Source organism: Euprymna scolopes, chromosome 12, assembly GCF_053919585.1.
Source record: "Euprymna scolopes isolate OS-2025 chromosome 12, ASM5391958v1, whole genome shotgun sequence".
NCBI lineage: Eukaryota > Metazoa > Mollusca > Cephalopoda > Sepiida > Sepiolidae > Euprymna > Euprymna scolopes.
This window is the reverse complement of record NC_136493.1, coordinates 147,123,943-147,268,121: the sequence shown is the minus strand read 5'-3', so window position 1 is coordinate 147,268,121 and position 144,179 is coordinate 147,123,943. Positions and strand designations below refer to the sequence as shown.

The window sequence follows — 144,179 nt, the reverse complement described above, 5'->3', positions numbered from 1 at the left end:
AAAAAAAAAAAAAATGTGAAGTTCATTTTTTATCCTTGCTGTAATTTATTTCGAAATTCTAATTGATTTATAAAATCTTTTTAAAAAATCCTTTAATTCAATAAATGTTCAGAAATTTGATAAATGTTCAGATAAGTAAGCATTTATTTTGGCACTTCTGCGTGTCAGTGACATATTAGCAACAGAGACGAGTTATCGACCCCTGTTTTTTTAAAAGAGAACTGGCGTATAGCGGCTATTATGTGAACCTCAAATATAAACAAAATAAATAACACAAAAAAATATGAACATCGAAACATTTATTGTATAAAAAAAAGTATCAAAATATAATTTTAATGTATTAATATAATTTTTTTTCAATGAATAACTGAAAATAAAATAATAAATATGATAAAAACATGAAACATTTATAGATTGTTTTTAGAATTTTTTTTTTTTACGGTAAGGTTGTATAAAAATGTAGCAAAATATAATTTTAAAAAACATGCAAAAATTATAGAGGTTTAAGAATAATTTGTTTGCTTTTTTAGGGGTTGTATAAAAATGTAGTAAAATATAATTTTAGTTTGCACGCACTTTTAAAAAAGCAAAGGTTATCGACCCTTGTTCTTTGTCTGACAAGTGATATCTGTTGGCGGTTCTTGAAACTAAAATTCACATCTGCCTCATGTCACTGACATGCAGAAGTGCCTTTTTGTGTTAATTTATTGGGAAAAATGTCAAACTTCTGCAAATGTTCTATTCCGAATGGAATTCTTCAAAATTGAAAACAAAAAAAAGTGTTAATTTATTTTTATTTCGGACTATTAGTCTCATCTTTATTAGTTACTGTTTTTTTTATCTTTTTATTGGTTTGTTCAAAAAACAACAACTAATAAAGATGAGAATAATAGTCCGAAATAAAAATAAATTAATATATAATGCTCATCTCAAAAAATGAATTCCATTCGAAAATGTGTAACCTATTGTTGCAAGGGAGGTAACTTTATTTTACTAAGAATTATAAGAAAAATGTTATTTCAACTACTTCATTTAACATAACAAAGTTTTCCAACATTAATAAAAAATATATATAATGCGACAATATTGACATTTTTCTTGAAGAAAACATGCGAGTAAATGTAAGAAAAAATGATTTTTTTTTCTTTCTTTACTTTAGTAAAATAGAGTTACCTTCATTAGAGCAATGAGTTAAGATTGCGAATAACCAAAAATTGTTATCCAAAGCTAAAATGAACAAGGGTCAGAGATTTTTGTTTAAGATAAGGGATAGCCATTTTGTGGAGTCGGCCATGTCTCTATTTATCTGACTGAACAAGGAAATCGGTTCAAAAAAGATTTTATTCGTTAATTAACATTTTTTTAAATTAAAATATTGTTTCGTATTACATTGTTTAAACCCGTTTGATAAATGAAAATAAAGAAACCTTAAGAAATGTGAAAGAAACAAAAAATGTCTTTGATTATTAATAATTTTAATAAAAAACTCAACAGTTAAATCAGATTTTGTGGAAAATATAAATGGAGTTGTCTCCCTTACGTTGGTAGCACATTTTGTAAATATGTCAACCGATTTTTTAACAATAGTTTTAGTTAAAAATACTTTTATATTTATGGTTGGGAGGAATGTCCAAGTCTATAGTGCTGGATAAGGTGCAGTAAATAATTCAAACATAAAGGGGGAAATTTAAAAGAAGGGTTTTATCATAATTTAAAAAAATGTATTTTATTTGACAAAAATTTGACATCATTTGAAAAAAAAAAAGTGAAGCATGCATGGTCTCCCATGAGTGCACAGTAAACGAGGCATAAAAAAAATGACGAAGTTCAGCATTTGTGCTCCCATCCCATTTAGCCCCAAAAGTCCCCAGGGGATGTCAAATACTGATGAAAATGAACAAACGATGCAGTTTTAAGCCTTAATATATGTAAATTTGAGTTCTGCACCATGCAAAAAAAAAAAAAAAATGATTAAGTTCGCTCCATCATTAGTCACCCCCCCCCCATTTAGCCCCAAATTTGAGTTCAGCACCATGCAAAACTGCTAAATAGACATACACAGATAATTTTGAACAAATATAGTAAAATAGTCCCAAAAATGGAGTGTTTTTATTAGCCCTAAAAGAGCCCTTGAGGCACACCTAAGAATTATCGCAGAGTATAGACAAACAAAATTATATAGGAATCAGTTAGTTACAACTTTTCAAAAAGCTTTATAAAAATCCAAGGCGTCATTTTTTTTAATAAGCACAAAAGTATCAATTTTAGCTATTTTAACTCGAAAAGCACCTTTATGGAGTTTTCCCAGAAAATCTGTCCTGTTACTTTTTTACTCATATCATGTTTAATGTTTGTGCAAAATTTCAACTATAAATCACAAAAATATTTTTTTGGATCAGTTCGCATTAAGTAATATTGTTTTTAGTCGGTGGAAAAAAAAGTATCGTCTGCTAGGCAGGAGTAGAATTCATAACTTGCAACAAAAGGAAATTTAAGATCAATAAATCCTCAATGTGGAATTTCATGTGTGTCTCCTTTGAATCCAACAAATCTGTCCAACATCTCGGTGTTGCTAATTGAAATATGTTTATATTAATGCTGTTTAGGCTTGGACATAGGGTTGTGTTATGATAGTAAGCAAGTATTGAGTTTGGTATTAAAGACTGTAATTTGGTATTAAAGACTGAGAGTAGATTGATTAGTTAAAGGAAGACGTTTGCATACATTCACATGCTGACGTTTATATCAACTTTATTGGCAATCTCTGCTAAACGTAATGAGAGAATAGGTTTTGATTATCCTTACTATTATATAAAAGGAACTCTGTGTGTGTGTGTGTGTGTGTGTGTGTGTGTGTGTGTGTGTGTGTGTGTGTGTGTGTGTGTGTGTGTGTGTGTTTTGTTTTGTTTTGTTTTGTTTTGTTTTTTTTGTATATTATAGATCCCACAACAACTGGACAAAAATTTCACACGAATATATTTTAGGTATTTGGCAGTGTTGACACCTTACACAGCCTAACTTCACAAGTGCATTTGAGAAGTTTTATTACCACGCAAGCTGAAAGGCCCAACATATAAAATCAACTGCAAGTTCTTTGATATGACAGAGGCGCATTCGAAATGAATGTTTCTGTTTAACACACAATTGAAGCATGATACTTGACATTTTCATTTTACAATTAAATTCAAGTCATTTTCACCACACAAGCAGTAAGGCTAGGCATGTAAAATCAACAATAGTTTTTTTTTTTGTTTTTTTTTTTTACACAGTAATCACCACTTATCAAGGCCCGGAAGCCACTCAGGAATAAGGGTTATTGCAAGTACATTACGTTAGTGAGGAGATTTGCTGAAGTGTTTACTTAAGGGGGCGGTTCATTAGGAATTTGTTAACATTGGACTTGAAGACATCCAAGTTGTAGTCCGGAGGGAAGCAGGCAGATGGAACAGAATTCCATAGGCGCGCAGTTCTAAGAAAGAAGCTTTGTTCATGGAATCCGCGTTTTGATTTAGGCACAGATATAGAGTGGGGGAAATTTTTCACAGTGGATTCAGCTAGACGGGTGTTTTTCGTGAAAGATTGGCGAGGGGGAACCAGAGATTGGAGTTCAGACGAGCACCTGCCATGGAAATAACGATAAAACAAGGATAGGCTCGCAACGTCTCTTCTGTGGGAGAGAGGTTGCAGAGTAGAGAAAAGGGCATCCCCCACTAAGCCACAAAGTCTATTTTTTACTCTGTCAAGACAGGATAGGCTGTTTTTAGCAGCTCCTGCCCAGATATGGCAACAGTATTCCATCCTTGGACGTACTTGGCTTTTATATAGATAGAGAATTGCATCAGTAGTGAGATATCTTCTGGAGCGGTAGAAGGATCTCACCATCTTTCCAGCGACCATGGCAACAGACTTGATGTACGTGTTCCATTTCAGATCAGGAGTAAAGGTCAAACCCAGAAGCTTGTCAAAACACGGAGCCTCACCCAGACGAGAGCCATCCATCACAATTGATGCCAGCTGGGGATCAGAGCGTTGATGATGTAAGGATAGGAGTTTGGTTTTGGATGCATTAAAGGTAACCAGCCAAATCTTCCCCCACTGAACCACGCGCTCGAGATCAGAGGAGAGAGAATCAGAGAGAACTTTGTCATTTACAGCCTTTGATGTGTTGCCGTAGATGGTCGTGTCATCAGCATAGATTTCAACGAATGATTTAAGTATGTGTTTAGGAAGGTCATTGATGTAGATCAGGAAGAGAGTTGGGCGCAGGATTGACCCCTGAGGGACTCCAGCATTTATATTGCAGGACTCCGATTTTTGTCCATCTACCACTACTCTTATGAGCCTATCAGAGAGAAATGATTTAATGATTGAGAAAACATTTCCTGTTATACCGTAGCTGGAAATCTTGTGAAGTAGACCCTTATGCCATACCTTGTCAAAGGCCTTTGATATGTCAAGAGCAATTGCCCTAGAAAGGAAGCCTTTGTCAAGAGATTCACTAATCCTGTGGGATATAACCATCAGCACATCTGCAGTAGATCTTGCAGAGCGGAAACCATATTGTGTGTCACTAAGAAGGTTATTCCTGCTGAGGTGGTTGACTATTTCTCTATTTAATATGGATTCCAGCAACTTACTCATAACACACAGGAGACTTATAGGTCTGTATTGAGAGGGAGATGACTTATCACCTGAATTCTTAAATACAGGGCAAACTGAAGAGGTCTTCCAGGGAGTCGGAAAGCACTTCTCCTTAAGGCAGCGCTTAAATAGTTTCGTAAGTATGGGAGCAAGTTCTGGTTGAAGCTTTTTTAACACTATAATTGGGATGCCATCAGGGCTAGTTGCTTTACTGGAATCAAGGTTCTTTATTAGCTTATATCACCAAGACATCCTTCTTAATTGATACAAGAATCCTCCTGAGCAGTTCAACATCCAGTGATCATATATCTAATCCTCATGAAATTGCTTATATCACCCTGAATATTACCTTAAATTTTCATTCTATCCCTAAGCTAAGTAGAACACCTAATAATACTCTAGTCAACTACTTTTAAAATTAGATAAACCCAGTTTCAATATTAGAAGTGCTTCGTCCCTCACCTTGACTACGGACTTGTACAATAAGCCATGAAACTATCGTACCTAAAATTCCTCTCAAAACTGCAAAATACTGCTACTTTTATACTAAGTACCTCCTATAGATACTTTACCTCCAAGATGACTGCCTTGTCTGTTTTGCATGACAAACCTTGTAATTTTTTACTTAAATTCTCTTTCTCCTGATCACTAACAAATCAAAACTGCTCTATTTCCTAAGTTGCCACTAAACCTAATCCGTCTCACGTAACTTAGAGGGGCCTTTGCTCTCCGCCCTTGACCCTAACAAACTCGTAAATCAATACCCATTAACACCTAAAATTTCCTAGGCATGCTCCTGATTATAACTCCCAACCCATAATCCAAGCTTCTAAGTAAATACTTACTAGCCATAGTCCTATACATTGACAAGTAATCTATAATGAACAGTAACCATTAATATCTCTTTATTAAGAGATAGTATTGCAATAATTATTACACAAACTAAACCGGTACTCATTGAAATAAAAACTTCCGGATATTAAGAGAAAGGCGAAGTCATTCTCCTTCATTGTAGTCTAAAGGCAACTTACTCAAATTACTCAAATTGTCTAAAATTCCATGCATTGGTATACAATACTACTTATCCATCCATCTATACTTTAACTATACTTACAGAATATGCAATAACATATATCTATCAAGTATAACTGTACTCCATATCAAATGTGCTCTTGTATCTATACTGAGCATATCTTATCTTTCAGTCTTACTAAATGTCCGGTTTGGGCACCAAATCAGAATTTCTAATAACAAGTAGATCATACTCTAACACTTTATCCTAATCCTAAACCTACTAAACCATATCTAACCGTACATTCCTAAACCTACTAAACCATATCTAACCATACATTGCTAAACTTACAAAACTATATCTAACCATACATTAACTCGTCTCTCTCGATCCAATACTGTAGCTAATTTAGCTGCTTCCACTGCATGAATTTTTACCTATACCCTCTCCCAGTAAAAATGGAAAGCATAATAATGCCCTTTTTTAACCACGCTTGAGGAGTGAAAATTTTCTGTAGAAGCTAACCTAAATGCCCGATTTTTCCAGGAGATATTAACCTAAATAACCAATAAATATTAACTACCCATGCGGGGTCGCAGAAATACCTGGATTAGGACACAGGCGCGGGGCGAACCCCCTCGGAGCTGATGGACCCGTAGGTCTTCCCAGGTCATCCGTCTAGGAGAAGGAAAACTCTGAAACTAAACCTAGGGGAGGGAGGCCTCTTCAGTCCTGGACGACAACCTTCCTAGAGCTGGTGACTCAAACAAATCACCGGTTGGCAAACCTAAACTGCTTAAGGAGGAGATAGACTCTGTCTATCGCCCGGCTTTCATACTCCTTCTTTGCCTATTGGCCAGGCGTAGAGGTACTATCACAGGGACTCGTCTGAATCACCCAGTGGTTGACCTTGTTTCCTGACTAGGGCAATGAACGCCGCTTTTCCCCCACTCCTGCCACATCCCATCCCCCTAAACTGGACACAGTGGGGTGCTTCAGTGCCATATATGTCGGTGCAGTTGGACTGGGCTGGCTTTGCCTAATGAATTGAGGGTACCGGATTGACAGTTCCTGGCTGCTGTTTCCGACTGATAGTACAGGAGCCCTAACTCTTTGGTAGCGCTTAGAGCGGCTGCTCCATCAACAGTTGTAAAATATCGGGATGTTTGTAGTGCCATGTCGCGCATGGAAAGGGACCCTGCACTCATCCCCGGTGGGCTTTCCTGAGGCCACAATCCTGTGGGTGAGGACAGCTGATGGTCTAGTTGTATCGCATGTCTGGTATTCTGCACAACTACTTGTCCAGCACCCCCTCACTCATCCACCCTAACTGAAACTTTTAAATAAAATAAAATGAAATGACAGCTCAAGCAAAAGTTACGTTTAAACCAGGACAAAACTCAAAGAAAACCAACCTGCCTCCTCCCTTGAGGCTTGCATTTACTAATATCCGCGGGCTTAGAACTAACTTAGATGATGTTGAGTCATTTCTCCTTGTAAACACCCCGGATATCTTAGCATTAAGTGAAACTAACCTTCACTCCTCCATTCCCTCTAACCACTTTAACATGCCTGGTTATCTCCCACTCTACCGTAAGGACTCGGACAGACATATGCATGGACTTGGAGTCTATATTCGAAACACCCTCCCCCTAACTAGAGAAATAAAACTAGAATCAGAGGGCCAGGCCTTTATGTGCTTCAGACTAAATATGCAACACAATATTAGCTACTTGTATTTTCTCTACCGCTCTCCCTCAAACCAAGACTGTACCCTAATAAACGAAGTCTCTGACAGCATAGATATAGCACTCTCCCTCGATACTAGCGCACAAATACATGTATTTGGTGACTTCAATGTCCACCACAGTAACTGGTTAGGATTCTCAAATCACACAGACGTAGCTGGTAGCACAACTCATAGCTTCTCTATATCTCATTCCCTATCTCAGTTGGTTACATTTCCGACACGTTTCCCAGACCAGCACGATCAACATGCCTCACTTCTAGATCTCTTTCTGACAACAGTTCCCAATGACTGTACAACAAATGCCCACAGCCCACTCGGGAATGCTGATCACGCTGTGATAATGGTAGAAATCAGCCTAAATTCTCGCCCTAAAACTGAAGACCCACTTCTCAAAACAACGAGGTATTACAAAAAGGCTGATTGGGAAGCCATCAGGGAGCTCATCAGAGATGCCCCATGGCAAAATATCTTTACTCTTCCAGCGGAACAGTGTGCAAATGAGACAACTGAATGGTTCAAAACTGCTATTGAAGCACATGTTCCCGCACGGAAATACTATAGCAAGCCCCACTCTCCCCAATGGTTTACTTCTGCTTGTGCAGCTGCCATTTGTCAAAGGCAGCATGCGTTCCGCAGATTCAACCGACATAAGTCCAGCTCAAATAAACAGAAGTTTATAGAAGCTAGAAATAATTGTAAGAGAGTGATAGACACAGCTAAGACAGATTACTCTGAAACCACCAGAAAGCGCATCGAAGCACAGAAATTAGGAACCCGGGATTTTTGGAAAATCTACAACAGCGTAGTTAATAATGGACAGTCAATTATTCCCCCACTAACAAACAATCATGAGGTTGCTTGCACGGCAACTGACAAGGCTAATCTGCTGCCAGTTGGTTTGCCTCAAACTCCACACTGAACTCGGTACACCACTCACTCCCTGATTTTCCTCTGCGAGCAGACGCCACACTTGACGATTTGAAAATCACCCCTTCTCAGGTACATGCTATTATAAAAAACCTAGACACCTCAAAAGCATGTGGACCAGATCTCATGCCGGCTGTGCTATTAAAAAAATGCTCTGCCGAGGTTGCTCCAGTTCTGTCCAAACTTTACAATAAATGCCTTAACGAATCTTGTTTTCCCGACTGCTGGAAAACCGCCTCTGTGGTACCAGTCTTCAAGAATTCTGGTGAAAGAACTGACCCACTAAATTATCGCCCCATTAGCCTCCTCCCGCTTTTCACCAAAATATTTGAGTCCTTAGTTAATCAAGCCCTAGTCCAGCACCTAACAGCTGCTAAACTCCTGACTGACAAACAATATGGATTCAGGCAAGCCCGTTCAACAGCAGATATCTTAACTGTAGTTTCTGAACATATATACCGTTCATTGGATAAAACAGGGGAGGGTAGAGCGGTGGCCCTTGATATATCTAAGGCTTTTGACAGGGTATGGCACGATGGTCTTCTAAGGAAAATTAGATCATATGGAATCACTGGAAGAATTCATAATGTAATTAAATCCTTCTTAAGTAATAGAAAAATCAAAGTTGTCCTCGACGGACATACATCCAAACAATATGACATAAATGCAGGAGTACCTCAGGGGTCTATCCTTGGACCTCTATTATTCCTGATATTCATAAACGACCTCCCTGATAATATTGTTTCGGAGATGGGTATATTTGCCGATGACACCACTCTCTATAACAGATATGAGGGGAAAACAAATGAACACATATCCAAGGAAATGGCAGAAACACTAGAGGACGACCTCCAATCCGTAGTGGAATGGGGACAAAAATGGTTGGTCACATTCAATGCTGCTAAGACTAAGCTTGTTTCCTTCAATAACTACAAGAAACCTTCTCTACCACCAATAGAAATGGCCAAGAACACATTGCCTGAAAGTACTTCTTTTAGACTCCTCGGCCTAACGTTTACAGGGAATATGAACTGGAATAGATACATTGAGAGCATTGCCAAGGCTGCTGCAAGGAAGGTTGGCTCCCTCTACCGTGCTAGAAAACTACTTACGCCTGCCAGTATCCTATACCTCTATAAGGCAACCATTCGCCCATGTATGGAGTACTGTTGTCACATCTGGGCTGGTGCATCTGCTGCTTGTCTCTCGCTTCTGGACAGGGTTCAAAAAAGAGTCGCCAACCTGATAGGTCCTGAACTGTCATCTAGGCTTAAACCTCTGTCCCATCGACGAGATGTTGCATCCCTCTGCCTGTTCTACAAATACTTTAATGGTGAATGCTCTGACGAACTGCAAACACTTGTACCTCCCCGACGTAACTACCCCCGACAAACCCGACAAGCTACTAAGTCTCATCCCTTTACAGTAGAGATCCCTAGGTGCAAGAAAGCTTTTTACTCCAATAGTTTCTTCCCCAGAACTGCGGGTCTTTGGAACTCCCTTCCGGGATTCTGCTTTCCCAACTGCAATGATATGCAGAAGTTCAAGTGTAATGTTAACAAACATCTTTCTACTCTTCTCCCTTCATAATGACCCCGCTAATTAATTCCCTAATAGTAGCCCCCTGCTTCAAAGTGGCACTGTGCCTTGTTTGGGGTGAAAATTGAATAAAAAAAAAAAAAAAAAAAAAAAAAAAAAGCTTGGCGACCTCATGCACGGATATTTGTATGTTACCTAGCTTGTTCTGTGTTATAGAAGGAAATATAGGGAGTTGATGGCCTTCATCGCATAGGGTAGAATTAGCTGCAAAGTTCTTGGCAAAAAGTTTGGCCTTGTCTGACGCTGCCGAGATGACCTCTGGTCCATTGATAATGGTTGGGATAGAACGCACACTTCTGTTCAGGATCCTATTTGTTATTTGCCAAAACTGGTGGGATCCAAGCCGCTGATCAGCTACCTTGGATTTAACAGACTGGGCATATAGCTCTCTTGCATTTTATGACAGGGGCGCGTTCGAAATGAATGTTTCTGCTTAGAGTACAACTGAACCATGATCCAGGATACTTGACTTTTTCATTTTCAAGTCGTTATATATAAAAAAAATAATTTTATAAAATCAACAGTCGGTTGTCTACAGTGCAATCTAAAATACAATGTATTGTGAAGTAAGTCACTGTGGAGAGGCATGTGAAGCTGCCTCCTTCAGTGCACCACAATGGGTTCCCAATTACAAACAATCAATCAATTTGATTTAAAAATGGGCGATTTTGCTGGTTTCGATGACAATCAAAATATAGGAGGGTGAAACATTCATTGATCATCATTCAATCCCAGGCAACGTCGGGTCTCCTTCCTAGTAGAGAATAAGTTCATGAGTCAGAATGAAAGTAAGGGTTTGAGAGTCCATAATATCATAAATGTTGTGTTTGTATGGAACAGAGAAGAGTACATGACATGAGAATGTGCATATAAAGTTTGTTAGTTTAAAGTCCTTCATATGTGGTTTGTAAGTTTATGTTGAACTGATAACATTAATTTCTGTTCCAAAGTGCGAAGTGGGTTGAAATGTATAATGCACACCCCAAAATCACATCTATATGCTTATATATATATATATATATATATATATATATATATATATATATATATATATATATGTGTGTGTGTGTGTGTGTGTGTGTGTGTGTGTGTATATATATATATATGATGATGATGATTGCAACGTCTTGTCAGACGAGTGCCACTCCCTCAGACATTTAAAATCAATGAGCCCAAATGCCTGAGGGAGTATCTATACAAAGATGATGTTACAAAGTCTTAGCTTTGTACGACAGCTAAGTCTCTCTCTCGGTTCAAAATGTTGAGATCCAGCAACAAGCAAGAGCAAGATAGCCAGCAACAAATTAAACTGCAGACCAGCTTAATGCGGGTACTGGTCTCCCGCTTTATGGTTTTTTAAATCAGAGATTTGCTTCTCCTAGAAAGGTTGCCTTCACCACGGCTTACGTACATATATATACACACTATATGCACACACACGCACACACAGGGAAAATGTTTTGAAGGTTAAAACAATTGAGTTAACAAGAAAGTTCTTGTGGAATTTTTAATTTTGATTTCAAATGATGTATTTTGAATAAGTTTTTGTTATAATACCTTTATTTTATATATCATTTTAAAGAGCGTCTTTGATCTATCTAATCGTTTAAATTACAATCGTTTTAAACCAATTTTGTCTTCTTTTCATTCAGAATGTTGATGGAAAAAAAGCAAATTTGCACAATTTTCTGATTTCAATTCAAACTAGGCTGAAAAGCTGCTGAAAAGCTGCTGAAAAAGCTTGCAATATCAACAAAACATTTGACCCAGGAACAATGGTGGTTTAAGAAATATTGTGACAGTGATGAGTCTTGAAGATGATGAGCGTAGTGGTTGGCTATCGGATGTTGATAACGATCAGTTAAAAGCCTTAGTTGGAGCCAATCCACACACACAACTGTTCAAGAACTTGCTTCTGAATTGGATGTAACATTTACAACAATTTCCAATCACTTGAGAGAGATTGGAAAGACAAAAAATTGGTAAATGGGTGCATTAAACGCATTAAACAACAACCAAAAGAAACGCTTGTATGAAGTGTCATCTTCCCTTCTTTTACGCAACAAGAACGACCCGTTTCTCGACTGGATTGTGACTTGCAATGAAAAGTGGGTCCTTTATGACAACCGGTGACGATCAGTTCAGCTTAATCGGGTTAGATATTGACAAAGCTCCACAACACTTCTCAAATCGTTCACTTCCCAAATCTTTCACGAGAAACACCCGTCTGGCTGAAACTACTATCAATAATTTTCCCCACTCTTTATCTGTGCCTAAATCCAAACATAGATTCCATGAGCAAAGCTTCTTTCTTAGAACTGCACGCCAGTGGAACTCTCTGCCACTTGCCTGTTTCCCACCTGACTACAACTTGGACGTCTTCAAGTTCAACATAAATAAATTCCTGACAAACCGCTCCCTTAAGACACTCTATCAAAACCCCCAATACTAATGATTACTACAATACTATCTCATTGATTACTGTACACGCAATAACCCTTATCCCTGAGTGGCCTTGGGCTTTGATAAGTGGTGACCCTATGTAAAAAAAAAAAAACAAACTAAAGTTGCACCAAAAGAAGATCCTCCTGACTGTTTGGTGGTCTACGACTGGTCTCATCGATTACAGTTTTTGAATGTAGGCAAAACCATTATGGCAGATAAGTACTGTCAACAAATGGATGAAATGCATCAGAAATTTCAGCAACAACACCCAACATTAGTCAACAGAAAAGACCCAATTCTCTTCCATGGTAATGCACAACCGCACATTGCTAAACTGACTCTGCAGAAATTGAACAAATTGGGCTACGAAACACTGCCTCATCCGCCATACTCTCCAGACCTCTCACCTACCGACTATTACTTTTTCTAAGCATTTCGACAACTTTCTATCTGAGAAATGTTTTAAAAACCTAAGCAATATCAAAAATACCTTCAACAATTTCATCGCCACCAGAACGCAAGATTTTTACGTTACTGGCATAAATACACTTGTTTTGCGTTGGCAAAAGTGTGTTGATTCTGATGATGCTTATTTCAATTAATAAATTTGTGTTTGAGCCGAGATATGTTCATCTAAATTTAAAAGTTAAAAACTGCAAGAACTTTCTTGTCAATCTGATATGAAGAATAAAAATAAATGTCCTACTTGTGGAGAACGGAAAAGAATTCATATGGGTGTTTGGAATAATATCATCCGTGCCAACCCTACATCCAACAAATCCCTTCAACATCTATCCTGTATTCGATTTTTACACAGTGTGTGTATGGAGGGGTAATGAAATATTTATACATGAAGTAACGGTTTCATTTGAGGAAATTTTGACTATGCACACCAGCACAAATTGAAACGTTATGAAGATCTACGAGAAATAGCTAGAAAACAATTATCGAGTTGTGTGTGTGTGGGGGGGGGGTACCGACCAATATTTTAGGAAGATTTTGCCAGATTATTAATTACGTTACGAAAGAATGAGGGTGTGGATCAGTTAAGTCCCATTGCTGATAAGAAAAACTGAAAGCTGTCCTAATTTTTATGGCTTGGAAATGATAAATACGATTGTGATCGTTAATCTGAAAATGAAATGACTAACGACATATTTGCGAAGATTTGCTTCAAGATAAGATTTATAAGATTTATAAGATTTATAAGATATTGGAAATGTCAGGTAAAAAGCCTGTCTTATCCACCGGAGTTCTATAGAATAAACAGAAACTTTTAATGTCTATATTTAATTAAAAAAAAAAAAAAAAAAAGTCTACACAACATCGATATGCAAGGGAGGTAATAAAGGGAGATAGCAAAAATTCGAATTACTTCCCTTCCATTACAAACGGACAAAAAAACGCATTGCTGGGTCCCCCAAACTTGAATCTAAAGTACGTTAACACCCCTTCCTCAACATATACGTGTGAAGAAATAAACGTATTATTTTTTATAACCAAAAATTAAAAAATTATCCAATTTTAATAACATTTTCAGCATTTTTTTATTGAATGAATGGCAGAGTCACTAAGAAAAAATTGTGTAGGTATTAATTTTTTTTTATATGATTATATGAGTAATCTTTTCAAGTTGAAATTTATTGAGAAATACACATTTTGTATGACATTTTAAATATGTAAACATTAGATAAAATTATTCAATATGATCCAAATGGACGGCCATTTTGGATAACTTGTTATTCTTTAATAGGGCTCAGGGGATTGAGTCTCTACTGTTCAAGGTGTGCAGTGTCTGAAGATATCAGTTTCAATCCTACCCCAAACCGGCCAGAGGATTAGTTGGCCAAAACGTGGTGAGACAATCAGTATGGAAGGCAGTAATGAATGAAGATACAGTTCATGAAAAATCTGAGTGAGGTCATAAGCAATGGAGAAATCATGACAGAACATCCCCTCATCATTTGTCTTGTTTGAGTGGGTCAAGCATTCTACATTGTGAACACTGAAGTCTCCACATACGTGAATGTTAGCTGAAGGATAAACTGTTAGAACTTGGTCAATTTTCTCAGATATGCTTTTAAAGATAGTAATTTCGCTGTTGTATGGGGCGAGCAAGTGCAACCCGGAAGGATATAAAGGGTAAATTAGGGTCTTCTCTGGAGATGCCATACCACATGGAAAGCCATCTTTAATGTAGCCACATATTCCATGCCCATGGCGAGCTTGGGAATCAGATTTGGATGTTAAGTTAGAATAACCTTTAATTACGAACTTATCTAGGGAAATGGTTGGTCACATGCTAGTTTCGTTTAGGAATAATAAGTCTGGTTCAGTCTCCTGTAATTGGGTTTCAGCCTCTGGAATGTTGAAATTTAGACCCCTGATGTTGAAGAAGGAAACATCGTAGCAGGGGTCTACGTTGGAAGATGGAGTTCTGAGTTTATTCGTGTATTTTTTCTAGAGATTTTCATGATGAAGTTTGAGATTTGTGGAACAGGTCGACAGACTTGGTTAGAGCATGATAGAGAGGGAAAGTAAGAGAGAAAAAGAAACAGAAATTTCTTTTTTTTTTTGTAGTACATGATAAGGTAAAGCTGTAACAATTATCCACTAATATGGCATCGAAAAGTCCCACCAGAAGCTACTGCATGGTCCAGAATCCATCCAGCAAATGGCAATACAGCAGCCCTAGTACTTTAGACCTGCTGATAGGACAGCCTCCTTAGTGATTAATCCAAGGGTCGGGTCCCTAACTATCATATATACCATTTTATATATATATATATATATATATATATATATATATATATATATATATATATATATATATATATATATATTACATTTTCACCCCAAACAAGGTACATTGTCATTTTGATGTAGAGGGCTACTATCAGGGACATAAGCAACAGGGGTACTATGTAGGGAGTTGGACAGCAAAATGTCGGTTCACATTGCACTTGAACTTCTGCATGTCAGTAAAGTTGGGAAAGCAGGGACCCTGAAGGGAATTCCAAAGTCTAGCAGTTCTGGGGAAGAAACTACTGGAATAGAAGGCTCTCTTACATTTAGGGATCTCTACTGTGAAGGGGTGGGATTTAGCTGCTTGTCGACTTTGTCGGGGGTATTTATGTCAAGGGGGTACAAGTGCTTGCAGTTCGTCAGAGCATTCACCGTTAAAGTACTTGTAGAACAGGCAGAGGGATGCGACATTTCATCGATAGGACAGAGGCTGAAGCTTAGATGACAGTTCAGGACCTATCAGGTTGGCAATTCTCTTTTGAACAAGGGAGTAGTAGCAGATGCATCAGCCCAAATATGACAACAATACGTCATACATGTGCGAATGGTGGCCTTATAGAGGTACAGTATACTTTCAGGCGTTAGTAGCTTTCTAGCACGGTAAAGAAAGACTACCTTCTTCACAGCGGTCCTGGCAATACTCTCAATGTAATTTTTCTAACTCATGTTTCCTGTGAACGTTAGGCTGAGGAGTTTAAAAGATGTACTTTCAGATAAAGAATCCTAGGTCATAGCTATTGGTGGTAGAGACGGTTTCTTGTAATTATTGCCATGATTTCTCTATTGCTTATGACCTCACTCAGATTGTTCACGAACCCACCCGTGTGCCCGATACTGACGGCCAGTATGCAAGTCTCCTAGAACTTTTTCTCACAACTTGCCCTGAATTGTGTTCAGCTTCTGTTCTGTCTTTATTTGGATCTTCCGATCACTCTGTTGTATCAGTTAAGACAAAAATTGAAATGTAATAAATCCTCAGATGTACCCCTCCATCGTACAGTATATTGATACTCTATGGCTGCCTGGGATAGCTTCCGTACGTTTATATCAGATCTACCTCTGCATTCCCTGTTTAAAAAGGATGTGTTCTCTATAGTATCAGACCTTACGGAATGGTTAATTGTAGGTATAGACCGTTTGATACCCGCGGAAAAATTTCAGCAAAAACCTAACAGCCAACCGTGGTTCTCTCCAGAATGTGCTGCTGCCATTGTGCACAGAAATCTCTTTTTCCATTGCTTCCAACCTAATAGATGTACTGAGACAAAAGTCGCTTTCAGGACTGCCAGCAACTACTGTAAAAAAGTAATAAAGAATGCTCAGTCCGTTAAGTCCAAAGTAGCTGAGCAGTGGCTTGGTACCCATCAGTTTAGCAAATAGCAAACAGAATCCTGAACAGAAATGTGTGTTCTATCCCAATTATTATAAATAGACCTGACGTAATCTCGTCAGCATCAGACAAAGCCAAACTCTTTGCAGCTAATTCTAACCTTTGCGACCAAGGCCGCCAACCCCCAATATTTCCTCCTGTATCAGAAAACATGCTATGTGATATACAAATATCTGTACGTGATGTTGCCAAGCTAATCAAAAACCTTGATTCCAGTAAAACAACCGGTATTCCAATTATATTACTCAAAAAACTTCAACCAGAACTAGCACCCATACTTACAAAACTGTTTAAACGTTGTCTTAATGAGAATTGCTTCCCATCACCCTGGAAAATCTCATCAGTATGCCCTGTATTTATGAATTCAGGTGATCAGTCATCTCCCTCTCAGTATAGGCCAATAAGTCTCCTGTGCGTCATGAGTAAGTTGCTGGAATCTGTGTTAAATAGAGAAGGAATCAACGATCCCAGCAAAAATAATCTTCTTAGTGACACACAATATGGTTTCCATTCTGCTAGATCTACAACAGATGGAGGCAACCTTTTTAGGGCAATTGCTCTTGACATATCAAAGGCCTTTGATAGGGTATGGCATAAAGGTCTACTTCACAGTATCTCCAGTTACAGTATAGCTGGAAATGTCCTCCAATTAGTAAATCATTTCTCTCTGATAGGTTCATAAAAGTAGTAGTTGATGGGCAAAAATCAGAAGCTCACAGTATTAATGCTGGGCTCAACTCTCTTCCTAATCTACATTAATGATCTTCCAAATCACATCCTTACATCATTCGTAGACATTTATGCTAATGACACTACCCAACTATTTTACTATTTAAATATTTGCCAATTTTACGATAGATTTTTTTCTTTTGTGTTTATTTTTATTCTTCTATTTTTCAACCTTCTTAGTGACACTCAATATGGTTTCCGTTCTGCTAGATCTACAGCAGATGTCCTTACAGTTATATCGCATAGGATTAGCAAATCTCTCGACGGTGGCAATCTTTCTAGGGCAATTGCTCTTGACATATCTAAAGCCTTTGATAGGGTATGGCATAAAGGTTTACTTCATAAGATCGCTAGCTATGGTATAGCTGGAAAAGTCTTCTCAATTATTAAATCATTTCTTTCTGATAGGTTCATAAGAGTAGTAGTTGAGGGGCAAAAATCAGAAGCTCACAGTATTAATGCCGGTGTCCCTCAGGGATCCATCCTGGGCCCAACTCTTTTCCTGATCTACATTAATGATCTTCCAAATCATATCCTTACATCATTTGTAGACATTTATGCTGACGACACTACCATTTATGGTACCACATCTAAGACAGTAAACGACCAAGTTCTCTCCAATTCTCTCTCTTCTGATCTTGAGCACGTAGTACAATGGGGAAAGGAGTGGCTGGTTACTTTTAATGCATCTAAAACCAAGCTTCTCTCTTTACATCATCAACATTCTAATCCACATTTGTCATCAATTGAAATGAATGGCTCTCGTCTTCAGGAGGCCTCAAGTTTTGACAAGCTTCTGGGCTTGACCATTACTCCTGATCTTAAATGGAACACGTATATCAAATCTGTTGCCAAGGCCGCTGGAAAAATGGTGGGATCTTTCTATCGATCCAGTAGATATCTCACTGCTGATGCTATTCTCTATCTATATAAGAGCCAGGTACGTCCAAGGATGGAATACTGTTGCCACATCTGGGCAGGAGCTGCTAGAAAGGACTTGTCCTGCCTTGATAGAGTTCAAAATAGACTTCGTAGCCTCGTAGGAGATGTCCTTTTCTCCTCCTTGCAACCTCTATCTCACAGAAGAGATGTTGCGAGTTTGTCTCTGATGTATCGTTATTTTCATGGAAAGTGTTCAACTGAGCTTCAATCTATGGTCCCTCCTCGCCAAACTTTCACAAGAAACACTCGTCTAGCTGTAAACACTATCAATAATTTCCCCCACTCTTTATCTGTGCCTAAACCTAAACGTAGATTCCATGAACAAAGCTTCTTTCTTAGAACTGCACGCCTGTGGAATTGTCTTCCGTTTTCCTGCTTTCCGGCTGACTACAATATGGTTGTGTTCAAGTCTAAAGTAAATAAGTTCTTGATGAGCCGTTCCATATAAGTTATTAAATTTACCAAATTTTCATTACTAATGATTACTATATTGACCAATTTCTACTGTACACTCTTTAACCCTTATCCTTGAGTGGCCTCTGGGCCTTGATAATGTGGTGATGCCTTTGTAAAAAAAAAAAAAAAAAAAAAAAAATTAGAATTAACTGTACTATCTGTTCACATACTAACGTTCATCTTTTCTGCCCTCGAGAACTAGTTTAGAATTCATACAATATGGGAACCGTTAATTATAAATAATAGATAATAAGTAGTACTATAACAGGTACTGTTTAACTCTAAAAAACAAAACAATATATATATATATATATATATATATATATATATATATATATATATGGTAGAACATCTAAGACCGTAAACGACCAAGTTCTCTCTGATTCTCTCTCTTCTGATCTTGAGCACGTGGTACAATGGGGAAAGGAGTGGCTGGTTACTTTTAATGCATCTAAAACCAAGCTTTTATCTTTACATCATCAATGCTTTGATCCCCATCTGGCATCAATTGAAATGAATGGCTCTCGTCTTGGGGAGGCCTCATGTTTTGACAAGCTTCTGGGCTTGACCTTTGCTCCTGATCTGAAATGGAACATGTACATCAAATCTGTTGCCAAGGCCGCTGGAAAAATAGTGGGATCCTTCTGTCGATCCAGTAGATATCTCACTGCTGATGCAATTCTCTATCTATATAAGAGCCAGGTACGTCCAAGGATGGAGTACTGTTGCCACATCTGGCAGGAGCTGCTAGAAAGGACTTATCCTGCCTGATAGAGTTCAAAATAGACTTTGTAGCCTCGTAGGCGATGTCCTTGTCTCTTCCCTGCAACCTCTGTCTCACAGAAGAGATGTTGCGAGTTTGTCTTTGCTTTATTGTTATTTTCATGGCAAGTGCTTGACTGAGCTTCAATCTATGGTTCCCCCCCTCACCAAAATTTCACAAGAAAAACTCGGCTAGCTGAAAACACTATCAATAATTTCCCCCACTCTTTATCTGTGCCTAAACCTAAATGTAGATTCCATGAACAAAGCTTCTTTCTTAGAACTGCATGCCTGTGGAACTGTCTTCCGTTTTTCTGCTTTTCAGCTAACTACAATATGGTTGTCTTCAAGTCCAATGTAAACAAGTTCTTGATGAGCCGTTTCACTTAAGTTAGAAAACAACCGAATTCATGTCAACTTATGTCACGGTAACATATATTGAGCGAATTTCTAACAGTATTTTGTCTAGTTTATTATTTATAATACCTTTTCCCAAACGTACCCTCTCCGAGAGAGAGTCGGCTGCCATTTTGAATTTTCCAATACATCGGTAAACACTGCATGTTTTTCGAGCTGAATAAACATGTTACACGGAATAAAAACACAAAAAATATATCCAGTTAGGTAGAAAAGTAACTTATCTTGTCTTTGATAACATTTATTTGTTCTATATTTGTTTTTTGACAACTTTTTCGAATCTATGTGTACAGTAATACAAACCCAAAAATGAAATACGTAAATAAATAATTTTATGGCTAAACGACGAGCGACAATCTCTCGATGACATTAAAATTTAAAGATGGCGTAACTAAAAGAAAACACAATTGCAACTTCCCTTCTAATTTTCAAATTTAAATTGACAAGACATCATATCCCATTCTCGCCTCTAGCCATGACTTGCCTGAGCTCTAATCTATGGTCTCCTTTCGCTCAAACTTTCACAAGAAACACTCGTTTAGCTGAAAACACTATCAATAATTCTCCCCACTCTTTATCTGTGCCTAAAACGTAGATTCCATGAACAAAGTTTCTTTCTTAGAACTGCACACATGTGGAACTGTCTTCCGTTTGCCTGCTTTCCAGCTGACTACAATATGGTCGTCTTCAAGTCCAACATAAACAAGTTCTTGATGAGCCGTTCCCCTTCAATAATACAATTTACCAAGTTTTCGCTTCTAACGATTACTATGTCATTTCCCATTGACCACTGTACACTTATTAACCTTATCTTCGAGTGGCCTCTGGCCTTGATAAGCAGCGATCCTTTGTAAAAAAAAAAAAAAAAGAAAGAAAAAACTTTGGTGAAAATAATTTGAAGGACAAAAGAGATAATTCCAAATAGTTCAAACTTTTGCGAGAGCCATTGTTGTTAACGTGAGGAGGGAGTGCATCAACGTACGTCTTCGTACGTGCGTAAACAAAAAAATGTCATGTCGGCGGTGTAAGCAGTCACCCTATCGCTTGAAGACAGATGGGTGGTGTCAAGGAAGAGAGAGGAGGCGGGGGGGGGGAGATTCACACGTGCTGATTACATTTGACCTATACAGGAGTAGGAAATTATTATTTTGTTAATTAAAAGTATAAAAGTAAAAAAATTAAAAAAGATAAAATTAAAACCACTTTCTTTAATTAATTTAAATTAGTTTCCAAATGCCTTTTAGTAAAATACGCATAAACAAAAGAGTAAAAAAAAATAACTATTAAATAAAAAGAAATTATTTCAGTATTTTATATTTATAAAACTAAAAATAAATTTTGTTTAAGAATAACAACAACCATGAATTCATTTGAAGCCCTAAAGTCTTGTTTAATCTCGCGTGTTAAGCATCATTCAAATATCAGCTGTTGTGAATTTGATCGAAGAGTGATCGTTCAGCTTTCAACTACGGATGTCCAAAACAACAACAATAAAATAGAGAAAATGGGAGAAATAAATATTAAGGTGTTACAAAAGTGATCCGACGAGGGAAACATTAGTCACGATGTCGACTTTGAATGTGTATTATCCAGCTTTCCCAATTGGGTCTTTTGAATGACACAGAAATATGTTTCCGCTGAGAAGGATCTCTCTTCGTCCAAACGAAGACCAAACAGATATTACACTTTGATCCAGCACAAAAGTCTGGAAGTGATTGGAAATGATCGTTAAGCAACTTAATTTATTCTTAATTTTGATTTAAAATGTCATTTGGAACTATTTACTCAAAGAAGACAACAATTATTTGGTTTTCGAGCTAAGTTCCACAGCGTTATCACTCATAATCAAGGATTTGTCTCACGTGACTGAAAACGAACCAATCAAGACTAACCATTTGAAATGGCAGGAAAAATGTTTGCTTTAAATATTAAAAAGAAAGTGAGAAAAAACTCCAACTATTTTACTCTTTAAATATTTGCCAATTTTACGATAGATTTTTTTCTTTTGTGTTTATTTCTTATTCTTCTATTTTTTAAATTAGAATTAAGTGTACTATCTGTTCCCATACTAACGTTCATCTTTTCTGTCCTTGAGAACTAGTTTAGAATTTAACACAATATGGGAACCGTTAATTATAAATAATAGATAATAAGTAGTACTATAACAGGTACTGTTTAACTCTAAAAAAAACAAAACAATATATATATATATATATATATATATATATATATATATATATATATATATATATATATATATGAGAGAGAGAGAGCGAGAGAGAGAGAGAGAGATACTAGTGGGACCCGCTAACCGGCGTTGCCCGGTGAAAGCCTCCCCCACCACCATCACCACCACTTGCAAAAAAGTAAACTACAGTTGTTGGTGGCCACTGTCATCCTTGAACAAGTGCGGACACTGGCGGTCATGGCTGAAATAAAATAATCTGGTTTTCACTGGCGATTAGTGCTGGTTTGGGGCAATACCTTGCAGGTGCTGTTTGAATCTAAAAAAAAAAGCAATTTAGGGAATGCGTAAATCAGTATAAATTAATAAAATTTTGCTGCTTGTCAGGTTTATTGGGGGTTATAATGTTGAGGGGGTACAAGGGCTTGTAGTTCGTCAGAGCACCCACTATTAAGATACTTGTAAAACAAGCAGAGGGATGCAATATTTTGTTGATGAGCCAGAGGTTGAAGCCTAGATGACAGTTCAGGACCTATCAGGTAGGCGCCTCTCTTTTGAACCCTGTCCAGGAGCGAGAGATTAGTAGGAGATGCACCAGGCCAAATGTGACAACAATACTCCATACATAGGCGAATGGTGGCCTTGTAGAGGTACAGGATATTTTCAGGTGTAAGTAACTTTCGAGCACGGTAGAGAGAACTGACTTTTCTCCAAGTGACCCTGGCAATGCTCTCAATGTATCTGTTCCAACTCATGTTCCTTGTGAATATTAAGCCAAGGAGTTTAAAAGAAGTACTTTCAGGTAATCTTTAGCCATAGCTATTAGTAGTTGAGAAGGTAATTATTGAAGGAAACAAGCTTAGTCTTGGCAGCATTAAATGTGACCATTCATTTTTGTCCCCATTCCACTACAGATTGGAGGTCTTCCTCTAGTGTTTCTGCCATTTCCTTAGATATGTGTTCATTTGCTTTCCCCTCGTGCCTTTTAAAGAGCATGGTGTCATCAGCAAATACACCCATCCCACAGATAATTTTATCAGGGAGGTCATTTATGAATATTAAGAATAATAAAGGTCAAGGATAGACCCCTGAGGTACTCCCGCATTTATATCGTATTGTTAGAATGTATGACCGTCTAGGTCAACCTGGATTCTTCTCTTATTTAAGAAGGATTTAAGTTATGTTAAGTATTCATCCAATGATACCATATGATTTGATTTTCCTGAGAAGACCATCATGCTATACCCTGTCAAAAGCCTTAGATATATCTTGGGCTACCACTCTCCCCTGCTCGCTTGCCTAAATCCATATTGTTGGTCGGTCAGAAGTTTAGCAGCTGTAAGGTGATGGACAAGAGCTTGGTTAATTATGGACTCAAATATTTTGGCTAAAAGCGTGTTACAAAGTTGAGTGCGAGATCTCATTTCGATTTATAAAACTTTCTCGCAAAGAAAACAACAAATTAGCAGGAGCCGCAAATACATTATGGAATTAGAATGGACAGCCCCAACCATGACAAATAATAGCAGCAGCAACAGCAGTTAAAAACAACAATATTAACAAATCTTTACAAAATACCAAAATACTCAATTCTGATTGGTTAATTTCCAAAAGTTTGATTCGCTGTCAAAATCCAACTTTGATCAATCAGAAAAGACTTGCTATGGGAGCTGGGTACCTGCTAAATTTACGTTTAAATAGCGAGAAGCCAAACTGATCTGAAGTTTTTGGCTCGATAGAATCTGGCGCACGCTGCACAAACCCCTGTCAGTGGAGAACCCAATTTCAAAATCAAAGAGAACAACCAACTTTAACCTTGGCCAGTTTGGTCAAGGGTCTTGACTAACACCAAGAGATGAGCAGTATTACAACTTCATCAGTCTACCACCGACCAATACTGACTTCCACACCAGACCACTGGTCAAATCCTAATGATCAACAAATCCATCAAAGGCGCTGCTACTAGATGCTGCTACTATGTACACAAGCATAAATGACAGCTTGCACAAGGGGAGAGACAGCTGCGAAAAAAGTCTCGATATCGCTGACTAGCAGACAACAAATCTGTATCATGTGAGGAACAACAAAGCCGTGAAGCATAACTGACTAACTGCCCCCATCTAAACGTGAGAAGAACAACATTTTCATAACAAGTAGCCGACAAATCTGTTAAGTTGCTTTCCTTAACGTTTCCCATCGAAAAACAAACTCCTATTCTCCGAGATTGTTATCAAAAGCACCTAGCATAAAGAATAACACATATTGACATATTTTATTAACAAACTTTTATCCTTCGATATTGTTATCAAAAACAACACCACAAGCAATAACAAATATTGACATACTTTATTAACAAAAGATGCGAATCGCCAATAAAGACTATGCTGAAATGAATAACCTTAACAGCAGGGACAAACTGTTGTTGAACTGAAGAACACTTTATTTTATTTTGCTTTTCTTCAGTTTGTTTTTAAAATAAACGATTGAGCATTCAATCGCGTAAAATTAAATTTATATTGTTTGTCTGGTCCTTTCCCGCCACTATACACTATTCATAATAGAACAAGCCGGAGGAGGGTTAGGGTGAGGGTTAGGGTTAGGGTGAGGGTTAGGGTTAGGGTTAGGGTTAGGGTGATAATTTAATAGATCAGTTCTTTCCCCAGAATTCTTGTAAACTACAAAAGCAGTTTTCGAGCAGTCAGGAAAGCAAGATTCGTTAAGGCATTTGTTGTAAAGTTTGGAGGGGACTGGAGCAACCTCAGCAGAGCATTTTTTAATAGCACAGCCCGGGATGAGATCTGCTCCACATGCTTTTGAAGTGTCTAGGTTTTTTATGATATCATGTACTTGAGAAAGGGTAATTTTCAGATCATCTAGTGTGGCGTCTGTCCACAAAGGAAAGTCAGGGAGAGAATGGCTTGGAGTTGGAGGCAAACTGATGGACAAGCCTGTTAGCATTCTCGGTTGCCGTGTAAACAACCTCTTGATTGTTGGATAGTGGGGGAATTTTGATTGCCCATTATTTACTACACTGTTGTAGATTTTCCAGAAACTGCGGGTTCCTAGTTTTTGTGCTTCGATGCGTTTTCTTGTTTTGATATATTCTCTCTTAACTGTCACTATTTCTTTCTTACAATTACTTCTAGCTTCTATAAACTTTTGTCTGTTTGTATTGGACTTATGTTGGTTAAATCTGTAGTATGCATGCTACCTTTGAGCAATGGCAGCTGCACAAGTAGAAGTAAACCATTGAGGAAAGTGCGGCTTGCTATAGAATTTCTGTGTGGGAACATGTGCTTCAATTGCCATTTGGAACTATTCAGTGGTCCCATTTGTGCACTGTTCAGTAGGAAGAGAAAAGATATTTTCCCATGAGGCATCTCTGATGAGATCCCTGATGGCTTCCCAGTCAGCCTTCTTAGAATACCTTGTCGTTTTGAGCAATGGCCCAAAACTCACAACCAGGCTTGTTGATCTTGCTGATCTGGGAAACGTGTCGGAAACGTAACCACCTGTGATAGGGAATGAGATATAGAGAAGCAAAGGAAAACATTTTTTTTCAGGGCAGATTTTTATTTGGGGTGGGATAGTGCCGTGTCAGTATTTTGTACATGTTTACATTCCAAAACTATTGCTGTGTTTACATTTTTTTGAGTGTTTCACACGTGCAAGCAAAGACAGAGAAGACGTTATGTATAGAAAGTTATTTACTTGTGCATGTTTGTTCGAGTAAATAAGGTTATCAGTATTTAATTGTCTGTTTATGGGCAGTTAATATGTTTGTATTTCTTCTTTTTTTGGCACTAGTGTCTTATGGGGAGAGCGATGCCATTTTTATAAACTTTTAGAAGTGTTCGTGTATTTAGGAATTAGTTTCATTCTGAAATATGAGAATGGCAGGTCTCAGCCAATCGGAAAGAGCGGATCATGGCTAGGGAGCCATTATTATTTAGAATTCAGAAATGGGAAAGAATGTGTTATGTCTATGTATGTCTTAGCCAGTTATGGAGGCTGGATTCGAGATCACACTCGACAGCATTCAGCTGTGTAAGAAATACCTGCAAGCTATCCTGGACTTCCCAGCACTAAAAAGCATCACAGACATGCACTTATTGTTCAGTCTGATGAACCAGGTGTCTTATGCAGCATGGTGAACAAAATGCAATCATTTCGACAGCTCCTGAAGCCAGGAACGCCATTTGCATGGAATACCCACCTTGATAACTTGTTCCTGGAGTCCACAGCAGTCATACTCAATAAGATTGAAGAGGGTGTCTGTATCTTTGACATGCCCACCTGCCATGTAACCGATTGGTCAAAGAGCGGTGTTGAGTTTTGGCTCTTTCAGCAGCACTGTAGATGTCCCAAAGCAAAGCCCTTCTATTGTTATGAGGGCTGGAAGATTACCTTTGTTGCCAGCCATTTCACACACTCAGCCGAGTCACGTTATGTTCCAATAGAAGGCGAGGCACTAGCAGTTGCATTGGAGAGAGCCAGGTACTTTGTTCTCGGGTGTGATGAACTTACAATCCGTAGACCACAAACAACTACTGAAAGTGTTTGGTGACAGATTGCCAAACACCGTGCAGCAGATGCTATCTCTTGCCATCCATCCTGAAGAGATGGTGTTGGTGGACAACATCGCATCTGTCTTCAGTCATGAGAAACACATTAATTAACCTAAACAGCACCATCTTCTCTTCTATACGAGTGAGTGGTGAGTGTGACGCCGATGTAGAAGAGTCTCTACAGAACTGTGCTTTATCATCCATCAACTCGATACAGTCGATCACTTGGGACAGAGTTTGGGTTGCCACCAACAGTGACGAAAACATGGTGAAACTTATTGAGATTATCAAATCTGGAATGCTAGAATCCTGCAGTGCATTACCTTTGTCCTTGCACGAGTACCATCGGTTTCACGAGGACCTCCACACGGTTGACGGTGTCATCATATATAAGCAGTATATTGTCATTCTCCTGCTCTGAGACACTTGATGCACTTCTTTCTGCACACCAAGACATCTCATCTATGATGTCGAGAGCTGAAGCATGTTTTCTATCCCTGGGATCACCCTGGCTGTCATGATCACCCGAAACAACTGCAATGACTGAAAGCGAATGACACCCTCCCAACCCAGCTTGTCACCAACACCACCTGTCTCTTCAGCCTACCCGTTTCAGTGTGTATGTGCTGACTTCTTCCACTACAAAGGTATTAACTACTTATTCATTGTTGACAGAGACTCCAATTGGCTCATAGTTGAAAGAATCTCCAGTGAGGCATCTTGTCTTTCTTCGGCGAACATTCGTCACATTTGGTATAACAAACGAGCTGTCCTCTGACAGAGAACCTGAGTTCACTGCATCGGCCACCAGGCAGTTCCTACAAAACTGGGGTGTACATCATCGCCTATCACTCATTGCTTTCCCACACAGCAATTGCAGGGCCGAGATTGGCGTCAAAACCATCAAACAACTTCTTACTGATAATACTGACTCAAATGGAGAACTGAACACTGATGCATTCCAGCATGCAATACTGCAATGCAGGAATACTCTGGACAAGGACACCAAACTATCTCTTGCAATGTGCATCTTTGGTCTATAAAGCACTTCATACTCATTTTACCTGGCTGTTACAGATCATATGACACATGATATATTGTTTTCATCAGTGGAAGACCTTGAAAGAAACAGGCATATGAAGTCTGCTACTTGTTGGACACACAAAACATCTACTAGCTCTGCTTGTGGGGGATTTGATCAGAATTCAAAACAAAACTGGCCCACAATGACTCAAATGGGATAAAACTGGTCAGTTGATCGAAGTGTGTGCCAGTTTGATCAGTACATGGTACGCATTGATGGATCGGGTAGGGTAACTCTCCGAAACAGAAAATTTCTCTGGAAGTACATCCCCGCCTATGCTCCTAGAAACAAACTCATGATCTACAGCAAACTGATGCTCTGGTAAAAACCATCAACCCAAGCCACGCCCATGTCTGGTCACCGTGCTGCTACAACAACCAAACAACCTCATGATATCATGCTACCTGAGAGAGGAGAAGCAGATCTGGAGAAGTCAGTGACGTCAACAATCAGGCAATGACCTCCCCATCCCTACAACAAGCATCATGTGAGTCGTCACCACCTATGATCCCGTCAACTTCAACAACCCCCAACCAGCAGCAGCCAGAGGCACCCATGCTTGCCAGCAGAATTGTGATATGAAGGCACTTGAATCGAAAGAAAATGAAGCTGCTATGGCTGAAAGACTATGTTCAAACGGTTGTGGCAAAATAATCCCTGGGTTAAAGGGCAGTCTACCCAGTGAAGGCCCATGATGTATTTTTGTTTCTTTCTCTTTCACCCTTTTTCAACTAAACAATGTGAAATTTTTTGTGTGTTCACCTATGTACATTGACAGTCATCCACAATCAGTCCTTGTCCCATCCATTGGGGGAATTTAACAATGCTTGTGGGGGGGGGGGATTAGAGGAATATGTATCGTAGCTATACTTGTTATACGTTATGTGACAGCCACTATTCCGTTTACTTAGTTCTACCAATCTGTGTATTTCAGATCTGCATCATTTGTGATGCTATTCTGAAATGGCATTAAAATAGTGTATACTTATCTAATATATATATATATATATATATATATATATATATATATATATATATATATATATATATACTAGCAAAAGTACCCGTCGTTGACTGGGTTCAAAAACAGCCTACAGAAAATGGACTCTGATTTATGAAAGTATGATAGGTTATGAAAAGGAATGGTTCTAAAGAGATAGCTTCGAATTTGGGGGTATCAAAACCAAAGCAAAATATGATGAAAGTAAAAATAAAATAGATAAACCCAATAATTTATTATACCATACTTGTTCACACTGAAACACTTATCACAATATCTGTGGATCTATATTAAAAAACCTAGTTAAACTTTATGACATATTTCCATTCTATGGAGGTCAGGTGCGAACGAACACCCCATAATTTTATTATACCATATTTCTTCAAACTGAAACATAATTATCAAAGTATACTTACGCAGATAGATATGAAAAGTCTTTTATTAAAATTTGTGCCTATTTCCAATCTATGGAGGCCAGGCGCGAACGCAGACCCCACAATTTTATTATACCATCCCTATCTTAGTTAAAACATACTTATCAAAGTATTATTATGTACATCTATATCAAAAACACTTGTAAACGTTTTTTTTTTAATTTTTAAATTTTTTATTTCCATACTTTGTGGACCAGGCGCGAACGCAGACCCCACAATTTTAATGAACCACCGTTCTGCCAGATCAAACATACCCATTCCTGTGTCTCGATACATCTTCTATCATTATATGTGATCAGTTTTTTAAAATAGTCAACCATATAGGAGCCTATTTGTGAGCACACACACACACACACACACACACACACACACACACACACACACACACACACACACACACACACACATTCAGCTTTATATTATAGATATATATAAATATGGGTGTGTGTGTGTGTATATATATATACAGTAATAAAAATAATAATAAATAACAAAGTATAATAAAGTATAATATATATATATATATACATATATATATATATATATATATATATATATATATATATATATGTGTGTATTTATTAAATAACATAAAAAATGATGAGAAGGAAAGTATTTCTTTGAAACTCTGCGAATTAAGAACTATCCACTTATTAAGTGTTTCCTTGTCATATTAAATATGTTTTTTTAACTCTTTTTCAAAGTGTTTTTTAACATGTTTTATTAACTATTTTCTTATATATATATATATATATATATATATATATATATATATATATATATATATATATATATATATATATATATATAATTATTTTTTTACTATAATAAAAGATTTAATTTGTGACAAATTTGTTCTTTCGCCAGCCTGTAAGATCTCGTGCAGAGAGATATCATGTTTAAAGATGGCGGACCTTTAATTTAAGCCAACTTAAGTCAAGGGTTAAATCCCTTCATGTCATACTGAATTGGTTGCATAACTCTTCTGCATTAAGACATACAATAAAACTTGATAATTTGATAAATTTTATTTTTATTTGTAATTATTTTTCTACTGGATCATTTTTCGTAATTTTTAGAATTCATACTATTTTCGACATGATCCAAAATGCGTTGGTTTAAAATATCAACAATGCAAACAAACACGCACCAAGAAAAATTTGTAATGAAAAACGAAATGATTAAAAAACATAAATAAAGCAAAGTAAAATAATTCCCGGGCAACAGCTCGTTCATAATAATTCCGTGAAAAGCGGAAGTTAAAAAAAAAAAAAAAAAAAAAAAGAAAAGAAAAGAAAGAAAGAAGAAGCTTATAAACGTGTGTTTTGTAACCCGTTTGAGCATCCATAGTTGATGTTTACATTCTTTGTTTCTCGGTCAGTCACTCACGGCTGTTCGACAACTCGACGTCAACGAAGTGTTGATATCCATTTCAATTGCAAATGCACGTGTCTCTTCCTTCTTTTTCTTCTGACGAGTTGACAATTTCTTTTAATATTCATGCGATCGTTTCGTAAAAATAAATGAAATTAATCAACAACCACTAAAATTCTATTCACAATTTATTTGCGGTTTAAACCAAATCTAACAAATATGAAGTGACGAATTCTGTTTACGAATCTCATACGGACATTTCATCACAAAGAGGAAAAAAAAAAAAAATGCGGTGAGTTTGTTTTTGTTTTTATCTGTGTGCTTATATAGATCAAGCCCCATGGCTATCCGGTAAATTTGTAAATTGTTGCATTAAAAAAAATCAAACTAGTTAAGAAAAAAGTACTACTGCAAAATACGGACCGTGTCGAAATAATGACGACATTGTTTTTTTTAAATGGGGAGAAGAGGGCGTTTAAGTATTCTGTACTTTCACCTAACAATTTAATAAACAAAATATATTGTAAAAATTGAATTTAACTTGAAAATCCTGTCTAAAATAAAAGGTAATAGGGTACATATTTTGCACAAGTTCCAACAAAATACCCCCCCCCTTAAATGCAATGCAAAATAAATAAATCAAGATGTTATTCAAGAAATAAAACAGAACCAAATATAATTTTGTTAAACTAAACCTAGACTTAAGTTAGGGTTAAAAAGAAAAATGGTTCAAATTCTGTAAAAGTATCTAAATCAGTAAGTCTTAATCGTTTCAAGAACCCGAGTTTACTCGTGTGTAGTCAGTTTTCGGCTTTTTATCAAAACTTATTACTTAATTTTACAGGACTAACATCGTTTGGCCGCCATGGGGACTGATCTGTATAAGCACCCGCTCGCGAGTCACTAAACGGTTTTATTTATTAAATCCAATTAATTTGCTGTTTTGTATTTTCATGTTATTTTTGGCATCTCCGTTTGCGTTTGACATCCATAAAAAAACAAAAAACAAAAAAACAAAAAACACTTATATAGACTAAACACCCAGGAAGGATTCCCGAGTTATTGACGACAAATTCCAGACTTGGTCGAGATTTGCAGAGGATAAATTGTAGCTTATTGATTTGTATCCGTTTTCTGATTTAAAAAGAAAAAGGTTCAATTTTTTCCCTTTTCTTGTATTTCGGCAACGTCGCTTCTTATTTCAAATACTTGTGCTAGTGTTTACACCGACAATGATGCTATTTTAGATAAGGTTTTCAAGTTAAATTAAATTTTTATGGTATCATTTGTTTATTAAATTGTGAGGGGAAAGTACAGGATAGTTAAAGCCTCCCTCTCCATGTTAAAACTGGCTTTCTAAATAACCTTATTTCAGTACGATTCGTAAACAGCACAAGTTAGCACAAGTACCATATTTCGTAAATATGTTTAATTCCGATGCATCGGCTTCTGACCGTTATTAGCAGTTTTCCTTTTTCCCCGCAAAAAAAAAAAAAAAAAAAAGGTACTCAAAAAAGGATCTGTGCTGAAATAATAAGGTTATTATTTAAAAAAACAAACAAAACATTCTTAACATGGGGGAAGGTGTTTTGTACCTATTCTGTACTTTAACCTTATAATTGAATAAAAAACAACATATAAACCTTTGGGTTTGTATTACTGTACACATAGATTCGAAAAAGTTGTCAAAAAACAAATATATAACAAATTAATGTTATCAAAGGCAAGATAAGTTACTTTTCTACCAAACTGTATATTTTTTCGTGTTTTTATTCAATGTAACATGTTTATTCAGCTCGAAAACCATACAGTGTTTACCGATGTATTGGAAAATTCAAGATGGCGTCTGACTCTCTCTTTAACACGGTAAGTTTGGGAAAAGGTGTTATAAATAAAAAAACTGGATAAAATACTGTTAAAACTCGCTCAATATATGTTACCGTGACATAGGTTGACATATATTCGGCGGGTTTTTAATAGTATTTTGTCTCGTTTTTTATTTATAACACCTTTTCCCAAACTTACCGTGTCAAAGAGGGAGTGAGGCGCCATCTTGAATTTTCCAATACATACATTTTGGTAAACACAGTATGTTTTTCGAGCTGAATAAACATGTTACATTGAATAAAAACACTGAAAACATATCCAGTTAGGTAGAAAAGTGACTTATCTTGCCTTTGATAACATTTATTTGTTATATATTTGTTTTTTGACAACTTTTTCGAATCTATGTGTACAGTAATACAAACCCAAAACTTTAATTAAACCTGGAAATACGATTTCAAAAATAGCGCGGATCACTCTCTGCATTAGCCCCCTCCCCCCCCCCCCAAAAAAAAAACAAACATTGGAACCTTACCATTAACTCTAAGTCCAATTTCCCCCCCCCCCAGAAAAAACACCAAAAGAATAATAAATAGAAAAAAAATTATTAGTCTCTGATCTCCATTGTATCCTTCCTAAACAAAAAAAAAAAAAAAAAAAAAAAAAAAAAAGGGACTGGGCGGGAAAAATCATTGCCCACTTCTGGGTAATCAAAAAAAAAAAAAAATTTCACAAATAACATTTGCGATAAAAAGAAGTTTGGGTGCACGTCGAGCGCGAGCGCTACTACTCCACCCCCACTCCATATATTTTTTATTTTCCTCTTTTAAAAAAATTTTCACCGGACTATTATCGAATGGACACTATTCTATTAGATTAAAAAAAAAAAAAAAAAAATTCAAAATTTAAATATTTGTAGGGTGCTCAGTTTTTTATGCAACGATCACCAATGTACGCCAAATTTCTCGAATTTAGATTTTTTTTTTTTAAATTTCGCTTAAAATTTGCCCTTTCCGATTATTTTATATACATAGTTATGGTTATCTTTAAGTTTCGTCATCATCTACAATTTTTGAAATTAACAGGAAAACTTTTTGCTATACTTTTGGTGTGGTTTTGGTTTCAAGTGAGGGCTACATTCGAAGTCTGCTTGAAAATCAACACCAAAGTGTACCTGGATGTGCTGAAGAGTGTGGTGTGGTACAATCAGGTTGCCACTGGCAGATCCTGGGTGTGGCAGCAGGACTCAGCGCTGGCCCAAAAGTCCCAAAAGACCCAGATTTGGTTTTAGGAGTACTACAACTTTGTACCCTTCTCTCACTGGCCTCCTCCTCCTTTGACCTGAACCCACAAGATTACTTTGTTTGGTCATGCATCACCAACATGACCTCTCACAACACCAAAGCCAGCCTACTCATTGCTATCCACCGAGTATTCGCTCTTGCCGGCACTTGTGAAAAAGACATGCTCCCAATTTTGGGCATGTACCGAGGCGGTGATTGAGGCTGAAGGCGGCTACATTGAATAGATGTCAGCTCTACATAATCAAGTTACCTGAATTGATTTTTTTTTTTTCAATAAAAGTTTTAAAATAAAGCTGTAGTCTTGTTTTCTTTAGGGCAACAAATTTATTGTACATCAGTACATGGAGATGCTTTTTCTTTTTCTGCTAATGAATCATCGCTCATTAAGGCCAAAAGGCCACTCAAGGACAAGGGTTAATCGTTTGAGTAAAGTTGATAGTGAGACATCTTGAGGATTGCAGATCATTGTTGGAGTGAGACATCTTGAGGATTGCAGATCATTGTTGGATCTGGACTGAAATTGATTACTTAATAGGACGGCTCAACAAGAATTTGTTAACATTGAACTTGAAAACGACCATGTTGTAGTCACTTGGGAAACTGTGGTATAGTGTTACACAAATAGACAGTTCTTGGAAAGAATCTCTGCTCATGGAAGTTCTGTTTAGTTTTAGGTACACAGGGGAGAAAAACAAATTATTCGTAAAAGCTTATCAAAACAGCCTCATCAAAAGAAGCTCTATCCATTTCAACTGGGGCAAAGTGAGGATCCGAGTGTTTGTGGTGAAAGGAAAGAAGCTTGGTTTTAGCTGTATTAAAAGTAACCAGCCATGTTTTTTTTTTTTTTCCTATTGGACTGCATGCTCGAAATCAGAAGAAAGAAACTCGAATCTTAAAAAGATCTCTATCGTTCCAGTAAGTATAGGAGCAACCTGATTCATGAAAAAGAATTTAAAAAATTACCTGGCGAAGATACCCGGTGAACCAAGTGCAAAAGAGATTCAAACCATTGCACTTAAAGAGAGACGGTTAGAATTCTAAAAAGATATCTCGGTTGGAATGGATGAGATAATGGGTGAATATTTGACATCTGGTAGGATACCCCATCCCCAACTTGAAAAACGGATAAAATTGTGAAAAAAAAAAGAAAAAAAAGAATCAGGAATGTCTTTATCATTAATATTCTTTAAAATGTTTCAACAGAAGGTTATGTCATTTGCGTAGATATCAACGAATGATCTTGGAGATGAAGATCAGGAAAAGTGTTGAGCATGCCGAAATCGATACAATGTGCTTCAGACATCTGACCATGAACAGTTATTTTTTATAGACCTATCAGACAGAAATGATTTGATGATTGAGAAGGTATTTCTAGATATTCCATAGCTAGCAAGTTTGTGAAGCAGACCTTGCCAAACCTTATCAAAGGCATTTGACATGTAATGCCAAACCTTATCAAAAACTATTGCTCTAGAAATGAAGCTCTCATCAATTGATTCCCTGATCCTACAGTCAATGTTGATGTTACAAGACGAAATTCATATTGCTTGTCATTAAGTAGATTCGTTTTGCTGAGGTGAATGATAATGTTTTTAATTATTCAAAAATCTAAACATCTTACGCATGATGTATAGGAGACTGATTGGTCTGAACTGTGAAAACTGATCTCTAGTATTTTTGAATTCATTTGTTTTTTTGTTTTTGTTTAGGCAAACTAATAAAGTTTTCCAAGGTGATGGAAAGCTTTTCTCCGTTAAATAACAAGTGAACAGCTTTGTAAAAATAGGAGCTAGTTCCAGTTGCAGCCTTTTAATCGCTTGTTGTTAGTGTAGTTGCCTTGCTGGTATTGAGGTTCACTGGCAATATCTCCGACAGATGTATGAATGTCGCTCAAAGTGTTCATTGTCATGGGAGGAAATACAGATGGTAAAACAACCCTGATTGCATTGGGCAGAACTTGATGCATTTTTTTGCTCCAAACTTGGCTGATGCTGAGGGGATCACTTCTGATTGATGATGGTTGCAACCTACCTGCCATATCTACTACCATCAGGGAGCGATGTCTGCGATTTGCCGGTCACTGCCAGAGAAGTAAGCAAGAGCTAGTGGGAAATGTTTGCTGTGTACCCCACGGCACGGACACACAAGCATAGGATGACCTAGATCCACATGCATCCAGCAAATTGCATATCACGCGGACTGTGATCTTGAAGATCTTAGGCAGCAGATGGAAGACAGGGAAATCTGGAAAAAGTGACATTTGTCTGGCCAAGACGTCTGACCAGATAAAATGGAGGTTTTACATCTGTTCATAACTCCATTGGTATTTGCTTGGCCCATTTTGCTGCAATGATAAAAGCCAAAGAAGTTCAATAAGGCCTTCAACAAGGTATCGCATAAGGGCCTACTTCACAAGATTTCCAGCTACGGTATAACTGGAAATGTTTTCTCAATAATTAAATCATTTCTCTCTGATAGGCTCATAAGAGTAGTGGTTGATGGGCAGAAATCAGAGGCCCCACAGTATTAATGTTGGAGTCCCCCAGGGGTTCATCCTGGGCCCAACTCTCTTCCTGATCTACATCAATGATCTCCTAAAACACATACTTAAATCATTTGTTGACATCTATGCTAATTACACGACCATCTATAGCAACACATCAAAGGCTGTGAATGACAAAGCTCTCTCCTCTGATCTTGAGCGCATGGTACAGTGGGGGAATAGGTGGCTGGTTACTTTTAATGCATCTAAAACCAAGCTCCTATCTTTACATCATCAACGCTCTGAACCCCATCTGGCATCAATTGAAATGGATGGCTCTCGTCTTGTGGAGGCTTTATGTTTTGACAAGCTCCTGGGTTTGACCTTTACTCCTGATCTGAAATGGAACACTTATATCGTCTGTTGCCCGGGCCACTGGGAAAATGGTGGGATCCTTCTACCGCTCCAGAAGATATCTCACTACTGATGCAATTCTCTATCTGTAAAAAGCCAAGTATGTCCAAAGATGGAGTACTGCTGCCATATCTGGGCAGGAGCTGCTAAAAACAGCCTATCCTGCCTTGACAGAGTACAAAATAGACTTCGTGGTTTAGTGGGGATGCCCTTTTCTCTTCCCTGCAACCTCTCTCCCACAGAAGAGACATTGCGAGCCTGTCTTTGTTTTATCATTATTTCCATGGCAAGTGCTTGTCTGAGCTCCAATCTTTCACGATAAACACCCGTCTAGCTAAAACCACTGTCAGTAATTTCCCCCACTCTTTATCTGTGCCTAAATCAAAACGTAGATTCCATGAACTGTAAAATTCTCTTCCGTTTGCCTGTTTCCCACCTGATTACAACTTGGATGTCCTCAAGTCCAACATAAACAAATTCCTGATTAATCGCCCCCTTAAATAAGACACTTTATCAAATCTCCAATACCAACTATTACTACAATATTATCCCATTGATTATTGTACACACAATAACTCTTATCCCCAAGTGGCTTCCGGGTCTTGATAAGTGGTGATCACCCATTTAAAAGCATAAAACTCTTGTTTATGTGAAATGGGAAGAAGGCTTAATTGGAATTGTCAAATATATTAATCTTTTAATGTATTTTTAAAATATATATAAAAAAATCCCATCACTCTGGTAAACTGTTTTTATGGCTTGCATTTTAAAATGACAATAAACCTAAAATCTTAACATATTTTTGTTCATCCTATTTGATCTGGCCTCGCAATATCTGAAGAGAGGAAGTGGTGTTGGTGAAATAGATACCAACGTGGACTGACGACCTGAATGAAAATTCCATGAGCAGAGTTTATTTCCTAGAACTCTCCATCTGCAGAACACAATACTGTGGGGCTGCTATCCAGCTGACTATGATATGGTCGTTTTCAAGTCTCATTTAAATATTTGTCGAGCTGTCCTCTTAAATAATTAAGCTCTACCCAAATTCCACCATTACTGATCATGTCTCACCATATACCTAACACTTAATAATGCTTATCCTGGAGTGACTTCCAGGCCTTGATAAGTGATGACCCCACGTAAAATAAACCAAAAAGAAACCTTGCAAGTGAAGGACATGTGCAATGTAAGTTACCAATTGAAAACATCAGTCTAACCATTATCTGAAGAAGGGATGTGGATACCGACATAGGATGACAACTTGAGCATTCCAAGTTTGAATCCTGTTGGGCTCATAATCCTGTTGGGCTTACACTATGGATGTTGGCAACTTTCATGTGGTCCCTTCTGTGAGTATCTGATTTTATAAAGAACTGGGAGAAACCAATGCCAACCACAGAATCGAATCAATCAAAATGTTTTGCCATGTTGATTCCTAATCTTTCATCTTAAGAGAAATTTATCTAATAAAGATCAACATTTCAGTTTGTACATCTATAGGGGAAAAAATTATTTAACAGAATTTTTGAAATTTGAAATATAGTAGACATAAATTGGAATTGAATAGTGTGACCCAGCCGCCTATGGTGGTCGGATTTTACAGTAATAATGATTATAATAGAGCTGAGTTAGAGCTTTTGTTATGTGAACAATCCCGGGCAATTCTTGATTGCCTTACTGGTTGGTGACTAAAGTCAAAAGCAAGAGAAATCTAAAATTCAACCAAGTTTATTTGGGAATGATAATAACATTAAGATGATGATGATAATAATAATAATAATATTTCACTAACAAAACAATTGTTTGGCGATTGAGTTGTCGTTGTTTTGGGTTTACTGAAAGTTGGGATTACCTTTAGGTTCAAGGACCAGAATTGGCTTCGCGTGAGAAACTTGTCATTAGAAAACTGCATGATTACGTAATGTGGCAGTGACCAATTGATAAAGAAAGGATTATTACATAGGAAAACACCCTGGTTTACCAGACCCTTACCTTTGCCTGGTATAAAACATTGGGACAAGCAAATTTTGGCAGTCTGAACTAGCTCCCAGCTGCGGAATCCTCCCCCCCCCCCACATTGCCCACTCACCCCACTCTCACTGACTACCAGGCGTCAGGAATACAAAAAGAGAAAAAAAAAAATAAAATCGTCCATCGCAGATAGACTTTTCTTTTTTTTAAACTAATTGTTGCATTCAACTGTAAATAATTGTGTTGAAAAAAATGTATTCCAAATTTAATTCCACTGTAAATACAAAACATTGTAGTTAGAAGTTTTATTTGATGATATAATTTTTGAAAATAATCAAGGAACTGATGACGAGTTCTTATTTATTGTCTACGGGATCTATAACTTAGTTATCAGGCCAGACAGTCCACTTAAGTTATTTTCTTTCAGGAGACGACAAGCAGAGAGGGCATCTACTGGGAACAGGCTGTGGCTTGCTGATCTAAAAGAAACAGGTGTGGTAGGCACCCTACTCTGTATTTCCTTGAAAACTTTGAATTGTTTTCCTTTATTTTCCTTTGTGTTTTTTTGCTTGTGGACTACTTGTGGAAAAGGAATAACTAGAATCGCGCGTCAAATCCTGTCATCGTATAGACTGTCAAGGCCAAGCTCGTGAACTTAAGTGTTCCAAATTCGGAACCACCTAGAATGCACTTACCTACTGGTGAACACTCCTTGGAGTTTTTGTCGGATTACAATAGTCTGTTTGATTTATTGGGGGGAGGGGCGGCAAAGGGGGCAGGTCTCCTCCTCCCTCATTACCCCTTTTAATATATATATAAAGCTGAATGTCTGTGTGTGTCTGGTTACGAATAGGCTCCTATATGGTTGACTATTTTAAAAAACTGATTACATATAATGATAGACGATGTATCGAGACACAGGAATGGGTGTTTGATCTGGCAGAACGGTGGTTCATTAAAATTATGGGGTCTGCATTCATGCCTGGTCCACAAAGTATGGAAATAAAAAAAATTAAAAAAAAGTTTACAAGTGTTTTTGATATGGATGTACATAAGAATACTTTGATAAGTATGTTTTAACTTAAATAGGGATGGTATAATAAAATTCTGGGGTCTGTGTTCGCGCATGGCCTCCATAGAATGAATAAAGACTTTTCATATCTATCTGCGTAAGTATACTTTTATAATATTTCAGTTTGAAGGAATATGGTATAATAAAATTATGGAGTGTTCGTTCGCACCTGACCTCCATAGAATGGAAATATGTCATAAAGTTTAACAAGGTTTTTTAATATAGATCCACAGAATATTGTGATAAGTGTTTCAGTGTGAACAGGTATGGTATAATAAATTATTGGGTTTATCTATTTTATTTTTACTTTCATCATATTTTGCTTTGGTTTTGATACCCCCAAATTCAACCCAAATTTACGACCCTTCCTTTTCATAACCTATCATACTTTCATAAATCAGAGTCCATCCTCTGTAGGCTGTTTTTGAATCCAGTCAACGACGGGTACTTTTGCTTGTGTGTGTATATATATATATATATATGGATTCAAAAACTATTTGACAGCTTGTATGAGATTGGGAACATGAATAGTAGGCATAAAATGCTCTAATCAATATATTTATAAAAGTGTGTGCGTGAGGACACTTTTCAACCTATATACTTAAGGAATTTTTAGTCTAAAAACTTGAAATTTGGTATATAGGGTATGCAGACGTGGCAAACTTCTAAATCTGTTTTTATCCAGAAGAAAGGGCTGCTCAGGGATCAAAAATAAAAAATTGGTACTTGGAGGTCAGATTTTTATCTGTTTGTCAGCTGTTTCATGACTGTGCATTTGTGTGAATCGTTCACATTATGTTAAGTATAAATAGGTTTGAAAACACTTTTTAAAGATCATGTCAAGCTGTCCTGATGCTTATCCTACTTGACTCACTGTCTTTAGGTTTTAGTTTTGACCTTAGCTTAAGTATTTTTATTTTTTTACTGACAAGAAGTGAACTGTTTAGAAGAAACATAATACTCGCATCTACATATATATATATATATATATATATATATATATATATTTTACGTTTAATACCAGGCAACGTCGCTATATTAGATTTATTTCTGAGGGGAGACAAAAGAGGCAGAGCCTCTTATCCTCTGTCTGAAAAGAAATATATATACATTGATTCGAACAATACTGAACATATTTCTATGGAATTTTAAACCACGATAAGATATTATAGTGACTGTAATGAGCTATGGTTGATGTAAAGGGAATAAAGGGGAGCATATCCATCCCCATATCTGTAAAAAATAAATGTACCTGACGTGTGTGTGTGTGTGTGTGTTTAAAATGCTTTTATTCCTTTTACCAACAAGATAAAACTATGTAAATTTGTATGTGGAACTAAATACCACACAGCTGCTTCCCAACCGACTCCAACATGGTTGTCTTCAAGTCTAATATAAACAAATACTTGTTGAGCCGTCCTTTTGAATAACAATTCCTCTGAAGTAATTTTCTGTCCATTCCACTCATTGTTTCCAATCCTCTTGAAGTATTGTTCATCCCCCACCTTTAACCCTTATTCTTGAGTGGCCCCTGCGTCTCGATAATTGGAAACTAATTAATATAAAAAATAAATAAAATAACCCTGGTAACTTCAGATAACTCTGTTAGTTAAAAATAAAACTGAAGAAAAACAATAATTCATTATTACAGTTCTGAGTTTTTGAGGTGAGGGTTGATTGTTTATATGTTCGGATCGGACTATTGTTCTCATCTTGAGTGTTATTTATGTAACGTTTTGGTCAATATAGCCTTCGTCTTTCATCAGGCATGTTGGTCACCATCTTGGAAAAGAAAGGAGAAAAGTTTCTGACTCCATAGATGGTTTCTTATTCTTAGAGTTGTTTCTGGTTTTTCTTTTTCACCATGGTTTCGTATTTGGCAACCAAATTTCTTTCACACATATGCAACCACAGCAAAATAAACAAAAAACAACTCCGAGAATACGAAACCATCTACGGAGCCAGTAATTTTTTTTTCCTTTCTTTTCCAAGATGGCAATTAGCATGCCAGGAATAGTAATAATACAGGTTGGCTTCCAAAAGTCTTTTCTTAGAACAGTGTACTTTCAAGTGAAGATAGCTTTGCTTTGTGTCAAGTTAACTGGCAGGAGAGAGGGTGCCTTCCAAATCCTAAAACATTTCGATATCTTTCAAACGTTCACTCGAAAATTAGTGTGTCCAGGAATCTGATTGGCTATAATTTGGACCAAATAACTTCACTAAGGCTAGTCTCCGTCAAAGGAAAATGCATATCTATGTTTACAACTGCTACATTTTTATTTTGACTGGGAACTCTTGTGAATTTGATATTGCCATGAAATTTCTTCCTTCGGAGGAAGCTGGTTCAACTTGCCTAGGATGGATGCTGCTTCTCTCCCTCTCTGTCTGTCTCTCTCTTTCCCCGTGTTCAATTTAATTTAGTGCCTGTGTCTTCCTTTTGTGATGTTATAAATGATTTGCTCAATTTCAACTTTGTTGATATGGATGATGTCATTTCATTGTGACGTCATCCATTGTACACAGTGACAAACTACAAAACAACAAGCAAGATTCCCAGTTTTATTTATAGAAACAAATAACAGATCAATATTCATGTTTTTAAAAGAATTTGAGGAAAAAAAAATTGAAAATAAAAAAATACAAGGTGCTTTCAATAAGATTCCAGACAAGTATTTAAAATTGTTGTAGACTTTTGAAAATTCAGTGTGTTATTGCTACACATCTTATGAGATGATTGACCAATTTTTATGATTTCAGATTCAAATGAACAGCTACAGCAGGAATTAGAATACATCCTACTAAAGCCTGATTGTCACAGGTAGTGATTTTCAAAAATGCAATGTGGACATGAGAACACTTTTTTAAAAATTACATTTTCACCCCAAACAAGGCACATTGCCACTTTGATGTAGGGGGCTACTATCAGGGACATAAGCTACAGGGGTACTATGTAGGGATTTGGGCAACAAGATGTCTGTTCATGTTACACTTGAACTTCTGCATCTGTTGGGGAAGCAGGGACCCGGAAGGAAATTCTAAACTCTAGCAGTTCTGAGGAAGAAACTACTGGAGTAGAAGGCTCTCTTACATCTAGGGATCTCCACTGTGAAGGGGTGGGACTTAGCTGCTTGTCGGGGGTATTTACGTGGGGGGGGTACAAGTGCTTGCAGTTCGTCAGAGCATTCACCGTTAAAATACTTGTAGAACAGGCAGAGGGATGCAACATTTCGTTGATGGGACAGAGGCTGAAGCCTAGATGACAGTTCAGGACCTATCAGGTTGGCGACTCTGTTTTAAACTTTAGAAGAATAATGCCACAGAAACATGGAATGCTTCAGACTGCTTTTGGACCATCTTGTATGAATCGAGCATCAGTTTTTGAGTGGCATATAAGATTCAAGGAAGGCAGGGAGTATGTGAGGGATGACAAGGGTGGGAGGAGCACGGAAGTCAGAACAGCAAAGTTGATTGGTCAAATAAAGAATTTCATGGATAAGGACTGTCATGTGTCTACAGAGACAATAAGTGCAAAGTTTGATGTCAGTGTGGGAACTGTACACACAATTATTTGCAAGGAACTGTGGATGTGGGAGATTTGCACAAAATTTGTCCCAAGGGTGCGCCAGCCTTGTCATAGACCAAGATGAACATCAAGACCTTCCCAATATTCCAGACCTTGCCCCCTGAAACTTTTGGTTATTCCCTAAGCTCAAGGAAAGCCTTAGAGGCTGTCGTTATGAGACAATTGTGATGAAAGAGTGTGTGACGAGGGTCATTGACACGCTCACACACGAGGACTTCCATGGGGTCTTCCAGACGTTGTTGAAACGGTAAAATAAGTGTGTTGCAGCCGGAAAAGATTACTTTGAAACAGAGTAGAGTTTGATGTGTGTACTATCAATAAAAGTGTCTACATGAAAAAAGTCTGGAAACTTATCGAAGGCACCTCGTATATACTAACCTGAGCAATTAAAAAATATGGTTGTATAAAAAAAACATGATTTTGAAATTAAATCACTAAACCTTTCATGCGTTTTTTTAATTTTATTTTCTAGTAGCACACAGATTTCTTTTGTACTCTTTTACTGCGATAAAGATATATTGTATTAAGGGAATTATTTTGTGTTTGATTTTCTATATGTATCATGATACATACCATGTATCGATATGTGTCATGACCTATCTGTACGGGAACAATAAAGTTGTCGCCCTAAAGAAAACAACACTACAGCTTTATTTTAAAACTTTTATTGCAAAAAATAAAGTCAGGTATATTGATTATGTAGTAGAGCTGGCATTTATTCAATGTAGTCACCTTCAGCCTCATTCACCACCTCGCTACAAGTCCAGAAGTGGGAGTATGCCTTTTTCACGAGTGCCGACAGGAGCTCAGCAAATACCCAGTGGACGGCGGCAATCAGGCTGGTTTGATGTTGTGGAAAGTCATGTTGGTGATGTTTTTGATGTATGACCAAATGAAGTAGTCCAGCAGGTTTAGGTTGGATGAGGATGTGTGCCAGTAAGAGAAGGGTACAACATCGTAGCATTCCTTCTGAAGCCAAGGTTGGGTCTCTTTGGATTTGTGGGTTGGCACCAAGTCTTGCTGGCACATCCAGGATCTGCCAACGGCCACCTGATTGCACCAAGGGAACACCAGACTTTGTTGAGCTGTGCTCTCACGTGTTGAACCATCCGGATTTGCATTTTGAGGGTGCTGGCAATGGTCCTGTTGTCATAACTTGAATCGGTAGAGAGCATGAGTTGTACAGCAGTGCATCTCTGATCTCTCTCGTTGAACAATATGTCACTTTCAGACATGATAGAAGGCTCTTATCACTCTCGGGATTTGTACACAACTGGCCAACTAGTAGATAGTTTGCAACAAAAAAAGAAAACCGGTTTTTATCAAACAGAAATGGAATCATGTTGTCCATTCCAGGGTGACAATTTTATCGTTCCACCCTATATCTTGACATGATTTATTTATAAAACATCTAGTTGTGTTGATCCGAGATTGCCAAGGATCCACAAGATTCAAATTTGTTTTGTAAATGGCTCTATGTTCAATAACCATGCCTTTTTAAAAATAAAAGCGAAAAAGGAATTCTAATTCTCACTAAAAGAATGAGAGTTATTTCCCTTTATCTAATTTTCTTTTTAATTCTATTTTCTGTTGTTTCTAAGTTGGACTTTTGCATAGAATTCAAAGAATTGTCTAATCTGTATGAAGTCCTTCTTCTTGGTCGCAGCTATTTTGTGAACCTGCAAGATTGCAGGTTTTTTACCTCTGACTCTGAGAGCAGCATTGGTCAGCAGTTGCATGTGAAATCTGGGAAGGTTTGGCTTGGAATGCACAAAGAAATGGTACAGAAGCAACATTGTTACTTTTGCTCTATTTGATGTTTTTGCTTGTCACATGTAGAAGACATAACCAGAGTACGATGGATCCTGATGCCGACTCCATCTGAACTTTCACCAGAGCAAGGTTGCAGCCCTAATATGACTTGGTACTCTCCTCTCCACCATGGGTGGCCTTGCTAGTGTTGTATAGGAATTTACGTGATGGGGACGAGACAACATATAACACAGCGACAATGACGACTCGATTATTTGGGGGGGGGAGTTCACATTTAGGCTGACATGTAAAGAGATGTGTAATGGACAGTCCTTTTTAAACACATACATACAGAGATGCATTATTGACGAGAGGGATACAGTCGACGCTTTTGAAGGAGTTTCATATAATATTCATTATACAAGATGAAAACAAAACATTACTTTGCAGTTGATGAAAAACAAAGGCTTACATAACAATATGAAGACATTTCTTTTCAGCTGGAGATGGGGATGATGGAAATTCGATGCCTGGCTGAATTATTACATTGTCTTGTCTTCCTCTCTGCCTCGCTTCCAAAAGGGATTTAGGCTAACTCAACTCAAACTGAACTCTGGCTTCTCTTCTCTGACTCTCTTCCAAACTCTAGTCTATTAACTGTATATATTGATTCTATATTTCCTTTTGATGTCAGAACATGGCCAAACATGCCTGGTTTTCACATGGACACTGCATACACTTCCAACACATGTTCTAGCAACACAAAGAACATTCCTTAATTTCCATTATCCCATTCTACCTGCTCTAACCTAACTTTGTTGTATAGTTATTTCTACTATAATGGACAATTCACTATATTCCTGGAATCGCATCTAAATAGCAATATTTATTTCACTGGACACCAGGTTTCTATGCATGCACGATAAACAAATCTACTTCTCTCTGACCAACACTGCCACCCCCAATTTTTTTATTATTTGTGGGTGGATATGCTGACAACAATTATCAAGGTTAAATTTTGGGCTAATATTTTTACAACCTCCCCCCTCAAAAAATGTGATGTTTATTCCGAAAGCCGTCCTTAACATGAGGAGGTTGGATGTTGGTCACCAACACCATCATAGTTTTTTGGGGTTTTTTTTTTACGAGGGGAGGGGGTCATGCTTCCACCAGGCAATGCCAGTTAACAGGTCCTGTTGGTTTTAAATAAGAAAACTAATCACCCTCTAATTTTTACTTTTTAAAAATTCCTTCTTTGAACATCTTTTATAAGCTGTTGAACAGTAAAAGATTTGGTAATGGTGGGGGCTAATCAAAGTATACACTTTTTTGGGGAGGGAGTTTTTGCAAGTACTTGTCTCCAGTAAATTGTTAGATGGCAGTACAAACTAAACATGTAGAAGAGAACTTTATCTTGCCTTTGGTAACGTTTTAGGGGGAGGATGGTCCTTGCATACCCACAAGACCAAATTTTCACACAAGGTTGGTTCTTAATGTAGGATGCATCCAGTTGCCCAAAAAGGGGAGAACTCTGGGTTGGAACAAAAAAACAAAACAAAAATAAACACTTTCGTGTAGAAGTATTTTTACCTCCTTAGGACACACTAGACTAACTGTAGCATCAGAACAGATACTACTCTTTGTTCCTAAAAAAAATGTTCTGATGAATATTGCATTTTTACAAGTATAATCTCTTTCATGGCAAAGAAAAATACATTGGTTTCAGCATTTTCTAATATTACTTTGTTTACGTTCCATCTCTATTCCACGTTAGAGAATTCGGAAAATTATTTTTGTACATAATGCTCCCCCCCTTCCGCATTTCATTTTCCACTTCATTGAAATTTTAACATTATCTATACTGAAGTAATTTGAATGTTTATTTTGTTTGTTAATAAACAATACCTCTAAACAGCTTCATAAAATACGTACAAAATGATAACGCCACCAATTCTATGGCAAGCAAAATCACTTAATACAAAAGAATACAATTTCATTAATTTACAAGACTCAAATAAAAATTAGCACGAAAATAAAGCTAATTAATTATATTTTTGGATGTTTAATTGTACGTGTAAACCCAAATTAATTTAAAGCATGTATTCATTAAAAAAGACTACTTAATATTTTTTAGCTAGCAATTTTCTTTTCAATTTTTTTTTTTTTTTTAAATTCACCTAAGCAACGCCAGGAAACAGGGCTTGCTAGTCTTAAATAAATTCATCAATGCGGACAGTGTGTAAGCTTGTTCTATATTGATTTAAGAATTCAACATGTACTTAAACCTTTAATCAGGGCACACAGTTCTCATTGCTGAAAGGTTAAATATAAGTGATATTGTGTCAGAAACACCTTTGAATTTGAAATAATCTGAATTGGTTAGTTAAAGTACATTTTGATTTGCCATTTTTAGCATTTAGCATTTGTCATTTTGTTTAAATTTTTTTAATAGAACTGGGAGTGTGACCAAGTGTGCATTTTATTAATGTCTTATACTTATTTTCATCAATGATTTACTTCCTAGGTCGTCTAATCCCTTGCATTATTTTGTTGATGATTTTACTCTATTCGTGCTTCCAGTTTTGATCTTTCTAAAAATCACTTCTGGATTTTTTTTATTATCAATCTATAGTTGTAAATCTGAATGTCATTAGGCAGAGTACAAAAACCCATGTTGGTTTAATGCCAGTAACTGAACATATTTTGCTCAGAGATATCCAATATCTAGAATAAAATTGCAGTCATTCGTAGTTAAGTAATTAATTTTATGATTTCACTGAGATTTCATGACTTGAAACACATACATATATTGCTTAATATATAGTATTTTAATTTATTTTCTGACATAAAATTTTTCCTATCAGTGAATAACTAGCATAGCAGGTATGTGTACGATTTTTGTTTGTGGCGCTATGACAAATGAGCAACACATGAAAAATAAAAAAATTTGTTCTACTATCAGATTTTAAAAAATGCCCCCCTTCCCCCATGTAAAGTGCTTGGCTCCACCACTGGCTGAAGGTAGAATTTATTTATCATATATTATGTTACATGGTGCCAAGTGAGGAATTTAGGCTGAAGAAAACTCTAGTTTTCTAAGGCCTGGAGAATGGTCATAAAGAAACGTTTTTTTTTGTTTTTTATTTTATTGAAAATCGCCTCATCATTAATCTTTTAAAATGGTTTAACGTTGAGTGAAAATCAACATTTCGATAAATGAAAAATTCAAACGTGTTTTTTCTATTTTGGTTTATGTCCCAATGATGAATAAATTATCAATTTGTTAATTCTTTTGAAATGTATATTATTTATTTGTTCTGATGCATTATCGTTTCAAATTCATATTTTTGCAATTGTAGCTGACTTTTAATTTATTTTCATAATTGGAAATTTGATAACAATGAAACACTTAAAACGCCCCTGCAAGTATCAATAACGCTAAGTCAAAATGGTAAAAGATGCAACGCTAAATGCTATGAAATAGTCTTTGCTGAAATGGACACAGAAAATTAGAAACTGTCAAGAATTCTGGTTCTATTGACGCTGAAGGAACATCACACGAACAACAATTTGAAAAACTTTCTTAAAGTTCAAACGATAGCGAGCAACTGAGACAGTTACAATGAGCAAAATGACATTGAAGAACAATATGATGCAGCTCGATCTGAAAAAAAGTTTGAAACTTTGGCCACCAGCAGCATCAATAATTTGCCAATATTTAACGACATGTCATTGTGGCAAGTTCCTGTGCCTGATAGTACCAGAACTGATATCATCAAAAGGGGAAGAAAACCATTCCAGAATTAGCTGGAACCTTTGATCAAAAGACCAGGTGCAAAGGTTAAAGGTGAATTGTAGCAATTCTCTGCAGCTTTGTTTAATTATTCATTGTCAAATGGCGACAGGATGATACGTTCATGGATGGTGTACTCGTTGCGTGACAAAAAATTGTACTGCTTTTGCTGTCAGTTGTTTGACAAAGCGACTGGAACATCCACTTTCATCACTGGTTTTGAAACCTGGTGGAAGCTTAATCTGAATATTGCTGAACATAAACAATCAAAATGTCATCATGCGTGGAGAAGTGGAAAACAGACAACCATCGATGCAGCACACATTTCCCTGATGGAGAAAAAGAAGTTCAGAGACATTCTGCACAGAGTTTTAGATGTGATAATTTTCCTTGCGCAACAGAACCTGTCATTTAGGGGACATTGTGAGGATGCGAAATCATTAAACAAAGGTAATTTCTTGGCGCTTGTTGAATTGTTATCTCCCTACAATATAGTATTGAAAGAACACCTTGTCAGAACACCAGCAAAGCACAGATAACCCGGTAGTATGCTCACACATGTCACCTAAAATTCAGTACGAGTTAATTTCTCTCTTGGCAAAATATTTGAGTGGAAAATTTGTTTCTGACATTAAAAGTGCAAAATACTTTGGTATACTTTTTGAGCGCACACTGAACATTTCGCAGATCAACTATCGATAGTAATTCAATATGTACACATGAGATGTGCTACGGTTAAAGTTTGGGAGTCATTCCTTGGATTTTGCATTTGAAATGTAAAACTGCTACTGAATTAATTGGTAATATTCTTGAGAAACTGGAAAACAAAGGACTGGATATTCATTTGTGTCACGGTCAAGGATATGATTATGTGGCAAGCATGTCTGGAATCCATGGTGGTATGTAACAAAATATCCAAGACATTAATCCAAGGGACATTTCTGGATTTTGTTCCAATCATTCTTTTAACTTTTGTAGAAAATATTCATTTGCTGACAATTCATCTCGTGAAATGCTTTTTGGAAGTCTTGAGGTGCTGTACACATTTTTGCCCCGTCGACTCATTGCTGGAATGTGCCCCCCCCCCGACGTAAATACCATTGCTGGAATGTGCTAGTGGAATACACAGGTCTAACAGTGAAGAGACGTTCTACAACTCGCTGAAGTGCATATGCTGACAGTGTGAAGCCCGTGGTGCAGAAGATTAAACATTTTGTGGAAGCCATTGAAGCCATATGTAGTGTCGAAGGATGCAACAAGACAAGAGGCGCTGCACACAATTTGCTATATGCAACTTTTCTTTCATTTCTTGATTTTCTGGGGTGACGTTTTGCAAGAAGTCAAGTTAGCTCAGAAGTACATTGCAAATATCAAGTATTACGCTGGACATGGTTGTTACCAAATTAAGCACAAGGTCTTTTTGCAAGAACAGCACGCAAATGTTGTTGACAGCGCCGTCCAGCAAGCAGTTTCCAAATGTGAAGAACTTGATATTCCTACAGAAGAGAATCAAAAGAAAGAAGAATGTCTGGAGAGGACGCTGGATTATCATTGCAGCAGGAGACTAAGAAAGCAATGTTAGTGTCTGGACCATTTCTATATCAAGTTGGATACCAAAGGAAAAGCAGTGAATGATATTTTTGTGTCCTTTAGTCAGACCATATCATTTATGCCAAAGCCAAATGAATACAATTATCTGTTGTCAAAGTCACTGCTGTGTATGATGAGCTGTCTGAAAAAATCATTTAGAAATTCCACGTTTAAGACGACATCTACAAATTAAATGAAATAAATTTGGTGGAAACTAAGCACTAGACTGTACTGCAGTTCTGTAATTTATTAAGTGAGATTTTGTTGAGTCCTTGCCATATTTTACACTGACTCTAAGATTCTTTCTTACAATGTGTTTCTGAGGCATTGTGTGAACGAAGTGTCTCCAAATGGAGCTCATAAAAAATTACATCCAGTCAACTGAGCCAGTTAAGACTGTCATATCTGGTTGTTCTGTCCATTGAAAACGAGCTTTAAAGACGAACAGATTTTGCCACAATGAAAACAAGCAAACATTCATTCTAAGAGCATAATATCGAATGTCATTCTTTTGAGTATTGCCGTGTTTTTTTATTTAGCTGTTCTGAAAGTGAACATTTGCATTTTAAAAATCTGTTAATTTGAACTGATTATTTTGTGGTATTGGATTTTGTCTTGGATCATACATGTAAACAATAACGTATCCGTCAGTAGAGTAACATGTATGAAAATTTTGTATGTTTTGTATGCATGTATGAAAATTTGCACAAACATTAGTCGTGATGAAAGTAAATTTTTCACTCTTAGAGGGGGACTCCACATGCTTGGCTTGCTTTTTCTAAATTCTCATAGATAAGAATATTTGTAGAAATATTTGAGAATGAATAAATGTGAGAAATAGTGTATAGGTAAGAAAGAAACTTGTTCAATTAATTAGAATAATTATAACAGATTTTTTTTTTTTTTTTTAAATATAGCTCAATTGGAAAACTCAAGAATATTTTAGTATATATTTTGTATGATTAAACCATACTTATATAGAGAAGGTACTATGCTGAAGCCGAAGTTTCATCAGCATTTTTCGGCAGATAACATAAATCACCAGGATATGCTGGAACACTTGGCCAATGAAATTCATGTGAGCAGACGAAAAAAATTCAGTCAATTTGTTGACAACTTAATGGAACCATCACACATTGCCGACGAAAACAATACAGTACCATCTCTACATAAGTATCTTAGATGAAAGTATAAAATAACCCTCCCCTCTTTATGTTAAGAATGGGTTTCTAAATGTTATTGTTTCTCCCTCTTTATGTTAAGAATGGGTTTCTAAATGTTATTTTTTCTCCACATAAATATCGAAAAAAATGAAACAAAGTTTTTTAAAGAAAATAAAAAAAAAACAACCTTTCATCTTGATAACAATTTCTGCTCGTTTGTTGCCTCAGTTTCAATATTTTTACTAAAGTTTAAAAAAAATATTTTTTTTTACTAAAGTTTAGAAAAAATTACAAAAAACAAAATAGTCTTTAACATTTGATATCATAATTTTTTTTTCTGTATTGCGATTGAAAATTATTTTCAATAAATATTCATTCTTGAAAATTACCATAGATCAAGTGATTTTAATTCCTTTTCTTAAGAGGTTGGTAACGTTATCTGTTAAGAAAAATTGCATTTGTCTTTTGCCTTCGTTAAAACATCCTGTTTTGCTTTTGAGGAGGGGGGGCATTTTAAATGTATCCGCATTTTCACAGTTTTTGTGCGTCAGTTTACGGATTTTGACAACCGTTGCTGACGAAAAGATGGTACCTTCTCTACATAAATACTGATTGAACTATATAGGAAAAAAGCCATAGAGAAACATATTGATTAATTAACATCTATGTGTGTGTGTGTGTGTGTGTGTGTGTGTGTGTGTGTGTGTGTGTGTATGTATATATATATATATATATATAATAAAAGGGCAAAAAAGCTGCACATGTTTCTGTATGTCGTCTGCTAAAGGCTTTTTTCGATGGGGTTCTGGGGGGGGGGTAGTATTTTGGAGAACTTTTTAAATACTCCCTAGATTGTAATATCTACAATTTGCGAATGGACATCGTCTCTACATTTATTTTGAGCGAGTTTTAAAAAAAAATCTCTGGTTTCCAGTTTTTGTTTGTCTTTTTCGTATAAATAAAGCAAAACTTTTTTTTTTTTGTTTTTATTCAATTTTCACCCCAAACAAGGCACAGTGCCACTTTGAAGCAGCGGGCTACTATTAGGGAATTAATTAGCGGGGTCATTATGAAGGGAGAAGAGTAGAAAGATGTTTGTTAACATTACACTTTAACTTCTGCATATCATTGCAGTTGAGAAAGCAGAATCCCGGAAGGGAGTTCCAAAGACCCGCAGTTCTGGGGAAGAAACTATTGGAGTAAAAGGCTTTCTTGCACCTAGGGATCTCTACTGTAAAGGGATGAGACTTAGTAGCTTGTCGGGTTTGTCGGGGGTAGTTACGTCGGGGAGGTACAAGTGTTTGCAGTTCGTCAGAGCATTCACCATTAAAGTATTTCAAAGCAAAACAATTTGTTGGCCTTTGTGGCCGGCACGTCTTGAAGGCAATCAGCTTTGATCACCTTCATATCAGACAATTGCTATTCATGAAGACCCTGCCAGAGCTCTCCCTCTTGGGAAAGGGGGGGCTGGTTTTCCCCAACATCATAGGTGAAGCAAATACAGCAAAAAGCTGAAAGCTTTATTGGCTGTAGGCCAGTTTAGCTTTCAGCTTTCTGCCATATTTCTCGGCGTGATAGTTGACATGGCTAAATTTCAATGCATTACACTTCCGCTCACGTCTTGGCGTAGCGATAACCTGCAACATTTTCTTTCGCTTTCTTTTCCGCCTTCATGTCGCGTGTTCAGGTTCCAGCCTCTCTGCCTACTAACACTTTTTTTTTTTTTTTCAAACACGTGAGCAATGCCAGGCACTCCGCTAGTTCAATATAATAAAAAATAAAAATAAAAATCAGTTATTACAGTTCTGAATTTTTTAAATGAGGGCTGATTGTTTATATTACTTGTTTTGGTCGGACCATTGTTTTCATCTTGAGTGTTATTTGTGCAACCAATATGCCTGATGATGGTCGAAGGCTACACCGACCGACATGTTACACAAATCACACTCAAGATCAAAACTATTGATATAAGAAATCATATTTTTAATTCCAATTCCAACAACAATACATCTTCATATTTGGTTTAATATATATTTTGTATACTGACATGCACTGAATGGTGCTTAGAGATTGACTTCCAAACTAACCTATCTCTGGCCAGGTCTTTATTATACCTCTTTCTCTCGTGTCTCCTTATCACTTCCTTTCCATGCTTTCTTTGGCCTTTCTCTGTAAACTAAACCTGCTACCTCAACTGGTCTACATCTTTTAAGCCAAGAACTCTCATCTATTCTTTCAATGAGGTCATGCCATCAAAGTTTTCTATTCTGCATACATTTCCTTGTATTATCCAGATTTAATCTTCCTCTGAAGTCATCAGATCTAAACTTATCTCCTGATTAATGACAGACATTTACTAGAACCAAACCGGAATCAAATAAGTGAATTGTTATTTTATAGCAAATTATTTTTGGAAGCGTATTTGCTTATTATAATAATTAAAAAAAAAAAAAAAAATTTTTTTATTGGAGTCCTTTGAGATGAGTAATTTATTTATTTATTTATTTATTTATTTGCGGACTGTTATCCTCATCTTCATAGTTGTTGTTGTTGCACTATGTTTCGACCAACTATTCCTCTGGCCTTCTTCAGGTGGTCGTTAACTCAGCATTTCTATCCCATCACGGTTAATAATCACCTGAAGAAAACTAAAGGAATAGTTGGCTGAAACATAGTGCGACAACAACTATGAAGATGAGGATGACAGTTTGCAAGTATTTGCTATCTGTAAGTATGCATGTTATTTCAAAGAACTTCTGTTTTCCTTAGCCTTCTCCTTTAAATGAAACTTACTACTTCAATTGCTCTACTTCTATTAACTCAAGAACTCTCATCCATTCTTTCAACATGGCCATACCATTGAAGTCTCCTGTTTTGTACATATCACCCTATACGGTTCAGATTTAATCTTCTGAGGGCATCAGATCTAAACCTGTCTCTTGGTTAATAGCGGACATTTACTACAACCAAAGTGGGACTTTGTGAATTAAATGAATTGCTATTTTATAGCAAATTATTTTTGACAACTGTATTTCCTATCTGTACATAACCTTTTATTCTAAAAACTTTCCGATTCCACAAAAGTTTCAATTTCGCTGATTTGAGTCCTACTCTTCTCATATTATCAGATAACAAGACCTGATTCAAACCAGTCGTCTAAAACGACCAACGACAGCATGAACCCGGTCAGCAACAATAACAACGAAGATGACGAAAGAAATAAAGATGATGAAGACTTGAAAAGAATTTGTCAAAATTCGTCCAATGCAAACAGAAATGATGACAGTGCAGATAGCAACAATTTTATTGAATTACCGTCCGAAGATGTCTTTAGGAATTTGAAGAATGCACGTGGTTTCGCTATTGATATTGGTAAGTTGTTTTTTTGTTTTGTTTTTTTTCCGAAATCTATTTTGTTTGTTGAAGCTAAAATGCTTACTCTATTTTCTATTTTTTCTTTTAATATCAATCCTGCCGATTCCTTGAATATAAACATTTTAATACGAAGTGTATGCTTTCTTAATTATTTCTATTCTATTTAGAACTAGCAGTTCAGTCCTGCTTTGCTCGGGCCCTATGTACTATTCATAATTTTATGTGCATGAAGGGCGAATGAACTCTTTTTCTGGGTCAACAGCCAACTAGCACCGTGTATATTTGTGTGTGTGTATATATGTGTATTGGGGTGGAGAGGGCCCCCGTAAGCCGTGGTGAAGGCAACCTTTCTAGGAGAAGCAAATCTCTGATTTAAAAAATCATAAAGTGGAAGACCATTACCCGCATTTAGCTGGTCTGCAGTTTAATTTGTTGCTGGCTATCTTGCTCTTGCTTGTTGCTGGATCTCAACATTTTGAACCGAGAGAGAGACTTAGCTGTCGTACAAAGCTAAGACTCTGTAACATCATATTTGTATAGATACTCCCTCAGACATTTGGGCTCATGGATTTTAAATGTCTGAGGGAGTGGCACTCGTCTGACAAGACGTTGCAATCATCATCATCATCATCATCATCATCATGTATGTATATATATATATATTGAACAGTTTGACTCGTGTCCAGGTAACCTACATCTAAAATTTCAAGTGTTTAGATCCAAAATTGGTGGAGAAGTTTGGTTAGAGTCTGCAAAGGTCAACTCTTTCAATTTTGACCTCTTGGCAACGAAATTTTCACCCAAAAACTTATTAAAAATCTTGCTGCATGTCTGAATATCCTTTATGTAAAATTTCAAATGTTTAGACCCAAAATTGGCTGAATAGTTTGTTAAAGACCGCAAAGGTCAAATCTTTTGAATTTTGACCCCTTGGCAGCCAAATCTTTGGCCAAAAAAACGATTATAAAGCTTGCTCTATGTTTGACTACACTTTATGTAAAATTTCAAATGTTTAGATCAAAAATTGACTGAGTAATTTGGTAGAGACCGCAGAGGTAAAATTTTTTAAACTTTCACCCCAATTTTGACTCCTTAATATTTATTGTTTTGGGCTCAAATCAAATTAAAAATTTTGATCCATGTCCAAGTAACTTATATCTAAAATTTTAAGTGTTTAGACCCAAAATTGGTGGAGGAGTTTGATAGTTTTCAAAGGTCAAATCATTGAATTTTGACCCCTTGACAGCCATTAAAAAGATTTTCCCAAATCTCAATATCCCTTATGTCAAATCTCGAGTCTGTAGACTGAAAATTGACAGAGTAGTTTGGTAGGGAAATGTACACACACAAACAGACAATTTCACTTTTACAGATATAAATTGAATAAAATAAGAATTTAATAAAACACCCTTTCTTTTCCTTGGTTGTAAATCTATGGATGGACTGCATATTTAGCTTAGATTATTTTATTTATTTTTATTTATTTATTTTTTTTTATTTTTTTTTTTTTCAGGAGTAGGGTATGGTTTCTGATATACACCCCTTAAATTGTCAAGTTTGTAAAATAAATGTGTCAACATTACTGTGTTTCCTACAATGTACCCCATAATTCATAAGTAGGGCTCTGACAACAGAATCAACTTTTCATAGTTGAAACTCTCAACACAGATACAGTTAATCAACCAAGAACCCCATCACTCTATATAAAAGCATATAAGATATCAATGGATACACACTCGAGAATCAAAACAATGAAAAGAATATGCTGTTGTCCTAGCTCTATTCATAAGTTTATGAGTTTACTCTGCACACATTATTGGCACTCATGTGCGTGCACCAGTTAAAATTTTATTACATGACTCATAATTTGATGTAGAGCAGTTCTTTTTTTTCTATTTAATTATAAATTCAACTTTCAAACCAATTCCATTAGTTAGTTTGGAAGTCAGTTTGTAAAAGCCATGCATGTGAGCACGTGTTAAACTGAATATTAAACTAAAAATAATGATGATATCATTATTTTCTTTCCATTATTTTTTTACATTAAATTTTATTTTTATAAACAAAACAATAAAAACGATTAAGTGACGATTATGGTTCCTCCCTCACCAAACTTTCACAAAAAACACTCGTCTAGCTGAAAACACTATCAATAATTTCCCCAACTCTTTATCTGTGCCTAAACTTAAACGTAGATTCCATGAACAAAGTTTCTTTCTTAGAACTGCACGCCTGTGGAACTCTATCGTTTTCCTGCTTTCCAGCTGACTACAATCTGATCGTCTTCAAGTCTGATGTGAACAACTTCTTGATGAACCGTCCCCTTTAAGTAACCCAATTTACCAAATTTCCACTACTAATGATTACTATAATATTGTCCCATTGACTACTGTACATTCAGTAGCCCTTATCCTTGTGTGACTTCTGGGCCTTGATATGTGGTGACTCTTATGTTAAAAAAAGTGACGAATAAATTATTAATTTTCCAAGAATATTGAAACATTTTTGTGCTGCTATGTAAATAATGTATATAAATGCTATCATGTCTATACAAAAAAGTTTGTAAATATTTTTCAAGTGATTACTAGATTTGCTTATCAGTGAAATGAAAATCTCAAAATGACATTGTAATTTTCAGTCCATTTTTATCTGTTAATTGGGTCAAAGGTCAGCCATTTTGATTGCAAAAAATGTAAACTGATAACTGCTTTAAAACAAACTAAATTTCATATTGACATTTTTTTTTTTTCAAATTGAGTCCATTCTTTTGACCTATATTTCTTAATGTATATTTTTATGCCACTAATTAGTTTTTTACTACCCTAACCTGTGACAGTAGTTTCGATGCGAATATATGCAGTAAATTATAAGTGGAAAAATAGCTAAATTTCGCCCCTTTATATTATGCTCATAGAACTCGTCTGACTATAACTGTTCTTTCTCTGTACCTAAAACCAAGCGTAATTTCCATGAACAAAGTTTCTTTCCTAGAATATCCCGTTTGTGAAACAAGATTCCAGAAGTCTGCTTCCCAACCGGACACACCATAGTCATCTTCAAGTCTAATGTGATTGTGAACAAATACTTGTCAAGTTGTCCTAACAATCATCAAACCGTGTTTTGACTCTTGTTAAGTGACTCTTGGGCTTTGATATTCGGTAAAAAAAAAAAAAAAAATGATCTCGGCGATTTGTTGATTACACGGCTTGTCTGTATATTTGTTATGCACCTGTCTTGTTTATTGGCATCTATGCGATCTTGGGTTTAGGCTGATTTTGTTTTAGGAAAGTCATCATGTGATTCATGTCCCATAGTTTCACTACAAATTCGACTTGATAAACGTTTGATGGCCGATTGTAAATGTCAAATACAAGTCAGCCATTTTATTTGTTAAGAACCTTTTTTTTAAGTAAATGAATACCGTACTTTTCTTTAAGTTACAAATATATTTTTTGATCTTTGTAGAATCAAGTGATTATAACATTCAGAAGAAAATTGGCATTTGCACAAAAACATGTTTGGAATAAACATTCCCAGAATGTTTTTTATTATTAGAATCCTTTGAAATAAGTAATTTGTATATTTATTTATTTTGCGGACTGTTATCCTCATCTTCATAGCATCTTTGGGGCCAATAGCGCAGTGGACAGAGGTATTGAATCTCTACGGTTCCAGGTGAACATTGTCTGAAGACAATGGTTTCAATCCTTCCCAAAGACGACCAGAGAATTAGTTGGCCAAAACGTGTTGAGACAACAACTATAGAAGGCAGTAATTACTGAGGATGCAGTTAAGACTCGGCCTTCTTATCCCATCATAGTTAACCACTTGATGAAGGCCAGCGGAATAGTTGGCGAAAACGTCGTAAAACCACAATAAAGATGAGGATAACAGTCCACAAATAAATTCCCAGAATGCCTCATTTGGCAATTTGGATTATCCATAAAAAATATTAAGTGCTTTGATTAGTCGGATAGAGAGAGCTTATTATATATTGGAGTGTGCACATATTTAAAATGCTATTTCGTACCAAAGTGTAACCACTCAACAAAAGTAAAGCTTAAATCTGACCAACTGACTGACTTGCAAAATCTTTGACAATGTTTAAACATTCTGTGTATCAATTTTTTTTTTATGGTAATTGCTCAAGACAAGGTGTGAAGCCAATTAATGTAAGGAGTTAACAAGGACAAAAATTGTTTTATCACAAAAACAAGAGATGCCTATTGACCTTAGTCTCCATACATCGTCTGATTGTAGACTTGTAGAGATAAAGAATATCCTCGGGTGTGAGAAAGCATTTAGAGCGAGATAGAGAACTGACGCAAAAGCAACCGATCGAATGTATGAACTCCCCCCCCAAAAAAAAAAAAAAAAAATTTGATGAAAAAAAAAAAGATGTTTCCGTGTTGATTTCTCCTCAGGAAACTAACTATCTATGAGAATCGTAGAAAGAATAGGGATATGCCTGCCATTAAGATACAAGCTTAGTCTTAACACGATTAAATGAAACCAGCCATTTCATATTCCAGTTCTTAACTAAACCCAGCTCAACTTCTAGATCAGCTTCATATTTCAACTGATTCCAGGCAGATGGGCAAGAAGCAATACCAGAATCGAGGGTGGTATCTTCATCATAGATGTTAATTTTCTGAATAATATTCTCAGGAAGATCATTGGCATAAGGAAGGAACAGAGTTCCAAAGAAACCCAAAGAACACAAGAATTGATAGGAAAAAAAGAATGAGGAGACCCCATCCAGAATTACTCGCAAGCTTTGATCAGAGAGAAGAGGCATAATGTCATAACACTGAAGTTTGCGTAGAAAACCAGAATGTTACATTTTGTTGAATACCGTTAAAATGTCAAGCACAATAGCTGTACCCTCTTCTGAATAATGCAAATCATTTAGATTTTGCAGTCACATGTTTTGATAAATTGATTAAAATTCGAGAACACCATTTTAAACATTTATTTTTTTATGGTATTTAAAAAAACAAAACAAAAAGAAACAACTGTTAAGCATTTGTAAATGTACATTTTCTCATATTTTTAACATGTAACTGATAAAGTTATAAAGCTTTGTTTGAAAAATCTTCTTTTCAGTTATTTGATAGAATATGTTATTTCCATTTTGTTTCCAGGTGGATCTCTTACAAAAGTTGCATATTGTTCCAATGTACAAAGGAAGACTTCGCTTGTATCAGATGAATTCTCCGACAAGGTAAAGCACAACATTCGGTTTTCAATTGAATATTTTTCTTTTTTTCTATTTAAAAAAATATATATTTTAGAAAAATAAGCAAACAAATATGTGATATCATTTTTTTGTTTTCGTTTTTTTGTTTTTGATTTTTTTGTTTTAATTTTGTTTTTCTTTGTATTTTACTTTTCATATTTTTCTTTTCGTTTTTTTTTTCTTTTCGTTTTTTTTTCTTTTCGTTTTTTTTTTCTTTTCGTTCTTTTTTCTTTTCGTTCTTTTTTCTTTTCGTTTTTTTTTCTTTTCGTTTTTTTTTCTTTTCGTTTTTTTTTCTTTTCGTTTTTTTTCTTTTCGTTTTTTTTCTTTTCGTTTTTTTTCTTTTCGTTTTTTTTCTTTTCGTTTTTTTCTTTTCGTTTTTTTTCTTTTCGTTTTTTTTCTTTTCGTTTTTTTTCTTTCCGTTTTTTCGTTTGTTCTTTTTCATTGTTTCTTTTTCGTTTTTTTTCTTTTCTTTTCGTTTTTTTCTTTTTGTTTTTTCTTTTGTTTTTTCTTTTCATCATGGATGGAATTGACCAGACAGCATTTCCTGTAGACTGAGCTGGGCATCCTCTGCTTTGATGTAGTGATATTAGTAGTTGGGTCCAAGTATGTTTCATGCTAAATTTTGTGCAATTCTTGTATTGTTTTTAGTTTTAATACTTGTGATAATAACCATTTAAATCTTTCCCTTGTGCTAAGTTTACCACAATTCTGTCAAGTCGTTTTGTGTCCTATAAGTGACCAAATAATTAATTCAGAAAATAAATGCAGACACAATCCTTAATCAAATTTAAATGAAATGCAACTAATAATTCTGTGACATATGCATTAATAGTTCAAAATTTAAAGCTGTGATCTTGTCTGACCGAAAAGTTTCCATCACATGTGTTTATTGTTGCCTTTCCTACTTTGAATGAGGATAGTCTTTTGCTACAAGTGTCTCTATATTAACAATTTGCAATTGCGATGCCGGCTGAAACAAAAGTAGCCAAATTACTTTCAGATATTAAAGAATTCAATTACCGTGACAGTCACTCTGTTAAACCATTTTTTAATGTCTGATTGCTTGGTCGCTTCCATTGAGACTGAAAGAGGCTTTGCCTACCACTCTCCCTGTCGTTAATACTTGATGTCATATTTGTCAAAATCGGAGGTGCTTTCAATAGGTTTCCAGAATTTTTTTGTACAGGCATTTAAAATTGTTGTAGACTCTTGAAAATTCAGTATATTATTGCTATACATCTTATGAGATGACTGGCCAATTTTTATGATTTCAGGTTCAAATGAACAGCTACAGCAGGAATTGGAATACAGCTTACTAAAATCTGATTGTCACAGCTGGTGAATTTCAAAAATGCAATCTGGATATGAATGGGAAGAACGATACGCAATAAAATTCTGTTGTGAACTTGGAAAAATGTCACATAAACGTATGGAATGTTTCAGACTAATTTTTGGACCATCTTGCATGCATCGAGCATCAGTTTTGAGTGGTATGAGATTCAAGGAAGGCAGGTAGTCTGAGGGTTGGTAAAAAGTATGTCAGAAGTATGGGAGGAGTAAGGAAGTCTGAACACCAGAGTTGATTGGCCAAATAAAGAATTTCATGGGTAGAGACCGTTGTGTGTCTATAGAGACAATAAGTGCACAGTTTGATGTCAGTGTGGGAACTGTACACACAATTATTCATGAGAAACTGAAGATGCCAAAGATCTTCCTGTAGTTTGTGATACCCTGGTGACCTGCGATGAAAATTGGATCTAATGTTATAACCCAGAGATTTTTAACAATTCTTAAATAGAAGATTAATTTATGCAAAAGATTTACATTTAGAACATCAAATATTCTTCTAAAGAATTGCTGTAATTGTCCTCTTTGATTATTTTCTTTCTGTCATTAAAAACTTTTCTAAAGTAAAGTTTTTTGTTCTTTTTCAACTATAATCAAACCAATATTATATACACAAATTTGAAAAGTCCTTGAATTTTAACTTTCTCCTTAAAAAGGCTTTATTTTTATTATTACATTGAAAAATCCTTGAAAGTATAAAAACTTTTTTGAAAATGTTTTGAAAATTGCATTCTTTATGTCCAATAAAAATGTGTCAAAATATTAAAAATAAAATAAAAATAAATACTGTGAAATTATATTTTAGGTATTAATAAAAATGCCATTTAAATATTTTTTAAATATTGAAATTATAATTCAAATACATCGTTCTGAAATTGCATAGTAGTATTATGGATACAAGAGTTATGTCCCTTTATCAAAAAACTACATTGGGTAGTTTTGTGATAAAGGGACATAACTGACCTAGTTTTCAATTATCGCAATTTCTTTTCTCACTTTTATTTATTTTTTTTTTTTGGGGGGGGTAGGTAAGAATTCAAATCTTCCTCTGTTTTTGCTTTCATATATATTTATCCCCCCTCCCCCCAAAAAAAATCTGACAACTGAAAATGAGGTCAGCCAGTCCAAAAAAGAATGAACAAGACGGCAGCCATCTTGTTTGGAAATTTAAAAGCAGTAAAGAGAGTTAATATTTGATATGAAATCAAAAACATTTAAAACTATTTAAAAACACAAAAAAATGATGCAGGTTGATTGCAAAGTAACTTTTATTCACTATAGTAACTTTCTTTTTTTTTTTTTTTTCATGTTTGATATTTTACCACTTTTTCGAATCGCTTTGGATTGTAAACTAAACCCCAAATTTTGTTTTGAAAACTTGAATTTTGTCTGGAGAAAACCTTGAAAAACTTTGGAAAAGTTCTTAAAAATGGACATTAAAAATCTGTGCGAACCCTGTGTGTGTATGTATATATATATATATATATATATATATATATATATATAGTGCTAACTGATTAATGAACATCCATTCAATCGTGTGATTTAATTTCTATTTTGTTATTAAACCTATGAAGTTTTATACTAGTTTTAACTATAAATTTAAGTTTTATATTCATAAAAATAATAAATATCGTTATTTTTTGGTTCTTTTTTATAAATTGTTTAACCATTTTTCTTTTTTATGGCCAGACTTCTGACAAGTGTGGAATTTATGAGATCTTTGAGAAAGACGAATTAGTTTGTCGGTTGCATTTTATCAAGTTTGAAACCAAGTTTCTCAGCAAATGCCTCGACTTCATCCAACAGAACCTTCTTGAATGCAGCAGTTCCAGCAACAAAGATCGAACATTCAAAGCAACTGGCGGAGGGGCACATAAATACAAAGAATTGATAACTCAAAAATTAGGAACTCAGTAAGTCATCGATCGCTTCATATTTGTAATGCATCAGTAACCACAAACTGTCTTTCTAATTTACCAAAAATAAAAGAGAAAGAATTTCTTTTCATCAATTATTGACTTAAAATGATGATGTGTTTGAAATGGGTTTTTCTAAAATCACTTTGAAATGTCTGATAGCATTGTATTTCAGTTGCATCTTATAATAACGGTGTGGAGAACCACAGCAATAACACCCTCGGTTGGTTTGTGCCCCCTGTAGAGAAGCGCTGGTGCTCGAACCTGAAACCGATCCGATACAAAAAATAAGATAAATGAAATGCATCTGATATGAAAAATAATACAAAAATAAGATAAAGCAAATTCAGGTTTACCTATTATGGTTCGTGGTGGCAGGATAAAGACATTTATTCTATGCCAGTGACATTATCTCGTTCATGTGAGGCTGTTGTTAATCAGGAAAAGGACGAAAGGAGAAAATATGGGGAGAAGAAGCAAGCGGTGGAAGAGAAAAAGCTTCTTAAATACAATGCTGAGGGTTAAGAGTCCCAGCCCTTTTCATTTACCGTGTTAAGAATAAGCCAGCGTTTTGTCAAACACAACTTTGACATTAAAGGAATTTCTGTGATTAAAATAGCGATTTCATTTCTGGGGGAAAAAACAAACTATAAACAATCTTTCAGGTTTCAAATTAAGAGCAGACTTCCTGAAGTTAACACTTGATTTCTTGAAGATACTCAAGTGTTTGTTTCAGGATTCTTCCTACTTCTCAGACCTTAATGAAATGAAGAACAATAATTTTCCTCTTCCCAACGACCAATTAAATGTTATATATTTTTATTTTTTTAGAAAACCATAATGTAAAATTGATTGAGATTGTCAGACTGACTTCCTCATCTTGGTTGTTATAGTCACAATGTTTCGGCCGTTTTGCTCTCCGGCCTTCATTAGGTGTTTTTTATCGAACTGGGGAACCGTTTGTTAGGAGTCTCGAACCCAACCCTTTATTATTACGGGGATACCGTGTTCAGACTCCAGCTAGGCTCTGGGACATAGTTGCTGATTCTCTGTTTTTAAATGTTACTTTTCACTGCCTTCGTTCAGGTGCTGAGTTCAATCCTGAACGAAGGCAGTGAAAAGTAACATTCAAAACAAACTTTTTGTTAATCACTTTTTTCTTCTTGGAGATATAAAAAAAATCTCTCTGGCTAGTAGTCTGTTAGTATGTTAAAATGGACAGTTTTTAAATCTCTTTAAGTGCAAGCATGTGGCAATGTTATAAGAAATAGGATGGCACTTTTTTTTAAATATCGTTATGAAATGTATATTACAATTTTAAGTTTAAGAAAGCCAAACCAATGTTTTTCTTTTTGTTTTGTTTTTTCTTTAAAAGAAATATTAATATGCTTTCACCGCAGTCAAAGCATATATAGTTTTGGCTTAAATTTCAAATTTTAATATTCATTTATATTTCCAAAAACTTTTTAAATAAAAATTATTTTAATTGTACCTTTCAAAAATTAAACTTGTAAAATTAAAATATTTTTTATTTCTTTTCATTGTCTGATGTTAAAAAAAAAAAAATTGAAAATGCTCTTATGAATCTGTATTAAAAAAAAAAAAAAAAAAAATGCCTACATTGATTTAAACAGTGCTCACAGACATTGGATTGTCCTTTATTACACCGAGAAGTCCACTTCAACATTGGACAATAAAAAGTAAAACGTTTTGCTTCGACAAGTAACATTTTAATTTTCGACAAAAGCTGAGATGAAAAAATAAGTTTATTCATTAAAAAAAAAAACATTTTTATAATTAATGTATATTTTTGAGATGACGATTTATAATTTTTTGTGTTTTTTTGGATCATTATTCTCATCTTGATTGTTTTTTTCCACAACAGGTTTGACTTTAATTCTGAATATTATTCTTGTTTTCTTATCTTTCTCCTAAATCCTTTTTGTCAAAATACTATTATTAACCAATACTTTTTCTTATATTTAAAACGAGAAAAAAAAAAAAGTCTCCCATGAAATGGAACATTTCTCAAATTTAAATTGTCATATTATCTGAACTCAAAAACACGCAGCTTTTTTTTTTTTTTTTTTTTTTTTTTTTAAGTATGCATTACTTCTAGCTAAAGTTACTACATAACCCTAAAGGTAATACTTCTTAACCAGCTTTTTAAATGAGTTAAAAATAACCAGACTTTTTCAATTTGATAAAAGTTCCATTATAGCATATTTATTATGGGGTGGAGCTGGAGCGGTTTAACATCCCAGCTCGACCTAGATAAAGGCAAAAAGTGTCCATGCATTAACATGGGAGGGGAGACTATCTTCAAGTACTATCCTAGTCCGTGAATGGGGTAACCGACTTAGTATTAAGTAGATATTCTTTCTCACCTTTTTTTTTTTTTTTTTTTTTTTTATTTTACTTATTTTATTTATTTTATTTTATTTTTTTTTCAATGGACAGTAGATAATGCATGTGGATGTGTTATCGGCAGCTCCAGTAACTCTCGCTTCTCCTTTTTATATCCTTCAGTCCTCATTTCCAATGAGTGATTTTTCTGACAAAAGGTGAAGAAAAAGCTGCTTTCTAGGTCGGTAGTACTTTGTAAAGAGTAGCCTGGGATATCGGAAAATTTCCGTTTCTATGTCTATCCTTGTGGTCATATCACTAGTAAGGGTGCTGGAGGTAAGCGTTTCATCTGGGCTGACATTACCTGCCTGATAGCCAGGGACCCAAACCTTGGATTAACCACTAAGGAGGCTGTCCTATCAGCAGGTGCAAAGTACCGGGGCTGCTGTATTGCCATTTGGTGAATGGATTCTGGACCATACAGTAGTTTCTGGTAGGGCCTCTCGATGCCATACTAGTGGGTAATTGTTACGGTTTTACCTTATCATGTGCCACAAAAAAAAAAAAAAAAAAAAATTTTCTTGTCTTTTTTCTCTCTTATTTTCCCTCTCTGTCCTGCTCCAACCAAGTCTATCGACCCGCTCCACAAACCCCAAAACCTCAACAATCATAACAAATCTCCAAAAAAGAAACACAAATAAACCTAGAACCCCATCCACCAATGTAGACCCCTACTACCAGGTCTCCTTCTCCAACATCAGGGGTCTACGTTCCAACCTTCCAGAGGTTGAAACACAATTACAGGAGACGAAACCGGACATACTCTTTCTAAGTGAAACTGGCATAGGGCCAACCACTTCTCTAGACGAATTCATAATTAAAGGATACTCCAACTTTAACATCTAAATCTGACTCCCAAGATCGCCATGGGCATGGAATATGTGCCTACATCAAAGATGGCTTTTCATGTGGTAGAGATATCTCCAGAGAAGACCCTAATTTACCTTACATGTGCTTCCGGGTTGCATTAGCTTGCACCACTGCATTTATATTTGCACTCTATCGCCCCCCCCATAACAGTGGGGTTACTATCTTTAAGAGCATATCTGAGAAAATTGACCACATCCTGTCTGCTCATCCTTCGGCTAACATTCAAATTTGCGGTGACTTCAATGTCCATAATGTGGAATGGCTGCCTCACTCAAATAAGACCGATGACTTTGCCATTGCCTATGACTTCACTCAGATTGTTCACGAACCCAGTCAATATGCAAGCCTTCTAGACCTTTTCCTCACAACATCCCCTGAGCTGTGTTCATGTTCCGTCCTATCTCCTCTGGGATCCTCTGACCACTCCGTTGTAACAGTTAAGATAAAATGAAATGTTATATGTCTTCAGACGTACCTCTCCACCATACTGTATATCGATACTCAATGGCTGACTTGGACAGCTTCCGTACTTTCATATCTGACCTACCTCTGCATTCCATGTTTAAAAAGGATGTGTCCTCTATAGTATCAGACCTGATAGAATGGGTTATTGTAGACATAGATCGATTCATACCATCCAAAAAATTCCAACAAAAACCTAACAGCCAGCCATGGTTCTCCCCTGAATGTGCTACTGCCATCGCGCACAGAAATCATTTTTTCCATAGCTACCAACGTAATAGATGTACTGACACTAAAGCTGCTTTCAGGAACGCCAGCAACCACTGTAAAAGAGTAATAAAAAATGCAAGAGAGCTATATGCCCAGTCTGTTAAATCCAAAGTAGCTGATCAGCGGCTTGGTTCCCACCAGTTTTGGCAAATAACAAATAGGATCCTGAACAGAAGTGTGCGTTCTATCCCAATCATTATCAATGGACCAGAGGTCATCTCGTCAGCATCAGACAAGGCCAAACTATTTGCCAAGAACTTTGCAGCTAATTCTATCCTTTACGATGAAGTCCACCAACTCCCCATATTTCCTCCTATAACACAGAACACGCTGGGTAACATAGAAATATCTGTGCATGAGGTCGCCAAGCTAATCAAGAACCTTGATTCCAGTAAAGCAACTGGCCCTGATGGCATTCCAGTTATAGTGCTGAAAAAGCTCCAACCAGAACTTGCCCCCATACTTACAAAACTGGTTGAGCATTGCCTTAAGGAGAAGTGCTTTCCAACACCCTGGAAAACCTCATCAGTATGCCCTGTATTTAAGAATTCAGGTGAAAAGTCATCTCCCTCTCAGTACAGACCAATAAGTCTCCTCTGTGTCATGAGTAAGCTTTTGGAATCCATATTAAATAAAGAATTAGTCAACCACCTCAACAGAAACAACCTTCTTAGTGACATGCAATATGGTTTCCGCTCTGCAAGATCTACAGCAGATGTACTAATGGTTATATCTCATAGGATTAGTGAATCTCTTGACAAAGGTTTCATTTCCAGGGCAATTGCTCTTGACATATCAAAGGTCTTCGATAAGGTATGGCATAAGGGCCTACTTCACAAGATTTCCAGCTACGGTATTACTGGAAATGTTTTCTCAATAATTAAATCGTTTCTCTGATAGGTTCATAAGAGTAGTGGTTGATGGGCAGAAATCAGAGGCCCACAATATTAATGCTGGAGTCCCTCAGGGGTCCATCCTGGACCCAACTCTCTTCCTGATGTACATCAATGATCTCCCAAAACACATACTTAAATCATTCGTTGACATCTATGCTGATGACACGACCATCTATGGTAACACATCAAAGGCCGTAAATGACAAAGCTCTCTCTCTCTGAATCTCTCTCTTTTGATCTTGAGTGCGTGGTACAATGGGGGAAGAGGTGGCTGGTCACTTTTAATTCATCTAAAACCAAGCTTCTATCTTTACATCATCAACGCTCTGATCCCCATCTGGCATCAATTGAAATGGATGGCTCTTGTCTTGGGGAGGCCCCATGTTTTGACAAACTTCTGGGTTTGACCTTTACTCCTGATCTGAAATGGAACATGTACATCAAATCTGTTGCCAGGGACGCTGGGAAAATGGTGGGATCCTTCTACCGCTCCAGAAGATATCTCACTACTGATGCAATTCTCTATCTGTATAAAAGCCAAGTACGTCCAAGGATGGAGTACTGCTGCCACATCTGGGCAGGAGCTGCTAAAAACAGCCTATCCTGCCTTGACAGAGTACAAAATAGACTTCGTGGCTTAGTGGGGGATGCCCTTTTCTCTTCCCTGCAACCTCTCTCCCACAGGAGAGACGTTGCAAGCCTGTCTTTGTTTTATCGTTATTTCCATGGCAGGTGCTTGTCTGAGCTCCAATCCCTCGTCCCCCCCCTCGCCAATCTTTCACGAGAAACACTCATTTGGCTGAAACTACTGTCAATAATTTTCCCCACTCTTTATCTGTGCCTAAATCCAAACGTAGATTCCATGAGCAGAGCTTCTTTCTTAGAAATGCACGCCAGTGGAACTCTCTGCCGCTTGCCTGTTTCCCACCTGACTACAACTTGGATGTCTTCAAGTCCAACATAAACAAACTCCTGATAAACCGCCCCCTTAAGTAAGACACTCTATCAAAACCCCTAATACTAATGATTAATACTATCTCATTGATTACTGTACACGCAATAACCCTTATCCCTGAGTGGCCTTCAGACCTTGATAAGTGGTGACCCCCATGTAAAAAAAAAAAAAAAAAAAAAAAAAAAAAAAAATTTCGGCAGATGTAACCTCCGACCATCTTCAGGTGTATTCACACTGGATGTTATTGGTGAATAGTGAAAAATGTTGTTTTTTTTTTCCCAACGAACATAGTCGAAGGTTTCATCGGCCAAAATGCTGTGGAAAAAAAAAAAACAGGATAAGAATAATAATCCATTTAATACAAAAAATAATTATCAATGCTCATCTAAAAAAAAAAAATAATTATCAATGCTCATCTAAAAAAAAAAATAATTATCAATGCTCATCTAAAAAAAAAAATAATTATCAATGCTCATCTAAAAAAAAAAATAATTATCAATGCTCATCTCAAAAAAAAAATAATTATCAATGCTCATCTCAAAAAAAAAATAATTATCAATGCTCATCTCAAAAAAAAAATAATTATCAATGCTCATCTCAAAAAAAAAATAATTATCAATGCTCATATAAAAAAAAAAAAAGAAGAAATAGATTTGGCGCTATTTGCATTTTGAATTTCTATCGGCTATGTTTGTTGGGAAAGCAAGCAAAACATTTTTCACCATTCACTAATAACATCCAGTGTGAATACGCCTGAAGATGTTCGGTGGTTACATTCGCCGAAAGGTTGTGGAAAAAACAACCAAAATGAGAATAATAGTCCAAATAATACAAAAATTAACATTGTTATTGTTTTCTAAATAAAAATCTCATGAAACAATGTTTTAAAACATGTTATTGTTCTCTAAAAAAAAAAATTCTTATGAGCAATATTTTAAAACATTGTTACAGTTGTCTAAAAAATCTTATGAAAGAACGTTTTAAAACATGTTATTGTGTTCTTAAAAAAAAGTGAAACAATGCTTTAAAACATGTTATAGTTTTCTAAAAATAAAAATTCTTATGAAACAACGTTTTAAAAAACATTTGCACCACTTGATTTTATAAATGGATTTTGTTTTCAATCTGGAAAGCTTCATTTTGTTCTTCTTGCAGTATCTCCAAAGAAGATGAAATCCATTGCCTCATCAAAGGTTGTAACTTCTTGTTAAAGAACATCCCTGATGAAGCATTCCTTTATCAAAGATATGGAAATCCAGAGTGCAAATTCCAAGGAGTTGACCCAGACATTTATCCGTTCCTTCTGGTCAACATTGGTTCAGGTGTCAGCATCATTAAGGTAAGATTGTAACCTCTTGAGAGAAACGCCAAAAATATCCATTTAAAAATACAGAATAAAACTGGGTTCATTTCAGTCACACCTACTCAGTGTTGTTTGGAATGTGATGAAGTTATTTATTTTTAAAATTTTTATTTGCATATTTTGAAACTGATTTTTAAATTTAAAATGATTTATCCTCCTTACTGATTTTTATTTTTAGGCGATTATCTAAAAATATTTCATATTACCAGTTATCTGAGCCTAAGTCATTTTAAAAATAAATTGTAGCCAAGGATACTTTTATATTGCCAATAACATGGTACAACAATAATGAATGAAAATTGACTGGTTAAAAGTCAGGTTTAATTTGTTAATTTAAATGTTATTTGTGGCTGATTTTTGAAAATTTAAAATAAATTTATATGCTTGAGTAGCAGGATGACCTAATGTTGTTTGAGATCGAATGAGAATAAGCAAATATTAAACACTTTTATTGTCATCGAAATCAATGAAATTGCTTATTTGTTGTTGAATTGTGTAGTGGACTTTCGGTCAGCGTTCAAGTTGTGGATAACTTGACAAAGACTAAAGTTACTTCTCATGAAAGAGGAGAACTATTTATGGCACAATGGGAGATTCCATTGTGCACACATGGGCCAGTCTATTCCTTGGATTGTAATTGGCTGAATCACCTGATTGGATATGCTTGTACATAAATACAAGCCCCCAGTCCAGCTCAATCTGATGTCTGTCTAGTGCATGAGCTGAACCCTTGGTAAGTGTTGCTGCTATTATTGTTGTAGTTGTTGTGTGTTATTGACTAACACAGTTCTTTTGATTATTCTACATCTCCCCTCTCCCCCCCCCCACGAGTAGGCTGGGTTGTGTGAGAGGTGTATCTCTCTTTTAGGCCTAGTTTGTTGTGTGGTAGTAACCTAGAAAGAGCTCGGGGAATCCTTGATCGAAAGCGTGGGGATAGATGTGTGGTTTGTTGTTGGGGTTTGGTTGCTGTGTATGTGCTATTACAGGGAGATAGTGGGATATGCAAGAATGTAGTATCGTTTGAGGGAATTGTTGGTCCTAGTGCTGCACTTGGTATTGGGGTTTGTGTAGGCTTAAGTTCGCATTTTCTGAGGAAACGGCGGTTCCTAAGTGTGATCCTTCCGGATCCGTTAACCTTGATTCGGTATTGTCGATCTGGTAGGGAACTGATGATTTTGCCCGTTGTGTTCCATCTGCCTGCTTTAGTGGGGGACCCACTACAATATACCAGGCAGAAGCTTTACAAGAACTGTAGAGAACCTATTGTTGATTTTATAAAATTATTTTTATATACAATGGCTTGAACTAAAGATTAAAATGCAAAATTTGTGCATCATTGTTCAGTTATGCTCTGAACAGAAATATCAAAGAATTTACTGTTGATTTTATATACTGAGCCTTTCTATCTGTGCAGCAGCAAAGTTTCTCAAATACACTTGTGATGCTTTAGTCCAGATCTTGTTATTTCTTTAATCAGATTTTTTCAATTATCAATTTGTTAATACATATTGGGTGCATTCCAATACAAAACCTATCTAAGAACACTCCCAGACACATGAAATACATTTGTGTGAAAACTTGAAACAAAATGCCCAACCTTTTCACAGTCCATAGGAAACGAACTCACACATGCAAAGTGTCTTTTATATATAAGTAGAGATTTTAAAAATTGTGGACCCCAAAACCCCTGTCTTGTTCAGAACATTGATTACATGGAAACGTTTCAGAGTTGATGCCCGTCAGACACCTGTCATACTTTGAATGTCTAGCTTTCTTGGGTTTGCATTCATTGAAACTCCAACATCTAGTCACTGTTTATTGACCATCATGCCAACAACAACTCTGAACACATTTTGGTTTGTGGTTTGCATGTGTCTAACATGTGGATATGCTTACAAATCAGAAGACTCTTCAGTGACGTTTGGAAATTTTTTTTTTTTGTGCTTACAAACCCGCTTAGCAACAAAATCTCACCCCTTCACTGTTGAGGTCCCTGAATGCAGAAAGCTTACTACTCTAATAGTTTCCTCTCTCGAACAGCTAGACTTTGAAATTCCCTACCTGCTTCCCTAACAGTACTGATATGCAGAAGTTTAAATGTAATGTAAACCAACATCTTGTTAATCTTTCTTAAGCATGCTCCCAATTAGTAGCCCCTTATGTCCAAGTGGTGATATGCCTTGTTAGGGGTGAATGCGAGTAAAAAAAAAAAAAAAAAAAAAAAATTGATGAAGCCTAGAACAACCTGTCTGCATCAATTGTTGACTGACGAGACTGCATCCTTTAAGACTCTTGTGCTTCCAAAGATTTACCAGAATTACATCTGATGTCTCCCCCCCCATACATGTGTATCATGACTCGTACACTGTTCATTTCCACAACAATTGTACATCATCATATGTATTACACATGCAATTTTTTTTATTGTATAGAATACTCTACGCAATAATTGCATTATTATTTTATCTATAATTGATTTTCAGAAAAATTCACAACATTCTAAACTAGTGATGGGATGATATTTTTTTCAGATTCCATACTAAATTCCTGATTCCGATACACTTACTGATTCCGAGTCTTTATAAATCTCTAAATATTTAACTGTAAAGTTGTAATTTTCCCCGATTTCTGTAAAAGAAATCACATGTTAAATATGCAAATATTTTTCCTAAACGTAAAATTAAAATTGTGGAGGATGATCTATAGATTTTAGTTTCACTGGTATTTTAAAATCAATAAATATTTATTATTTTATCATTACCAGCAATGGAAAATTTTGCTCTAAACAAAATCCAATAAAAAAAAAAAGAATCATTGTAGCATTGGAAAATAGGATTCCGATACCCCCAAATTTGTCGTTTTTTTTTTTTTTTTTTTTTTTTTTTTTTTTTTTTTTTTCTCGATTCCGATTAATCGGCCCAGCACTAATCTAAATATTTTGTAACCTTTTTTGTATTATGAATAAAACCTAAATTTTTCATCTTGTCTCTTTTTCTATTCCAATTTCTGCAGTATTTATCGCCACAGATTTCATTATTTTAATTTGATAAAAGTATGTTTTGCATATGAGTGTTTTGTCGGCATATATTTTGCAAACAATAGATTATATTTAACCCTTAACAGATACTTCAAATCAAAGTGAACCTGGGAGTATTAAGAACTAAACAGTAATTCTGCAAAAGCTCCTAAATTTTGGCTTCACCATCAGATGCACTCATGGTTATATTCAGGACCATCAATAATTAAGTATTTTTAGTTGCTTGTTAGACTTTGACCCCTTTTTTACATAAAACAAAAACAATCAGAATTTCATGTTGGTAAGAAGTCTCATTTTAATTCGCCATGAATGATAGTCTCATTTTTTTAATTTTTTTATTTGATTGTGATGCTCTGTTTTTTACTTTCAGGTGGAATCTGAAAATAACTTCAGTCGGATTGGGGGCACCTCGATTGGTGGTGGGACTTTTTGGGGCCTTGGATCTTTATTAACAGGTGGGAAGGTACGTATTATTTGCAGCAAATGTTCATTGTTTCTTTTATTTTATTTAGTCACTAACTGGCTCCCCGGTCGTACAATATGCTTAAACATGATATTTTAATTTATGCAGATTGCATACAAATTATTATAGAATCAATCGTATATTGATTGTTATATATTATGAGGAATAATTTGCCCGGTGGACTAATTTGCAAAAAAAATAATTAAAAGTAATAATGATAATGTTGTTCATCAAATTCTGTCTGTGTTTGTTTACAATATCATCTCAGCTTATTTTTGGGCTTGACAGTGAATGTCCTAGAAAAGTCGCCTCTAATTAATGTTTAATTTTAAAATATGCAAACGAAGAAATGATTTGCAGCGATTTTAAATGATACCTTTTCTTTTATCATAAATTGAACTTGTAAAATAAAATTAAAATAAAATGGTGAGGTACACCCGAGCTTGAACAGGGGGTCATTCGATCTGTAGTCGAATGCTCTACACGGAGTTATATCTCTGGATTATAATAAATCTTTTTTTTTTTGTTTTTTTTTTTTTTAAAAGAAATGATTTGCTGAGATTTTATTTTCCTTAGTCCGTGTAAGGTAAAATATTCCCATGTAAAAATTATTCTTTTATATTTATAAGAAAGAAAGACTAGTTTTGAGATAAATTTTTTTGCTTTTCAATACATATCAGATGAATTTCTGTACAAAACATATCTAAGAACACTGCCAGACATATAGATCAGCTTTGAGTGAAATTTGTAAAAGATAGGTTCAGCCTTTTTGGAACTTATGAGGAAGGAACTCGCACACAAAGTGACTTTTATATAATCGAGATCCTTTAGATCCTGTGTTTTTATATTTTGACATGTTCTTTTCTATATTTTGCCGTGCTCGTTTCTATATTTTGACATATTTTTATATTTCTGTGCATTTTCTAGGTAGGCTAGTTGCACTTTCCCTACACAGGTACTGAAAATAGTTCTCAAATTGTAAAAAAAAAATGCATTTTTTGGCAAATATATAAAAATATATTTTTTTGTTTGATCGTATTTGTAAAATCAGTTTATTTTTATTGATTATATTTGCTTTTATATTAGTTGAAATGTGAATATAACAGCCAAGATAAGAATAGTAGTTTGAATAATCGAAACTGTTATAAATATAGTGATGATTGTTTTGTATTAAAGATTTTTGCTTTCATATTTTGACAGTTTTTTTTAAATATGTTGACAGTTTTTTTTGTTTTTATATTTTGACAGTTTTTTTGTTTTTATATTTTGACAGTTTTTTTGTTTTTATATTTTGACAGTTTTTTGTTTTTATATTTTGACAGTTTTTTGTTTTTATATTTTGACAGTTTTTTGTTTTTATATTTTGACAGTTTTTTGTTTTTATATTTTGACAGTTTTTTGTTTTTATATTTTGACAGTTTTTTGTTTTTATATTTTGACAGTTTTTTTGTTTTTATATTTTGACAGTTTTTTGTTTTTATATTTTGACAGTTTTTTGTTTTTATATTTTGACAGTTTTTTGTTTTTATATTTTGACAGTTTTTTGTTTTTATATTTTGACAGTTTTTTGTTTTTATATTTTGACAGTTTTTTGTTTTTATATTTTGACAGTTTTTTGTTTTTATATTTTGACAGTTTTTTGTTTTTATATTTTGACAGTTTTTTGTTTTTATATTTTGACAGTTTTTTGTTTTTATATTTTGACAGTTTTTTTGTTTTTATATTTTGACAGTTTTTTTGTTTTTATATTTTGACAGTTTTTTTGTTTTTATATTTTGACAGTTTTTTTGTTTTTATATTTTGACAGTTTTTTTGTTTTTATATTTTGACAGTTTTTTTGTTTTTATATTTTGACAGTTTTTTATATTTTTATGCATTTCAGAGTTTTGACATTTTTATATTTGACATTTTTATATTTGACATTTTTATATTTGACATTTTTATATTTGACATTTTTATATTTGACATTTTTATATTTGACATTTTAGTTTTTATATTTCTGTGCTTTACAGAGTTTTGATGAGCTGGTTTCACTTGCTGAGAAAGGTGATCACAGGCAAGTGGACATGTTGGTGCGTGACATCTATGGCTCCTATTCTTCGTTAGTCGACTTACCTGGTGATATTATAGCTAGCAGTTTTGGCAAGGCAGCTCGTTCTTTGCGTGATAGAACTGGTACGTTTATTGACCCAAAACTTTTCTGTTTTTAATACTTGAAACCCGTTCCCATTGTTTTAATTAGATCATGTTTAAAACTTTATTGTTTAATCTTAAATGAACTCCAAAATGTTCTTGTATGCAAATGTTGATATTTAATCAGTTTTCCATTGATTGGTAGAAATATTCACTTTGATGAAATGGTTGAAGAGGAATAATTGCTGTCAATTAAAAGATATTTTTATAATTTATATGACAATAAACATTCATTTAAATAATTTCTATTTCCATGATGTAAATTATTGAGTTGGAAGAACACACACACTTGGGCCAGATTGTTGTTCACTAATGATGAAGATGTTTGCTTTTTGCATAAGAAGCAGCAGTTCTTTATTAACAACAAAACAACGTAAATGATGTGGCATTCAAAACAAGTCTCTATTAAAACCAAAAAAAAAAAAAATTTCATTATCAAGTTCTGAATATCATTTCTTCAATGATTGTGTATTTTTTTCGCAGATATTATTTGATTTTTTTATCTTCTTTAATTCTCATCCTTACACTCTATATCAAATAATCATTTATTTGAGCATAAAATATAATTTCCAAAACTTTTGAATGGTGACATTTTGAATAACTTAAGAGTTTAAAGAATTCATACGCATTGCACTCAAAGATTAATATTTTAGAATGCAAACTTCTGACGCAAATAATAATTTCAGTTCTGCTTCTTTTTTTTTCTTTTTCTTTTTTTTTTTTTTTTTTTTTACAAAGAAATCACTACTTATCAAGGACCAGAAGCCACTCGAGGATAAGGGTAAAAGTGTACAGTGGTCAAAAGGATAATATCATAGTAATCATCAGTAGTGTGAATTTGGTAAATTGGATTACTTAAGGGGGACGGCTCATCAAGAACTTGTTTACATTGGACTTGAAGACAGCCATATTGTAGTCAGCTGGAAAGCAGGGAAACGGAACAGTTCCACAGGCGTGCAGTTCTAAGAAAGAAGCTTTGTTAATGGAATCTACGTTTAGGTGTCGGTACAGATAAAGAGTGGGGGAAATTATTGATAGTGGTTTCAGTTAGACGAGTGTTTCTTGTGAATGTTTGGTGAGGGAGGACCATAGATTGGAGCTCAGATGAGCACTTGCCATGAAAATAATGATAGAGCAGAGACAGGCTTGCAACGTCTCTTCTTTGAGAAAGAGGTTGCAGGGAAAAGGATATCCCTCCCACTAGGCTATGATGTCTATTTTGAAGTCTGTCAAGGCAAGATAAGGTCTTCCTAACAGCTCTTGCCCAGATGTGGCAATAATACACCATCCTTGGATGTATCTGGCTTTTATATAGGTAGAGAATTGTATCAGCAGATAGATATCTACTCGATCGATAGAAGGATCCAACCATTTTTCCAGTGACCTTGGCAACGGATTTGATGTGTTCCATTTCAGATCAGGAGTAAAGGTTAAGCCCAGAAGCTTGTCAAAACATGGAGCCTTCCCAAGATGAGAGCCATTCATTTCAGTTGATGCCAGATGGGGATCATAATGTTGATTAAAACTAAAAAAAATATGAAGATTTCATTATTAATTTCTGAATGGTTTTCCTTTTTCATGTTTTTTCATGTTTTTTTTTTTAATTCTTTGAAATTAGATGAGCAGTTCAAACAGGAAGACGTTGTACGTAGTCTTCTTCTGTGCATAAGCAATGATGTCGGACAAATTGCCAGCCTCTACGCACAGTTACATTGTGTCAATAAGGTCTATTTCGGCGGAGGTTTTATACGCAGCAACCCATTTACCATGCATACGCTGTCATTTGCCATTAATTATTGGTCAAAGGTAAATTTTTTTTCGTTCTTACAGCAAAATTGACTGCTTTAATACATTCACTGTTTGGCATAAAACTTCAAAACTTAAATTTTCTGAAGATCAAAAAGATTTATTTTTTATATTTTGCCATTAATTTATAAATTAAATTGTATGTTGACAATTTAAAAACTGCAGATTGGATTTTCAAAAACTCACATTTTTTTTTTTATAGAGGAACTAGTTGTATGCATTTGGTATTGCCAGAAAGTTTTTTTATTTGCATTTTATTCCCGCATTTTTTACTGTTCTGTTTTATCAATTTTTTTTTTTTTTCTAAATATGATTTTGAACTTGAATTATTACAATATTGTTTAATAATTAAATTATTAATTGAAAAATGTTGTAACTTTCCTTATTTTGTCATTTAGTTATTGGTCAAAATGTCTTATTGGCAAAAGTTTTGAAGTTTTCTGTCCAATAGTGAATATATTAAAGATATATTCACTATTGGACAGAAAACTTCAAAACTTATTTAAAACTTCATCAGAAAGCAAAAATTTTTCAGATCAAAATCACCATCTATTTTTTAATGCATCATGAATTATTTTAAGTTAATTTAATGTACAAGATTGCAAGTTGACTTTATTTTCATTTTACCTACAGTATTTTTGATTTTTTTAATCAAATTCTGTTTTTTTTTTTTAATTAAAATAGTTTTTAATTATTTTAATGGCGACATGATACTGTAATAATTAAAAATGTATTAATTGAACCAATTTTTTTTATAATAAATAAATATTTTTTAAGTTAATGTTGTTCATCTATGACTTGTTTGATGTTAATAGCTTCCAAAACTTTTTAATCTTCCAAAATCTTTTAAGGATGTACTTTCTATTTGATATTCTAAGAGCTATTAACCAAACAATTTACTTTCAGCCCATTTTAACTGTGCCCCCCCCCCTTCATATATCTGGTCCCTTGAATTTGATGAAATTTGTCACTAGATTGTTAGGTATGTAACCATCTAATAATAAAAACAATGGTTTAAAATATCTTTCTATTAAATCATGGTAAAAAAATATAATACTTCAAAGTATCTTTCTACTAGCATTTCAGCCCAGCGTTGCCCAGGTGTTTGGAGGTGTATGTTGAGCAAAAAAAAGCGGTCAATTTTTTTAAATTTGACCCCTATTACGACCCCTTAATATTTATTGTTTTGTGCTCAAAATAAATTAAGTCAGATCCGTGTTCAAGGAACCTATATCTAAAATTTCAAGTGTTTAGACCCAAAATTGTCGGAGGAGTTTGGTAGAGTTCTCAAAGGTCAAATCGTTGAACTTTGACCCCTTAACAGCCAAATTTCTGGCCAAAAACGAATTACAAAAATGTTCCCAAATCTCAGTATCCTGTATATGAAATTTCGAGTCTGTAGACTGAAAATTGAGTTATTGCGTTGGAAAATGTACACGGACACACACAGACACGTTCACTTTTCTATATATAATAGACTAGCATTTCAGTCCGGCATTGCCTGGATGAGGAAAAGAACAGGGTAAAAACCTGACGTCTATGCTGTTACGACCACCGCCAAACCAGAAGCAACATTTTTTTAAAATTGAGGCTAGACAATCTAAAGGAGATGATAACTTCAAAAAATATCGGCAAAAAAAGTGCCCCCCCCCCTCTATAGAAAAGTGCCTAGTTGAAGGTGAAGATATTAATGTTTTTAGCCAATTTTTCGATATTTGTCGTATGAAAGGTGGAACTTTAAAACGATACTGATTTTGGTAAAATCCGTCGCCTCTGTCGAAAGTTTTAGGCAGACAGGCAAACATAGATACATACATACATTTATATATTGGTAACTAAAAATTTTCGACCCAAACGGATGAAAAAGCTTGCCCTGTTTCTGAATACCCTTTATGTAAAATTTCAAATGTTTAGACCAGAAATTGTCTGAGTAATTTGGAAGAGACTGCAGAGATCAATTTTTTTTAAACTTTGACCCCTTTTTTGACCCCCTTAACATTTATTGTTTTTGGCTCACATCGAGTTATTAAGTTAGATCCATGTCCAAGGAACCTATATGTAAAATTTCAAGTGTTTAGACCCAAAATTGTCGGAGGAGTTTGGTAGTTCTCAAAGGTCAAATCGTTGAACTTTGACTCCTTAACAGCCAAATTTCTGGCCGAAAACCGATCACATAGATTTTCCCAAATCTCAGTAACCTGCGTATGAAATTTCGAGTCTGTAGACTTAAAATTGACAGTTATTACGTAGGGAAATATACATATACATATATATATATATATATATATATATATATATATATATATATACACACACACACACACGTTCGTTTTTATAGCTATATAGATTATTTAAAGGAAAGTAATTTCACTCTTAAGTTATCTCCCTTACGTCAAATTTTAAGCAGTTATCCCCCTTTGGTTTTGGCTAAGTGAATTCAATGGACATTCGACAGCGACATCAATTAAATATGTTCTCACATGAAAGTAATTACTTTTCAGCTGTAAAACCCCGTCTACCGGCGTTGCCAGGAGAGATATAAATAATGCCATGCTAAATAAAGGAAAATATTAAATACTTTCTAATTGCTAAGTTTTTTTTTCTTTTCTTATTTTATTGTGTAAAAAATGTTGTTGTTTTTTGTATTTACACACACACACGTGTGCAGCCATCCCCAAAATAGATTATTCATATGGAACCTTTTTATTTAAAATAAATATTGTCAAGTAAATATTTTATTAAATAACATTTTATTTGCAATATTTATTTAGCTTCAATCAAAATCCACCTGACATAATCTTGGAAAATGAATAGATTTATTTGGACTTGATTGTCCAGTAGGCTACACATTCAAAAAGAAGGAACAGGCAGTCAATTACTTTTAAGCTCATTGTTTAATTACACCCTTATTTAATTAGCAGAATAATTAATAAGTCTTTTCTCAATTGAGGCTAGCACAAAGAGTCCCATCCATTGTCATTAAATTTGCTCTTTTTTTATAATTTGAAATTAGATGAATTTAAAAATTGGTCCTTGCAAAATTAAATTTAATTTATAAAATATAGATCAACATTCAGTTTTTGATTTGACAGTGTTTTTTAATATCTGATTAAATTTTGAAAAAAAAAAAAAAAATGTGTAAAATAGTAAATATTACTTAAATCAATATTAGTTAAATCAATATTTTAAATGTTCTTTTTTTTCAAATTCTGTGAAACTATCTTTGCATGTCCTTTTAGTTGCAAAACTTTTGAAATAAAAGGTGGCAGCAAAATAATTCCAGGGATGCCATGGAAGGATGATATTATGACAACAGAATGGATACTATATTAGTCTGAAATGAAATAGTTAACTGAATTGAGCAGGAAAAGATAGTGATAGTATAATGTCAGCTTCAGACTGACATTTAATAAATTTTCATAAAACGTTTTACTGAGTAACATTTTATTTACAATTCATTATCCGTATTGATTTGTTATTTCTCCATGAGTGTTATTTTTACAAAATTTTGGTCAATGTAACTTCCAACCTTCTTCGGGTGTATCTTTTGGTCAAACTCTAGAATCTTTTGGTCAAACTCTAGAATCTTTTGGTCGAACCCTAGGATCTTTTGATCGAACCCTAGAATCTGCACGGAATTTTAAACGTAACCTCTTATTTAATCCATGTTAGCATGCTCTTGTTCCATTAGCTATGGCTTGGTAGAAGTCTTAGATAATTTACAATTGTATTTTGAGTGACACCTTTACTGAGGAGTTAACCTTTCTTCTCTAAAAGAATGTATCTTATGACAGTTTTACCAAGTCATTTATCCTTTCAGATTGAGTTCGACAAGATAAATCTTAAGATGGTTACATCCACCAAACCATTGTGAAAATCATACTCGAGATGAGAACTGTAGTCCAAAGAATCTAAATAATACGAATGATCAATCCTCATCTAAAAAAAATCAGAAAATTTACTTAGTTTAATAACGAAACATGGAAAATTTAAAAACTTTTTTCTTTTTTATTTAATGACTTTTAAAAATTATTTAAATAAATCTTGTTTTGTGTGTTTAACATGCGTTCATTTTGTTTATAAAATAACCGAAAATTAAAAAATAAATAAAACTAAAATAAAAAAAAACCATTGTATCAAAGTATAAGTGAACCTTGTGATCGTATTCTTCGTATGACCCCCACCCCATCTCTAAAAAAAAGATTAATTGATCTTCTCTTCTATTTTGGTTTTAATTGTCAAGGGTCAGATTCAAGCTTTATTTCTCCGCCATGAAGGTTACCTGGGTGCAATTGGTGCTTTTCTTATGGGAGCAGAAGAAGAACGTAAGTTTATAATTTTTCTGATTAGAGGCTTCCATACTTCTTTTATGCCTCATGTTTTTAAAAATTATTTGACTGACATATTCTTTGATTTTTTACTTTTTTTTTTTATTGATTCATACATTCATTTTTTTTTTTTTTTTTTTTTTAACATATTTTGGTCCACTGACAAGAGGGATTCGTTTGTTCACACTTTTCTTTATAACCACACCTTCGATTAAAAAAAAAAATAAATAAATTGCACAAGCATTAGTCATGGTGAAAGTAAATTTTTCACTCATGGAGAGGAACCATGTATGCTCGGCTTGTTTTGTTTGCTTTCTTACTTACAGGCATTATTATACCTTGATTTTTATCATTTTTTTTAATTGATATGATTTTTTTTTTTTTTTTTTGTTATATTACATTTTCACCCCAAGCAAGGCACATTGCCACTTTGGTGTAGGGGGCTACTATCAGGGGCAGCAACTACTGGGGCACTATGTTGGGATTTGGGCAGCAAGATGTCGGTTCACATTCCACTTGAACTTCTGCATGTCAGTACAGTTAGGGAAGCAGGAACTTGGAATGGAATTCCAGAGTCTAGAGGTTCTGGGGAAGAAACTACTGGAGTAGAAAGATCTTTCACATCTAGGGATCTCTACTGTGTGGGGGTGGGATTTAGCTTGTTTCTCCATAAAATGTTTTGTAAAAAGCTATGTAAATATATAAGGGCACTCTACAAAAAATCAATCTCGGCCACGAGTAAATCGTATACCTCATTTTTATTACTTAAAAGAAAAAAGAAAGGATCAAGTTTTGCTTAAAAAGTTTTATTGTCGCGGTGTGATATAAATTGTTTTATTATTTAAAAAATATGTACTTATCAATACAAAGTTTTGGTTTAAAAAGTTTTCTTGTCGCGATATTTGTTTATAGAGTCAATGTGTGTGTGTAAAGGTGAGGGTCAAACCAGTATCAAGGGAAAGGTGTCGTCTTTTTTTTTTTTTTTTTCTTTGCAGTGAAGTCAGTCAGGGTCCTTATTCCTATTTCGTTTCAAACTTCTGCAGGTCAGTACAGTCGTGGAAGCAAGAAACAAAGAAAATTCCAAAGTCTAGCAGTCCGAGGGAAGAAATTATTTGAGTAGAAAGCATTCTTGCATCTAGGAACATTTACAGTGAAGGGGTGGGATTTTGCTGCCACACGGGTTTATCAAGGATTTATACATTAAAGGGATACAATGAGTGCGATGAAAAACAGGCACAGGAATGCAACACTGCAATGATGGGACAGGTATTTTTCATCTACCAGGTCTCTTCTACATTAGATATGAGTTGCTTGCTGGCCAGTACAGCATATTCTCCAAAACTCTGTCATTTATGTTAGTCTTAAGGTGCCTTTGCTTGTACTCATCTTTGACAGTTGTTCCAACTCTTTCACGGCCTGCTTTTTCCTCACTCCTTATTTAGATGTGTGTACACCTTTTTATCCAACCAGAGCTTTGTTCAACAGATCCATATCATCGTAGGCAGTTTTAACACAGCTGACCTCAGTTTGGGCACCTAGTTTCAATAACGGTGACAGAACTAACACCGTCATCAAAGACACACACCGTGAATCCACAGAACCATAGCAATGTCATTGCTCTGCATACTAATAAAGTCAGTGGAAACCCAGCATTTACTCACATGTACCATGGCACTATAGACATAGCGGTTTTAAATTGAACCAAAAGTTTGAAAACAAGACAATTAAAAAGCCATGTTAGACAACATTTCATTTATTATTAGTTTGTCTATGACAAATTATGACATTAAATGAGAACAAGACATAAGGTTACACATAGAATTACATTGTTCCTGTGCACAGAAAAATACACACATTATTCATTTCAAGAATGGAAAGAAAACTCATGCAAAGCACAAAGTTAGGTCTTACATTTTATCATGGCCTCTTTTCTGTTAAGGAGTGTACCTCGAAGCTGATCCTGTCCATAGTGCATCTCACAAGCAAATCCGAACAAAATCTTGAGTGTAGAGCCATTCTCATATTAAAAAAAATGTAGTTATCTCAAGCAAAAAATGGCAGCATAAATCCAATCAGATTTTTACCAAGAACCATATGAAACCAATTTCTCCTCCAGGGAAATAACATTGTCCAAAAATACATTTAAAACTAGTCACTGTCACAAACCTAAAATCTTAGAAATCTTTCAAAAAAAAAGTCATATGGTAGGTTATTAGTGTTAGTTTGGGGTGATAATATGCAGGTACTTGGTGATTATATCGAAAGCATTTAATAACTTTAGATTTAGCGAAAACAGATGTAGCCTTTTACCGAAGACAGTATATTTCAAGTCGTCCAGTGTTTTTCTTTTTGGTATACTGCAAGCATTATTTTCTAAAATTAGCTGTAACACATCTTGTAAATAATAAAATACTCCACAGAAATTAAGAAAACAAATATATAACAAGTGTACAATAGTCAATATAATGTACGTTGAAACTTACCTGCATAATATTTTTGTGTTTTAACTTCTATGAAAACAACAGTTGTCCAACCTCCAAAAGGTGTTTAATCTGAAAGCTGTTCTTAACATGGGTAGGTTAAAAATATGAAAATGTTTTTTGGAAGAAACACCTCTAACCTCCCTATGTTAAGAATGGCTTTTGGAATAAACACCCTTTGTAGATTTAACAACCAGTGCACATTGACCAACTAATGTTGTGTTTACATGTTAATAATTCTAAAAGCAAACTTGTAAGGTTTCCAGTCTGATTTTGCAAATTTGGGCTTTTTTGAAGTCTTCAAAAATTGTATTTAACCTTTTCAAAGCGTAAGGAAAGAACAATCAGATGGATTGAATTTCATATATAACTAATGAATTAAAAATATAAATATTTCTATAAATAATATTTAATTATTTATAAAATAATGCTGGTTTTAATATTTTTATTTTTTTTTTATATTTGTTTTTCAGATGCATCCAATTATTGCTGGGGTGAAAATTTCGCAAATAGTTCTGGACTTGCGAGTCCGCGAAATCCACGCGAATCATCCCAAAGTAGCACGGTAGGTTCTTTTCTTTTTTGTATAGATGACAAACTTTATGTTAGTGATACCAATTGAGCACAGGGAGATGCATTATTTTATTTTATTTTTTTTTCAAACTTTGGAGTCACTACTTATTAAGGCCCGAAGGCCACTCGAGGATAAGGGTTAATGAATGTAAGGTGGTAGTGTAATAATCGTTAATGGTGTAAATTGGGTAGAATTTGATTGTTTATGGGGACGGTTCAACAAGAATTTTTCATTGGATTTGAAGGCTACCATGTACTAGTTGTATTCAACCGGGAAGCAGGACAGCGGAACAGTGTTCCACAGCTTTTAGGAATTGACTTCCAAACTAACCTGTCTCTGACCGTATCTTTATTATTCTTCTATCTCTTAAGTCTATCCTTATCACTTCCATGTTTTGCTTGACCTTATAGAGGTACAGGATACTTTCGGGCATTAGTCGCTTTCTAGCACGGTAGAGAGAACCTACCTTTTTCACAGCATTTCTGGCAATGCTCTCAATGTAATTTTTCTAACTCGTGTTTCCTGTGAACGTTAGGCCGAGGAGTTTAAAGGATGTGCTTTCAGATGGTCTTTGGCCATTGCTATTAGTGGTAGAGAAGTTTTCTTGTAGTTATTGAAGGAAACAAGTTTAGTCTTGGCAGCATTGAATGTGACCTTCTATTTTTGTCCCCATTCCACTACAGATCGGAGGTTATCCTCTAGTGTTTTTGTCATTTCTTTAGATATGTGTTCATTTGTTTTCCTGCCGTATCTGTTATAGAGAGTGGTGTCATCAGCATATATACACATCTCACAGACAATTTTGTCAGGGAGGTAATTTTTGAATATTAGAAATAATAGAGGTCCTAGGATAGACCCCTGAGGCACTTCCGCATTTATATCATATTGTTTAGATGTACGACTGTCAAGGACAACCTGGATTTTTCTCTAGATTTAATTATGTTCAGTATTTTTCCAGTGATACTGTATGATCTGATTTTCCCGAGAAGACCTTCATGTCAAAAGCCTTAGATATATCTAGAGCTACCGCTCTACCCTCCCCTGCTTTGTCAAGTGAATGGTATATACGCTCAGGGATAACAGTTAGGATGTCTGCCGTGGAACGGGCTTGCCTAAATCCGTATTGTTGGTTGGTCAGAAGTTTAGCATCTGTAAGGTGATGGACTAAAGCTTGGTTAATTATGGACTCAAATATTTTGGCGAAAAGCAGGAGAAACTAATGGGGCGATAATTTAATGGGACAGTTCTTTCATCAGAATTCTTGAAAACTGGTACCACAGAAGCAGTTTTCCAGCAGGCAGGAAAGCAAGATTCCTTAAGGCATTTGTTGTAAAGTTTAGAGAGTATCGGCGCTACTTCGGCAGAGCACTTTTTTAACCCTGTCCAAGAGTGAGGGACTAGTAACAGATGTACTGACCCAAATGTGACAACAATACTCCATATATGGGCAAATGGTGGCCTTGTAGACGTATCGGATACTTTCAGGCGTAAGTAACTTTCTAGCATGGTAGAGAGCCCACCTTCTTCATAGCAGCCTTGGTAATGCACTTGATGTATCTGTTCCAACAGGTTCTTTGTGAACGTTAAGCCAAGGAGTTTGAAAAAGTACTTTCAGGTAATGTATCTTTAGCCATAGCGATTGGTGGTAGAGAAGGTTTCTTGCAATTATTAAAGGAAATGAGCTTAGTCTTGGCAGCTTTTAACATTGAGGCTTGCATTCACAAATATCCGTGGGCTTAGAACTAATTTAGCTGATGTTGAAGCATTTCTCCTAACAAATGCCCCGGATATCTTAGCACTAAGTGAGACTAACCTACACTCCTCCATCCCCTCTAACTACTTTAACATGCCTGGATATCTCCCACTCTGCCGTAAGGACTCTGACAGACATATGCACGGACTTGGAGTTTACATTCGTAATACCCTTCCCCTGACTAGAGAGACAAACCTAGAAACGGATGATCAAGCCTTTATATGCTTTAGACTAATCATGCAACACAACATTAGCTACTTTTACTTTCTCTACCGCTCTCCTTCGACCCAAGACTGCACCATAATAAACAAAGTATCTGACAGCATAGACACAGCACTCTCCTTCGACACTAGCGCCCAAGTACATGTATTTGGTGACTTTAATGTCCATCACAAAAACTGGCTTGGATTCTCTACTTATACAGATGCAGCAGGCAGCGCAACTCATAGCTTCTCTGTATCTCACTCCCTATCGCAAATTGTTACTTTTCCAACCCGCTTCCCTGATCAGGAAGAACAACACGCATCACTATTAGATCTGTTTTTGACCACAATTCCTGATGATTGTGTAACGAAATCCGACAGCCCACTTGGGAACGCTGATCATGCGGTAATAATGGTTGAAATCGCCCTAAACTCTAGACCCAAAACTGAAGAGCCAGTGCTCAAAACAACCAGATATTATAAAAAGGCTGACTGGGAAGCTATCAGAGATCTTATCAGAGACGCCCCATGGGGAAATATTTTTTCTCTTCCTGCTGAACAGTGTGCAACTGAGACCACTGAATGGTTCAAAACTGCAATCGAAGCGCATGTTCCCATGCGGAAATTCTATAGCAAGCCCCACTCTCCCCAATGGTTTACTTCGACTTGCGCAACTTCCATTGCTCAAAGGCAGCATGCATTCCGAAGGTTTAACCGACATAAGTCCAGTTCAAACAGACAAAAGTACATAGAAGCTAGAAGTAACGTTAAGAAAGAAATAGCGACAGCTAAGAGGGAATTTACGGAAACCACTAAAAAACGCATCGAAGCACAAAAATTAGGAACTCGTGACTTCTGGAAAATCTACAACAGTGTAGTAAATAATGGGCAATCAACGATTCCCCCACTAACCAACAATCACAAGGTTCTTTGCTCAGCAACCGAGAAGGCTAACATGCTTGCCAGTCGGTTTGCCTCCAACTCTACACTGGACCCTTTAAACCACCCCCTACCTGACTTTCCTATGCGGACAGATGCCAAGCTAGACGATCTGGAAATCACCCCTGCTCAGGTGCATGCTATCATAAAAAACCTTGACACTTCCAAAGCATGTGGACCCGACCTCATCCCAGCTGTGCTATTAAAAAAGTGCTCAGCCGAAGTAGCTCCAGTTCTCTCCAAACTCTACAACAAATGCCTTAATGAATCTTGCTTTCCGAGCTGCTGGAAAACTGCTTCTGTGGTACCAGTATTCAAGAATTCTGGCGAAAGAACTGACCCATTAAATTATCGCCCTATTAGCCTCCTCCCACTTTTTGCCAAAATATTTGAGACCTTAATTAACCATGCTCTAGTCCAGCACCTTACAGATGCTAAATTTCTGACCGACCATCAATATGGATTTAGACAAGCCCGTTCCACGGCAGACATCCTCACTGTAATCTCTGAACGCATATACCATTCACTGGACAAAGCGGGAGAGGGCAGAGCGGTAGCTCTAGATATATCTAAGGCTTTTGACAGGGTATGGCATGAGGGTCTCCTCAGGAAGATTAGATCTTACGGTATCACTGGTAGAATACTTAACATAATTAAATCCTTCTTAGATAAGAGAAAAATCCAGGTTGTCCTCGACGGTCGTACGTCTAAACAATATAATATAAATGCCGGAGTGCCCCAGGGATCTATCCTTGGTCCTCTGCTGTTCCTGATATTCATAAATGACCTCCCCGATAAAATTGCCTCTGAGATGGGTATATATGCTGATGACACCACACTCTATAGCAGGCACGACAGGAAAACAAATGAACATATATCTAAAGTAATGGCAGAAACACTGGAGGATGACCTCAATTCAGTAGTGGAATGGGGACAAAAATGGATGGTAACGTTCAATGCCACCAAGACAAAACTGGTTTCATTCAATAATTACAGGAAACCTTCTCTACCACCTATAGCAATGGCCAACAACTCTTTAGCTGAGAGTACGTCTTTCAAGCTCCTTGGCCTAACGTTCACAGGAAACATGAGTTGGAACAATTACATCGAGGGCATTGCCAGGGCCGCTGCGAGGAAGGTGGGCTCTCTCTACCGTGCTAGAAAACTTCTAACACCCGAAAGTATCCTGTACCTCTATAAGGCCACTATTCGCCCATGTATGGAGTATTGCTGTCATATTTGGGCCGGTGCATCGGCTACTAGTCTCTCTCTCCTTGACAGGGTTCAAAAGAGAGTCGCAAATCTGATAGGCCCTAAACTGGCATCAAAACTTCAGCCTCTGTCCCATCGTCGAAACGTTGCATCCCTCTGCCTGTTCTACAAGTATTATAATGGTGAATGCTCTGAAGAACTGCAAGCACTTGTGCCCCCACGACGTGAACACCCTCGACAGACCCGACAAGCTGCAAAATCCCACCCCCACACTGTAGAGATCCCTAGATGTAAAAGATCGTTCTACTCCAGTAGTTTCTTCCCCAGAACTGCTAGACTTTGGAATTCCATTCCAGGTCACTGCTTCCCCAACTGTACTGACATGCATAAGTTCAAGTGCAACGTGAACCAACATCTCGCTGCCCTAATCCCTACATAGTGCCCCAGTAGATGTTTCCCCTGATAGTAGCCCCCTACACCAAAGTGGCAATGTGCCTTGTTTGGGGTGAAAATATAATTAAAAAAAAAAAAAAAAAAAAAATTATCATCCATTTTTGACTCCATTGCACTACAGACTGGAGGTATTCCTCTAGGGTTTCCGCCATTGCTTTGGATATGTGCTCATTTGTTTTCCCCTTGTGCCTCTTATACAGAGTTGTGTCATCAGCAAATATATCCATCTCAGAGACAATTTTATCAAGAAGGTCATTTATGAATATCGGGAATAATAAAGATTAGACATACAACCATTTAGGACAAGCTGGATTCTTCTCTTAAGAAGGATTTAATTATGTTAAGTATTTGTCCAGTAATATCATAAGATCTGATTTTCATGAGAAAACCATTGTGCTGTACCCTGTCAAAAGTCTTAGATATATCTAGAGCTACTGCCATTCCCTCTCTTGCCTTATCCAGTGTATGATATATGCATTCAGAGATTACAGTTAGAATATCTGCAGTAGAACAGGCTTGCCTAAATCCATATTGATGGTCGGACAGAAGTTTAGCAACTAAGGTGGTGGACTAGAGCTTGATTAATTATGGACTGAAATATTTTGGCAAAAAGAGGGAGTAGGTTAATTCAGTGATAATTTAATGGGTCAGTTCTTTCACCAAAATTCTTGTTCAATATTTCAGTTAAACAATTCTAAATTCTATTCATGTCTTTGAGGAATGAATGGCAGAATTCAGTTTATTTTCACTTAAAATCTTTAATGATAAAATCAGAATGAAATAAATAAAAAAAATTTCTAAGATTATCATAGTTGCCGTGTAAATTGACATTTTCTTTTACTTAAATAAATCAATTTTATTTCCATGGGACTTTAAATTCAGGCTTAAATTTTCTTTGAAAAACAAATTATTTCTAAATTGAAGGTTTCAGAAATTGAATAAAATTGATTTTGCAATTTTTGTAAGTTTGTAATATTTCTTTGAAAAACTTGTAATTATAATTTTGTTTTTGTTTATTTTTATTTTTTTTTTTTCCAGTTTGATTTGTTGGAACTTGACCGTTTGAATTGTGAACTCCTGCCATGTCCACTTTTGTTGGATCCGTGTAGCTACACCCCTGACACTGTTGACCTCACAGAAGACACGGCAGCTCGAGATTATTGGCTCAGATGTCTTTCACAAACTGTAGAAAAGGTAGACATGTTTATTGATTTTAAAGTAACACCATGAATGTTGCAAGACTGGAATTTTCTTTTGGAAAAAAAACAAACTTTTGCTTGGTCGTGTAGTAGAATAACAGGTGAAAGTTAATAGTTTAAAAAAAAAAAATAGTTAAAAAGGGTTTGGAAGAATGAAATTGTTTTTGCGTTTATGCATATTTATTGTGAGTGAATTTTTGACTGTTTAAATTATCACTATATTTTAATAGTCCATAACTGTAACTTGTATTGTTTGCAAGGAGCTACAACCAGAGTTTTTGGCCAATAAAAGTGAATGTAGCAGTTAGTAATACTGTGCTGTGAATGACATAGGTTTCTATAGCAAGTTGAGGCTTTCACTAATTACAGCATTTGGGTTCTATCTCATATGATCTATGGGGACAGGTGCCCAGCTTCTACAACAGGTTCTTTCTGTTTGGTTGAAATCCAATATCGGCAACCAATCAAAGTTGAGTATTTTGATAGAATCAACCAATCAGCATTAAGTATTTTGATAAAATATTTCAGAGATTGTTTCTCTCTTTCACTATTTTATTGTTTGAGAAAATCAAATTTTTGCATAGAGCTCATAAAGATTGTGCCTCAAGTCTCTAGTCTGCATGAAGTCTTCTTCGTGGATTACAGCTATTTGACTTGCAGGCTTTTATTCCTTAACACCAAGAGCAACAAGGCTCAGTGGTTGCTTGCAAAGTCGAAAACTTTGGCCCAGAACGGAATGGTGCAGAAGCAATGGTGTTGGTTTTACGCTATTGATTTGCGATTCAGCATCTAACACGACTTTATTTGCCACACACAGACGCAGAGACAACGGATCCTGGTGCTGACTACTCCTAGATTTTCACTAGAGCTTTGTAAGCCAAGTTACAGTCCTAATACTTTTTGGTATCAAACCTGTCCACCATGAGTGGTCCTGCCAGGAATCTGAGTTCCAGATGTCATAGATCACATTGCCACCATCCCCAGCATGGTGAAGAAGGGCTGAACATTAAGGGTGTTGTTGAACATCATTCATTCATTTCAAATGAATCAGATGATTTTTATTATTGCCATTTGTTTCCCTGATATCTTTCTAGTTAAAATTATTTCTAGAAAAACATCAATTACTTACTGAGGGGGACTACGTGAAGGTTGCCAACATCACTAAGTGAAAGTGTTTCTGTGGAAAAAAAACTGGATTTGAACTTGGTACAACCAAGTTGTCAGTCTGTATCGTTAACCACATAGCCACTGGCACTTCCTTGTTGTTACTGCTTAAACACAGATTCCATAATCTTAAATATTGTCACTCATCTAATGTTAACTCTAGATGTGATTCAGTAATTAAACTGCCATCCTCAGTATTTTAATATGATTAAGCAAATGCAAACATTTTTTTTATTAATAATCAATGATAATTGTAATATTTATAAATTTTATGCAATTTTTTATTAATAATCAATGATTACCATATTTATAAATTTTAAGCACTTTTTTTTATTAATAATCAATGATAATTGCCATATTTATAAATTTTAAGCAATTTTTTTTATTAATAATCAATGATAATTGCCATATTTATAAATTTTAAGCAATTTTTTGTATTAATCAATGATAATTGCCATATTTATAAATTTTAAGCAATTTTTTTTAATAATCAATGATAATTGCCATATTTATAAATTTTAAGCAATTATTTTTTATTAATAATCAATGATAATTGCCATATTTATAAATTTTAAGCAATTTTTTGTATTAATCAATGATAATTGCCATATTTATAAATTTTAAGCAATTTTTTTTAATAATCAATGATAATTGCCATATTTATAAATTTTAAGCAATTTTTTTAATTAATAATCAATGATAATTGCCATATTTATAAATTTTAAGCAATTTCTTTTATTAATAATCAATGATAATTGCCATATTTATAAATTTTAAGCAATTTTTTGTATTAATCAATGATAATTGCCATATTTATAAATTTTAAGCAATTGTTTTTTATTAATAATCAATGATGATTGTCATATTTATAAATTTTAAGCAATTTTTTTTTAATAATCAATGATGATTGCCATATTTATAAATTTAAAGCAATTTTTTTAATTAATAATCAATGATAATTGCCATATTTATAAATTTTAAGCAATTTTTTGTATTAATCAATGATAATTGCCATATTTATAAATTTTAAGCAATTTTTTTTATTAATAATCAATGATAATTGCCATATTTATAAATTTTAAGCAATTTTTTTTATTAATAATCAATGATAATTGCCATATTTATAAATTTTAAGCAATTTTTTTTATTAATAATCAATGATAATTGCCATATTTATAAATTTTAAGCAATTTTTTGTATTAATCAATGATAATTGCCATATTTATAAATTTTAAGCAATTTTTTTTAATAATCAATGATAATTGCCATATTTATAAATTTTAAGCAATTATTTTTTATTAATAATCAATGATAATTGCCATATTTATAAATTTTAAGCAATTATTTTTTATTAATCAATGATAATTGCCATATTTATAAATTTTAAGCAATTATTTTTTAATAATAATCAATGATGATTGCCATATTTATAAATTTTAAGCAATTTTTTTTATTAATAATCAATGATAATTGCCATATTTATAAATTTTAAGCAATTTTTTTTATTAATAATCAATGATAATTGCCATATTTATAAATTTTAAGCAATTTTTTGTATTAATCAATGATAATTGCCATATTTATAAATTTTAAGCAATTTTTTTTAATAATCAATGATAATTGCCATATTTATAAATTTTAAGCAATTATTTTTTATTAATAATCAATGATAATTGCCATATTTATAAATTTTAAGCAATTTTTTGTATTAATCAATGATAATTGCCATATTTATAAATTTTAAGCAATTTTTTTTAATAATCAATGATAATTGCCATATTTATAAATTTTAAGCAATTTTTTTTATTAATAATCAATGATAATTGCCATATTTATAAATTTTAAGCAATTTTTTTTATTAATAATCAATGATAATTGCCATATTTATAAATTTTAAGCAATTTTTTGTATTAATCAATTATAATTGCCATATTTATAAATTTTAAGCAATTGTTTTTTATTAATAATCAATGATGATTGTCATATTTATAAATTTTAAGCAATTTTTTTTTAATAATAATCAATGATGATTGCCATATTTATAAATTTAAAGCAATTTTTTTTATTAATAATCAATGATAATTGCCATATTTATAAATTTTTTAGCAATTTTTTTTTAATAATAATCAATGATGATTGCCATATTTATAAATTTTAAGCAATTTTTTTTATTAATAATCAATGATAATTGCCATATTTATAAATTTTAAGCAATGTTTTAAATAATAATCAATCATGATTGTCATATTTATAAATGTTAAGCAATTTGTATGTTCATTAAAAATTCTGTACTTTTCTAGAATTTCTCCCATATTAAAAAAACAAAAAGTAAAGAAAAATCTGTATAAACAGCATACCTGTTATGGAAAGAAAATATCATATTGATAAATTTTAAGCAATTCGTATGTTCATTAAATTTCTGTACTTATCAAGAATTCCATCCCATAGTAAAAAAACAAAAGAAATTTTTAAATCTGATGTACATACCTGTTATGAAAAAATGTCATATTCCAAAAATTATGTAAATTGATAAAGTTGCACATTTCAATTATTTTTTTATTAATTATCTTAGAGTTCTTTTTTTTTTTTTTTAATTTGCTTTGTTATCCTATTTTGACTTTTTTTTTTGTTTTGTTTGTTTTAAAAGGCTTTGTTTTTGTTTGTTAGATCAGAACGCAGGCTGAGGCGAGTCAAGAAGGAATGCATGATGTTGTAGCAAGAGCGGACAAATTCAAAGAGAAATATATCAATCGTTTAAATGAACTGGCAAAAAATCCATGGTAATTTTACTGATTTTCTGTACACTTTTTTTTCACCATTAAGTGACTTTTTAGAATGACCTTATCTGGCTTTTGGCATCAAAGTGTAATATTTATTTTATTGGTGATCAGCAATATTTCTAGATTGAGGAAATTTTTATTTTGTCCCAATCCAGATGTCTCATTTGGGAGATGTAGTGAAGTAGAAAAAAAAAAGAAGTTTAAAAATAATATATAAGACACAGCTGTTCCTTCCAAAAGGTCGAGCTCTTCAACGTCCAAAAATAATTCACCGTCACTTCTTCCAACCGTCGTTTCACTCTCTGCGCTCTTCACGCCTGCTTTAAAAAAGTACCGTTTATATGCTGCCCATTTCTCCACTTATGCAAATTGACTATCAACCAGAGCCATCTAGTTTTCCATTTCTCCAAACAGCCAATTTGCAAAGGGGGACAACTCAAACCACACGCCCTCTTGATCTACACGATCATCACATGTCAACCCATCACGTAGTCGCTCGACCAACATGGCGGCCGTCTCTCTCGCTGCGATCTCCGCGGAGCCTCTTCGTGAACGTCGCTACTTGGCTTGACATCGCTGTCTTCCTCTGATGACACCACTACCGGCCGCACATCAAGGATGTGCCAAGGGATGCTGTCAATAAATACATTGTTTGGGGACTGGACACTTGTCACAATGCCCCTCCCCCAGCGTGTGGTACAACGAGCATCAGGCGGTTTGATGCACACTTCCTCTCCCACTCGCACAGTCACTCGCTTCTCGCCTTCCTCCGCGGGTACCTGTGCAGTTCGGGGATGCCGCCACTCGTACTTGAAGACTGTCCTCTGCGGCACTGACTCCACTTCTTGCCCTGACTTTGGAGCTATATTATACCAGAACACAGCTTCTGGCGGCGAAATCTGGCCCCTTTCAGCTATAGCCTTAATGGTCCTGTGATGCCGCTCCACAATTCCGTTTCCGCCTGGTCTATATGCAGCCCTGAAATAGCGCCGCACTCCCCACTTATCCAACACATTCTTCATGGCAGCTGAGCGAAAGGCACTTCCATTGTCCATTAGCACTTCCGTCACTGGACTCCTCTCCAAAAGCACCTCTTCCAAGATCTTTGCAATTTCACCTGCATTTTCCGCCTTGATTTCCCTCCAAATGGCTACTCTTCCTGGTCCACAGTCGACCATTGACAAATACGGCCTCTGTCGATAGTGCGTTACGTCTATTGCAAACCTGCTCCAGTTCTCTGCCACCTGAACCTCACCAACTTCGTGTCTACTCGGTGCAGGGTCGATTGATTGACACCGGCTGCATCTCTCAACCACTGTCCTAATGGCCTCCTTTGTGATTCTGGGGTCCACCTTCCTGGCCAAGAACAAGGTTCTATCCACTCCAAAATGGTGCATGTCATGCAAATCCTTCAGAGTGTCTTCATTCAAACAACATATTGCAACAGCCGCCTCATTCGGCGCCTTTAGCCAGGTCTTCCGCACCCTCGTCATCACATCTGCTCTGTTCTTCACTGAAGGAACGATAGTGACCCTAAGTTGAAGATCAAATTTCTTAATCAGCTCCCTTAACATCATCAATCGATGCTTTACTAGCATCTCGGCAGCGCCTTTCGTCTTCACCCTCCTTTCTCCTGTAGCTTCGGACTGGATCCAAGAGAACACAGTGGCTGAGTTGGTCCTCACCTCAACATTCTGTAGCCCCCATTTCAAGGCTAAGTTGATGCCCTTCATAACCGCATCCAGTTCCGCCACATTTATGTGAGCCACGTCGTCCTTCTTCCGTAACCAAGCAGCATCTTCTACAGTAACACCACCTATCTCCAAGGTGACCCACACTGCTATACAACTTGCATCACACCACACAACACCTTCTGCACTGTTGGGTACATGCCAAACACCTCTCACTGGATCCTCCCTCTTCACCTCTTCAATAATCTCTCTCATAATGTCCACAGTCTCTTTATCAACTCCATCCTCCCACTTCGCTCCACTAGCTAGCCTTTTGATATAACTACATGCAGTCCGTAGCCATCTTGCAATAGGGTAATGGCCCACCAGTCTTCCGCATATTGAGAAGAGTTCTCGCCTGCTCAATTTTTCCGACACCTCCGGGATCTCATTTCCCCTCCGGAACACTAACCGTCCTATCTGGTCCTTTCTTAGTTGGAGCCCTAACACAGCTCCTCCCTCAATCGATTCCGGGCGTTTTGCAATTAGCCCAAAGCTGTTAAGGTGTTTTACTACGTCCTCCGCAGTTGTTACCGTCTCATCCACCAAAATATCATCAATGTAGGAACTGGTGGCTCTTCTGACTGCGTCCTCCTTGCTTAGCACCGTTTTGAGGATCGCTGCCATGATTTTTGGTGCAGAATTCAGGCCAAAACCCAACCTAGTCAGGCAGTACGTTCGGCCCTTGTATCTGACCAGCTGGTATTTCCAGAATTCCTGTGAAATGTGGATCTGTAGGTATGCGGATTTTAAATTCACAATCGCCTTCTGAATCTGCCTCCACTCTCGCATGGTCTCTCCGCACACGTCCATCACATCGCCTCCCGTGTGACATGCAACGTGTACGTTCAGCTCCCTGAAGTCCAGTACTGGCCGAACTTTTTGTTTTGTGGGCTGAACAACCGCCATTAACGGCAGCACACCTTCCACCTTCTCCGTCCATGGTCTTAAAATCCCCTCTGAGATCCATTGGTCCACCTCCTTCTCAAATTCAACTCTTGTGCCTCCTCGCAACGTATGCTCGTAGTATTCCACTCTGTTGTTCAGTATGGGAGGTTCTCCCTTCCATACCCACTTGACTGTCCATTTCTCACCACCAAAGTGTGCAGAGAAATCTTGGTCCTCTATCGTGCAACTTTTGTCTAACCCGGCCATTCCTGTGACACCTTTTTCGAATTGCACACCTGCAGCCCCTTGATATCCTCCAAATCTCACGGAGTTCCTATATACCGTAACGCCCCCCCCCCCCCTAGTCGAGCAATTGCGTCCATCCCTAGCACCACATCGACACCCGTGACAATTTTGCTAATAACAATCGCCTGGATGTTAGTGACATCCCACGTACCATCAACTGAACGATACTTGTGCCATTGCACTTCACCTCTCTGCCGTCAACTGCCGTAATGCTGCTGGTTCCATTGCATGTGTCAACCATGTCTTTGGTGACAATTGTTGACGTACAGCCTGTGTCGACAAGGGCTTTTTCACTTTGTCCATTTAGGGTCACCTCTACTTGTGGTGACATACCCTGAAGCGCCTTCATTGAATAAGTGGGGTAGCCACCGGCGCAGTGGCTTCCCCCTGTTCGTTTCCCTGGGGGACAGAATCTGCTGATGTGGCCGACTTCCTCACAGCGGTAACACGTGACTTCTGGCTTTGGCTCCCTGCACTCCCTCGCCATATGGGGGCCTTGGCATCGGTAGCATCTGCCAGAAAACCTGGGTCTCTGCCACAGTCCTCTCTGCTTTTCGTCCTTCACAATTTCCTGCTGCAGTTTGCTTCGTTGAGCGACAGCTACGATTCCCTGCTCACTCTCTTTTTTCCTGACCAGCACCCTAGCCTGTGTAATCAATTCCACCACCTCCATAGTATTTATACTGGGCAGTTGCTGCAGAAGTATAGAAATATGGTCCGGGAAGCCATTGATAAAGGCCATCTTAACCATCTGTCGACGGCCTCCTCCATTGAATCCTGCTAGTCCCGTCAACCTCCTGATATTGTTGGCGTAAACATCAACAGGCTCTCCGGTCCACACCATACGGCTTAGTTTGCCATATGCCACAAACGGTCCTTCGGTAAATGCTTCCTTCAACTTTTCCTCAATGGCGTCAACAGACAGTCGATCCTCCTCCCGCATCTCCAGATATAGGGCCAGATCATCACCATCAAGATACAGCGGTATCAAGCTGGCTACATCCGCGATGTCCCGCAACTTAGCGACAAGTTTAACCTTGGTCAGCCAGGTTATAACATCTCCCTCTCCAGAGAACATCTTAAGCATTTCACTGCTGATCCGCTTTGCTTCCATAGTTCTCGCCGAAATAGCTTGTAGTGAAGTAGAAAAAAAAAAGAAATTAAAAAAAATATATATAAGACACAACTGTTCCTTCCAAAAGGTCGAGCTCTTCAACGTCCAAAAATAATTCACCGTCACAAAAAGAATTCGCCATCACTTCTTCCAACTGTCGTTTCACTCTCTGTGCTCTTCACCCTGCTTAAAAAAAAAGTACCGTTTATATGCTGCCCATTTCTCCACTTATGCAAATTGATTATCAACCAGAGCCATCTAGTTTTCCATTTCTCCAAACAGCCAATTTGCAAAGGAGGACAACTCAAACCACAGGAGAGCTGGATTTTTTCCACATTGAAAAATAAAAACTGATCTTGTGTCTAACTTTGCTTATGAGTAGGCAAGATTTTTAAGAACTATTTTTTTCCATTGAAGAAATAGTTTACTCTCACTGACTTTTGCTTTGAACCACTTGATTTTTTGTTTTCCTTTTTTTTTTTCAAATTTTATTTTATTCTTTATAAAATGTTTCTAATTTTCTGTTTGTACTTTTTAAATAATTTTCTTGGTTTTTTTTTTTTTTTCCATTTCTTTTTGTCTTGTTTTTCCCTTTAGCTTTTTTATTTTTTCTCTTTTCTTTTTCTTTCTTTAACTTTCTTCCATTCTTTTGTTCAAATCTTTTATCTTTTTCTTTTCTTATTTTCTTGAGTTCTTTACAAAATGTCTACAATTTTCTGTTTGAACATTCTAAACAAAAATTTGTTTTTTCTGTTTCCAAATTTATTTTCAGAATATTATTATCACATATTGCTTTTGAAATGTTTCTTGTAAAATTCATCCTGAACCGTTTCAGCATCACTTATGTTTCTTTGGCCACTTTCATTTTAGTGCCTATGGTTCTTTGACCGTCCGCTCTCTGCTTGATACGATTGGACAATTCCTGAAAGAATGTATGTTTACAGATCCATATTCTCAGGTAAAAAAAATTAATTTTTCACTTTTCTAAATTCATATAAAATGTTCCATGACATCAGATGATGAGTTATCATTAACAAAAATCTTTTTAAAACATAATCACCATTTTGTATTTTTTTCTGTTCATTTTTTTTCGTTCATTTTTTTTTTCATTTGCAACAAAAGAGAAGCCATTTTTTTTTTTTTTCAAATATTTTTTAATTGCATTTTTAATTAAAAATTTTGTTTTAAATAACACTTGATCTTTATATTACTTCAAGAAATTTTCTTCCATTTATCTGCAACATTAAATAAAGTGTTATTATAATAAAGATTTGATGTCTGTCTGTAACCAAAACTGTCACCCCTTTAATCACAATTCCTCAAGTTTAATGTTTTATTCACCATGATTTAAAATTTACAATCAGTTAATTTTGCCTACATTCTTTAGTAATGAAATATCATTTTAAATATATAAGACCAAATTTACTTAACATGATGAAATTAATGTTAAATAAATTTGGTCTTTAGATCGCTATAATTAAATTCTGTACCCCACAAATATATAGGTCCTGGATATGATTTTAAACTATATCGGATGGTGAGGCCCTAGCTTGTGGGCTTTGGGGAGTGTGGAGCCACCCCTTAATTGCCATTGCTTCCAGGTCCACCCTGACCTGGAGTGGTAGTATCTGTTAGGGTCCCAACTATGGGTTAAATAGAAACCGACTTGAACAAAACAAATATATTCTATCAAATTTTTCTTCAAAATCACTGGATTCAGCATTAAATAACTTGAAAAGGGTTGATATGCCGTAAAACAAAAACCACCAACCAACCACCAAATATGACTGAAAAAAATAATACTTTAAAATAAAGTAAGCACCAAATTTCCCAGTTATGAAAAAATGTTTTCTTTTATAATGTTCAATTTTTAGCAGGAGGATTCAGTTTTCTATACAGGTTTTATGTAAAATGATGCTTGAATCAAAAAATCCATTTCTGAACGATTTTTCAGAAATTAAGCTTTTTTAAATAAAATTACAGAAAAAATGAGCCCCCCTCTTCCTATCCACAAATTAAACAGACAAATTTTATTTTAATAAAGTTGGAATGAAACTAAGGTGAAGCTTACCAAAAGTAAACAAGATGCAAAGTGAAAATTGGACAACCAAACATGTTACAACAAATTGAGAAGAAAAAAAAAATGAAAAAACAAGTTTTTATAACAACTTCTCCCACCACCCTTTTTAAAATATTTTTCTTTATAAACTACAGTGTGTTTATTTTTTATTAACAAAAAAAAAAAGAACAATATATTTCTTTTTAAAATTAAACTGGATAAAAAAATATAGAAAGATTTTCATCCATTAAATTTTCAATGTGTAATGTAATATCTTTTCATGGATCATAACAAAATATGGGGAGTAGAAAGTGGAGACAGTTTATTTTTGGCTCATAACTCTTGTTCCCATTATTTTGTCCTATTTTTCACATTCCACAAGCAATTTTTCTGACAAAGGGGGAAAAATTGCTTTCTAGGTTGGATATGGAATTTATCATTGGCTAATTTTTGACCTTGAAGTAATTGTTTTTAAGCTCCTTATATTAAGTGGCTTCATACCTTGTCTAGAGCAATTTCCATTTAAAAGAAAAAAATTCATTGAATCGTTACACCTCTACTTTGTAACAATTAAAACAAATTTTTTATTTTTTTTATTTTGATTTTGTCTGGTTTTTCTTTTTTTAATTTTCATTATGTTCAATATATTCTTATAGTTTTCATTGTATTTAATATTTTCTTTTTATAGTTTTGTGTTCAATATTTTTTTATTGTCATTGTGTTCAATATTTTTTTATTGTCATTGTGTTCAATATTTTTTTATTGTCATTGTGTTCAATATTTTTTTATTGTCATTGTGTTCAATATTTTTTTATTGTCATTGTGTTCAATATTTTTTTATTGTCATTGTGTTCAATATTTTTTTATTGTCATTGTGTTCAATATTTTTTTATTGTCATTGTGTTCAATATTTTTTATTGTCATTGTGTTCAATATTTTTTTATTGTCATTGTGTTCAATATTTTTTTATTGTCATTGTGTTCAATATTTTTTTATTGTCATTGTGTTCAATATTTTTTTATTGTCATTGTGTTCAATATTTTTTTATTGTCATTGTGTTCAATATTTTTTTATTGTCATTGTGTTCAATATTTTTTATTGTCATTGTGTTCAATATTTTTTTATTGTCATTGTGTTCAGTATTTTTTTATTGTCATTGTGTTTAATATTGTTTTTTTTTATTGTGTTCAATATTTTTTTGTCTTTCTAGTTGAAACAAAGTGAAAATGAAACGTCATTGCTATATTTGGTTGAACGATTAAAAGAACTGGACAAGCTAGACTGGGCGGAGCGTCAGTTGTTGATCGTCAAAGGAATTCTGGCTGGGAACGTGTTTGACTGGGGTGCTCGTGAGGTAGTGGACATCATGGAGAGTGGTCAGTTTGGATTCTCTGAAGCAATCAACACGATTCAAGGTTTTGCGATTCTTATTATTATGGTCTATTTGAATTCATGCAAATTTTGTATTTATTATTATCGAGCCAATTCTTTACTGATTATCATATTGTACCAAACATATATTAGTGATTTTATATAAAAATAAAAAGTGACTTGAGTGCTATCAGTTAGAATCGAAACCAAAACATTTAGCATTCCATCCACATCTCCTCTGAGGAAGATTTAATATTAAACGATGTGAAGAAATTAATTGAATTTAGACATGCGCAGAAAGTAAAAATATGTTGGCAAGTTGAAATGAACATTTTTGTATTTCAACTTGCCGATATATTTCTGTATATTCATTCATTCATCCAAACAAAGATTTTACTCATTATTTACTCGTTTGGTGTATATGATTACTGTTTCCTGTTAATTTCAGTGTTATGTGACCAGTAGTTTAAGCATTTATTGGTTAAATATTTACACACACACGCGCGTGCACATCCACTGTTTTATTTCTAGATTTAATTACTAAAACATAAACATAAGTATTGTATATTATTCTGCTTTCATCTATATGGAAATCTATTTGAAATATAAATCGACAATCGTGAAAGATTTTATAAAAATTAAAAGAATTAATCAATCAGATTTCATGCCAGCTGTAAACACAGTTGAATATGGATATATATGTTAAATTTTTAATCTCAAAGAAGTCGCTTAAAAAAACAATTCTTTTTTTTTTCTTTTAATGTGCATTTTTTATTGTTACATAATGTTTCAGCATCCCATAATCTTCATTCATTGCTGATCGTCTGGTGCCATTTTTATTTTTATTACTGAAGGAAAGTCTTTAGAACAATAAACACAATTTTCAGTTTCAATTTTATTCCATATTTCAAGAAGTCGATTGCTAAATATCCAGTATCAAGTACTCTAAGCTCGAGCATGGTGGTGGTAGAGGGCTGTCATAGCACAAATAAAATCACTCAGAAAAAAGGACAAGGTGACCCTTTCTCCTTCGTTCATAACGTCACTTCCTACAGGGGTACAACTTGTCAAAGAGAAACCTTTCCTAAATACAAAAAGTATTACAATAATTATTACGTACTCAAAGTTGTGGGGTTGAAGTTAGTGGTGGGACGATTTTGATACAATTATTGATTCCGATTTTTTTTTTAAATCTCTAAATTTTTAACCATAATGTTTTTTGGTTACTCGTGTAATATGTGCATATATTTTTACAAATGTAAAAGTATGTGTTTGTCTGAGGATAGGGGGGGAGGATCAATAAATATTTAGCGTTAGTATCAGCAATAGAAAATGAAGCTTTAAACAATAGAAAAATAGATGAAAGAATCGTTTTTCACATTGGAAGATAGACAAATTTTTTATGAAGTTTCACGCAAGTGTATATGTATCAGGTAGTGTTCTTAGATAGGTTTTTATCGGAATATCTTCAATAATTATCAATAATCGAAAAAATTCGATGAAAGAACAAACGATTTTGACCAAAATTAACACTTTATACAGCCTAACATCACAAGTGTATTTGAGAACTTTTATAACCACACAAGCAGAAAGGCCCGACATATAAAATTAACAGCAGGTTCTTCGATATGATCGGGTGCCTTCAAAATGAATGTTTCTGTTTAGAACCCGATTGAACCCTGATACTTAACTTTTGCATTTTAAACTTTTATTCAAGCAGTTAGATATAAAAATAATTCTATAAAATCAATAGGTTCTCTACAGTGCAATATAAAGTACAATGTATTGTGGACTAAGTCACTGTGAGGAGGTGTGTGAAGCGTCATCCCAGTGCATCACGATGTGTCCCAAACCAGAGCAGGCAATCAATCGATTTGATTGAAAAATGGGCAATTTCACTGATTTTGATGACAATAAAAATATGGAAGCATAAAACATTCGTTGATCATCATTCAATCTTGGGCAACGTTAGGTCTCCTTGCTAATACCACATAAAAATAATGATTAAACAGTTTATATTTTAAAGGGAAGTAGTTCTTTGCCCCTTGTTATCTCCCTTGTCGTAAACAGCATTTTTGGAAAGCAGAGTTATGTTCCTTGCATTCAAGCAGCCGGCATTGGGAAAACAATATCCAATGTACCTTTCACTCGGCAACCCCAATTAATCATGTCCTAATTATAAAGTAATTTATTTTCAGTTGTGATTATATAATGAATTATTATATTTGTTGATCTGAAGCATTTTTATCCAGATTAATTCTTCATTTATGTATTAGCACTCACAAAAATCAATCTATTTCAATTGTTTGATGTATGTATATTTGATCTCATGACTTAAAAAAAAAAAAAAAAGAAGCATTCTTTTATTACATTTTCGCCCTAAACAAGGCACAGTATCACTTCAATGTATTAGGGACATAAGTTGCAGAGATACTATTGTAGGGAGTTGAGCAACAAGATGTCTGTTCACATTACACTTGAACTTTTACATGTCAGTACAGTTGGGGAAGCAGGAACCTGAAAGGGAATTCCAAAATCTAGCAGTTCTAGGAAAGAAACTATCAGAGTAGAAGGCTTTCTTACATCTAGGGATCTCTACTGTGTAGGGGTAGAACTTTGCTGCTTGTCGGGTTTGTTGAGGGAAATTATATCGGGGGGGGGGAGTACAAGGGCTTTTAGTTCATCAGAGCATGCACCATTAAAATACTTGTAAAACAGGCAGAGGGATGCAACATTTTATCAATGGGACAGTGGTTGAAGCTTAGATGACAGTTCAGGACCTCTCTTTTGAACCCCGTCCACGAGTGAGAGACCCACAGCAGATGCACCAGCCTAAATGTGACAACAATACTCCATACATGGGCGAATGTTGGCCTTATAGAGGTACAGGATACTTTCAGGCATAAGTAGCTTTCTAGCATGGTAGAGAGAGCCCATTTTCTTTGCTGCAGCCTTTTAGTTCTGGCCAACTAAATATGAAGGAGGAGATAATGGGGGAAAAATGTGTGAAAAAAATTCTTATTTTGAAACTTTACATCTTTTTCAGATCGTCCTTGGTTAGTTGATGACTTTGGTGCTTGGCTCCATCGCAGGCAGTCATCTCCACCATACAAATGTGCTGCCATTTTCTGTGATAACAGTGGGGCTGATATTATTCTCGGCATCTTTCCTTTCATCAGAGATCTTCTCTCAAGTGGTACCAAGGTAAGACCATCTTTTACTCCTTAAAAATTTAGCAGTTCATACTGTCTTTTTATTAATTCATTTTCTTTTCTAAAATCTAATGTATGAAGAAAAGTCAGTTGAATTCTCAAAGTTAGACTTTTATAGCATTACATCTGACAAATTGATATTTGATTCTACCTAGCCAATGAATTATGGTAATTTTTATTCTGCGTTCAATAGATAAAATAAAAAATCCAACCAATTTCATAGATTGTACATACTATCCAACCCAATAATTCTTTCGATTCACTATTTATTTTCATAACTAATCAACAGAGATAATTATCTGTTGAAATGACTGTGTGTGGAAATTCAAAATGGCATTTAAAATCGATGGGTACATAATTATTGTAATCTTTTATTTTATCTACATTATGTTTTTAAGAATTATTTTCAAACAATTATTATTCCTCAGATTATTTGTTCACAATTCTCTGACTATTTTCTGCCAAAAATAGTGGTAGTAGGGGGGGGGGATCAAAACAACAGTAGGCAGAGGTGTTAAAAAAAAAGTGATAGTAGGCAAGCAGGCTCGAACCCATAACGCAAAGAAGAAAAAAAGGTTAAAAATAAAACGTGACGTCTTAGCCGATGTCTCCATCGCCTGACCAGAAGTTCCGAACGTTGAAATTTAGCGAAGTCAATCCAACTGATAGAATGACTTGCAAAAACCGACCCCTACTTGTAGAAAACTGGCCAGATGAGGGTGAAGGAATTAATTTGTTTCGCCAATTCTTCTATATTTTTCATCCGAGATGTTGAGCTTCAAAACAATACCGATCTTGTTAGGATCTGTCGTGTCTGCCAAAAGTTTTTGGCAAACATACAAACATATATACATACATTCACACAAACCGACGATTGAGATTTATATTATAGACTAGTGGGGGTACACGGCATTGCCTGTGTGTGTGGGTGTGTAGGGGGTAGGGGTTAAAACAAAACAATAATAAAAGGGAAAATAAAGAATAAGCAAACAAAAAATCAAAAAAACAAAAAAAATGGTGTAAATAATTCTTTTTAAATGTTAAAACTTTAAAAAAAAAAAAAAAAAAAAACTCTAACGTGATGGAAAAATAATAAAAGTGAAAATAAAGAATAAATGAACAAAAAAAATGGCATTACCCTGTTTAAATATTAAAACTTCAAAAATTGAAAAAAACAAATGTCCTTTATGTTGGCGCAAACATGCAACTTTAAGATAACGATGCTGTCATGATACACATTGCTCTATGATGGGGTCAGTGAAGTAACATTGTGTTTTTTTTTTTATATTTAAACCAATTCAAGAAAGAACGTTATTTGCTCATGCGTGTTTGGCTAAATTGTCATGAAGGAACGATTTTTTGCTACCTCCTTCATTGCAAACGTCTTTTTCTATAGGAAATAATTGACTGTTTTTTTTGTTTTTTTTTCTAATTCTCACATATTATAAGACCGAGACAAGTCCTTTCAGATGATACTGGTTTCGACCCGGTCCGATGCCTCTGAGAAAATTTCAGGCAGATATACATACATACACATAGACTGACAATTGAGATTTATGTTATAAACTTACGATTGTGGCTTTATTCCTTAACTAAGATATAAAATTAGGTCCAACAGAGCTTTGAATTTTCCATCCTTCAGCTTTTCTTTCCAGTTCAATATTAATTTTCCACCTGATAGAAGTACGATAAAAAATGGACATTGTTAAAAATAACGTCAAATTCAATGTTTGAGAAACTGTTTTTGCTGCTCAAATCCTTATTTATTTGTTTCAGGTAATTCTTTGTGCCAATTCTCGCCCGAGCTTGAATGATGTCCTTTACAATGAATTGAATATTTTAGTGAAGCGAGTTGCCACTCTTTGTCCACAAATAGAGAAAGCCTCAGCTGAAGGCCAATTAAGTATCATGGAGTCTGGTCAAGGATCTCCGTGTCTTGATCTTAGGTAACTATCAAAATATTATTTTTATTCATTTAAATTTTATGCTTTTAAAATTTATTAAATTTTATTATGCTTATTTAAAATCGAAAAATTAATTTAATTGAAAAAGTCATTGAAAAAAAATTAGAATGAGAAAATTTAATTTCGTTTTTAAATTTTTTTTATGATTAAGAATTTTTCTTAATTTTGAGGGATTTCTCTTTCACCAAGAAGTCCATAGATATTTTATCATTGTGATATTTTACAAAACATATGAAACTTAGTAAAATATTTAAGTTTATACTTTAAAGAGTCTGGATATGACCAGTTATCATTGTGATTGAGATGTATTAAAGTTACCAACCAGCGTTTTCCTCATTGCACAATGTACTCCAGGTCGTAAGAAAGAGAAACTGATTTTGTTAACGCCCTTTGAAATGTTGCTATGGATGATTACGACATCTGTACAAATGTCAATGAATGAACTTGGAATGTGATTTAGGAGATCCTTGACGATATCAGGAACATGGTTGGTCCGAAAATAGATTTCCAATGCACGCTGGTATTGGTACCGTGTTTCAGACTTCTAAAAGTCACCAAGTGCTTTTGTTTACCAGCGAGAAAGGATTTGATGGTTGAAAAGACATTTCTAGGTATTCTGTAACTAAATCTTGTGAAGAAAACCTTTGTGCCAAACCTTATCAAAGGTCTTTGGAGTTTTGCTTTAAGCATCTATCCATAGATTCATTGATCCTATGTGATATTGCAGTCAGCACACCAGCAGTTGATCTTAGAGGATAAAATTTATATTGTTCGTCACTAAGCAGATTTTTTTTTTTTTTTTTTTTTTTTTGCTGAGATGATTGATTTTTTGGATTTATCACAAATTCAAACAATTGAGGATGATAGGAGGCAAAAATGAATGGTGTGCTTGAGCAAGTGTAGTAGGAAAACATATGTAGAGAAATTTAGGGTTTTCTTTGGAGATGTATCTACCATATGGAAAGCTGTCTATAATATAGGCCCAAATTTGATGGTGAGCTTGGAAGTTTTGATGTCATATTCAAGTAACACTTAATCATAAAATTATCAGTAGAGGATGACTGGCTAATTTTACGAGGGACTATTCCGAAAATAATGGCTTCTACATTTTGTTCCACCCAAATTGATCAGAGAGGATTGCACATTGTATTGATATGATTTATGCATGAATGTCATGAAAGTTTCATCTCTCTGTTACAGACATTGACAGTGTGAAACTCTAAGAAAGCAACCCCTGTTATGGATGTGTGTCAGGAGCAGAGATGTGTCATTGAATTCCTGGCTTAAGCTCATTGAGAATGGTGGTGACTATGTAGAAAAGTCAATTTTCCCAGAAAGACTTTTAAAGAGAGTAATTCTGTCTGTGTGTGAACAATAGAAGGCAAAAATGAATGATGTCGTGTTCATGTAATCTTTAATCATGGAATTCTTGGTCGAAGCTGACAGACGAATGTTCGTTTCATTCAGAAAATATAAGTCTGGATTGGTCTCATGTTAGTGGTTTTCCACCTCTGGAAGGTTGAAGTGAAGATCTGACAGTAGGAATTCACATTAGAGGTTGGGAACTGGGCTTAAGTTTATTTTTTGTTTTTTATCCCTTTTCATAAAGGGATTTATATACAAACCAATCATACTGATACACCGGTTCTCATATCACCAAAGTTAAGTGACATTGAACCTGGGTAACCATTTGACTAAGTGCTGTATGTGCTCGAAGCCTGGAGAGGGATGGATGCTGGCAGGCTATTCTTATCCAAGATACTCTGTATGAAATAATGCAGTAGCTTTCCCCATAACCGTGAGGAGGGTTAAGGGACCTGTCATCATCATAATGGGATTTGTAAAGTTTGCAGAAGAGATCAGTGACTGGGTTAAGAGATGAAATGCAGAAAGAATTAATAAGCAGATTATTTTTATAAGCCATTGAAGAAAAGCCGTAACTGTTCCCATCGAGAAACGACTGCATGGTCCAGACTTCATTCATTAAATAATGGGATAACAGCCTAAATATTTTGCACTTGCTGATAGGACAGCCTCCTTAGGATTTAGTCTAAAGTTTGGATCCTTGGACTACCAGGCAAATAACATCAATCCAGATAAAAAAAGTTTACTCCCAGCACTCTTCTCAGTGATAAACATAAGGGGGGGGGGTCATTTTTACGTACAGAAAACACTAACCAACAACCGGTTCAAGGAATAACATTTTCTTCCCATTATTTCAGAAACATTGCTCTTGAAAGGTGAGAACTAAAGGACAGCATAAGAAAAGTGAGAGTTAGGCTGACGAAAGTCCATCCATAGTGCATTTTCTAGTCTTCATCAGTGTACAAATTAGATAGCAGTGTTGTGTGCTTGTACAACATGCACAATGCTAACTCCTTCTGATTTCAAGATGATTGACTATGCACGATGTAGAGTACAGATTTTACATTAGTTTCTTTCTCTTAGACGGATGAACTAACATGGACTATTCATCTCATCTGAGGGGGTATTAGCCAGGTATCCAGGCTATCCAGATACTGTGCCTCTGCATGAAAAAAAATTTTTTTTTTAAATAAGATTTTTTAAATAACCTCTTTTAAATAAGATTTTTTAAATAACATCTTTTAAATAAGATTTTTTAAATAACCTCTTTTAAATAAGATTTTTTAAATAACATCTTTTAAATAAGATTTTTTAAATAACATCTTTTAAATAAGATTTTTTAAATAACATCTTTTAAATAAGATTTTTTAAATAAGATTTTTTAAATAAGATTTTTTAAATAAGATTTTTTAAATAAGATTTTTTAAATAAGATTTTTTAAATAAGATCTTTTAAATAAGATTTTTTAAATAAGATCTTTTAAATAAGATCTTTTAAATAAGATCTTTTAAATAAGATCTTTTAAATAAGATCTTTTAAATAAGATCTTTTAAATAAGATCTTTTAAATAAGATCTTTTAAATAACATCTTTTAAATAACATCTTTTAAATAAAATCTTTTAAATAACATCTTTTAAATAAGATTTTTTAAATAACATCTTTTAAATAAGATTTTTTAAATAACATCTTTTAAATAAGATTTTTTAAATAACATCTTTTAAATAAGATTTTTTAAATAACATCTTTTAAATAAGATTTTTTAAATAACATCTTTTAAATAAGATTTTTTAAATAACATCTTTTAAATAAGATTTTTTAAATAACATCTTTTAAATAAGATTTTTTAAATAAGATTGAATTTCTATTTAGAATAAGTCTTCATGTCTCTTCCAGAAAAAATTGAAAATCGATTTCTCATAATTTTAGAAATTCAAGATTAAATTCTCTGCAAGAAACCAGATAGATTTTATACAGCAAAAGTTAGTTTGACAGAAAAAAAACAATGTTGAAATATAAGTTTAACAAAACTTTCTGTATTATTGTTTGAAATATCTATTTCAGCATTTTCTTTTCTTTAAAGTTGCAATATTTCAAAATTCTTTAATTTTATTTTTTTTTTAGATTAATTGATAAGAATTTAGCAAACACTTTAAGACAATCTGAAGCTGATTTGATTGTGCTCGAAGGCATGGGCCGTGCAATACACACCAATTTCTATGCTTCATTCTCCTGTGATTGCTTGAAAGTTGCCGTCTTGAAGAACAAGTGGCTTGCCCAGCGCCTTGGCGGCAATATATTCAATGTGATCTTCAAATTTGAAACATCCCGAAAAATTGTCAGTAAACTGTCCAAGGTGAAAGCGGATTATTCGAAATGAAACCAAAGTTTTGGATGGAATAAAAAAAAAAACACAACAAAAATGGACTTTCTATTTTATTGATTTTCTATTCCGACCTACACCTCTCCCTCCTCCTCGTCCTCTCCTACCTCCTCGTCCTCTCCTACCTCCTCCTCCTCTCCCACCTCCTCCTCCTCCTCTCCCCTTTCCCCTCTCTCTTATTTGACTTTCCATTCTGATCTAACAATATATTTGGTTTTATGTTTTTTCAGCTTTATATATTATATTTATTGTTATACACTAGACTTTTTATCCCCTCTTCCCTTTTTCTTTCCCCTCCTCCCTTTTTCTTTCCCCTCCTCGTCTTCCTTTCTCTCTCCTCTAGCTCATCCTTTGTCTCTCCCTCCCCCCTTTGTCACTCTCCTCCCCCTCCTTCCATTGTTTTGCCTCTCCCCTCCCCCTTTGTCTCTCCCCTTTTCTCCTCCCTCCTTTTCCTCATCCTTTCTCCTCATTTTTTTCTCTCTCCCTCTCCTCATCCTTTCTATGTCTCTCTCGTCCCCCTTCCTCTGTCTTTTTTCCTAACACTCATGTTTACATAAGTAATACCATTAAATAAATGGTTAATTTAGAACAAAAAAAAAACAAAGGGAAAAATTACGCCTATAAGATTCGAAACTTTCCTGATATGGATGCCATCTTAGACTAACAAACAAACCACATTCTTAGCAAAAGTCAAATTGTACAAATAATCCCTCTTTCAAATTCAGCATTCTCTAATCAAGCAGTCTAAGAAGACACCCAAGTTAGGTGAGCCCTTTTTCAAATCTTGTAAAATTTGATATATCGAATCTATCAAAGGAAAATAACAATGAAAATAGCCTTTAACACCAAATGTTATTTGTGTTGAAAAAGATATTTTTTATATATATATATATATACACATACACACACACATTTTTTCATTATTCACTCGTCTCTGAAAATTAATTTCACTTCAAATGTATAAAAAGGATTTAATATTCAAATTGTGAAACGGATCATTTATCGTTAGATTTTGGACTCAATATTTATATGTAATTTTCATTATTTTTTTAATATTGATTAAAATAAATTCCGTGAATAAATATTGTTCACAACTCTTGTGTGAGCACACACATGCACATATATATATATATATATATATATATATATATATATATATATATATATATTTATACGAGAGGAGTGCAATAAGTAATGCCCATGACCCACTTCCCATAGCAGTAGAGCAACGAAACTATGCACAGTTATTAGTCTTTCTCTATATAGGAACCACCCAGAGTTATGCATTTCTTCCATTGTTTGATGCAGCTCTGGAGACCGTTTTTGTAGAACACCCAAAATTGGTCCTCCAACCACAACGTGACTTCAGAAATCAAGGCTGCATCATCTGGGAAACGCTTTCATTTCAAAAACAACTTCATGGCTGGGAAAAGGTGAAAGTAAGAGGGTGCAAGGTCAGGAGAGTAGGGAGGATGGGGGAGGATTTCATAGCCACACGCCCGTGCTTCTGATCTGGTGACATGTGAGTTGTGGACCAGAGCATTGTCCTGCAGGAGGAGGGTACCTTTGCTGATCTTGCCCCACTCCTTGATTTTGATAGCTTCCCTTAATTTCCTCAAAAGTGAAGCATAATAGGCTCCTGTAATTGTGGTACCCTTTGCCAGGAAATCTGTCATCACTACTCCGTCCTGGTCCCAGAAGACTGTGAGCATGACCTTGCCAGCGGAAGGCTGCACCCTTGCCTTCTTTGGAGTTGGTGAGTCCAAGTGCTTCCACTGCATTGACTGAGCTTTGGTCTCTGGATCATAGTGATGGACCCAGGTTTCATCCTGTGTAATCAGTCTTTTGAAAAACTTTGACTCATCTTCTTGGCACATCTCCAAAATCATCCTCGTTCTCGCTTCTGGCATAGGGTGAGCAACCTGGGAATCCATCTGGCAGACACCTTATGCATATGAAAATGGTCATGAATGATAGTTTCCACAGACCCTGTACTAATCTTGACATCTTGGGCTATTTGGCGAATAGTAATGCGCCAATCTTCCAAAATGGCAGCCTCAACTTGACGGACAGATGCCTCATCAATGGCAGAAGGGGGGCGACCAGGTCGGGGAGCTGTTTCCACAGACTTCCGGCCATGTTTGAATTCATGATGCCAGCATTTTACAAGGTCATATGATGGGGCATTATCACCATAAGTTTCTTTCATTTCATCAAAAGTCTTCTGTGGTGTGCGTCCTTTCAAATACAAAAACCGGATCACTGCTCGACATTCAACAGGCTCCATTTCACACCTGACTGAGTTCAAACACCTGTAAAACAGAAACCACAATTAGTTCAGAGCTGTAATTTGCCACATAACCCATAGAGATATAAATCATTGCACATGCATAATTTCAGCTAGATAAGACAACTGGAAATGGGTCAGGGCATTACTTATTGCATGCCCCTTGTGTGTGTATGTATGTATGTATTTATGTATATATATATATATATTTAAGAAAACCTTTGCTGACCCTTCTTGTTGTGCCTGGATTGTTTGTGTTCAGGTGGAAAGGTATTTTCTTATAGTGACAATGGCGGTATCTACAAAAAAGAGGGCAATTTTCATAATGCTTTGGTACTGTCTTCTACAACATCTCTTTATAATCTGAAGAGAAAATGGAAGGAACCATGAATAAAATTTTCTAACCATTTCTTTTTTTTTTTTTGTTTTTTTTTTTTCCAAACAAAATGGTTAGAAAAGGGTATTTTTTCTCTTCAGTTATTTATGAAGATGTCATTAAACATTCAAATGTTTTTTTTTTCTGTTATATTTATAAATAAGCTAGAAAAATACAGATCTCAGGACGGGTAAAATGTTTTTGAATTGAAAAGTTTTGCATCGCTTTTATGCCCCCCCCCCCTTACTTACAAAGATTAAAATCTTTGTCTAGAATCCTTATTTCAATTTTTATCCAAGTCAATTTCATGATTTTGACGCTAGAAAATGTCTAAAATTTAAGGCTTAAGCCTAAGGAGATGGGACGGTCTTAATAAAGAAGTGAAATTCTGGGGAAATTTGCTTAATTGGTGCCTGATAACTATGAATCGAATTTAATGTAAACCTGAAATATTTGAAGTTTTCTATGGGAGTTGTTCCCATACTAGCTATATATATACCCAGCGTTGCCTGGTCGAGATGTATTGCCAGGTGGTGGGATTAGTCACATGTTTAAGATACACCAAATATGAAAAGTGACCATATGTTGAATTTAAGGAAGCATATCTTGATCTATTAAACTCAAATGCGAAGTAACTCTCATAGGTTAAGGGGGAAATAACTCTGATTGTTTAAATAAACTTACTTCCAATTTTGTTGTCAGCTATTAATAATTGAATTAAATAAAAAAATAAATAAATCAACTTTAAATAATATACTAAATAGAACAATTAAAAATGTTCTATTACAACAAACATCGAATTAATTATTAAAATAGATTTTCTTTAATGTAATATGCAAATGAGCTTAATTATTGAATGTAGATTTCTTTTGAATACATAGAAATCATTTTCAGTATTGAAATTAATTTGTAAAACAATGTACCTTTTGAACATATTAATTCAATTGTGAACAAATAAATAAATAAATAGGAATACTTAATTATAATAAAATATATATAAGATGCAAAGACATCTCAACAGTCCAGTTTTATGATTAAGATTATGACACTTAAAAACCCTTTCAAAATACTACAAAGAAACTGGAATTTTGGGAAGATTTATTCACTGATATATAATATTTATTGTTAAAATTTTTTTTCAAAATTCAGAGGTATCTGAATTTTCACAAAAGGCTTCCTCCTTTCTTTGTCCCCTGTGTGTGTAAAACTAAATACAGCCCACGTTACACATCCAGACACTTGGCAGCTATGTTCCAAAATTCATAAAGTTTGGTTGATTAGTTTAAGAGTTTATCCTGTGCATAAAAATACATATACATATATATATATATATATATATATTAATGATAGGACGATTACAATATTTTTTTCTGATTCTTTATAAATCTTTAAATATCTAACTATAAAATGGTTATTTTTTCCCGATTACTGTAAAAACACATGTTAAATGTGCATATATTTTTTCAAACATAAAAACAGTTGTGTGGTGGGGTGATCTTGAGATTTTAGTTTTACTGGAATTTAAATCAATAAATATTATTTCATTATTTACCAGCAGTGAAAACTTTAAAAAAACTTTTTAAAAAATAACAGGATCGTTTTTGGCAACAAGTAATAAGCAGAAATTTTTCTGATTCTGATACCCCAAAAATTGAGATTTTTTTTTTTTTCAGTTTCGATTAATCGTCCCAACACTGATACATATATCTAACTTTGTATGATACAAATAAAATGGACTACCGAGTTGTATGCCAACATTATGATTCAGGGAAAAAGGCAAGAGCTCAGGTGTGGCCCAACAGCACGTTTAGTTGTTAATAAATATTAATTTAGATATTTTAAGTCTTTAGACACTCACTTTCAAGTTTAACTAGTTTACTTCTAGATCACACACTTCTCGTATGTTTTGTAAACGTACAGAAAACCAATCAACAATATGGACAAGTTATTTTGTTTACTTTTTGTTGAATTTATAATAAAAAAATGAAATAAATTACTGTTTTTTTTTTAAATTTATTTTTCTGTACAAAAATGTAAAAGTTCCTGAAAATAATATTAACCATCATCTTAATGTCTGTTTTAGATTTGGCCATTTGTTGAATACAAGATTTTTTTTTTTTTTAATTTTAAAGATGTGTTGAATAGAAGATATTAAAAAAAAAAAATGATTAAATACATCTAAACTTTAAATCTAATTAAAGGAAAGAATTGGATTTAAAGAAAAAAAAGCTGAATTCATTATAAAATAATAAAATACATTATTGCTTGTAATGTTTACTTCATCGGTGTGCATACATCATGATCGAGGAAGAGGTCTAAGAGCTTGGACCTGGCCCAGCACTTCCTTTAGTGGCCAATAAAATACCTATTCAGATTTCCCAAAACTAAGCCACTTTTTAGTTCTATGTGTTTACTCCTAGAGTCATTTGTACATATTGGTGCTACTAGATCAGGCTGTCTGAAGATATTGGTTTCCTGACAAAAAGTGCATCAAACATGGATGTTTTTTTCCTTTCCTTTGCAAAACTCAGTCATGTTTTGCAAAGCCAAAACAAAACAAAAAACAATTTTTTGATACAAAACAACCAAACCAAACACCACAAATATATATTTGGAAAAATAAAGAACTTGAAGCATTGAAACTTTTACCAAAGTGACAGAATTGGCATTAAATAACCTAGAAAGGGTTGATATGCTGTAAACCAAACAATGATGTAAAAATTTATTCGTCCATTTGAAAAATCCCTCCAAATCGAGTGCATAGAAAAAAAAAAAAAAAAGGCACAATTCTATACACATGGCAGTGCATGTATTAAAAATATGGAAAAATGTTTTCTTTTACTGAATTCGTAATAAAAGAATCAAAACCCACCACTGATTTTAATTTAAAATTTTTTAGATTTGAATTTGTACAGAATATTCTTTTTTTTTTTTTTTTTTTTTTTTTTTTTTTTTTGAATATTTGTTGATTTTTATTTTCTAATTAATAGTCTCGACAATATACCTTTTGCTCTATTAATGTGGATAACACAAAGTTTATAACTTTCAATGTGAAAGGAGAGATCAGGGCTCTGGTCGGAATAACACTGAAAGAAATCGCCGAGTTTACATAGTTGCCACAGAAAGGGATGTCGAAATTCACATCTCAGAAGCATGGGCTGCATTGGATGTGCTGCGTTCAGGATGGACTTTAAGGTTAACTAACAAACTGAAAAGGTAGTTCTTCGGGGCAGTGGTAGAGTCTGTCCTTATTTACGGTGCTACAGTCTGGACACTCGCCAAAAGATTGGAAAAAAAAAAAATACTAAACGGCACATACACCTGTATGCTATGAACAGTATTAAATATATGTTGGCAAAATCATCCCACAAAGCAGCAACTTTATGGCAACCTACCTGCCATATCTAATACAATTAGGGAAAGACACCTATAATTTGTCGGTCACTGTCTGAGGAGCAAGCATAAATTGGTGAGTGATGTATTGCTATGGACTCCACGACACGGACGCGCAAGCAAAGGACAACCTAGATGCACGTACATCCAGCAAATAGCACATGACGCCAACTGTGAACCTGAAGATCTGAGGCAGCTGATGGAAGACAGGAAACTCTGGAGAGGAAGAGTCACATAAGTTTGGCCAAGGAGCCCATTCTGATGATGATTTACTGTTGTAGCATGGTATTTTTAAAAATTATTTATTTTTATAAAATTTATTTTATTTATAATCTATAAATATAAAAACGAAAATGTGTGTTCGCTTTTTCTGTGTGTCTACAAAAGGCTTCTTTCAGAGAAGCGGTCGGTCGGTTCACAACTTTTTATATCACATATAAATCATAATATCTCACAGTTAACAACGAAGGTCGCCTGTCTATTTAATTTGCTCGATTTCGGGAAGATAAATATTCAAGATTTGTCACTCGCCACATGTGGGTTAGTCTTTTTCCTATAACATCTTGGGAGAAAAAAAAAAGCGTTCAGCAGTAAATGAAATCTCGCAGTCAAACTTGACCTCATTAACTCATTAAAACGAGCACCTGCTAAATCCAAGTAATTAAATAAATTCAAACGTGTCTCCGTAAGCATGTCGCGGTGGGGCAATGGTTAACGTTGCACTTTTTTTTTTTTTTTTTCAAAACTTTGCCTCAACGGTTCGGGTTCGATCCTCATACTTACTTGTGTTTTTAAAAAAAAAAAAACCCACACACACACACCTCCAAACACCTGGGCAACGCCGGGTACCCCTCGCTAGTTGTTTATAAAAAAATAAAAAAATGCGTTGTATTGATTTCTTGAACTTATAAATTCCCATTCAAATTTACACAATGTTTATATCTCCAATTCATTGCATGCTATCCACCTGATTGGAACATTGCGGGGGGGGGGGGGGAGTCACTGTGGAATTAGCTTCTTTTTTTTTTCGTAACACCATGTCACAAGAAAGAAAAAAAAAAGTGGGGGCATACTGTTTCTATGTCTGATGACAATGTATATTGTCGAAACTAAGTTGATTTTATATTTTTTAATAAATGTTAAAAATATGTCTTGTATTGGCTTCTTTAAACTTATAAATTCAACTTCAAATTTACACAACACTTACATTAAAGAAAAAAAAAATCTCATATTTACTTTTATATATTTATTTTACATAAGCATTTATGTCACTACACATTCATGAGCATGTTTCGGTCAGTCAGTTACAAGTAACTAGAGATCTCTTCAGATGATGCTGCTTATAGAAAAGTAGAGTCCATAATTACATCATTAATTGCTTATGTAAAATATATATAAAAGTATATCTTGCTCAACTTTGATATTGAGCACTTTTGTATGAACCTTATTAAAGTCATTGGGTATTTCACCTCTGAAAAATATTTCCCCTGGAATAATTATATATATAATTTATGCCTTAATCCCCCCCCCCCAAAAAAAGCGCTGAGATGTAAAGGGCTACTGAAAATTAGGCGGCAGATTTTTAGAAGGCACCTTAAGTGAGATATGCAGTGAGATGTTTGTTCATATTATATTTAAATTTCTGCATGTTGATACAGTCAGGGAAACAAGGAGCAAGGGAAGAATTCCAAAGATAAGCAGCTATTACATTAGAAAGCCGTTAGAGCATGTGGGGGGGGGGGCTTCCACAGTGAAGGAATAAAATTTAGCTGACTACCTGGTTGGTTGGATATCTTTACAGCAGCAAGTTCATCAGAGCACATTCTATTGTAATATTTGTAAAACAAACACACGGGTGCAACATTGCAGTGAGAGACAAAGAGTGGAGCTTCGTGGATGTGTGAGGAATCTATCAGATTAAAGATTTTTTTTTTTTGGACTCTGTCTAAAAAAAGGAAGAGAAACTTGTGTTTTGTAACAATATTCCATGCATGGGCAAATGGCTTTATAGAAATCTAGGGTACTAACAAATGTGAGAAGTTTTCTAACATATTATAGGGAGCCCACTTTCCTTGCAGTAGTTTTGTACAAAGATATAACATTGAAATAAAAATCTGCAAGGTATATTATAAATTTAAAAAAGTAAATTGATTAAATGAATCTAAACGAAGGAATTGAATAAAATTTAGATCCATTCAAACTGAAAAAAAGAAATGAATATAAAAAATTGTGAATTAGTAGGAATAATATTTTTGGAGTTTTGAAAACGTGTTATGTACTGTTAATGTATAATAGCACATAGAATAGCACATAGAATAGCACATAGAGGTGAAGATGATGCTTGAGAAACTGAAAATCCATTGGCCGAATTCTAGAAACAAAGGCTGTAAATAACAAAAACAGTCTACTCGAGATTTATTCATAAGACCTCTTGCTGTTGTATGCATGTCAATAAAATGAAACTGGGAGTATTTACGGCATGCGTTCAAAACATTTACCTGTACAACTAGTGACCTGTTTTCTTTTTAATTTACCTGTACAACTAGTGACCTGTTTTAAGAAGAAACATTTACCTATACAACTAGTGACCTTTTTTTTTTAAATTTACCTGTACAACTAGTGACCTGTTTAAAAAAAAAAACATTTACCTATACAACTAGTGACATGTGTTAAAAAATATACCTGTTCAACTAGTGTCCTGTTTTTTTTTAATTTACCTCTACAACAATTAGTGACATGTTTTTAAAAAAAAAAAAGTTTTACCTGTACAACTAGTGACATGTTTTTAAAAAATATTTACCTGTACAACTAGTGATCTGTTTTTTTTTAAAAAACATATACCTGTACAACTAGTGACCTGTTTTTTTTAATTTACCCGTACAACTAGTGACCTGTTTTTTTTTAAATTTACCTGTACAACTAGTGACCTGTTTTTTTTTTTTTAATTTACATGTACAACTAGTGACCTGTTTTTTTTTTAAATTTACCTGTACAACTAGTGACCTGTTTTTTTAATTTACCTGTACAACTAGTGACCTGTTTTTTTAAAATTTACCCGTACAACTAGTGACCTGTTTTTTTAAAATTTACATGTACAACTAGTGACCTGTTTTTTTAAAATTTACCTGTACAACTAGTGACCTGTTTTTTTTTAAAATTTACCCGTACAACTAGTGACCTGTTTTTTTTTAAATTTACCTGTACAACTAGTGACCTGTTTTTAAAAAACATATACCTGTACAACTAGTGACCTGTTTTTAAAAAACATATACCTGTACAACTAGTGACCTGTTTAAATAAAAACATTTACCTATATAACTAGTGACCTGCTTTTTTTTAATTTACCTGTACAACTAGTGACCTGTTTTTTAATTTACCTGTACAACTAGTGACCTGTTTTTTTTAAATTTACCCGTACAACTAGTGACATGTTTTTTTAAAATTTACCTGTACAACTAGTGACCTGTTTTTTTTTAAATTTACATGTACAACTAGTGACCTGTTTTTTTTTAATTTACCTGTACAACTAGTGACCTGTTTTTTTTAATTTACCTGTACAACTAGTGACCTTTTTTTTTTAAATTTACCTGTACAACTAGTGAACTGTTTTTTTTAAAATTTACCTGTACAACTAGTGAACTGTTTTTTTTTAAATTTACCTGTACAACTAGTGACCTGTTTTTAAAAAACATATACCTGTACAACTAGTGACCTGTTTTTAAAAAACATATACCTGTACAACTAGTGACCTGTTTAAATAAAAACATTTACCTATATAACTAGTGACCTGCTTTTTTTTAATTTACCTGTACAACTAGTGACCTGTTTTTTAATTTACCTGTACAACTAGTGACCTGTTTTTTTTAAATTTACCCGTACAACAAGTGACCTGTTTTTTTTAATTTACCTGTACAACTAGTGACCTGTTTTTTTAATTTACCTGTACAACTAGTGACCTGTTTTTTTTATTTACCTGTACAACTAGTGACCTGTTTTTTTTAATTTACCTGTACAACTAGTGACCTGTTTTTTTTAATTTACCTGTACAACTAATGACCTGTTTTTTTGTTAAATTTTACCTGTACAACTAGTGACCTGTTTTTTTTAATTAACCTTTACAACTAGTGACCTGTTCTTTTTTTTAATTTACCTGTACAACTAGTGACCTGTTCTTTTTTTTTTAATTTACCTGTACAACTAGTGACCTGTTCTTTTTTTTTAATTTACCTGTACAACTAGTGACCTGTTTTTTTAATTTACCTGTACAACTAGTGACCTGTTTTTTTTAATTTACCTGTACAACTAGTGACCTGTTTGTTTTAAATTTACCTGTACAACTAGTGACCTGTTTTTTTTAATTTACCTGTACAACTAGTGACCTGTTGTTTTGTTAAATTTTACCTGTACAACTAGTGACCTGTTGTTTTGTTAAATTTTACCTGTACAACTAGTGACCTGTTTTTTTAATTAACCTGTACAACTAGTGACCTGTTCTTTTTTTAATTTACCTGTACAACTAGTGACCTGTTTTTTTTTAATTTACCCGTACAACTAGTGACCTGTTTTTTTAAAAAACATATACCTGAACAACTAGTGACCTGTTTTTTTAATTTACCTGTGCAACTAGTGACATGTTTTCTTTTTAAATTTACCTGTAAAACTAGTGACCTGTTCTTTTTTTTAAATTCATTTGTACAACTAGTGACCTGTTTTTTTTAAATTTACCTGTACAACTAGTGACCTGTTCTTTTTTTTAAATTTACCTGTACAACTAGTGACCTGTTTGTTTAATTTACCTGTACAACTAGTGACCTGTTTTTTTTTAAATTTACCTGTACAACTAGTGACCTGTTTTTTTTTAAATTTACCTGAACAACTAGTGACCTTTTTTTTTAAATTTACCTGTACAACTAGTGACCTGTTTTTAAAAAACATATACCTGTACAACTAGTGACCTGTTTTTAAAAAACATATACCTGTACAACTAGTGCCTGTTTAAATAAAAACATTTACCTATACAACTAGTGACCTGCTTTGTTTTTAAATTTACCTGTACAACTAGTGACCTGTTTTTTTAATTTACCTGTACAACTAGTGACCTGTTTTTTTTAATTTACCTGTACAACTAGTGACCTGTTTTTTTAATTTACCTGTACAACTAGTGACCTGTTTTTTTTTTTAAATTTACCTGTACAACTAGTGAACTGTTTTTTTTAAATTTACCTGTACAACTAGTGACCTGTTTTTTTTTAATTAACCTGTACAACTAGTGACCTGTTTTTTTTTTTTAATTTTACCTGTACAACTAGTGACCTGTTTTTTAATTAACCTGTACAACTAGTGACCTGTTCTTTTTTTTAATTTACCTGTACAACTAGTGACCTGTTCTTTTTTTTGATTTACCTGTACAACTAGTGACCTGTTTTTTTTAATTTACCTGTACAACTAGTGACCTGTTCTTTTTTTTATTTACCTGTACAACTAGTGACCTGTTTTTTTAATTTACCTGTACAACTAGTGCCCTGTTTTTTTAATTTACCTGTACAACTAGTGACCTGTTTTTTAAAAAACATATACCTGAACAACTAGTGACCTGTTTTTAAATTTACCTGTACAACTAGTGACCTGTTTTTTTTTAATTTACCTGTACCACTAGTGACCTGTTTTTTTTAATTTACCTGTACAACTAGTGACCTGTTTTTATAAAACATATACCTGTACAACTAGTGACCTGTTTTTAAAAAACATATACCTGTACAACTAGTGACCTGTTTAAATAAAAACATTTACCTATACAACTAGTGACCTGTTTTGTTTTAATTTACCTGTACAACTAGTGATCTGTTTTTTTTTTTTAAATTTACCTGTAAAAATAGTGACCTGTTTTAAAAAAAACATATATCTGTACAACTAGTGACCTGTTTTTAAAAACATATGCCTGCACAACTAGTGACATGTTTTTAAAAAACATTTACCTGTACAAGTAGTGACATGTTTTTATAAAAACATATACCTGTACAAGTAGTGACATGTTTTTATAAAAATATATACCTGTACGACTAGTGACATGTTTTTATAAAAACATTTACCTGTACGACTAGTGACATGTTTTTAAAAAAACATTTCCCTGTATAACTAGTGGCCTGTTTTTTTTTCTTAATTTACCTGTACAACTAGTGACCTGTTTAAAAAACATTTACCTGTACAACTAGTGACCTGTTTAAAAAAACATTTACCTGTACAACTAGTGACCTGTTAAAAAAACATTTACCTGTACAACTAGTGACCTGTTTAAAAAAACATTTACCTGTACAACTAGTGACATGTTTTTAAAAACATATGCCTGTACAACTAGTGACCTGTTTTTTTAATTTACCTGTACAACTAGTGACCTGTTTTCAAAAAACATATACCTGTAAAACTAGTGACCTGTTTTTTTTAATTTACCTGTACAACTAGTGACCTGTTTTCAAAAAACATATACCTGTAAAACTAGTGACGTGTTTTTTTTAAATTTACCTGTACAACTAGTGACCTGTTTTTAAAAAACATATACCTGTATAACTAGTGACATGTTTAAAAAAAAATTACATGTACAACTACTGACCTATTTTAAAAAAACATTTACCTGTACAACTACTGACATGTTTTTAAAAACATTTACCTGTACAACTAGTGACATGTTTTAAAAAAATTTCCTGTACAACTAGTGACCTGTTTAAAAAAACATTTACCTGTACAACTAGTGACCTGTTTTTAAAAACATTTACCTGTACAACTAGTGACCTGTTTTTAAAAAACATATACCTGTACAACTAGTGACCTGTCTTTTTTTAAATTTACCTGTACAACTAGTGACATGTTTTTAAAACATATGCCTGTACCACTTGTGACATGTTTTTTAAAAAACATTTTCCTGTACAAGTAGTGACATGTTTTTAAAAACATTTACCTGCACAACTAGTGACATGTTTTTAAAAAACATTTTCCTGTACAAGTAGTGACATGTTTTTATAAAAACATATACCTGTACGACTAGTGACATGTTTTTAAAAAACATTTACCTGTACGACTAGTGACATGTTTTTAAAAAAACATTTACCTGTACAACTAGTGACATGTTTTTTAAAAAAATATTTACCTGTACAACTAGTGACATGTTTTTAAAAAACATTTACCTGTACAACTTGTGACCTGTTTTAAAAAGGAAAGCGTTACCTATCATTGTGGAATCTCAGGAATTTCAGTTAATTATTAACAAACAAGAAACTAATAAAGAAAAAAGGATTTCTTTTTCTGTTATATAGTGCAAACACTGAACTGGACTATACAATCTCTATATTTGACAACTAGAGACTGTGTCAAAACACCATCATGGCTAATAAGAAAAGAAAAAAAGTGTTGTGTAAACCTTCCTGATGAGGGTTTTGGTATAAGCCGAAACTTAGCCATTTTAAATAAATATTCATTAAAAAATAAAAATACAGCAGGATGCTGATCTTTTAATTGTTATGTTTGCAATTTCATTTTCATCGTGCTTATAAACAGTGGATTTCTAATAATTTTAATATATTAGGTTGGAGCAAAAATAATGTCGTCTTTTGACATTAAATTGAACATCAAAAAACTAAATTATTTTTGCACCAACCGAATATATATACACACTCCTAAAAAATTTGTTTTTGTTTTTTGATATTCATATTAAAATACTTTTTTCTATTTATTTAAAAAGAAAATACAGCTTTGTTATATATGAGTCGTGGAATTGCATTCATTTGCAAAAGATCTAGCTAATTTGCGTATTCTTTTAAACATTCATTTTAATTAATTCCATATAAGTTTTTTCGGTTTTCTTATGGGATAGTCATCTTTAGTTAACTACTACGTGTAATTATTTTCATGCAGATATTCTACATGATTTATACTTGCGTAATATTTGCATAAAAAGGTTATGGTAAACACAAACCTCTTTCTATATATGTTTATGCATGTGTATATATATTTGCTTAAAATATTTTGCCTGTCAAACTCCTCTGTCAGTTTTTGGTCTACAAAACATAATATACAGGGTATTTGAAAACTTTGTACTTCTAAGTGTTTCATTCTATCCTTATACTACAATTGTGAAATCAGAAATTACGAACATAGTAATATATATATATATATATATATATATATATATATATATATATAAGAACAATAAATAATAAAACATGTTAAAAACACTTTAAGAAGAGTTAAAAACATATTTAATTTTTAAAAAGGAAACACAAATTAAGTGGATTGTTCTTAATTCGCGGATATAATATAAGTGTTGCGACTCCGAAGAAGGTATGTGTCTTTTTGTTCAATGTGCTGTGATTAAGAACAAAGTATGTTCCTCCTTTGTCTGGTGCCAAGCAGGCTACGATGTTTATTCGTCCCATTAAAAAAACTGTATCTCAAGTGTTTATTTGTCCGGTTGTGAACTGTTCAATTTCATATGTGTAAGTACTCACAGATGCACCTGCTTGATGATCATTGACACGTCTACACCCACATACACCCACTAGATTCTATGAGCCGCGATGAATAGATATGTAAGCATACATTTATATAAAAACGTATATATAAATATACATTCATTATATAGACAATACACGCAATTACATGAGCTCATAGACCATGCCGGCCATTATATACACAGATCTATAACACTATTGTACTATCTTTAAATCCTCCATTCAGGAGAGGAGAGTAGCTGACCGTTTGTTATGTTGACATGAGACCATTATCAAACATTACAACAATAGGTGTGGATTGGAGATTCAAAAAACAGCGATTTTCCCCTTTATCAGAAACATCGCTCTTGGAATGTGAGGACTAAAGGACAAAATAAGAGAAGTGATAGTCCACTTTCTAATTTCCTAAAACTATATTTTAATAGTTTCTCTTAACTTGTAATTAGAAAGGACTAAATCCTCCTTTACATGTTTTAAAACCAGTTTTATTCATATCTTCAGCACACTCATGACCTCTGGCTGTTGTTGGTAAGTATAAAGTTTAAAAGTTAAGGAAACGTTCCATGGTGCTCGGAGTCGAGACGATCATGCGCGGCACAATCTGCTTCTGTCGACGTCTTGAATCCAACTATGCCACTTATATGCGCTGAGATTTACGACTTCAATATGACTTGTTGAAATCGCGGGCGAGGGGCGGGGGCGAGAGAAACCGTGTAAATAGTTTGGCAGAAGCACATCCCACGCAGTGTTCCGATTGGATCAATCACGCCACGTGGACAAGTAAGCTTACACGAAAGAACAAAAAATGTTCATCAAGATGAAACTACAACATCGCGAACATTCTTATACGTTGTGCAATAGAGAAGCACACTCTGTTTATTTAATGCATCAGTGCGTCCTCGTCGGCGTGTGACGGTGTAATGCAGTTGTTTGCGCATATCTCGACAAACGCTCCCTTGTTTTTCGATAAATAATTCATGCGAGCAACTAATTTCCAGAACGAAGCGACAATTGACGATTCTTAAATGTTTAATCACCGATCGATTTATCTTTAACAGGTGAATCCGTTATTGGAGTAAAGAGTTTGGCAGCCCAAACGAACTCTATTACACCACTGAATATAGTTTAACTAATATCAATTATCTCGGCGTTAATCATTAATAAATAAACAAATAAACAAATAAACAAACAAATAAATAATAATAATAATGATAATAATAATAATAATTTGTCATTTGTAACGAAAATAATTAAAACTAGAACGTACACACACGCATCGAATAACTGTAACATTTCACATCTGTATGCGATGAAAAGGTTGTTTTTTACGATGTTTTTACGATCTGGATTATTTGGATTATTGTTCTCATCCTTGGATGTCATTCTCACAACGTTTCGGCCGATGTAACCTCTGAACTTCTTTAGGTACCTTTTGCCGCATTCATGAACATTTTTGTTGAACTCGTTAATCAGTTGGGGATTCTGAAAGAAACACTTTATTAAATCCAGAGGTAGCTTGCTCTCATTCTGTCAGCCATGAGCGGTTAGAAAATTGTATTCTTTATTATCACTCGTACTAGGGTTGAACCCTCAAACTTCAGAAGACTGCCACTTAAAATTGATTACTACTTTGCACGCTTTCTTACCTTGACAGAGTACAGAATCGACTTCGAAATCGAGTGGGGGATGATCTCGTCTTTTCCCTGAAACCCTTTTCTTACAGAAGAGACTTTGCTCGCCTCTCTTTACTCTATTGTTATTTTAATAGCAGGTGCTCGATCGTGACCTTCGTAAACTCAAGACCTGTGCGATTGAAAGTGACCACGATTTTCGCAATAGATGTCAGTGAGCTAAAAAGTGACGTCATCGATGAGGTCATAGCAAACACATATGTTGAATAGTCAGACTGTCGGTAATGAATCCAAATATTTACAAAAAGCATTAGAAAACTTAAAAATTGGGCAGATTTGCCGTTTAGTTGTACAAATAGCCTCGAACCATGTAAGCATTAAAGGGGCTTGTTCAGTCGACACCGATATATCGTTTAATGTGAACAAAAGTTTACGTAAAATTTAATTTAAATTAACCACGTTGTTTAACAAAAAATAATAAATAAATAAATAATAGAAGATGAAGTTTTAAAATGTGTTTTATTGTATAATATTATTATAATATTATAATAATATTTTATAATATAATTTATAGTAATATAATATAATTTAATGATATTAATATAATATTATATTTATAATTTAAAAGTAAAACTCGCTTAATGTAAACATAAGTTTGTTTATATTTATGGGTATAGTTCGGATCGGGACACGTTATTCCCAATAATTAAAACATGAAATAAAAACAAATTAAATTCAAACAAATTAAATTCAAACAAATATGTTAATATAAACAAAGTTACTAGTGCATATATATTTCAAACATCAAGAATGAAAACATTACAAAAATCGGTTATATTTTACAATCCCCATAGATTCGAAAATATAGTTAAAACAAAAACAAATATATAGCAAACTAGCAGTACCCTCCAGCCGGCGTTGCCCGGTAGAAGTGTGTCCCCCTTCAAAAACAAAGTAAAGGTTGTTGTTGTTGTTGTTGTTGTTGTTGTTGTTGTTGTTGTTGTTGCTGCTGCTGCTGCTGCTGCTGCTGCTGCTGCTGCTTCTCCCCCCCCCCCGGACAACGTCTTGTTTTATTCTATTTTAACTAATTTCAAGGAAGACCGCCAGACGCGCATGCGTAATTGCTGAAAGGGGCGATTTTCTGCGACCCTCTCTGAATTCGTTTTTTTTAATAATGAAAATAAGGAAACACGTTATAAATAATCCCCCCCACAAGAAAGAAACGAAGAATCTTTTAGTAAGAGATTCAGCGGACGTTAATGTAATTGCCCCCCTCTAAATTCCACAATTTACATTTTTTTAATGTTTAACGTTAAACTCATTGATTACAAACTTTATTTTCAGAAGAAAAAATATATATAAATGAAAAAAGAAAAAGAAATATTTTTATGACTTTTATTGTCGGGAATCAGTTTTCAATTATAACGTTTAGAAGGGGGGGTCGATTTCATAGACCTACGCCAGAGATTCGTTCATATTTTCATCTCATAAGTTTTGACGATCGATCCAACAATATTTTTTATTAAATGAAATGATCAAACGAAGAAAGCTTGGACGGTTTAGAACGACGCGACGGTATTTTCATTAGATGTAAACATCACCAAAGGTAGCTGCGCTAACTTATTTATATGGAAGTTATGACCTTTTTGATTTGTGTAACTTTAAACTAAATTATAAATGATTTATATAAATGCATGGCGATCGAGCGGCCATCTTGAATAAGGGCTGATGTGTTTGTTTTTTTGTATGATCCGGAATAATAGAATTTCAAGGTAGCAGCCAATGAGAATATGAAGAATGTTACTGGGGAGAGATCATTATTTTCAAATAGTGAAGTGTAATGGCAGTTGTATGTGTATGAGTGTTTAATCCAGTTAATAAGGGTGTCAGGTCAAAATAGTTGTAATGGCCATATATTTAGCCGATCTTGTCTGGGAGAGTAGGAGAACTTGTCAGGTAAAGGGGAAAATACGAACTACTGCGTCTATAGATGTGGGCAATAGTGATGATGTCTCTTCCCCGGATGTAATATAGGATTTAACTTTAACGAATAAATGTGTATAAAACGACGTAGTGTAATTACATAGGACGGGGTTGAAGGTTTAGACATAATAAATTTGTATGTAGCATCTGTTATTGAAAACCTACGGCAATTTTGTGCAAAGGGGAATTTCTGCAATCAAGATATTAGATACGGGATTAAGTGCATGTATCGCAATGTAATATCTGACGAAAGCATGTTGCCTTTGGAGCATCAAAAATGGTTCAAAATTCGAAAAAAAAAAATGAACGAAACACTGATAGAAATTTAACCAATAATTGTAACTGAGTCACTTCCTCACACTTATTGGGTGGATTTCTAACAATATTTTGTCTATTTTTTCGAATGTTGAACTATTTTTGACGCTTCGAAGACAGCATGTTTTTGTTTTGATTTTCCTGGCTATGAGTCACTAATTTGTAAAGGTGTAAGTCGCTATTCACCAATTTCTAATCGAGATCTATCATTTTTAGGACCGAGGTTGCAGGTGCAGGAATCTCTTGTAGTCGAAAGTAGTAGGGTATCCGCCGAACTGTTAAAGGTAAATTTAACGAGATCGTTGATAATAACAAGATGTCGCCAGATCACATCCTTACACACATAAAATAAAAATATCAATAACTCCGGAAAATAACATTTGACAAAGAACTCAAAATCACTATATTAATATGAAATAACATTTATTTACGAGTTAGGATTATTAATTCAAATCGTTCCAATGTGTTCATTATGCAGGATTAGTTAAATGAGGATTTCGTGAGAATAGTATGAAGTTTAAAATTACTGATTTTTATGAACAGACTGTCACACGTGACTTGAAATTAATGCGATTATTTTCTGAGAGAAAAACAGTCATTAAAGTAAGCAAAATGCGCGCGTGTGTGTGTGTATTCGTCACATAAGAAACAGTTGTTCGAAATAACATTGTTTAAAAGAATCAATTCTCATTCGATGTGGGAATTTTCCATGATGAGAATTAAGGTTCATGTGCTTGGCGTGCAAATTCAAGACGGGGCATTTTAACGCCTCCCAATGACAGAGTTTAATTGACATCCAGTCTTGGGGAAATAAACCGGAATAAGCTGATTTGATTTTCGCCCCAAATCTTTATAGAGCATTGTTCTTGAACGTTCGAGCCTGTTTGCTGTGTCACTACGCCCAGAAACGTAGTATAGGTTCTTTGTTCCATGTGTGCAGGTGGTCAAATCGCAATAGTGTGTGCTTACGCGTTCTGATACTCGTGGGTGTTGAAAACGGTGATTGCTACGAAAATGTTCCTGCTGAAGATTTGTTCTGGCCGTATGTAGCAGTTGTTACATGACTCTCCTTCTAGACGAAAAGTCAATCTAAGAAGAAGGAATAAAAATATTGCAAGTATTTCACTGGGTGCAAGTAGCAAAATGGAGTGGGCGCTTTATATGCCTGCCGGATTTGGTGAAAGTTCTAGTACCAGACAACAAATGTGTCGTTAGGCGTGGCAGTAGTTAATGAATTTCCTAAGGTCTGCGTCTGCACCACTGTGGCATTACAGTTTGTGTCGTCGAAAAATGCTTTTTTCTGTCGATCAACACTGATGAAGTCATGTCTGCCATTCTTATCACGAAATGTTTCGGATATTTTTTAAGCACTTTGTAAGGACCGGAGTTAGGATTAGGGTTAGGGTGTGGTTACTCCATCGTTTTTTACGAAGACGTGTCCATGTGCGAATATCTTGAGGAAGTTGAATCGTAGTTTGTTGAGAACTTGGTTCGACGTATAATGGTCTCGACATATACTTCTTCAAGCGAGATGTATAGCTAGTCGGGTCTAGTGTGCTTTTAATGGCGGTCGGTGCAATCATTTGCAAGGGATACAACTAGTCGCGTACGTCATTGTTAATAGCGGTCCATATGAAACGTGACGCAACCAATTTCTGTGTCGCTCTGACGCTTGGGTACGATAAATTGTGTAACTTCGAAAAAACTGATTGTTTGTGCTGGAAAGATATGTAGCAGTTGTTACAAGTTCTTTTTCAAACTGAATAAAAGTTTTAGATCTTGTTAAAACACAAAACTTACCCAGGTAGGTAGAAGAGTAACTTATCTTACTTTTGGTAAAATTCATTTGCTATATAATTGAAGTATTGCCCTTTTTCTTTTTTTTTTTTTTTTTTCGTTTGTTGGCTTCTTTGCTAAATCCCCGAAAACTGTTTTGTCATTAGACTTCCGGTTGTTTCTTTGGACACGTGACCACATTCTACAGACCAAATCCAATGACGTCACCAGGTTACATGACTTTAGTTTCTTGGTCTTCTTTATTACAGAGGGTCATGAAGCGCGGCCTACCAAGATATACAAGTGACTCCATGTTAGTAGGTGCAAGCAAGCGAGATCTACCGAACAGTCCAACTGTCGATAGTGAATAAGAACCCATTTTTAAGCGTTAGAAAACTTTTAAAGAATGTAATTCTATTAAAAACGAAAGGACAAAATGCGCTATAGTACCAACTAAAGATTTACCTTTAAAACGATATATATATATATATATATATATATATATATATATATATATATATATATATATATATATATATATATATATATAACAAAAAACTAATAATAATCAATCCCAGTAACGGCTGAATTTAACCTCTGGTGAGTACGTTTTTCTCTCTCTCTATTCTTTCTATCACACGTTTTCCCCTTTTCCCCAGCAATTTCCTTTAGTCGCCATTACAAGTAAATAAAAAAGAAGAAACAATATTAACTGATAGTAGCTAATAACCATAGTAGTAGTAGTAGTAGTAGTAATAATAATAATAATAATAATAATAATAATTGACGCACAGCAAGTTAGTATTAAACCTCCACAATTCATGGAGACTAGTGTAAACGGTTGGTTTTCTATATTAGAAGCGCAGTTCCATCTCCGACACGTGACGACCGACGATACAAAGTTTTACACAGTTATTAGCGCGTTGCCCCCGGACGTAGTGACAAATATTCCCCAGCAATCTTACAGTCACTTAATTACGCTAAATTATAGGAGTCGGTGTTATCTGCCTATGAAAAGATCAGACCCGAACTCCTGGAGAAGTTGATGAGGACCACTACATTATCTGGTCGTCCATTGTTATACCTCCAGGAGATGGTGACGGTCGCGAATAGGATAGGAGCGAGCGAAGAGATAGTGCGCCACAAGTTTATACGTGCGCTTCCGAAGCAAATAGCACCAGTGGTAGCAGCTCACACCGAGATGCCGTTAACGGAATTGGGTCGACTGTCCGACAATTTGATGCCGTTGATAGAGAATACGTCAGTATTCCAGGCGGTTAGAAGTCATACTCAGGCAAACGATTATAGTACCACCAGACACGCTTTTGAAAACATCCCGGCCGGTCTACGTCCTTATCGACGGAAACAGCGACCGAAGATGTGTAGAGCACATATTTATTTTGCAGAAGAGGCTCGCACATGTAAGCCCTGGTGTAAGTGGCCAAAGAAGAAGAGCAGTATACAAATGCTACCTAATTCGCGCTCCTCCTCCCCCGCCCCAAGTGACTCGGAAAACTAGACAGGCGGACTGCGTTTGCTCCAGTGGTCCCGCCGTTATTATAAGTCTCTGCCAAGATAGGAGCAGCTAAAGTTAATTTTATTATAGATACAGGGGCCAGTGTTTCCATTTTGCCACGTTCCGTAGTAAATGGAGTTACCCTGGAGCCAACCCTTGTGCATATCTCAACCGCTAACGGGGAGAGTATAAAATGCTATGGTCAAACGAACTTAGAAATAAAAATTCCACGTTTGAGAAGATCTTTCCAAATAAGTTTTGTGATCGCAGATGTCACTAACCCTTTGCTACGATTCGATTTCTTGAACAAATTTCACATCATAGTGGATTGCAAAAATCGATCCATCCGTGATAACGTAACGGAGCGTGAGATTACAGTGAATGCAGTAACAGGAACCGATGCGGTAATAATTAATAAAATCGACCTAGCGGATTATATTACCGAGGTAATAAGTAAATATGATAATGTACTTTCACCACATAGCGGCACAAACAAAGACTATGGTGGAGTGTATCACAGGATTGATACAGGCAGCCGGGTACCAGTCTTTGCTAAAGCCAGACAACTTTCCGGCCCTAAATTAGACGCAACGCAGGCGGAATTTGAAAAGTTACTAAATACTGGAGTTATCCAGCCTTCCAGGAGCGAGTGGGCAACCCCGTTGCATTTAGTAAAGAAGGCGGATGGTTCGTATCGAGCTTGCGGTGATTTCCGTGCACTAAATAGCATTACGAAAACAGACCGCTATCCGATACCAAATATAAATTCGTTCTGCACGCAGTTAGCTATCAAACAGTATTTTTCTAAAATAGATTTAACCTCAGCGTATCATCAAATTAAGGTACACCCTGACGATGAGCCTAAAACAGCAGTCGTGACACCTTTTGCTTGTTTGAGTTTAATTACATGCCATTTGGTTTAAAGAATGCTGCGGCTACATTTCAGCGTTTTATGGACAAGATATTTTTAAAGTTAGACTGCGTATTTATATACCTAGATGACATATTAGTCTTTAGCGATAGCAAACAACAGCACAAGGAAGACTTAGATAGAGTATTTAGAATCCTTAGCGATAACAATTTAAAGATTTCCTTAGATAAGTGTGTATTTGGAGTACCAGAGTTAGACTTTTTAGGCTTCCACATAAACAAAGAAGGTTTATTGCCTACTTCAAGGAAAATTAAAGAGTTGGAAAATTTTCCAGTCCCCAAGGACTCAAAAAGCTTACGCAGATTTCTGGGGATGACAGGTTTTTACCGTAAGTTAGTCCCTAATTATGCATCCGTAGTTTTACCGTTAACTGAACGAATGAGGTTGGATCCGGAAGCAAAGACCGAGCTTAATGAGGAAGAAACTCACGCTTTCAAAGCAATAGTAAGCAAGTTGTCTGAATTAACGGCGTTAGCTCATCCACAGTCTTCAACTACGGAGTACCACCTAGTTACGGATGCTAGCCAATTTGCCGCGGGTGCTGCATTGCACCAGTTGGTAGATAAGAAACCAGTACCTATAGGTTTCTTTTCCAAAAAAATTCCCCAAGCCCAAACTAAGTATTCCACGTTTGACAGAGAGCTACTGGCAGCTTATTTTTCAGTGATACATTTCCGCCACCTCATAGAAGGTCGCCACGTGACATTATTCACTGATCATAAGCCTCTGTGCGGAGCATATTACAGTCAGACACCGGCAAAGACAGATCGACAACAACGACACTTGTCAGTACTTGCCGAATATATTGCTGACGTGGAGTATATTAAAAGAGCTGAGAATATAGTTGCAGACTGTATGTCTCGGCCTGCATTAGCTGTGCAGATAGATGCATGCGATTTGGCTGAAATAGCAGAGGCACAAAGAGGTGTGAACACGAGATAAAGTCATACACTGATTTAAAAGAATATTGTGTGTCGAAGGAAATCGGCTCAGTCCTGTGCGATATTTCGACGAAGTACCCCAGACCGTTTATCCCAAAAGAACTTCGTCAGGCTATTTTCAACAGTTTACATAGCTTAGCGCATCCTGGTACGGGAACGTCTATTAAACTGGTTAAGTCCAGATACTTTTGGCCCAGCTTAGATAGAACAATTAAGCAATTCTGCGCAGAATGCGTAGAGTGTCAGCAAGCAAAAGTTCACAGACACACAAAGTCTGTGGTCCAAGAATTCGAGTTACCATATGCACGTTTCCAGACGGTACATATTGATATTGTTGGTCCCTTGCCCTTAACGCGCAATGAGTCTGACCCTTACCTAAGCCCTTACAAATACTTGCTTACCTGCATCGACCGTGCAACTCGCTGGATTGAAATGCAGCCTATGACTGAAATAACTGCACAGTCGGTAGCAGAGGCATTTATCAATGCATGGATATCCAGATTTGGAGTCCCGCTGCATGTGGTAACTGACAGAGGTAGTCAGTTTGAGAGCGAGTTGTTCCAGGAATTAGCCAAGGTAGTAGGTTTTTACCGATTGAGGACAACTTCGTATCACCCTCAAAGTAACGGGATGATCGAAAGAGCACATCGTACTCTTAAAGCAGCTATAATAGCTCGCAAAGAATCATGGATGAAAGCCATACCGGTGATTCTACTTGGTATACGTAGCACCCCTAACGAATCAGGTGTTTCCCCTTTTACATCTGCTACTGGAGCTCCGATATTGATTCCTCAGCAGGGTATACACAAACGGAGAGCAGGAGAGACTCCAGTTAATAATAAGTACATACGTAATTTGTGTGAATGGATGTTCCAAATTGATGTACTCGACAATGGAAAAGGACATATCCACGACAATTCAAAAGCTTTCATGCCAAAAACCTTACGGTCCTGTGAAAAAGTATGGCTCAGGGTCGATCGAGTTAGAAAACCGTTAGAAGCACCTTACTCAGGTCCTTATAAAGTCTTGACTCGATCAGACAAGCATTTCCGGATCGACATGAACAACGGTACTCACACACACGTATCGATAGATAGATTAAAACCGTATATAGAACCAACTATTAGTAATAAAATTAGACAGACGGAGAAGTCACAGACAGATAAAGTTAATACTAGTGATAAGATTATTAGGACAGACGATACCGACAAAGTCGAAGATGGAATTGCTACTGACACATATAAGTCTAGAGCAGGAAGGTAGGTGACATGGAAGAAGAAAAACGAATACTTTTATTTTTAAACAAAGAACAGATTTAATAATTGGGTATAAGTTGCTTAACTCCGTTAATTGGAGGGGGGCTCTTGTAGCGAGCTGCTACTACTACGAGACTAGGCTGTATTCTCACCTTAGTTCTCTCTTTCTCCCTACTCTTTTCTCTTTTCCTTCCTTTCTTCTTATACGTCATCAGAGGTTCCAGCCAATGAAAAGCGAGAACGGTTTACGTAGGAGATTCGAGTGAAGGAAACGCCCTTACTTCCACGGCGACTAGAGACAGAACACACGCCTCACTCCTCAGCTCCCGTTAGGTAGTCAAGAGGAGCATTGAACATTAATGCAGACTTTACAAAATGCACTGTCTTTCTTTGTAACCCGAGTTTCGGGAAAACACACATATATATTGGATATATAAAACCTCATGAATTCATAACAAAGTCGCGTTACACGTCCTCATTTTTATAAGAAGACAATGTCTTCTTTTACCAGTATTTCTTTCTATTTCAGCGCTCCAGTTCTCCCTGTTATCGGAGGCGCCCCGAAGTGGGAGCCTACCGAAATGGTGACCTCTAATTAGTACCCATGTTAATGTATGGTAATAATACCATACCATATTGTCGTTTTTAAGTCTTACGTTAACAAATTCTTGTGGAGCTGCCCACTTAAATAATTACATTTTTACTATTTAATCCATCGTTTTCAAACCGATCAATAATGCTGTTTATTACCAACTGACAAACTCATTTAACCTGAAGCAGTCAGGTGACTGAAACCTATTTCCGTTTGTGTTTGAATGAAATCGTTTTCATTTCTGGTTCAGTTGACAAAAGCAAAATATTGAATGTCACGTATTATTGCATCACACAATTAGAATATTTCTGCGCACGTTTAGCTTTCCGTTTGCGTCCACCTCATGCGCACGGAAACATGATTCTGTTCCAGTCAAAACATCAATGAAGACACACGTTGCATTTGAAGGTGACGAGAGGTGAGAATAGACTAAAGACCTGAACTCAATTACACTTCCACTCCTGCCTGCCGAACAAACTTGCATGACATTTTTGTATTCCTATGTTCTTGTTCTGTTTGCTGACATTGGTAAATAAAGTGGGTTTAATTGTAGAGAAGATGTTCGTACTTTTTTATATTGAATTCCGGTTATTCTTTTTCATCTCAAGCGAACCGAGTCAGATAAAGTCCAGACACCTGAAACTCTATAAACCTCGACATTCATTTCACGCTAACTATCCACTCTACAAACCCTTAACGGATCTTGATAAGCGGTGACTCATTAATATATATATATATATATATATATATATATATATATATATATATATATATATATATATGTGTGTGTGTGTGTGTGTGTGTGTGTGTGTATATATATATACACACACACACACACACACATATATATATACACACACACACACATATATATATATACACACACACATATATATACACGCACACACACATATATATAGATAGATAGATAGAGAGAGAGAGAGAGATAGAGAGAGAGAGAGAGCTAGAGAGAATAGAAAGGGAGAGAGAGAGATAGAGAGAGAGAGAGAGAGAGAGAGAGTACCAATGAGATTAAAAGAAAAAAGAAAGACAACGCAGCAGGTATTTTTGTGTCATCAATATTTTTTGATTGATATTTTATTTTTCAACTAAAAAAAAAAAGAAAAAAATTTACATAAAAAAACAAGTTGAAAGAACGGAACAATTATTGTCCACGTAATGTGATCTAAAAAAAAAAAAAAAAAAGAAAAAAGAAAAAACAAGTTTTCTTTGTTTGGACGAGTCAAAATGCACAAATAGAAAACCGGGTTTCTCGGCCGGTCTCACGCCACAGTTCGATCAACCACCGACATCAACCACCACTATCATTACCATGTCAATCAATATCGAACGATGGCGAGTTTTCATTATCACCTTTAAGAAAGGAATCCGTGAAAACGTCGCGGTTGAAATGAAAGCTGACAACGAAGTAAAATTAGGTCGATTCATAATTGAATTTAATATTAAAATAAATCAAGTATACTCGTGGAACCTCATAACTCATTATGCCAAAATTTCATTTTATATATCTATATACTAATACATTCCTACGTTCATTTTGGGTCACGCTCTAATTAATACAACATAGCTATATAAAATTTAGTTATTACAACAACTACAGCTGGTATGGCAGTTAACAACTTTGCTATTTATTTCTTAGATTTAGGTGCTAGTCTATCCGCACTGATGAGCTGTGATACAGCGAAACAGTACTGTATGTGGATGACTATATATATATATATATATATATATATATATATATATATATATATATATATATATATAATGAGAATGTGTGAGGACACTTATCAACCTATATACTCAACGAATTTTTAATCTACAGACTTGAAATTTGGAGCATTCAAAGATGCGGAAAACTTTTTCATCTTTTTTCATCCGGGGAAAAAGATCTGTTAAGGCGTCAAAATCGAAAAATTGGTACATGTAGGTATGTGTGTGTGTGTGTGTGTGTGTGTGTGTGTGTGTGTGTGTGTGTGTGCTTCTAGTACTTCTGCAGTTTACAGACCATACTATATTTTAGATAGGATTTTCAAGTTATATTCAATTTTTATGATATATTTTTATTTCTTAAATTGTTAGGTAGAGAAGTGCAGAATAGTTAACAACCTTCCTAACTATGTTAAGAACAGTTTATTTTAAAACTTTTCTAACGCAACACGGTCCATAAACTGAAGACGTGCGATAATTCTTGGTTTTGTTTGGTAGAAGTAAAGTCAACGTAATGGTCGATTATTTAATAATAAGGGAATAATGCTTTATTGATAATGTTCCAGAATATAAAATCAAATCAACATTGGAAGCATAGGTTCCAAGCCGGGATGGGAATCATATTGATAAAAGTTTTTTTTGTTTGTTTTTATTCATTTCTATCCATAAACAAATCGCTAACCAAATGTTTCTCATATGGTGCATTGCCCTCTTTTGGAAATAAGATACGATTATTAATATCTCCAGTATCAAATAATCCTTATACACTGTCAAATTTACTTTATGTATGAAAACCAAAAAGGGGAGATATAACATATGAGAAATATTTGGAATCAAGTCTCCCTTTGCTGTTATTCAAGATCATTTGAAACCATAGCAGCAAGTTTTAGTCTCTCCTCCATCAAGGCCAGAGGTTTGGGAGAAATATCAGATATTTTGTAATTCATATGCAAAACTAGAAAAACAAATGACTATTATTGAAATATTGGTAAAAGTGCAGTATCTTTCCAGCCACGAAAAATCCTTTAAAATTACCAATATTACAGGTTTTCGAGGGTGCTAAAAACGAAAACAACAGTTAAAATCCCAGAAAAAGAGTAATTTAAATGATATGAATAAATTATAGTTTTAAAAAGTGTGGAATCACTTTTCTACATTAATTTAACGTAAAATAAGCACCCACTTTATAACCAAGATGGTCATAAAGTGGGTGCTTATTTTATGTTAAATTAATATAAAAAAGTGATTCTCCACTTGTTTAAAGAATAATGTACGACTTTAAGGGTAAAATATCATATAGTCCACTACACAATGCAGGTCATTAGTTTTCCAACGAACCTACATTTGCTACATTCTAATCAATAATGATCGAGCTTTCGAACTTATAAAATTGCCAAAAAAAGTGGCATATATATGTGTGTGTGTGTGTGTGTGTGTGTGTGTGTGTGTGTGTGTGTGTGTGTGTGTGTGTGTGTGTGTGTGTGTGTGTGTGTGTGTGTGTGTGTGTGTGTGTGTGTGTGTGTGTGTACTCGTAGCCAAATAGAATATTGAAATGCTCATATCTTTGGTTCTATGGGACGAAACTACATGAAATTTTTCAGGCTTTGTGAAGATGCCCAAATTTACCTACACTTGTATATATAGTGTCCTAGTAGGCCAGCTTTAGTTTTGCTGTTTTTGTTGCCGCTTTGTGGCCTTGCCAGACCATTAAAAAATATATGGATGTATTAATATTCGTAGCCAGATTGAATATTGAAATGCTAATATCTTTAGTTCTAGGCGATGAAACTACATGAAAATTTGAAGGCTTTTTGAAGAGTATAATACTATTCTTTAGTTAAACTTTTACGACAATTGGTAAAAACGAACCTATATTTTAACACCAATAAAATATGCCCAAATTTGCCTATATTTGTATATATATATATATATATATATATATACTGTTCGGGAAAACCAACTTTAGTTTTAGTTTAAGTTTTTTGAGTTATTTTTGTTTGGTTATCTCCCCTGTGGCCTTGCCAAGCAACTTATATATATATATATATATATATATATATATATATATATATATATATATATATATATATATATATAGCGTGACCAATAAGTCACGTTACAGTTTGAAAATCAAATAACTTTTTCTTAAATGACTGTATTTAATTAATTCTTTTTTATTACACAGTTTATAGTGTGGAAATTTGTTCTGACTTAATTGGCAAAGATAATGTCTCTTAAGTAGCCTCCATTCTCGGCTTTGCAAAGTCGAGCTCTTTCTAAGCTATTCTTTATGACAGTTCTTAGCATCGGAAGTTGTAGGAAAATAATTTCCTGCGTATGTTTGCCTTAAGTTCTTAGATGCTTCAAGGCTTATTTGCATACACTTTGTCTTTAAGATATCCCCAAAGCCAAAGTCTAGTTCTGTCAAATTAGATGAACATGGAGGCCATTCAAAATCGAAATTTCAAGAGATTTTTCGATCCTGAAACATCACAGTTAACAACTGCATTGTTGCTCTAATATGTATGTCTATGTATGTGCAGTTGCTCCATTTTGTTTGCCACCAATACCCTGGCATGTTTACTAACTGAGGTTGAACAAATTCAATAGTATATCTTTTAAGAGAATATTGAACATTGAAATGGCGCATATAAGATCTTTGCATTGCAACAATTGACCGTCCATTTTCAAAGTGAAATTCAATTATCCTCACTCGTTGTTTTGTTGTAAACTTATCTATAAAAAAGTTTTAAAGATTCTATTTTATAATTCTGAAAAGAGAAATTAAAATATATTAATAAAAAAAGTTATTGAATTTTTAAAATGTAAAGTGACTTATGGGCCACCCCGTATATATACAGTGGCGCTAAAAATAAAATCTATACTTGTTATTTTTTTCAAAAATCACAAATTTAAGCTAAATTGAATGTAACTGTTTAAACAACCTATACCTCATTTGATTCGTCTTTTATTCTTCTATAATTTTACCTGTTCATAGTTGACTTTTTATTGATCCTAATGTTTACGCCAATTAAAAAAATTAACTTCAAATCGGGAATACAAAAAGAAACTCCAAATGAGCTTAAAATATCCACCTTTTAGGCAACAAAGCATCTCTAATCGTAATTGTTGTTTCAGGTTATACAACGTAACATTTAGTCCATATGCCACGACTTTCTCTTAGTGATCGCCAGGAGCTCATTAATCGCAGCATTTTGTGGTTTATCCAATCGAGAAATCGGCTGCAGATTGAAATGTGATGAGAAAACTAATCGAATGACTGCCCAAAACATCGACAGTGTTCGCGAGGCCCCTAAATCTGGTTGTCCCAGAGTTACTTCTTACAAAATGACAATGTTATCAAGTTTCGCAGCCTCAGAAACAGATTTGAAACAGCTCCCCAAATCCAACAACAGTGTAATCTTGTTAAAAAGTGCCGTCTTTCTACAGTTAAGAACAGATTGAAGGAATTTAATTTGTGAGGATATGTTGCAAGACGCAAGCCAATGATTTCTGTAAAGAACAGAAAGTGCCTTCGTCAGATGCAATGAAGATCATGACTCTTCATATTGGTTAAAAGTGATTTTTAGCGACGAAAGCAAGTTCAATAGGCTAGTCAGCGATTGTAGGCAGTACGTCCGTCGAAGGAAGGACGAAGAACTTAATCCTAGGTTAACACAGTTTCAACACTGCAAAGGGGTGGAGGTTCAACTTTGGTGTGGAGCGTTATTAGTGCAAGGGCCTATAGTTTGCTTGCAAGGTCGAATTAATTCGACCAAGTACATTAATATGTTTTTTGAGCATTTTCTACCCTACTTTGGCAGGAATTCGGATGATAATCCCATTTTCATGCAGGATAATTCTCCCATTCACAAAGCTAGCAATGTGAAGAAGTTCCTTAAAGAGCATGATATTACGTATTTGGATTGGCCTGCACAATCTCCAGACCCAAATCCTAAAGAAAACGTATGGCGCTATATCAAGCAATAGCTACGCAATTATGACATTTCAAATATGGAAGAACTTTGTACAGAAATTAAAGAGAAGTGGGATGCTCTTTCACCGGATTATTGCCGCAGACTAATTCAAGTAATGTCCAAAAGATTGCAGGCTTTCAACTTGCAAAAGGTCTATGATACTAAATATTAAGTAGTTCATTATGTTCCTGTTGTATTTCTGTTGCATTAATGTTATAAAGTTACATTTAAATAACAATTTTCCATTGTGCAGAGTTTCTTTTTGCCTCAATTTGAAGTTAACTTTTTAAATTGACGTGAACACTAGGTTACTTCAATTAAAATTCAAATATGAACAGGTAAAATTATAGAGGAATAAAATGAGAATCAAATGAGGTATAGGTTGTTTAAACAATTACATTAAATTTAGCTTAAATAAATATATATGTGGTGGCTTCCTTCAGTCTTGACAGACTATGGATACCCACTGTAGGGGTGCCTTCGTGTGAAATTTTTGTGGCAAAATTTGCGCAATTCCAACCACACTTCTCCTGAGTTTACATTGTTGAATACCAGTGGCAAGTGGAGGTTCAGGACGACTGGAAACAAATGCCGGGATAAGCAAAGAGCATATACAGCGACTAGAATTCCCAAACGGTCACCCATCTGGTACTAGCCAGTCTCAACGTTGCTTAACTTGAGTGAGCTGACGAGAACCAGTGTGTCAATATGATTATGCCGTACACGTATATATATACACACACACGCGCGCGTGCGCGCGCGCACACACACACGCACGCACACACACACACACACATATATATGTGCATATATAAAGTAAAAATTACAATTAAATTTACCCAAATGATCCAAGATGTTAAAACTAAAGTATATTATAAATATTAAAGAATTAATATTCATAAAGTAATTTCAACCAGATGTAAAAGCTCGATAAAACCAAATAGGAAATAGAGCTTATAATATATTTTTTCCGTTTGGTGTCTTTTAACAACTCTTGCTGACATTTTCTTAAGTAATAACCTGCCCATTTCAGTTGACCTATTTTTTGCCCTATATTTTTTCGCGCCTTTTAACATCATTTTGTCTGGGTCATTTTGACATTTGCTTTTCTATTTTATATTTAATTCTATCACCATTTAATTTTTTTCCTTCTTCTCTGATCTTTCTTATTTACATTATGTCTCAGCAGCCGTGTCAAACGCATATCTTATTCTTCTTTTATTAATATTATTGGAATTTCCCCCTTTTCCATGTACATATTTATTCCATAGATTTCGGCCTTTTGAATTATTTTGGGCCACCTTCCAATTACGTGATTTCCTTGGATTTTACTTGTGCGAATGGAAATTTAACTAATTTTCTTGTATTTTTATTTTTGGATTTTATCGTCATTGGATAATTTACCTTTCACCAGACTATCCGTTCACGTGT

The 144,179-nt window shown here is 34.9% G+C and overlaps 2 protein-coding genes across 2 annotated transcripts; both read left to right on the top strand.

The window, feature by feature from the left end:
* The first annotated feature begins 30,492 nt into the window (after positions 1-30,492).
* LOC145291533 (4'-phosphopantetheine phosphatase-like) lies at positions 30,493-111,585 on the top strand. Its single transcript, XM_080137529.1, has 17 exons — positions 30,493-30,812; positions 54,600-54,843; positions 59,991-60,070; positions 63,125-63,348; positions 70,365-70,548; positions 73,980-74,072; positions 76,085-76,247; positions 77,884-78,071; positions 82,315-82,396; positions 85,353-85,444; positions 91,052-91,207; positions 95,044-95,156; positions 100,065-100,152; positions 102,464-102,668; positions 105,671-105,828; positions 107,613-107,782; positions 111,287-111,585. Exons 2-17 carry the CDS (start codon positions 54,648-54,650, stop codon positions 111,540-111,542), a joined length of 2,448 nt encoding a protein of 815 aa, XP_079993655.1. The 5' UTR covers positions 30,493-30,812; positions 54,600-54,647; the 3' UTR covers positions 111,543-111,585.
* Positions 48,832-49,257, top strand: LOC145291118 (zinc finger MYM-type protein 1-like). Its single transcript, XM_080136633.1, has one exon. The coding sequence runs from the start codon at positions 48,832-48,834 to the stop codon at positions 49,255-49,257; it is 426 nt and encodes a 141-aa protein (XP_079992759.1).
* Positions 111,586-144,179: the final 32,594 nt, after the last annotated feature.

Excerpts from the sequence above, each read along its gene's own strand:
- LOC145291118 (XM_080136633.1), top strand. The coding sequence starts at position 48,832 with ATGATACGTTCATGGATGGTGTACTCGTTGCGTGACAAAAAATTGTAC.
- LOC145291533 (XM_080137529.1), top strand. The coding sequence starts at position 54,648 with ATGAACCCGGTCAGCAACAATAACAACGAAGATGACGAAAGAAATAAA. Across the intron at positions 63,349-70,364 it reads ACTCAAAAATTAGGAACTCA|TATCTCCAAAGAAGATGAAA; the intron begins GTAAGTCATCGA and ends TTCTTCTTGCAG. Across the intron at positions 105,829-107,612 it reads TTCTCTCAAGTGGTACCAAG|GTAATTCTTTGTGCCAATTC; the intron begins GTAAGACCATCT and ends TATTTGTTTCAG.